This window comes from Vanacampus margaritifer, chromosome 14 (assembly GCF_051991255.1).
Source record: "Vanacampus margaritifer isolate UIUO_Vmar chromosome 14, RoL_Vmar_1.0, whole genome shotgun sequence".
Classification (NCBI taxonomy): domain Eukaryota; kingdom Metazoa; phylum Chordata; class Actinopteri; order Syngnathiformes; family Syngnathidae; genus Vanacampus; species Vanacampus margaritifer.
The window spans coordinates 12,905,869-13,025,182 of NC_135445.1; the positions used below are offsets into that span (position 1 = coordinate 12,905,869).

Here is a 119,314-nt window from a genome sequence, read left to right on the forward strand (position 1 = left end):
GTATATTTTCACATCTCCATGGCATTGTTACTGTACTTCACTTTTATTGTCTGTTTCCTGCATTTTCCCTGGGACACGCCTCACATGAGCTAAGAGTGCACCGGACTTTCCAATGAATAAAAAAGCATATGGAAAAGACAAGTAGAGTTTTAGGATTTACTGTTATCCACTCCACCTTTGTGATTACTTCATAGGATCGGTCCCGGGAGTATTTACAGCAACTATAGGTTGCAGTTCTCATCAACTTTTGGGAAAAATATGAAAATGTTATTGGTTTTAAATAATGTGCAATTTTCAAACATAACTATTGATTACATTTGTTTTTGGAGATATTTATTGATGAGCGTTTGGATTGTGGTGAGTCATTGGGAAATTGAATTGCATAGAACAAGAGTGGGCTAACGCCATGTGTTTTTAATTGTTCTTCCTGTGTTGAATACAGGAGATAGTTGAGGCGCACTTTGACTGCATCCCTTCATGAAACGTGGCATCTGTAAAGCTGAGGTTTGCAGTGGAGTTTAAAGGCAGAGTGTTAACATTTTCACACTGACCCCAAAAAACAAAGATTTTTTCCTGACAGCTTCGTGGAATCCAGACTAGTGGTCGTTATGTCACATCTTTTCTAAGTCGGAAATAACTGCTCCCATTTGGTACCCAAAGCTAATAAATGTAGTTTATTTTGTAATCCACCTCTTCATTATTTTGGCAACTGTCATATTAGCTTGTTGATCACCGCAACTTCAGATTCCTGACTTTTTCCAAGGCGTCACAAAGCAACAGAATTTTTTTTTTTTAACTGCTGCCCGACTTTTCAAAACAGATTCAAAACTTGGATTTCATATTCGTTTCGCCTTCATTTATATGAACCATGCACATAAACAGAAAAACAAAGTCATCCATCAACGTTTTGAGATAGATGGGAGCAAGCAGCTAGACAAACGACTATTTCTGAAGTCATCTATCACAACTTCCAGACACTGCACTGAACTGAACCTCACTGTGATTTTTCCAGACCGACAAACCGCAAAAATCTTGTGACGTCAAACTTACACCGTGCAAATTATTTCTTCCTTTTTTTATATTGCTAATGACAGCTTGGGAGATTTATGTCCCGCCTCTGGTTCATAAATGCTCCAATAATTATTAGTCATTTACACCTTTTATTTATTTTTTTGTAGTTTCCATAATAACCCCAAGGGGAAAAATATTGGCACATCAAATATTACAACTGTATTAGGGGATCCATTTGACATATTTACACCTGAGAGCTCCCCTAAACAAAAAGAAAAACAGGAGTATTAACTGATCATTATGTCACACATTTCTAAACATTCAAACTGGCATAAACAGAATGATTATTCCCTTTCATGAGACACTCTCATAGTAGCTGTGTCTTTATTATTTGAGTCACTTAGAATTAGAGTGGGCTAACTCCTTTGTTGTTTTTAAGTGCAGAAGGGAATCAAGAAAATGCCTATATTTCATTCTATTACTGTTCTCAATCCAGGTTTTCCATTTATTTTATTTATTTTTTTTACATTGGGTCGGTCCATTTTGGCCCGGTCGTTTTAAGCTCGTTTAAATTCCAAATCTTTGAAAATAAAAATATTTACTGTTGCTGAGCCGTTTAAAGATGAAATACCAGTGTTAACCACGGGGTGGCAGAATCGGTCACCAGCGCCGAGGCTCCAACCGCGTTACTGCGAGGCTGTCAAATTGTGAAGAAGAGCGTGTCATGGTCGCCATTAACTCGTTATCAAAAAGTACATAAATAGTGGGTTATTTTTCTCCTCGGCGTTAACAGTTCCTTTAAAGACCATGAGGAATTCTGAATTAGTAAATGTTTTCCTTCAAAAACATGTATTGAACGTGTATGATGGCTAAATGGACAAGTGGCTGTTGTACTGCACTGTTTACAGTTCACACAGGTGAGTAAGCCAGCATATTATTTTGATGATTGAATGACATGCAGGAAAACACATGAGTTCTTGCACTAGCCCACTTCTAGTTATCAGTAGCTTTGAAAACTGTTTTGAAACCCACAATTTTGTTGTTTTCAAAAAAATTCCAAATCAACCAGTATTGTGGAAAAAATTGTGTTGGCTCATTCTATTATACTTTTCACTAGACAGCAATGCTAAGCTAATGATGAAAGAAAAGGCTCTGAACAAGCATAAGCTAAAATAAGTACATTGCAATGTACCTGGTCTCATCTAATATCAATAAAAACAATTAATTGCACATCAGCCCCTGTAATATAAAAAAGTACAAATGTTTTCCCTGTTCAGACGATGGGGGAAGCGTGCTCGCGTTTCCATCAGTAGTCCTCGTGGCTGGGGCGTGGCGGTGGGCGGGATGGAGGCGGGGCTCTACTGGGCGGCGAACCCTGAGGCGGCGGCGGCGGCGGCGGCGGCAGGGAGGCGGTGGGCGAAGGTGGCGCGGAGACGGGGGGCAGAGTTCTGCAGGGAGGGGGCGTGTAGGAGGGCGGCGGAGGCGAGTGGGGCAGGGGGGGCAGCGTGGCGGTGGGCGAGGGGGGCAAGTCCAAGTCGTCGGCCGAGGGGCGGCGTTGTGGGCTGTAGGGCAGCGTGTAGATATGCGTGGACGGGTGCTTGTAGATGGGGTAGCGAGGCGCGGGGTAGGATTTGTTCCGTGTGAAGTTGATGCACTTGCCCTTGAATCATAATCATTAATGTGATTATTTTTTTTTCAAGGTCCATTTTACATATCTTTTTTTTAACAAACACAAGCAATAAATGTATCTGTAAAGTTTTAAGTATTTGGGCAGGGTGAAACTATAAATAAGTATGTTGTTTATGTGGTCTTGCTATATTGCCGACTTTCATCCATAGCGGGCGGGTCTGGAACGTATCCCCCGCGATAAACGGGGTGTTCACAGTATAAGAAGACAAGAAGCAGCTGCTGCTTGACTTGTTCCGAGCACGCCAGCGAAGCCACTGGCAGCTTGGAAAGTCACGTAAAATGCCTTCGTGAGTGAGTGAGTGTCACGGAAGAAGAGGACATTCCTGCCAGCTCCGCCAGGCTGACGCTGGGAGCTACTTGTTTAATGACTTCTGCAGACCAAAGTACTCCTGGGGAAAATCATTAAGCTATTGTTTTTTTTTTTTACCTTTGGCCTCGTTAAATAACATTCTCTGTATTAATTGGCTGTTAGCTGATTAATGGTAACATGCTGTCAGATGTCTTCCAAGAGTCACAGTCTGCTGATGGATTTGTTTGGACTTTAAAGCAAATTCCCCCATAGGGAAATGAAAAGAAATGTGTTTTAGGGTCAAGAAAACACTTATCAATACTTATTGCCGTACAAGTGTTTTAAAAAGTAATATTCTTAAATAACTAAAGCACTGTTTATTAACATGTGCAAAGAGTTTTTTTTAACTTATGGCAAAGGAGATCCAGCACACAATGCGCTTGTGTTTTGTTATGCAAATGTCGTATTACATTCACTTTTTTGGGGGGCGGGGGGGTTGTTGAATATCACAATATCAATATTATTGCGATATTTAACATGTACCTAAAGAAATAACATTTTTATTATCAAATGAAAGAATAACTTTTTTTTATGTGGCCAAATAAGCAAGTTCAATGTGTTCTTCGTTCATTAATTGTAATTACTCTAGATGATGTTCAACTATTGGATTGTGAGGCACATTTAAGTTTGTGCCTGACTGGCCAAATTCAGGTAAAAGCAAAAAGTTCCATATGGTAATTATTGCATGTCTTTGTGAAATGAATATTGCATGGGGCAATATCACGATATCGATATTTTTCCATATATGTTGCCCAGCCGTAGTTTGTTTTTTGTTTGTTTGTTGGTTTGTTAGTTTTTGTTGTTGTTGTTGGAAACTTAGAATATATTTTTTTCTGTTTTTGAATGTACCCCCCCCCTGTTTTTCCTGAATATTTAATTTCGGTGTATTTTTAATTTTTATTTTCTCTTTTTCAGATTTTTTTCTCCCTCATTTTCTGATTTTTTTGTCTCTTTATCCACACTAATTTGTTTCTGTTTTCTGCTATTTTCCCCCTGTTTTCCAGAATAGTTTTTCTGTTTTTTGGTATAGTGCCCCCCCGCCCCCTTTTCTGAAAATCTCCCCCCTTATTTTCTGAATATTTTCCCCTGTTTTTCAGAATAGTTTTCTTTTCTCTTTTTCTGATTTTTCCTCCTCGTTTTCTGATATTTTTCTCTTTATCCACAATAATTTATTTCAGTTTTTTAAATTATTTTTTTTCCTGTTTTCCAGAATAGTTTTTCCGTTCTTTTTTTTCTTCTGTTTTTCGGAGTCTTTTTGTCCTGTTTTTCTGATTTTTTTTCCCATGACGGAAAATAACAAAAAGAAGAAAAACAATAAAAAACAGGGGGAAAAAAATTCCCATAAAACAAAAAATTACTCAGAAAAACAGGATTTTTTTTTTCTTTTTTCAAGAGAATGTGATACGCTCCTGTAAAAATGTAACACAAAATTTAAAAGAACTCCCGACCTTAAACAGTGATGCCCTACATGTTGGCCCTGTATTCTGAGGCTGGATTGAAATTACATGTCCAAGTGCCCAATTCCACACTCTAAAAACAGTTGGGTCAAAAATGGGAAAGCAATATAAAAAGCAACCCAACTTTCTGGTTTCTGAGTTGTTTTATACAAAATGACGCAATTTTTTTGACCCAAGTAAAGGATCTGACCAATATTTATGAGTTGTTTTACACTAAAAGACCAATTTCTTGCCTCAAAGTTGGGTCAAATCGACCCAAGTAGAGGATCGGCCCATTTTAGACGTATAATTCGGTTACTTTTGACCCAACTGTTTTTAGAGAGCAATTTATTGCCAATGGAGTATTCCCCCAAAAGTGAGTAATTAACGTCCCCCATAATTGCCTCTGGAATCCAGAAATGCCAAAGCACTACATGAAGCTCCTCAATTCAATTCAGTTCAGACTGAATTTTAGTGCCACTTTGGAGATGCATTTTTCTTTAAAATTTTAGCTAAACTAACTGTGCAACTTAAGAGGAAATCAGCGATACTTTAGATGTTTGCCTCACCTTGTCTCCGGGATGAGGTCGCATGACAGACACTCGGTCATAACCTCTTCTTAGGAAAACCCACAAAGCATCCAGTTTGCCCTGTCCAAAGATGACACACATTGCAATAAAGTGACAGAGTGTCTTGAGGAGTGCATTCAAAACAAGCCTTTAAATCAAAATCACTCTGTTTGCTATTGTTATGACAAAACTTTGAGTCTGACTGCCCCCCCCACCCCCCTTTTCATTCCAGATGTCCCACATGACAAATTGTGACTGACACAAGAAATGCTATTTTTTGTTATGTATAATGACACCTGCTGAAAAAGATTCCATAACTCAGCAGTGAGCTCAGTTCACGTCTGCTTCTTATTACAGCTGACTGATAAGTTAAAAAGAACACTGTATTTCCTGGAAATTCTGAAACATTTGGCGTAGATTAGAAGGCATCCCAATTCTTTCGGTTACTAACAGAAAAAAAATAAAATAAATGATATTGTTTGTTTTTGTTATACAGAGCAGTTCTAGGCAGCTTTCTTGTGTGCTTTAGGGTGGGACACAGTAACGACTCCACCAGTGAAGAGGTTGGCAGCCTGAACATGAACATGCACTCTAGGGACAGTTTATTAGGTACATGTGCACAATGAGATCAGGCATGAAAAGTTCATCATACTAAGAGCTGGTTCTCATATTTTGGTTTGATTACGTTCATCTACTAGGCAAATTACATTGTGCTTATTTAGATTGTCTAGATGTTGTAGTAACTTGACATAGCAAGAGCACCTTGATGGGAGAATACCACTTGTGACGGTGGACGGCTCTTTTCATGTGGTAACGCGGCCGCGAAGGCGGTGGCTCGGGTTCCTCTTCTGGCATCACGACGCGAGCGTTCTTGGCTTTTTCCAGCTTTGCTCCCTCCTCGGTGGAGCCCTTATCGCCCCAGCGGACCTGAGAAGAAAGAAGAATGGGCTCTATGGAAGTTATTGTACAGTGGAACGTCATCCATTCACTGACGCCGGTGTAAGTTCACGATCAATTTTCCCTTAGCAAATAATGCAAAGTGAATCGGTTTGTTCTATGTTAAAACATCATAAAATCGTTATTTACTGTAAAGTGTACAGGCAAATGAATATCTTAAGAGTCCTAAACTGTCCTAGTCACTTTATATTTGTGACTAGAATTATTAAGTGTATTTACAATAACATATGCTTGCAAATTAATATGTGCGGGTAACTAGTATTTAATCAATTGTACTGCTAATGCTAATTCTACTAGTGCTGGGTATCACTTCTAATTTCCTCAATCGATTCGATTTCACAAGAGTTCAGTTCGATTCAATTTAGTTGTTTTTTTTTCTGATTCGATTCACTTCACTTCAATCCGATATTGATTAATTATGGAACATCAATACGTCTTAAATATTAAGGACATGATAAAAACTCCCCAAATTTAGTTAATTAATGAAAGTAACACGTGTTATAATTACACAAACATTGACATCAGAATTTCGTAATTCTAATTCAATAAGTATAGATATAAATTAAAAAGATTCTGAATTGTCTTAAAGTGCAATAAATCAGGTCTTTCATAAATGTAAGAAAATACTTTTAAATTGCCTGTGAACAGTAAAAAAAAAAAAAAAAAAAAAAGAGTAAAAAAAACAACAGTAAGATACTAAGACATTTTTGGCCTTTAAAATTCTATTTTCTTATGAATTTATGGGAAAAGGAGATATTGATTTATGGCTTTATGAATTAATAGGCTCAAAAAGGAAAATTGATTCACTATTGGATTTAAAAAATAATAATAATAATTAACATCTGTTTATACAGGATTCACTCATCTGTGGTAGCATCACAAAAAAGCTAAAGAAAAATCAAAACATTTGTGGCGTTAATACTTAAGTTGTTCATTGAACTTTGCAGCCACTAAAGTTTTAAGTGCACACATTTTTAGTCCACTTTGTAGGTTCAACAAGAGAATAAGAATTAAAGTTTGAATAAAAATGTAGCTTACTACTAGTGCTGAACAATTAATCAAATTCAAATTGACATTGCAATGTAATAGAATGCACTCTTCCAACTGCAAAGACTACAATTTGTAAGGAAGAAAAAACTGCTTTATTTCAGTTGGTCAGTTAATGTATATAGATTTTTTTAAACATATTACTGGCGTCGATCCAAAACTGCATTGGGTGGGAACCTCCTATGTCACAATTTGGGATATTTAATATTTTTTTCACAAATCTATGACCAATAGTATAGATTTGTGTTGGTGCACCGATAATGATTGAACAAACAGTAGTCTCCTGAAAAATGATTATTTTGGAGGTAGAATTTTTTTTCAAGTTGTCGTCGTAAACGCATAAAAGACTGCACATTTATGTATATGAATCAGATATTGTTGATTGTAATACCAATTAAGTTATTGCTTGCGTTTGTTTAAAACACATTGGAAAAGTGCCTTGAATTATTTTTATTTTTATTTTTTGCAATATTGAGGGGAAAAAATGCGCAAAATCATTCAGCCCATCCTCCAACTCCCATTTTAACAAAAAGATCCAGCAATTTAAAGGTGAAAGCGGACATGTCAAAGTGACCTTGACAGTCCATTACGCAAATGTAGTCTTGTACAGCTGCCACTGACAACTCGTGAAAGCTTCAAGCGAGCAGAGAAGCTTTCAAACAAAGACGTGCATAGTTTCCATGGCTCCGTTTGCGAGCTTCCAGGAGAGCAGACTCCCGAGACTTCGCCCCGCGGCGTGTTTTGCTGCTATCTCCTTGTCTTTCATCATGGACGACAGATGTGAAACGTGAACCCTCTTAACCTCTTGGCCACGTCCATTTGTGCGGTTCAAGCGCTCAGCAATTAAGTGAAAGCAATGCTGTCAGTTGTTATAAAGCGCAGTAACACATCGGGTTGGACTGCATCTCATCGGGTATGCGTTTCATCTCACTTTTAAATAGGAACGAGTAGGTAAATGCTGACAGATGCTTTGGCTCAGCAAAAATGCCAAGGACAGAAATTAATTTAAGAGTGATGCTTGTTCATAGCAATAAACCATTCATATCTCGTCAAATAAATCGGCCACCTAGTGGCTGTGAGCAGAATAGGGATGACATCAGAGCAATCTGATTGGATGTTTAGTCATGTTTTGGCAATGTTGTTGTGACATTCGTGCATCTCTGACAACATGCATGCCTTTCTGTGAAATCTTTTGGAACCAATGCACATTTGGATGAACTCACGAGTGAGGTTGATTGTGTGCTGTTGTGCTTAAAACAAATGACGAAAACGTTGGGATCTAACTAGAAAGCAATTTAACTAGACACTGCGTGTGAATGCTGAGGATCTGACACTGATCTGAAATGCTGGAGACTTAATTCAATGTTGGAATGTGAAGCTTGGAACATTTAAAAATGTGGAATTATAATACAGTGAGAACAGCAATAAAGTATTGAAGCGTATGGAAAGAGCAAATGTCATGAATGAGTTGAACAAATGTTTCCATTAATTTGAGGAATTATTCCAAGGAAAGTGTGGGGGAAAATAACTTGAGAAAAATATGTCCCAATATATTCTGAAGAAGTGGAACGTTTTTATGGAGCCACAACAATGACAATAAGATTTGGTTTTGGAAAAAAATTGTCATTGTGGAAAAAGCTGCATTGACATTGAAACAAGTATTGGCATTGTAGAAGTTTGTATTGAAAAAAAAAATTCAGACATTAAAAAACCCACAATTTTCTTTAAGCATATTTTTTTTGTATTATGTCTTTTTCAATGCCACTCTACAAATTTTGTTTACACTTTTTTTTCCCCGAGTGTCACAGGTTTGAAACTCTGGTTTTCAGTGTTTTAACGTGGGGGGCGGGGCTTTGAGCGCGAAAACACCTTCTTGTAAATCTGTGTTTTTTCTACATATAACCTTGTGGCGCAGTGTTAATGTTTCTGTAGTAAACCAGTTAGCACGTTAGCTAAATTAGCATGACATGATGCATAAAGTAATTTCAAACATGGTTGTTTTAACACCACAAGTAACATATATATAACCACGTATAACCTTGTGGCTTACAGGTGGTTTAGGGGTTCCTGGTGAACCATGATCCTGGTGATCCATGAGTATTGCCTTTAGCCAACAGAGGGCGCGCTCTCCTCTCTCCTCTCCTGAAAAGCTAGAAGGCGTTCGCGCGCTCAAAGCCCCGCCCCCCACGTTAAAACACTGCCAAAAAGTTGAAACTGAAAACCAGAGTTGAAACTCGGGGGGAAAAAAGTGTAAAAAAAAATAAAATAAAATCTGCAAATTGGCATTAAAAAAGACATCATCATACAAAAAAAATGCTTAAATAAAATAGTGGGGTTTTTTTATGTCTGAATTTTATTTTTCAATACAATCTTTTACAATGCCAATGCTTGTTTCAATGTCAATGCAGCTTTTTCCACCCTGCCAATTTTTTATTGTCAGTGTTTTGGCTCCATACATTTTGACATTGGAATGTTTTGTATCAGTCTGCATTATGTTTAGGAATTTTGTCAGAGAAAATGTGGAATTCTGTGAAATATAATTTCTAAGATGTCCTGAACATTTTCAAGTTGGAATGGTTTGAATGGACACGTTTACTGTAGCTCGTTCCTAAGTATTGACACAATGTGTGCTGAGTTTTACAATCCTTAACAATGCCTTATGTGGCCGTTTCATGTACCTCCATCCTTTTAATGCCTCCAACTCCTCTGCCTCCGTAGTATGAGGCATCCACAGTGGGCCATCTCTTCTTGTGAAAATCGTCCTCGTCATCCTAGACCACATGGAAACTTTCACATGAGCTCTATAGTTGTACAGTTGTAGCGTAGCAGCATAGCAAGTTAAAATGTAATCATTCCCATCAATACAGCCTCAAAATTAGAATATTTTTCTCATTTTCTACTTGTTAGCAGGTTAAGCTAAAATCATAAGTAGCGCATATTATGTTGTATTTTTATTTTTTCCCCGCCAATTTCTTATTGAATAATGTACAAATGTGATGGATTCAGTCTTAAGTAGGTGTGCAATTATACTCTAACAAGGTGTATTGTGTGAGTACAGGAGGAAACGATACATTTTATTTTTAAATCACTTACAGAGAAGTCTTCTTCTGTCGGTGGTGGAGGTGGCTCATGAATGACCTGGGTGTCAATCAGAAATGGGGGTTATGTAATAAAAAGACCCCCCCAACACAGTCCAATAAAGTAATGTTGTTGCATGCTATAAAATTATAGCGAGTCCTCAGTTAACAACAGTGTTGCATTCTCACGGCAGCAACACAACCCAATTTAATGCGCAAGTTGGACCATTTGTTTGATTTAAATCTTGAAATGTAAAATATGTGCCATGGCTCGATCAAGGTTGGCAAACGCTGCACCTGCTACAGTAGATTACGCAGGTGTATCTCATCATGTGGTCAGTGAATGTAAATACATCATCTTACCACAGTGCAGCAGAGAGGCCAGAACCACCACAGCAGAAGAATGATAAGCAGGAGCAGCAGGATGAGGAGAGCGATGGCCACAAAGGTGCCATCAGACTGTTCAGAAAAATACATTTGCATCATGAAATACATCAATATCATGTTTATGTCTACATTTACAAGCCTTCTAGTATTTACAGTCATTTTAGTGAGCTGTCTTGACAGTCAGATTCCTTCCCGTGATACCCAGCTGTAGTCATTAAAAGTAGTCTACTGCTTTTTCTCAGCAGTAAATTTAACATTAGATTCATAATGTTCAACGCTTCAAGTCAATAGTACGTTACTCTAAAATAAGCACATTTGAGTTTTTCCAAACAAGTAATCAGACTAAGCTAACTCTTCAAATCCTTTCATAGTTTGTAAAATGTGCTTCTATTTGCAAGAAAAAGAAGCATTCTAGATAGAGTGGCATTTTATAAGACTACAAGCAAGTGCAGTTTTCCGCCTGCGGGAGGCAGTAGTGAGCAAGAACTGACAAGATTTAAACAGTACCACTGATCTGAATATATAACTGGATAGCCAATAGGCCAAGACTTTTGAAATCGCGAGGCCGCCATATTGCTCCTCCCAAGAAACGTTTCTCGGCATACGACCCTATACGTTTACAGTAGCAGAATAATAACTGTAATTCAACAAAAGATGTCTCTGCCAAATCTAATATTGAGGTCTAGTAAGAAAAGGGGGTCTTCAAAGCAGCACATACCGTCTACTTGTTCATTATTATTTTTTTACTTGTTAAAAAAAATACCACCCCGCCCTCGGCCCAATATTAACTGCCTACAAATGTCTAATCTGTACGTATACCATATAGTTTATACAGTAGTCTGCCCGCGAGATGGGAGGAGAAAGATGGCCCCCCTGTCGCTTCATCGGCTTGCACGGGCGTGTATCCAGTCATATGTTCAGATCAGTGAACAATACTCACTTATCAGCAATGGTGCCTCTTCTACGCACGTATTTTATTAAAAACTAAGGATTAATGAATAATAAACTACAGGAGAATACCTGGTTCCTAACTACAGTCTCTATTTTGAGTTTATCAACTAAACAAAAAAAAATTCTATACGTAACTTCAATAATATAATTATAAAAACAGTTTGGTTGCCCAACTATGGGTAAAAAAAATTGACCGATCTTCTATTTGGGTCGATTTGACCAAACTTTGAATCAAGAAATGGGTCTGACAGCATAAAACAACTCATAAATATTGGTCAGATCCTTTACTTGAGTCAAAAAAATTGGTAATTTTGTATAAAACAACCCAGAAAGTTGGGTCAAATTGACCCTTTAAGTGTATCGGTCCATTTTTGATCCATAATTGGGTTACTTTCGACCCACCTGTTTTTAGAGTGTACCATGTCCAAAAACAAATATACAAAAAAAAAACTATTGCAGGGCATACCAGATTGTGCAACTGCAGGAGGTCCCCAAATTAAATCGCTATGTTTATAAACAGTGTATAGTACATTATAAATGTTTTAGTTTTCCCATGAAATTAATAATTATGTCAAGTAAATAAGACTGACTTTTTTTAGAAATAAAAATATATATTTATAAGTGAATTGAAACACTTTTAAAAATGTTTTAATTAAAAACAAGTAGTGAATTTAAGTGCAATCCTGAAAAGACTCTGTTTATTATTATTAAAATAATTATAAGTCAAAAAGGTTGCTGCCTTTATTTTATTTTTAAATGAAAACAAACTTTTTTTCAAAACCGGGTGTCATATTATGTTAAGTTAGCTAAATGTAACTATTAAAGTAACTTGTAATCTAACTTTGTTACTTTTTTAAACAAATAACCATTAAAGTAACTTACCGGTAGTTACTTTTTAAATGGAGTAATCAGTAAAGTAACTAAGTTACTTTTAAAAGCAATTAATCAGTAAAATAATTGTTACTTTTTAAAACAAATAATCAGTAACTAAATTACTTTTTCAAGGTAACTGTGGCAACAATGCTTTATGCCTTTATGTCCATGGAAGGTAGCTATCAAAGGGATATTCTGGACACAGACCAAACCCCCGGCAAAACTGGAGAATGCTGATGTTTTCAAAAAAGTCATGTGTGTAATTGATAGCAGAAATGGATACAAAGAATTAGACTTTGTGTCTGCAATTGATGATGGAAATATTTTTTCATTCAAATTGGCACACACGGTGACAGCTAAGATGAGCCAGAAAAATAACATATATTTTTTGTCATTGCAGGAGGTGCCAATTTAGTTAGTTAGTTAGTTAGTTAATTTTATTTTATGTTGGTGTCAATGCACAGTAGGGCATTTGCATCCTAAAACTTCACATCAGACTTCAGTTTCCTAACATACTCACACAAGTGACGGCAGTAATTGTGACGGAGCTGGATATGAAACTCAAACCGTTGTTCATGCTGACGTGGAGCGTGGCGGCCCTGTAGAGAAAAGCGAGCACGTCAATAAGATTCATGACATTTTACAACAGCTTTGATGGTATAACAAGCATTCCTGTAGCTTACTCGTGGTGCCTTTATCTTGGATTTAGTACATTTTACTTACATTCCTTCTTTTTCCAAAACAGGAGCTGGGCACAGCAGGTAGGTGTCCCTCACCACCAAAGGTCTTTTCACTGTGCAATGGTAAGTACAGTGTGTGTTAATACAGCATGCAGATCTTACTAGTTGTTAACACATCAAGAGGTTGCGGGTTTGATATTTAATTCAGACTCTACTGAGTGGAGTTTGCATGTTGTCCTTGTCCTTGTGCTGGCACAGATTCTCTCTGTGTACTCCAACTTAATGCATTAGGTTAATTGAAGAAATTGGCCAAATAGGCCAAGCAATGTCATGTGATCACCTGCAGCCAATGAGGTGCATGCTCACCCAGAACTCTAATAAGGACAAATGTATAGAAAATGGACTGATAAAGTAAAACATGTAGACATATATTTTTTCCATCTTAATTAACTTCCTTTTGCTATAAAGCAGAATTTTGCTTGAATTTGACCTCTCACCCCCAAATTGCAAAATCATCCCAACTTTACAAAAGTTTAAGTGACACTTCTAAAATCATGAAGCCATCGCAAGTTTCAAGTCTCAGCACTTTTTATTTGGAACTAAATTCCTGCACTTCCGCACTTGAAAGTGAGAAAAGAGGCCAATGAGCACGGCTGCGGTTTATTTACACTGGCCAAGAAGGCGAGTGTCAAATGTGTGCGCAAAGACGCCACATTCCCTCCTCGGACATCTGAGAAGGCTTGAGCGCTATACCAGCTGATCCTAAGCAGAGTGAGGAGGTGCTGATGTGGTCTTTTTTTGGGGGGAGGGACGGGGATTGGAATCATTGCGAGCCAAAGCATCAGAGTGGCTTCAATTTCTGGCTGCTGAATGGTATTTCAAAACTGATTTTATTGATTTAATTCTATTAATAGCTTGGGGATTTTTTTGCATCCCACTGTCAAGGACAGTCTTTGCTCGACTTATTTTGCTGTTGACACACTATTGTTTATCCATTACCCACACTTACTGTGTGTGTGTAATATGTACGTCACTGTTTGATCCTCCTTGTTCCCTTTGTTTACAACCACAACAGCAGCATGCAACACTCCCATAAAACAATGTTTTCAGTTATTTCATTTGCCCAATTAAGTTGATTCACACTCATGTCTGTATAAGAAAAGGGAGTGTGAAACTGGAAAGTGTCTCGCCAAACTCCTGGGAAATCTATCTGCTTTTTTTTTTTTTTTTTTTTTTTTAAACCAGCCACTTTACCCGACAACTATGCGGAGAACTTGGCTTGGTTTGGCTCGTCGTGACGGGGATTTATATAATAAAACCTGCTTAGAGACGTCTTAATTCACAAGTTGGTTTTTTTAAACGCTGGAAATTTTAGCTACTCCAAGCCAAACCATTTTGTGCTCTTATGTATAATCTGAACCCGCTGCACTGAGGCTCATTAAATGCTTCTGAAGCTAGAAGGTGATCCAAATATTAGACACACCTCAGATGCCATTAAGAGATTTTGGAGTGGATACTTACTAAAAGTCTCCGTCTCGTTGATGCGGAAGCTACAGAGGACTTTCTCAACATCGCGGGCATGAAAGAAGCCATTTCCTCTGATTACCACCTGGAAAGATTCTGAAGAAGTGTTGAAGTCATTTACTTGCTAGTGTACATACAAGTGTAGTCCCCCAGTCCAAAGGGGTTATGTTATTTGTTCATTCTCAACGTGCAACAGGCAGATTTTCAATGAAAATGACCTTTGTGGAATATCCAGACGACGGGAACAATATTATTAGTCAATCATGAAATCATAAAAATAACTGGAGTGTTACCTCCTGCACAGATGCTAGAAGGCTCGACGGCCAGAATCTCTATGCATGACCGCTTCAGGATCTACGGCAACGTAAACACAAATCAAGTAACACAGTAGGACCAAGAGTACCTCGTACGTCTGCCTGTATGAGAGAGTGTGGGATATGACTTTTACCGAGTCAATGACCACATGCAGCGTGTGAAAACCGTCGGTCACAGGGAAGACGTGGTCCTCACTGTCGGCAATGGTTGACAGCTGCGGGGGGGGTGTTATTATTATCTTCTTTGTGTGACACTTCTTTTTGACGCTTCATATGGTCTGACTCGCTCACCTGGGTTTCATTGAAGTCTTTCACTCCCACGCAGTAAACGGTGGCACCCAATTGGCGCGCTCTGCTAGCCTGAGTTTAAAGGCAATAAACAAGAAGAAAAGGGTGACCCTCAGAGGTCACATCAGTAATAGTGCAGCTGTAGTGTTTAGTGCAACAACACCACTTCAGTGATGGAACACACCTGTTGTGACATTGCTAAACAGAAGTGATCACAAGTCAGTAGCGGGGTACGCATACCGTTATACAAGGGAAATGCTCTCACACATTTGATTATACTGAAGTAAATTCTTAAAGTATACTGAAAAGGTGTTTTATACATTTTCAGTGGTGTCTGAGTTTCAACTGCGTGTGAGACCATTTCCGTAGGCAGCGAGTGAAAAACATTTCAGTAGTGTGTTTACACAGTATTTAAGCTATGTGTGAGAGGGTTTCAGTTGTGTGTGTAAGATGTATGTGATAGTGAGTGAAAGGACTTTCATTATTGTGTTAGAATTTCAATAGTGTTTGAGAGTGTTTCAGGAGTGTGAGTTAGAGTATCAATAGAATGTGTAAGAGATTTTCAGTTGTGTGTGAAAACATTTAAACATTTATGAGAACAAAAAAAATTCAGTAGTGTCGGAGTGTTTCAGCAGTGTGTAAGCGCATTTAAGTTTTGTGCATGAAAGTTTCAGTGGTGCGTGTAAGATCATTGAATTTGAGAGTATTTCATTAGTGTATGTGAGTGGGGGGGAAATCAGTAGTGAGTGAAAAAAAAGTGTTTTTGTTGTGTACTCTTTAAAAGCAAAAGTGATTTCAGTAGTGTGTGAGAGATTTAATTTATGTGTAAGACAGAATTGCAGGAGTGCTTGTGAGAGGAGTTGTGTGTGAGAGGTGATCTTGAATCCAAATGGCGCCTTATACACTTTAAGTACTGTAAGATGTTTCTCATGATTAATTCGCGACAATAAAATTATAAGGAGTCTGCAATCGCAATGTAGTTACCACTAACTGTTAGCTTAGCTTCTTCTAATACTTCTTCTTCTTTGTACTTCTGGAGTATGAATTCCATGTGGCACTATACTGCCTCTCACAGGCCAATCTTTGTACTATGGCCGGCTGGGAAGGCGACTCGGATGCGGTGTGCTTTGTTGGTCAATGTCAAGGTCAAGAGTCACTCACGTTTTAAAAATACTACGCTTTGCTAATCGCAGATGAAGCATTAACTAGTGATGTGTAACTGAGGTTTTAATAATGTAAGTCACATGCCTCTCTTTGAGCCAGGTCGAACTGATTTTCCCTCAATTCACCATCCGTCAAAGCAATTATGACGCTTGCTGTTCGGTAGCCTGAAGGCAGAAAGAAATTGGAAATTAGCACAACAAGCAATGCATACTGTACGTCATAAAAATCGAATGTGTTACGGTAAGTCATGCGGCTCAGTTGCTACCAGACCTATTATTTTTCTTTTGATAAATTTTTACTTAGGGTGATTTTCATACTAATATATTTTATTTAATGATAACTTTAATGCAGGGTTAGCACAGGTTTGTGAAACTACGATGTTATTTCTAAATAAATTTGAGATACGTTGCCGCTGTAGGAACGGAACGCCTTCATCAACCAAGGAGCCCCCATATATGCTATATACAGTAATTTATCTGCAAGACAAAAACAGGCAGTTGTGTTTTCAGCTTGTTTTGGCTCCAGCTGATAATTCTGCCATATGGATGAGGTGAACTAAATTGCAGTGGATGGACTCAAAAGACTCAACAGGAAAAGTGCATGATTAACTCATTCACTGCCATTGACAGCTATAGACGTCAAAAATTCATTTGAACTATTTTTATTAGTTTAACATTTTTTTCCATTTTTGTTAACAAGAGTATGAAAACCTAGATTTTTTTGTACATTTAGAACAGATATAAAATGTTTGATTAATCGTGACTTAACTAGTGAAGTCATGCGATTAATTACAAATTTGAATCACCTGATGCCCCTAATTTTTAATAACCTTGTCTTTAAAAAAAAAAAAAAACTTTAAAATTTTTAATGTTTTTTTAAAGAAAAAAATATTTAAAAATTCGGGGCGTCGGGCGATTACAATTTTTAAACGCATGACTTCACTAGTTAACTCGCGATTAATCACAAATTTCATATCTGTTCTAATACAAAAAAAATATTCTAGGTTTTTATACTTTTGTAGACAAAAGTGGGGAAAAATGTTAAACTAGAAATAGTTAAAACAAACTTTTTACTTCTATAGCCGTCAATGGCAGTGAATGAGTAAAGTGTGAAAACGCAAAACTCACCATCCCCTGTGCCGTAATAAATTTGCTCACTGGCCTGAAAGAAAAGTCAAAGGGAATGCATTTAAATGGATCTAAAATGTCAAGCCTTCAGGATTATTTTGCCTGTTGACAAAAACAGATGAGTCACCTTTGACAAACCAAGGTGCATGTAGGTGTCTCCACCCGGTTGGACCATGCTGAGCTTCTCTAACCCGGCTCGTATTTGTTCTCTGGATAGAAAACAAAAATATGGAAATTAGGAAATAAAACAACACAGAAGCCAAATGAAAATACACAATTAAGACAAGTAATGTGTCACCTGTCTTCTGTCAACGGCATGAGAATTTGGCCTTGCGTTGAAAAGACGATAAAGGACATCCGTAGCTGAGGACTGACAGTAAGAGAGATAGTTAACCACCTTTCGTTGACTCCTGCACTTTGTTGATCAGAACAAAGTGTGCAGCTTACCTGATAAACTTGTAAGCCAGGTTGTCCACAAAGTAGTAAATTTCATTCCAGTAATGTTGCACACTGCCAGATCTGAAAATAAACGGATAATCAAAACTCTTGAATGCGTCAGGTGAATGACGAGAGAACGGCGTGTGGGACTCTCCCGATCGCACGTTGTTTCTTTAGGAACGCTACGACGAGGCGTACCTTGCTTTCTTCATACGCGTTTTACATTGCTTGGCGAGAGCCAGCCGCCATTCTACGTCACTACGCACGGAATGCGTTGCGACGTAAATCACAATGGCGGCGTACGTCCAGATAAAGTTTCTACAAAATTTATTAAACTGGAAATGACTTTTGAAAATTTAATCTCATAGTTATGTTAGTAACAACCAAATAAATAATATAGAGCAAATTTGTCATTACAGTCAGGGTTCCTTTAAATGTTTTTCAAAATGTGGTCCATGGGCCACTGGGGGTCCCAAGAAAACCCCCAGTGGTCCACATTACAATTTTCTCCACTAAGGCTATGGGTGCCTGTTATATGTAGTGACAAAAACTCTATGACGTGATGTGTGGATTTCTTTAAATTAATAAACAGGGTTATTGCCTCCGTTAGGAATGAAAGAAATGGTGTGCGATAAATGAGTACATAAACAACATTTATTGTAAAGATGTTATTTGGCAACAACTGCTACTAGCTATTGTTCTTGATACTTTTAAGTGGACTTTAAATATTGTTTGTCAGCAAGCAAAAAGTACTGCAACACTGGACAGTTTAGAGGGATGCTTTAAAAAGTTTAGAAAAGGTCAAGCAAAAGTTCACCCATAAAGATTCTAGTGCATTTTAGCTTATGTACTTTTTAGAGTAAAACCTCTCTCTGTTTTTTTTAAATGAACATTTGGTCTTACTGGATTTGAAAGTTGGTCATGATGGTGTTACTTGTCAGCCAAGTATTTTCTTAGACCATACTTAATGTAAGAAGTTTGAGACCCGCTGCTCTAGATCCTAAATTTGCAGAAAGTAAAAACTCAAGAAGAAAATAAGTGAGTAAATCAAGTGAAGCCTCTGCGAGCGGCTTTCCGCTTCTGTTTTCATTTATCATCCTGTGATGTGAGTCCCGGCGCCAGCGCAGCCAAACGCTCTTTGGAACAGCTGGCTCTCATGGAGAAAGGGTTCGCTGGGACAAAGACGTGGTCCGCAGCTGCCATGAGTGACGCGTGGCTGCAGTTTGACAAATCCCTGCAGTCTGTTTTATGATTAAATGAGCATCTTTGATTCTCATTGGTCCATGCTTTCTAAGATTGCTACCGCTGGTATTGACTGATTAATTGTCCTTAAATAGCAACGATTATGTACTAAGTTGAGAACTGATTTGACATAAAGGCTTTTATTTAAGATGAGGCATTTATGTTTGACTAAAAGTATCATAAGATCTTAACCGTTTTTTGGGTGTTGACCTCTCACATAAGGATTTGCACTATTGAAGCTCAAATGTGGCCCGATTGTTGGTACACGTGTACTTTGCTTGAAGGTGGCGTTAGACATGTTGACGTCAGTTGACTGGTCAACAATTGTGGCCTAACTAAGTATATGTTAATCTGTATGAGGACTTCCAATGAGAGTCTCTCTTTCTCTGTCAACTGAAGATCCTGCGATGCTGTCATGAATTCATTAGGATCTGTTTAGCTTCATCGTGACTTGCTGATTGGTTAATGGTCAGTGAAACTGAATACCTGTCATCTCTGTCATCTACACATCAATCGGACGTCAGCCAAATGTGACCGACTGACCATCATAACATCAGGCCGGAAACGTGACGCCACAACAAACAGACAGACACTGATGCAGACTATTAAGTAACTTCTGCGCATGTGTGAAGTAATACCCCTCCATACCATCGGCGGCGCAACTCACTATTACCCATTGTTAGAATAAAGCAACCGGAAAGCTCTTTGCGGGGGCGGGATATTAAAAAGGCAAACAATTCTTACATCTTGTTCATTACTTAGCTTACATTTATTCGCATTAGTCACTTCCGGTTCTTGCCCTATGCGCTAATTCGCTAGCTATCAGCCAATCAGGGTGATAAAACGTCACGACGGTCCGACGCTGATTCAACTTGAATCCGCCGAAAACATTACGACGGTGATTTTATTCATTAATCAAGACAGCGCATACCGATGCTCGGACACTTCCCGACTTCCGACGTCGGATTGGCCTGTCGAGGCCTTTACACCGTAAACACTGTATTTCTCAAACAGATAATAACATGTTGCTTCAAAATAAGGATGCGTGAACTGCTAAAACCAGCGTCAGCCCACATTTTGTGGCCATTTTACAATCAGGAACTAGAAATTAGAAGAATAGAAAATTGCCCAAATTGTTCTGGCTTGCAATAAAACAAATTGTCATCAATGGAGTAGGATGTGGCACTTATAAATTAGTTGAACGTCAAAGCAGCAACACAAACTAAAAGCATACAAATATCCTATTTTCTCCTGCATTAGCAAAAGTAAAAACTGAAGCACTCACTTGTCCAAAACAAAGTACAAGTCGAATCCTCCGTAGCAGGACGAGCCGGCTTCTCTCCCGTCGTCGCTCTGCCCCGCAGTGCCGACCACCAGCGCCACCACAACAATACCCACTTCCACGCCAAGCAGGACCTGCCTGCACCAGCGCCGGGACATTCCTCGGAATTTAAAAGAAAGCCTCGTCCTATGTATGACTTTATGAGAATGTAAACATGAGTGCACTCCAGGTTTTGTTTTTTCAACGTCAATCAGCAGCGAACACGGACGCAACCCGTAATGCTGTGAAAGTAGGAACGCGTCTTGAGTCAGACTCCCATCTCCTCAGCAACAGATGTGGGAAGGAAGAAGGGGGAGTGAAAACTCGGCTGACCTTCCTCCCCTCCACACAAAATCTTGTCAGCTAACTAGTGCCGTAACCTCACGTCACGTTACATAATGCATAAAAGCAACACACATTTCATCATCTAGTAAGAAGAAAAACAAACCAGGCAGCGTTCAACTTTGAAAATATTTGAAAGGTTACGGACAGCGTGATTGAAAAATGTGTTGTCGGCATGAGAAGCCATGCTATTCAGTACTTGCGGCTTTTCATTTTGTTGTTTTGTATTTATGGCCCATTAATGCTTTTCAGACCAATATTTACTGTAATTGTGACATTTCGAGGTTATGACTGGCACACAACACACGAGTTTGCACAGAGGCTAAGAATACAGCACAAGAAGGTACGGTAAACTGTACTTGGAATAAGCCCACTGTTTTTCATTTGATTGTTTTATATTCATAGTCTAGATCACAGGTGTCAAATGCAAGGCCCGGAGGCCAGATTTGGCCCTCCGCATTACATTATGTGGTTCGTGAAGGCAAATCATATTTTGCATGTCTACTTTTAATAACAATATATTATAAGCTTTTTATTTTTATTTTTATCAATCTCTATTTAAAATAATAGTAATTGTTTACTCTTTTTTTACTGGCTTCTGATTTCATAACTTGCTATCCATCAATTTGTTGCGCATACAGTATGTAGTAATGTAAGACAATCATACATTTATATGGGTTCACGGTCATAACAGCCATCCGAGGAAAGATTTATTTATGATGTGTCCTACGGCAAAAATTAGTTTGACACCGCTGGCCTGGATATTATTTTCTTACACATATTTACAATATGACTTTACTTTTGCATTTGTGTAGCTAAGTGATAGACTGCGTTGCATTCTGACTTCTAAATTTGATGTCGCCGCCATCGTTAGGACCCAGTACAGTACAGTGATTTCTAACCTGTGTGATGCGCAAGATTATATGAGGTGCAGGAGGAAATTGTCCTATTTCACTGAATTTGTGTGAACTTTTTTTAGTTTTTACAAATATATCTTTTAGGGATGGACCGATTTTCGGTCGGGCAGATTATTGGCGTCAGTATTTGGCATTTTGACAAATATTTTTTTCTAAATTGTATTTTTTTTTTTTTACTTTGAACTTAAAGCAAAGTAAGCAAAACATTAGTATTTCAGTTACACTGACATTTTTGAAAACTCTATTTTCTGTAGAAAACGTTAAGGGAGCTTTTTTTTTTGTTTAAGGTTTATTTATTTCATTGAGCTTTCTGAGACTTCCTGAGACAGAGCTAATGTCTAAAATAAAAATAAAATAACATGTTGAAAATCTGAAAAGCTTTATAATAATCATGCTTAAAGGCACTTAAACGAAGTCAAGTGTTGGCATTTGTGTCATTCAAAATTTTGACGTAAATCCTTTTTTCTGCAAACAAATATCAGCTCCAAATATTTGTTATCTGTATTGTTAACTACTAACCAACAGTATCGATATTGGCCCTGAAAAAACACACACATTCGTCTGTCTCTAATATTTTGATTAATCGATCATGCCAGTGATATATAGACAGGCAGAACAAATAGATGCTCCGCCATTAGATGACAGAAGGTATAATAAACCTGTGTTTGTGTAACCTGTTGCCATTCATACAACAGAATAAGTCATGTCTTCCTGCGAGTATTATCCGTATATAGCTTTGTGCTCAGTTGAACGCCCAGACTTCAAACCTTTTCTAATGCAAAATTGGTGCATTAGCTCAATAAATGATGTACAATACTGCAGGATGTCTCAACTCATACTTAGCCATTAGTGCCACTTGGTGGTGAACACGTAAATTGCAATTCACAACCTTATTTGTTGGTTCTTTGTATCAAAAAACAATACGTCCGAGCGGTTAATGAATTAATAGAGATTGACAACTCTAAAGTTGTCTCTAAAAAATGTTAACTTAAAAGAGACAAAATATTTGGTTAAGAGGAGAAAAAGCTGTCTAAATCATGCACTATAATACTGTATTAATACATATTACTATTAGTTTATTTTTCTCAAGAGTCCTATTGTTCATTTTTCACGATATAAATCAAATTCATCCATTTTACACAAGGGGGTTAGTTGCTTCTGACACTGAGGATTAGCTCATGGCTAGCGTCCTAGCCAAATCGCTAATTAGCAGCCGGAAGTGGCAACCAGCTGGGCTAATCTTGTCCAAAGCAATTACTGATTTAAAACCACACCAAACGCATACAAAAGTTATTGAAACAGACATTCCGACACCCACTGAAGGTAATTTACCCACCAAATTGACCGTAGACGCGTTAAATAACTACCAGGCCAGCTCACTGATTATAAGCTAAGCGCAGTCTCGTAGTCTAGCACATCCACATTACCATATTTTATATTGAATCATGGGAGTTTCTGGTGGTTATTGATTTTGGGATCATCGCTACCACGCTTAATGATGAATAATTACTCATATGCATTTCATTTACTATCTTGTTTTATTGATGTTTTTACACACATGTGACTATTGTTCAATGTCTGAAATAGCCACAAGGTAAATAGAAGACTAAGCTAAAATATTTGTTTTTTTCTTAATACTTAGTCAGCACAGGGGGAAAAGTGCATACACAGCAAGTAGAATATAATGAAAAACCGATGCTGTTGTTGTGTATTGCACAGCTCAACATCTGTTTACATATTAGTTCTTGTTCCAGGAGTTGGGGAAAAACAGATGTTAATCATCATTTTGGATCTACACTGTATTTGCTTTTAAATAGTACTGTTTTGCTACACTAAGCTATCATTCTATAATATATCACAGTTGAAGATGTTAGTCCGCATTATGGTACGTGCAAGGATTGTCAGAAAAGTTCTTACACTGGTGACTTAAAAGATATATTTATTCAATCCCAAATGATAAGCTAAAAGTTTTCCCCCTCAATGTGTGCCACTGCCAGACCACCAAGCACGTCTACAAAGATTTCCTGATGTGTTTTCTTTGTTCAGTGCTCAAGAAGAGGCAATAGTTGAGGCAGGACAAGTTGTATCTGCTTCAACTTACCTGAGCATCTGACAGTTCCTGGCCGAGAAGAACATGCTGTGTTGGAGCAACCCCCCTACTCACCTGACTTGGCGCTGTGTGATTTTTTTTTTCTCAGTCCCAAGCTCAATGAGTTCATCACAATGACCCGATTTTAAGATGTGGGCAACATGACGACAAAACTACGGAGGATTCCAGAAGAATCTTTCCATCGAGTACATGAAGGCGGGGTAAAGAAGAAGAAGTCTGGTAAAGTGCGTTATAGTTAAGTTAGATTTGAAATACAGTACACTAACAGACTTAACATATGCATGTTTGATCTCATTATAGTTTGCAAGCGTACCAAATAATGAGACAAATGAGTATAGGCCTACGCGTGCGCATACCAAAGGGCTAAATTTGTTTGTTTGTGTCCTTTTTCTGGTCAAAGTCACTAAAGGCTGTCAAATATTATCCTGAATGACCTTACAGGAGAGTGTGCCACTGCAATGTATAAAAAATAACAGCCTTGCCACTTCTTTCTTCTTCTTGTGAATTCCGTCCGTCTGGATGCCCTGTATTACAATTCTGCCTCTTACAGGGCAGTTTTGGTACTACGCCAGACTGTTGGTGATCTGGAGTACAACATACACTTTAAGAGAAGTAAGCACACTTTTTTTCTCCTCATATGTGTGGGGTCTCTCAAATTTAAAAAAAATGGTTAAGATGTAATATATATATATATATATATATATATATATATATATATATATATATATATATATATATATATATATATATATATATATATATATATATATATATATATATATAAATGTCTATTGATAGACAATCTTTGCAGCCATGCGTTAATCAGCATCTAAAGACTGCCATCTCAGGGATATCCCATAGGCCAAACAATTACTTTGCCAATTATGGAGTCTCAAGCTGTTTTGGGGTTCCTTTCCGCTCGTGACTTCCTGTAAGTTCCAACACACAGCACCACTCTTCACCACAGTAGTTGCCTGGAGACTGGAGGTCACCGAGGCCAAGGCTGAAACAGTGGTGGGTGCCTGTAAAATGCCTCTGGCTTCAAAAGTGCACTGCTGAGTTGACACTCATTTACACTCACCATTTGCATGAGTGAATTCTCAGGGGAAGAAAAAAAAAAAGGCCCATTACAATTTTTTTTCCATTGTGAATTTCCACCGTCACGGCACACTGCAAATGAGATATTTAAAAGGAAAGAACAGTGAGCTTCTCTGCTTGAGTAAAGGGACATGATGTCTTTATTCGTGCAGGGTGTGCCATCGGAATACAATATAACCATAACCTACTATAACCATGTTGGCTAATTTAGCATACCCTACCACCGCAATTTAGAAGACACAAATGTTCAAAGAAAGACGGCCACCGGTAGACTTTCAATCATTTCTTTGAACAATCGCTAACAAGCTCATTGCCTCCCACATCACTCACAAGACAAAGCCACAACTTTTAAAGTCACACACATTTAACGTCACATACATTCTATTGTGAAACGTGGACAACGATAATGCCTGCACCTCACATGCTCATTTTGCTGTTAAGTAGTGCAAAAGCAGTTTTAATCCAATTATTCAATTAACTGATGAAATAATTGGTAGAATAATCAATTCTTAATCAATCAGAGTGCTGCAACTAGACTATAAAAATAGCACTAGGTGACAATACTGATATGCAAATTAAATATTTTTCCCTCTGCATTACATTTGTTAGGCGTCCTCAAAGGGTGAGTAGAATTTTACTTCATTTTAATTTAATTACACAGTAGTTCCCATCACAGTTATAATGTTACTTATAATGTTGCCTGGACAGTTTACATACAATATCTAACATTTTTTAATTCAGCAAAACAATTCATTATTTTCCAAATTGTCAAAATAATTCAATATTGTGCTACAGTCATGACTTAACCCCCCCCCCCCACACACACACACACACACGACTATATGCCTATGTGAATGTCAGCCTATGTTAGTCCATGAAAAGGCAAGTCAGTAATTTACTCGTTTTTTTTTTTATCTATTTGTATGTTTAATGTTCAGTGTTTTGAACCCCAAAAAACGTGTGTAAAATTAGACACAAAAATAAGAAATTTTAAGTATCAATCTTGTACAGTGGGAACAAGCTGATATTTTAAAAGGATCCAATAAAACAATTTATAAATAAGAACCACAGAAAACCATATAATGAAGACAAACCAAGGGTTCTTTTTAACCTGTATTTCATGTACAAAATGGTCCATTCAGATATTATAATTGCATTCAATTATGAAATCAAATACACTTATAAAAAACTGAAACAATATCAAATAACAATGAAGCAATGTGATCATCAAAAATACATTTATTAATGTGTGAACTTTGACATCCAACAAGATGCCAAACAGGCAAATAATTCCTGCATCAAATTAAGCCCAGAGTCTTGAGTGCTGTTTACTAACACTAAAATAACTACAGGTAATCAATTTTATCACAGGAAAAACAATGGGGGGGAAAAAGTCATCTTTTGGTAAAGTAAGGCATCAACATCGTTTTTTTAATACTTAGCTGTGAATTTCGTTGTTCGGTTTCCTTTTCTACTTATTGTGCACAGGTCAGTAACTGACATTTGCCTTATTGCCGCCAAGTGGCAGAAAACTCTATTATAACTGAGCAACTCATAGGTAATTATAACAGCTCCAATGCATTGAATTCATAACATATTATTTTGTGCAGCCCAAGGTCGGCATGCGAACGGTATGGCTGCATGGTTAAGAATTACTTATTTATTTACTTATTACTATATGAGTCATGGTTTCACCCTGGCCACCCCAATGAAAGATTTCTGGCTACGCCCCTGCCCAAGCAGTATGTCCTTTTTAAACTGCTGGTTAAATTGTGCTGACACCAAATTCAGTATTTTGTTCATATGATATTATTGTCATTAAAAACTTTGAATTGTTTGTTTTAAAATACTCATCTGACATCAGTCATCAGTAGGTGAGTGACATCAGATGTGTGTGTTTGCAGTGAAGGGTGGCGTGTGTATGTGTGCGCATGTGTGTGTGTATGTGTGCACTCAGTCCTGAATGTCCACTAATCTCTGCAGCAGAATGGAGACCTGAAAGAGAAAAAAAACCACAGCTCTTTTCAAAAAAAATCACACTGTCGAGGAATTTTTGACGTCAATTTTCCTCCCTCAGCAGTCTTCATTTCATTTGATATCAACTTGATTTTCCATTTTTAAATAATGTTCTTTGCTTCTGCATTGTTTTTGTTCAGTTTGCGGGTCTCTCATACGGCTGATTGGGAGTACGCAGAGGCAAAACTTCAACATGTGGATGATGAGATTGACTACAAGGATCCCTGCAAAGCTGGTAATAGCATTTGATCTGCTCTTTGAGTCTAATGTGTATTTTTTTGTCTTACATTTTGTCAGACATTGCATACTTTAAGACCCACTCACTGGCATTATAAACTAATAATAATGCACAATAATAATGAAATCTTTTCCCTCGTTGTGGAGACATTATGTACTTTACCTCCATGAGGTACACCTGCACAATCTAATTAGATCTTCTCTAAGAAATGTATCACACATTTTGCATTCATAAAGATGATAAGTTTTGATTGACCCTGTAAGTGTGCATGGGTATTCATTTGAACCCGTTTAAAATTGTGGTTGTATTTATATAGAGAAGCACTGCATAATACTGGTCGTTGTTTCTAATAGTTTGTAGATAACCAACATACTAAAATGTAATATATAATGTACTTTGTTGACGATAAGAAACATACTTATATTTATATTTTCTCTGAATGTAACACTAACATTAAGTCATACATCTGACATTTAATAATAGTGACATTATTCAATAAAAACGTAGTTACGATAGCCATGATTCTATTACTATCGATTAAACAAGTAAAAGTACAATAAATGATTTTAACCCTGGAGAACCCACAGGGTAAAATTTGGCCCCTATAAATTCTGCTACTCAAATAACAAAGACCTTCTCTTTTTTTCCAGCAGTGATTTTGTCCCTGTGTTCTTGTTTCCATTGGCCAAAGTGTGTTTGTTCATTCAAAATCCAGTTCTAAAATGCAACAAATAAAACTAAAATATTATATTGTTCAATGTAGCTGTGTGTGTGTGTGTGTGATTGATTATTTTCTTAAATTCTAAATAGTTTACTGACAGTTTTTGTTATTCTGATTTTTCGAAATGATACCCCTAAATCCCAAAAGGGTCAAATTTCGCCCTCATCCTAAATTAGGGAATAAAGGGTTAAAATTGAAAAAACATATATTTTGGTGTTCAGTGAACTTATAGCAGTCATTTAATGTATAATTCATAATTTTCCAAAGAAGAAAAGGGTTCTTGGGTTCTCCAGGGTTAAGATCTAATAGGCCACACAATTAATTAGTTAATTATTACGGAGTCTCAAGTTGTTTTGGGGTTCCTTTCCACTCGTGACTTCCTGTAAAATCCAAAACACACCAGCACTCTTCTCCCCAGTAGTTGCCAGGAGACTGGAGGTCACTGAGGCCAGGCAGGAGCAGCGGTGGGTGCCTGTAAAACTCCCTTCGGTTTCGAGGCATAGGGCGCGCACGGCAGGATTAAAAATAATAATTTACACTTTTTATTTGCATGAGTGAATTCACTTTTAAAAAATGGTCCATTCCATTTTTTTCATTGTGATTTTCCACCTTTCCTAAGGCTGTTAACGTGCGCTGCAAATGGACTATTGGTATTACTAAAGCAACATGACGTTTTTATTCTTTTAGGATGTGTATTCACATTAGTGGAAATAAATGTTAAGCACACAGAGTGCGCTTACACTCGCTGAACTTTGTGTTAGGGACAAGTGCATAATCTGATATCCGGTTTAAGAAATTCTGTCAAAAATCATAATGCTCAGTCTGATTTAACATTCAGAAAATAATTTTGATATATATTTTATTTTTTTTCAAGATAGAATAAATAGATATTTTAACAGGTCATTTCCAAAATCCACCCACATTCTAAAATCTCCACACAAAACAAATTACAGTTATCAAAAGTTTATACACAAGATGGATGGATGGATGGAAAAGTTTATACACACTTTGGTATAATTTGTAACATGTGTATCAATCTTTATTGAAAATAAGATTAGCAGGCCAAACCCATTTATATTTTTTGCATTAATGTACATTATTTTCTTAAGTGCTCAGCTTGCGCACGTCACACAGACAAACCCTGAAAACAGGTGAGCTGTAACGTTACCCTGAGCCCTTAAGCACTGTGATGTCATTTTCAGTCGACAGCAAGTGGCAAAATGGCCGCCCCTTTGAAATTGACAAATATGGGGCAATTTTTCTGCTTAATTCATATACCATAAGCACAATATTAATCAGAATGCCCAGTTTCAACTAGTGTGAACTATAATATTAAATATTATTGTAGTAAAAATATTTGACTTTAGTTCCCCTCTAAGAAAATACAACAGTTTGTGCTTGAAGTATAGTACATCGTCACACTGAACAGTGTTTTTAATATTTTGCTTCTAAGAGAAAAATGTGCCGAATGAACTGTCTGTTACTGTACAGTATATGGGTCTAATAAAAATTATTAATCTTGCCCTTATAGCTGCCTTTTTGGGAGACATTGCCTTGGATGAAGATGAACTCCTCATGTTTAAAGATGCCCTCAAAGCAGAAAATGCCCGACTAAATCAGACAGCATCAGGTATCGTAACATTTAGGGATACCACAATACTGTCAGTTGAATGTAAAAATGTCAATAAGTTGTGTTTTATATAAATATATATGAGTGAGCAAAAAAATAGGTTTTATTTTTATTTTTATTTTTATTTTTATTTTTATTTTTATTTTTATTTTTATTTTTATTTTCATTTTCATTTTCATTTTCATTTTCATTTTCATTTTCATTTTTATTTTTATTTTTATTTTTATTTTTATTTTTATTTTTATTTTTATTTTTATTTTTTTGGGGGGGGGGGTTTAAATAAAACATTTTCATCACAGACAGAAGTCATAATCAAGTATCAATACTTGGTGTTGCGAGTACTCAAATATTGCGACTACTCAAGTACTTGCACTTGGTCTAAGCATCCCTACTACTATTTAATGTTAGGCTGTGATTTTAGATCCGGTTGTGTAGAAATTCAGTTGCTGATCCCTTTCACATTCTCTGCAGTTAACATCACTTCCAATGAAATCAGGAGTAAGAGAGCAGCAGTTAGGCAGAGCGACCGTCAGCATAACAGCGGAAGGAGGAGGAGGAGGAGGGCAGCCACCTCCAGACCGGAGCGGATTTGGCCCGACGGCATCATACCCTATTTGATCAGCGGTAATTTCAGCGGTAGGTTCTGGCTGGAGATGCCTGCCACATCTTGAAGCAGTCAAATTCTGATTCAGAGTTTCTTTGCAGGTAGTCAGCGGGCCATTTTCCGTCAGGCCATGCGTCACTGGGAGAAGCACACTTGTGTAACATTCATGGAGAGGACGACTGAAGAGAGCTACATTGTTTTCACGTACAGATCTTGCGGGTGAACTGGATGACCTCTTGCTTATCTAAATGGAAAGCGGGGCAAGTTTTTGCCGTTTAAAGATGCAGTATAGAGACTGGGGCCCTGATCAGTGTCTCCGCCTGCAGGTGTTGTTCTTATGTGGGACGGAGGGGCGGTGGTCCTCAGGCCATTTCCATAGGGAAAAACTGTGACAAGTTTGGCATTGTGGTTCATGAGCTTGGTCATGTGATTGGTTTCTGGCATGAACATACGAGGCCAGACCGCGACGAGCATGTGAGCATCAACAGAGACAACATTCAGCAAGGTGCGTAATGAAGGTTTGAGTGCAATAAAATGGACCTTCCCGCTTTGTCAGCTGACTTTCTGCACATCAACAGGACAGGAGTACAACTTCCTGAAAATGGAACCGGACGAGGTGGACTCACTTGGTGAGGTGTACGACTTTGGCAGTGTCATGCATTACGCCAAGAACACGTTCTCCAGGTTTGTGCAAAATTCTGCTGAATATTACTTAAAAAATACTTTGCTCTTCATGTACCACCATCGTGGCCAACATTAAAGCTACTCAACGCAGAAAATTCAATTTCCAATTGCCACTGCCACCTGTTGATGAAAAATTAAACTGCACACACCCTTCTTCACATACACGTGTACTTGACGTCACAGCCGCAGACACAGGGCGGCAAATTTGAACCCGAACCCAGTCTGAAAATTATAGTATAGTACCCATTGTGAACAACTAACGTTAATCCACTAATTAGAAGATGCTTCAGTCGTAAATGGTCAAATCAAAAGTTTATTGCAAAAATATTTTTGCTATTATTTAGGGATAGGTGAGTCCCGATAGCAGGTATCGGTATCTGGCCGATGTCTGACCTTATTTCAAGGTATCAGTATACAAGGAGTGGCTGCCCTCTTGTGGCCGTTTTACAATCAGTAACTCGAAATTAGAAGAATATAATATTTACATTAATTGAATTTTAAAGAAAAATGCTTTATCGGGATATTTCTTTAAAATTATAATTAAGACTTGTGGCTGTTGGGATCGCATGTTGTGTGATTTCTTTATTATTGTAATCCCTTCCTAGTACTAATGTTGAGCAAAAAAGGAAAGTGATCGGAGAAATATGGGCAATATGATTTCATTCTATGTATAACAGAACGTATGGTGTTCCACAGGGTTCTATTCTGGGGCCTCTGCTGTTTTCATTCTATCTGCTGCCCCTGAGTACCATCTTTAAAATAAAATTTAAAAAAAAGAAAAAAAAAGAAAAAGAAATATATATATATATATATATATATATATATATATATATATATATATATATATATATATATATATATATATATATATATATATATATATATATATATATACTGTTTTGGTTGTTTTAAAGTGCTCTATAAAAATAGAGTTGAGTTGAGCGAAGGGAGTCAAGTCAGCATCCTAACCGCATGACTTACAATGTCAAGTTGAGCAATTCTAGTCCAGCACAGCTATTTAGCAACAGTAAAGGAACGCCTCCTTAAGTTGCATGGAGATGGGGAATCCAAGAACACAACCCTTTCTGAATTCAAGGTGAAGAGAGCCAGATTCGATGAAAAGGCTACTCTCCCTTTTCATTTTGTTCACGAGTACCTACAAACTATGTCTTGAATTTGGAAAAAAAAAAAATCACATTTGATTTCTCAATAAGGGAGGTTTGGGTGAATCCAAAAAGGAAAATGGTGGGGCTCTGTACCTCCAACAACTGATCTAATTTAATGTAATCTATGTACAGTATTTATCTTCAGAGGCAATTTTCACTCCTTTCATGTCTGTCTGGTACGAGTTTTTTCCCTTTTTGCTTTCCTGTCGTTTTTTTGTTGCGGGTCATGTAGGCAAAGCCAGGCTAAAGAAAAGCACTGCATTGCAGGCTTTGTTGAATAATTTGAGCTGGAGTGGCCGTTTTTACCTCTGGCATTCAGGGGCGCGCTCCACTAAACTGGCTGGCAAAGGCCAAAAGCCTCCATTCAGAACCCTGTGTGTGCACATGCCTGCCATTCATGGGCATATCGCCATGGAAACCACACGAGTGAGCCCTGAACCCACTGAGAGATTATCAAAAGATTATCAATAACTCAACAAGGGCTTATTGATCAGTATTTTGGTGTGATTGTTTTAATGACTCACTTTATTTTTTCTATATTTTTTTGACACAGAAGTGTGTTCTTGGACACAATCTTGCCCCGTTATGATGTGAATGGAGTCCAGCCCTCTATTGGACAGAGACTCGAGCTTAGCAAAGGGGACATTGCACAAGCACGAAAACTCTACAAATGCGCAAGTGAGATGCATTTGTTGTACTTTTTTGATATAATCAAATTCTTAACATTCATACAACTAAATTAATGTTTATGACAGGGTGCGGGGAGACTTTGCAAGACAGTACTGGAAACTTCTCTTCGCCTGATTTCCCCAATGGCTACTCTGCATATGTTCATTGTGTGTGGCGGATCTCTGTTACACCTGGAGAAAAGGTGATAACAACACTCTATACAGTATAATAACATTTAATTTGACAGATAATAATGATCATTAGTTCTCAATTTTTGGTGTCAAGAATGAAAGTGCAATTCTTTTTACTTCCATAAGAGGGAGACATCCACAGTCAAAAAAGTGCACAGTACAGAAAAGCATTAGCATATCCTCTTCTTCTCTTTTAGATTGTTCTGAATTTCACTTCCATGGATGTCTTCAAGGGCCACTTATGCTGGTATGACTACGTGGAGGTTCGAGATGGCTTCTGGAAAAAAGCTCCCCTGAAAGGTTTCTAACTGTGAAGAAGTAAAGTTGTGATTCCTGACTTACTTTTTCAGATGGTAATGTCATATGCTCTGTCAGGTCGTTTCTGTGGTGACGCAGTCCCAGATGCCATCATCTCAAGTGACAGTCGACTTTGGATTGAATTTAGGAGTAGCAGTAGCTGGGTGGGAAAAGGCTTCTCGGCCGTCTATGAAGGTAAAGCGCACATGATGCGGCCGCACTCGTTATCTTCTGTGAGGTTGAAATGTCACATGCCACTCTTGTGTGCAGCTGTCTGTGGCGGGGAGGTAAAGCATGATAGCGGCCAGATTCAGTCCCCCAATTATCCCGATGACTACCACTCCAACAAAATGTGTGTGTGGAAAGTCACAGTGGCAGAAGGTTATGAAGTGGGTCTCTCGTTCCAGTCGTTTGAGGTAAAATCCAAAGATACACTTTTTTTCCCCCAAAACTGAGACCACCATTTTATTTCTTCTTGCAGCAGATTAAAAGCCTTTAAGTTTGACATCTAAATATTAACTCATTCACTGCCATTGACGACTATAGACGTCAAAAATTCATGTGAACTATTTCTATTAGTTTAACCATTATTCATTTCATTTCATTTTTTATGAGAACCTATATTTTTTAATTGTGCATTAATAACAGATATAAAATTATCATTCAATTAATTATGATTAAACTCCTTTTTTTTTAATTAGGCCCGTCAATCAATTATTTTTTTAAAATTGTAATTAATCACATGGCTTCACTAGTTAACTAACGATTAATCACAAATTTTATATCTGCTCTAAATAAAAATAAAAATTAATTCTAGGTTTTCATACTCTTGTTAGCAAAAGTGGATTTTTTTTAAACTAATAGAAATAGTTAGAATAATTTTTTTACATCTATAGCCGTCAATGGCAGTGAAATAGTTAAAGTACAACCCATGCATTGTAGTGTACCTCATTGTTATCATGACTCCTTTTCAAATGTTGCTTTTGACTGCAGCTTGAGAGTCACGACAGCTGTGCCTACGACTATGTGGAAGTGAGAGACGGAGGCTCGGCCCACAGCCCACTGCTCGGCCGCTTCTGCGGCTACGACAAACCACGTGACATCAAAAGCAGCACGAACCAACTCTGGCTCAAGTTTGCATCTGACGTCTCGGTCAACAAGGCCGGGTTCTCTGCCACTTTCTTTAAAGGTTTTTGTCACACATGCCAATCATTGCTGCTACTTTTTTTTCTTGCAAAACAAACCACAATCTACTGTATTCCCTGCTGGTCACTTTTCAGAGATGGATGAGTGTTCCAAACCCGATAATGGTGGCTGTGAGCAGCACTGTCTGAACACTCTGGGCAGCTACAGATGTGCATGCGATCCTGGATATGAACTGGCCACAGACAGGTCAAGCTGCGAGAGTGAGCACTCGACTCCTAATCATTTCTGGATGACAACGAATGTGCAAATAACAATCAAAAGCTAGCATAAAAAGACCATACAAATGGCAATGAGTATTATGTTCCTGAAAAGAAATGAAGTATAGTATTTCTTAGGTCAATATATCTGACAAAATGGAAGAATATAAAGATAATAGGTACTTAAAACATGAGCGTGCACGCATTGCTTGTAGACCTATGCAGTCCTTTGCTTGGCGTGCAGATCTGGGGAGTACGGCCCTGGCTGCAGAGTGCAGGGGCTCAACATGTGGTGGACTGGACTTAAACGGTTGACTCCACATACAAGGATTCACAACATATTGACAATTCCGAGATGATGTCACAAGTCAAAATGGTCAATTTGATGAAATAAATCTCTCCTAAATGGTTAAAGAAAAAAAAAGAAAAGAAATATCTCCGCTCATTGAAAAGCATTGGACTTTGGATCATTGTAATTTGATTTCTGAGGATTATTTGGACTTTAAAATGTGATGAGATGTCGTTTGACTACTATAACAATCGGAGTCAAGGGGCAAAAGCAATGCAATCCGCCGTTAGTTTTCACCGTATGAAGCGTTGCGTTGCATTGGGGAAGTATCAGAAATGCCCGGATGTGTGGAATTGTCAATAAGCACCTTCCTCTCTTTCTATTCTGTGTTGAAATATTTCTACTATTATACTATTTTTATTTATTTTGGCGGCTTTAAAGAGACTTATTGTTTTTAACACTTTATATATTATTGAACATCGAAAATTACAAACTCATAAAAACTGCCAGAAACCTCGAAGGAGCGCGTCATCTGCTGGGGATGTGTGGTACTGCTCCCATCCTTTCGTAGAGGAATTTTTGCTTCCGCCTTCCGTGGCTCTACGATCCTCAATTCCCCACGAATGGACGTCAAAATGTCCTTTTTGACCACTTCCGTCAAAGTTTAGTTAGCTCCTTCGGTCCGCACCGACTGACAGTTTATTTTCGATGCTCCATAAAATAATAATAATACAAAAAAAAATGAATAAACGTCATAAGGTATCATTACATCCGCGATTTTTTTTTAAATATTCAAAAAATTTGTTTGATTTTTTAAAAAAAAAATGCTTAGAATCCAAGTAAGCGTAGACAAAAGTTTAGGTCCACGCCACGTTGAGCTTCGAATCAATCAAGCTAGAATCACGTAATATGCGCCGGTCATTAACGCAAGAGCAAACGCAGAAGTATGGCGCCTTCAAACTACGCGTTGAAATAAGAGGATAGAATATGAATCACAAAGACCTCGAAGAGAGGCAAGCGTTGGTGGTATAGTGGTGAGCATAGCTGCCTTCCAAGCAGTTGACCCGGGTTCGATTCCCGGCCAACGCAGCATGTTTTTAATTTTCTCAATTGGAGTTTGACATCCGTTTATTTTAAAACATAGCAAGTCATAAGCACAACAGTCAGCAGCACATGACTAGATTTAAGTTGAAATTCAGGAAGTCTGCTTTATTTCTGTGGCACAAAAGGGTTAAAAACTGCTATATTCACCACAAGAGGGAACTATTTCCTTATTAAATTTTAGCTTTGGTCTCTCAGCCTTTTTGTGTAATGATCATTTTTAATCTAGTTTGTTTAAACCTTATTTCTATCACTTACTGTGCAATCTTCTGTATCAGAGAAACTCAACAACCACAATATTAAGCGCTCTAATCTGTACTGCATCACAATGAGCATGAAAAGCATTCAAATGTTTATGTCAGGAGACATCAATCTAAAAGTACAATTTCCTTCCACCAGCAGCAGCCTGCGGTGGCTTTATCACTAAAACGAACGGCTCCCTCAGCACCCCCGGGTGGCCTAAGGAATACCCATCCAACAAAAACTGTGTGTGGCAGCTGGTGGCACCCATCCAGTACCGCATCACTCTCGTTTTTGACGTGTTTGAGACAGAAGGCAACGACGTAAGTATGAAATAGATTACTGGCTTGACAATGCATCGTACGTGTTGGAACTAATTTAAGTTTGCTGCCATCAGGTGTGTAAATATGATTACGTGGAGGTACGGAGTGGCGCCAGCGCAGACTCAAAGCTTCATGGGAAGTTCTGCGGAGCGGAGAAACCGGAGGCCATCACCTCGCTGCACAACAACATGAGGGTTGAATTCAAGTCTGACAACACTGTCTCCAAGAGAGGATTCAAGGCTCACTTTTTCTCTGGTAGATTGACAAGTTTGATAGATAAACTATCCTAAAATATGTACAGTACTATAGATTAATATTTTTTATTTTTATTTTTTTTTGATTACAGCACATATTTGACTATAAACTCCGTCCTCTTTTTATGTTAAGCAATCATACTGTATGTTTAAAATGTGTTTGCAGATATGGACGAGTGCTCTCAAGAAAATGGCGGTTGTCAGCATGAATGTGTGAACACCTTGGGAAGCTACAGGTGTCAGTGCCGCGGCGGCTACATGCTGCACGACAACAAGCATGACTGCAAGGAAGGTGCATGTGTGTGTCTCTGATATCCACTGGGGTTTTCTTTTAACCACCTCCAATTGCACACAAAAAAAAGTAGACTCAATTTTATATCCCGATAACGATACATTTCCTGATGTTTTTTTTTTTTTTTTTATATTCAATGTACATTAAATTAATGGAAATGTTCTATAATCTTTCCTCTATTACTGTAAAATCCCATGAATTACACTCTTAAAAAAAGGGGAGGTGAGTATTATATAGAAGGCATCATAAGAAATGGAATTTTTTCACATTGTTTAGATGTTTACCAGTACCTAGGCAGTACCTGAGGGTTGTGTAAAAATAAATAAATAGCTATACAGTACGTCATCACAAAATCACGACATTAGCCAATAGAGCTGTGCGGTATAGACACAATTTTATATCCCGATAATGATACATTTCCTAATGTTTTTTGTTGTTGTTTTTTTACATTAAATTAATGATAATTTTTTATCATCTTTCCTACCTTAACTGTTAAATCCCATGAATTACACTCTTTAACTCATTTACTGCCATTGACGGCTATTTACGTCAAAAATAAATTTTTACTATTTCTATTAGTTTAACATTTTTCCCACTTTTTTAACAAGAGTATGAAAACCTAGATTTTTATTTTGTATTAGAACAAATATAAAATTTGTGATTAATCGTGAGTTAACTAGTGAAGTCATGCAATTAATTACAATTAAAAATTGTAATCGCCTGACGCCCCAAATTTTTAATAATCTTTTCTTTATAAAAAAAAAAGATTATTGAAAAAAATAAAAATACAAATAAAGAAATATATATATATATTTGTTTTTGTTTTTTAAGAAAATATTATTAAAATTTAGGTGCATCAGGCGATTAAAATTTGTAATCGTTATTAATCGCATGACTTCACTAGTTAACTCACGATTAATCACAAATTTTATATCTGTTCTAAATGTAAAAAAAAAATCTAGGTTTTCATACTCTTGTTAACAAAAATGGAAAAGAAATGTTAAACTAATATAAAAAGTTAAAATGAATTTTTGAAGACTATAGCTGTCAATGGCAGTGAATGAGTTAAAAGTGGGCATAATAAGATTTTTTTTTTACATTGTTTAGCTGTTTAAATGTACCAATAGGCTTGCGTAAAAACAAACAAACACTGATTTCATACACAACATGCATTATGCAACATTTCATTTATTTCATTCATTTGTAAAAGAAAAAAAGACAATATAAAGCAATATTCAAATTCAAAGTAAAGGGGGCAGAAAGAAGTAAAACTTGTTTTGTCTGCCCCTGATCGACACAAAAAAACACACACACACAAAATGAATGACAGCGAGCAGTCAAGACGCTTTCAGTGTAACAATACTACAAAATAATTCAAAATAATTCAGAATAATGCGTGTCCTTGTGCTATATATATTTTTGCAGTAAATGTGCTTTTATACATCCGCAGACGAAATAATACGGCCGCCAAATGACAACGTTCACATTGTGTTGTTGTGAAATGTTGTCTGTCTTTTTCCAGCGGGCTGTGACCTGGTGGTGAACGGCGCAGCAGGCACAATCAGCAGCCCCAACTGGCCTGATAAGTACCCCAGCAAGAAGGCCTGCACCTGGACTCTGTCCACCACTCCTGGCCATCGAATCAACCTCGTAAGGAAAAAGTGCTCTACGATGTAATCAACTCATTCACTGCCATTGACGGCTATTGATGTCAAAAATTCATTTGAACTATTTCGATTAGTTGAAAATTTTTTCCACTTTTGTTAACAAGAGTATGAAAAATAATGTACATCTAGAACAGATATCAAATTTATGATTAATCGGGAGTTAACTATTAAAGTCATGCGATTATTTACAATTAAAAAATGTAATCGCCTGATGCCATTAAAAAAATAAAATAAAAGATTATTAAAAATTAGGAGCGTCAGGCGATTACATTTTTTTATTGTAATTAATTGCATGACTGCACGAGTTAACTCACGATTAATCACAAATTTTATATCTGTTCTAAAAGTACAATTAAAAAATTGTAGGTTTTTATATTCTTCTTAACAAAAGGGTAAAAAAAAAGTTAAACTAATAGAAATAGTTTAAATGAATATTTGACATCTATAACCGTCAATGGCAGTGAATGAGTTGATGTAGCGTGTCGTAAATTAACTCATTTACTGCCATTGACATGACATGCTGTCATCCATTAACTCATTCACTGCCATTGACGGCTATAGACGTCATAAATTCATTTAAACTATTTCTATTAGTTTAACATTTTTTCCACATTTGTTAACAAGAGTATGAAAAATATTGTACATCTAGAACAGATATCAAATTTATGATTAATCGGGAGTTAACTATTAAAGTCATGCGATTATTTACAATTAAAAAATGTAATCGCCTGATGCCATTAAAAAAATTAAATAAAAGATTATTAAAAATTAGGAGCGTCAGACGATTACGTTTTTTTATTGTAATTAATTGCATGACTGCACGAGTTAACTCACGATTAATCACAAATTTTATATCTGTACTAAAAGTACAATTAAAAAATTGTAGGTTTTTATATTCTTCTTAACAAAAGGGTAAAAAAAAAAAGTTAAACTATTAGAAATAGTTAAAATGAATATTTGACGTCTATAACCGTCAATGGCAGTGAATGAGTTGATGTAGCGTGTCGTAAATTAACTCATTTACTGCCATTGACATGACATGCTGTCATCCATTAACTCATTCACTGCCATTGACGGCTATAGACGTCATAAATTCATTTAAACTATTTCTATTAGTTTAACATTTTTTCCACATTTGTTAACAAGAGTTTGAAAACCTAGAATGTTTTTTTTTGTATTAGAACAGATATAAAATTTGTGATTAATCGTGAGTTAACTCGTGCAGTCATGCAATTAATTACAATAAAAAAATGCAATTGCCTGATGCTCCTAATTTTTAATAACTATTTTTGTTCTTTTTTTAAATCACGTAGGCGATTAAAATGTTTTAATTGTAATTAATCACATGACTTCAATAGTTAACTCACGATTAATCATACATTTCATATCTGTTTTAAATGTCAATAAAAAAATATTCTAGGTTTTTATACTCTTGTTAACAAACGTGGAAAAATGTTAAACTAATAGAAATAGTTCAAATGAATTTTTGACGTCAATAGCCGTCAATGGCAGTGAATGAGTTCATGGTATTTTCTCAGCACGCTGTGCTTTTTCACTATCCTCACAAAAACCTCAGGCCTTCAACGAGATCGACATGGAGGCCCATCTGGAGTGCGCTTACGACCATTTGGAAATCTTTGATGGGACCGATGTCCATGCCCCGAGACTGGCTCGCATCTGTGGTACAAAGAAACCTTCTCCTGTCATCTCCAGTGCCAACACAATGTTTTTACGTTTCTTCTCGGACAACTCAGTGCAGAAGAGAGGCTTTCAGGCTTCGTATACTGCAGGTGAAAAAATGCTGTCAAATGTTTTCTGTTTGCCTCTGAAAAGAAGCATTCATTCCTCTTTTTTTTTCAAGGCTCCTCTTTTTCACCCTCTAATTTTGTGGTCATTCCAGAATGCGGAGGAAGCCTTCGTGCTGAGGTCAAGACGAAAGATTTGTACTCTCATGCCCAGTTTGGGGACAACAACTATCCTGGAGGCTGCGACTGTTTGTGGGTCATCTCTGCTGAGAAGGGTTACGGAGTGGAGCTTCTCTTTCAAGTTTTTGAAATCGAGGAGGAGCCCGACTGCGGATACGATTATGTCGAGCTCTACGACGGAGCTGACATCAAGTCCCCGAGACTGGGGCGGTTCTGCGGATCGGGGGTAAACTAACGCTAAATATAGTATCTTTAATCTGGAAAAAAAGTTAGACAACCAACCACTGTATATCTTCCGTTCTAGATATACAGTATAGAGTAGACGCAATTACCGGCACAGCAAAATTGACAGAGATGCTATGGTTTACTTTTTAGTAGGGGTGGGAATCTTTGAATGTCTCACGATTCAATTCCGATTTTTGGGTCTGTGATTCGATTCAGAATCGTTTTTCGATTGAGAGCGATTTTTGATTCAAAATGATTTGATTGACAATGATTTTTGCTTCAATCTATAGATGTGCAAGGAATTGTAATGATCTACTCCAGTCCGACTCACTAATGCTAATTAGCGCGCTACTCGCGGCACTTTTATCACTCAAAAGAGTGGCTCCACGCTGAACAAAAACAACTTTGATTGTAATAACTTGATTGTGACTTCTTCCTTCTACTCGCTAATGTGGCTACAACTTAACAGTGTATTAGACCGAGTGGAACCACACTGCCCCTCAGTGGCCAAACCGGGTACAACATGAACAGCGCTCCAAATAAAGGCACACAGACAAAGGCAAGACAGTATAAAATAATTTACATAGAATCGATTTTGGGACATTTAAAATCGATCCTGAATAGTACTAAATGAGAATCGCAATTCTTATGAGAATCGATTTTTTGTCACGCCCTTACTTTTTAGCCACATGTTCATATGAAATTATAAATATCGTTGAGTAGTCGTCAGAACCCCACAAAATGCCCGACAGTCACATGACTAATCACGGCTCCTCTTGCGAACGTCACTTGACCAAACCCAGAAAACAGATGAATCGTAATCGGTCGTTACCTGAGCCATGATCAACTGTGATGTCATTTTCAGTTGACAAGTGCTAAAATGGCCGCCCCCTGAGTGGATTTTAATGCTTAATTTAGATTCCACCAACATAGTATTAACTGCAATCCCATGTTTAGACAAGTGGGGCAAATACAACATTTGTATTGTGAAGAACATTTTTTAGTTGAAAAAAAATTCTCATTTGTTCAATTTTGTCAAATTCTCATTCTGTGTGTTTTTCTTCCTCCTCAGGCTCCAGAGGAGATCTACTCGGCCGGAGATGCCCTGGTGTTGAAATTTCACTCGGATGACAGCATCGGGAAAAAAGGTTTTCACCTGCACTACACAAGCACAAAGTTCCAGGACACCCTACATGTGAGCAAGTGACTCTTAAAAAAAAACTCGAACCTACATCCAGACTTAAAGCCAAACATTTTGTCTGGCACACCCACATTCCAGCGAGGAGCAGACACTTGGAATTACACCACAAATGTACCACTCACATCTGTTAGATTGAAGTCAAGCAAACAAATGACATATTTACTCTTGAAGCTTTGGATGAACACTAAGAACTAGTTTTCAATAAGGACTTTGGGGGTTTGACTTACATTAGCCTGTAATGAACTTTTGTAGCCTGATGAGGATTTAAAATGCAGATGTAGTTGAAAAACATGAGGTCATTTTGCACAAACTAATGAGATCCAATGCAAGACCTGTATCATCCTGGTAACCAATAGGAGAAACAATTGTATGATGTGTGTCACTTTAAACTCTATTAAATAAATATTCCTGAGCTGTGATGAATTGCATTGGATATCATTGGGTTTAACAGAAGTGCTTAAGTTAGTGTCAGTACTTTTTCATCTTCGACTGTCACTTTTTGTCTGAGGTCACATGATCACTTGTGGTACAGTTGTATTGAGTGGGGCCAATGTTAATCCCACATTTGCTTTACTTTACTAAAATTCAGTTTTCTTTGCTGTACAAATAATATGCAAGCTCTTTACCTGTATAGAGATACCAATAAAAAATATTCAGGTGCATTTCAATAAATTGATAGGATTTTTTAATTCATGAAATATAAATGGACAATACTTCTGAGAAGACCAATTCATAACTATTTTCTTTATTAAAAATGTTTTTTTTTATGTAATATTCAAATTTCTTGAGATGGTGAATTTTGGGTTTCCTCAGTTGCAGTCAAATTGAAATCTAATAAAAAATGTAAATAATAATGATGATGATGATTAACTGGAATTGGACTACGGAAATAAATGAGGTTTTCCACCATATTCTAGTTTATTGAGTCGCACCTGGTTTAAAGACCATTGAGTAACAACTTCTTCATCACAGGTTGTGATTTTGTTATCGCAAACAATCAAAACTATGTGTGATGTAGCTACTAATGAGAAATGTGGAGGTTTATAATGTTAATATAATAATAAATCTGACATTTTCCAAAATGTCAAACAGTATATTTTTCCCCCTCTGAGTACCAAAACACACTACGCAAATACATTAACTCATTCACTGCCTTTGACGCCTAATTTTTAATAATCTGTTGTTTGTTTTTTAATCGTGAGTTAACGAGTGAAGTCACGCGATTAGTTACAATTAATTTTAATCACCTGACGCCCCTAATTTTTGATTTCTTCTTCTTCTTTTTTTTAAAGAAAATATATTTTTTTAAAGATTATTAAAAATTAGGGGCGTCAGGCGATTAGAATTTGTAATCGTAATTAATCGCATGATTTCACTAGTTAACTCTGTTAAATCTGTTCTAAATGTTAAAAAAAAAATCATTTGTTTGATTGTAGTGCCAGCCTGATTATGTAATGTAGGTATGCACTTTAACATACTACAGATTTTTCATTATTAACTCATTCACTGCCATTGACGGCTATAGACGTCAAAAATTCATTTGAACTATTTCAATTAGTTTCACATTTGTTCCACTTTTGTTAACAAGAGTATGAAAACCTAGGGGGAAAAATTACATTTAGAACAGATATGAAATTTGTGATTAATCGCGAGTTAACTAGTGAAGTCTTTTTTTTTCAGAAAAGGAGAGAAAAAGTCATGCGATTAATTATGAAAAAAATGAATCACCCGACGCCCCTAATTTTTAATAATCTTTTCTTTAAAAAAGAAAAGAAAAGTAATTTTATTTTTATTTTTAATAATCTTTTTTTTTTTTTTAAAGAAAATATTATTAAAATTAGGGGCATCAGGCGATTAAATTTGTTAATCATAATTAAATTAATCGCCTGACGCCCCTAATTTTGAATAATCTTTTCTTTAAAAAAGAAAAGAAAAGTAATTTTATTTTTATTTTTAATAATCATTTTTTTTGCTTCTTTTTTTTTTTTTAAGAAAATATTATTAAAATTAGGGGCATCAGGCGATTAAATTTGTTAATCATAATTAAATTAATTGCCTGACGCCCCTAATTTTTAATAATATTTTCTTTAAAAAAGAAAAGAAAAGTAATTTTATTTTTAATTTTAATAATCTTTTTTTTTGCTTTTTTTTTTTTAAAGAAAATATTATTAAAATTAGGGGCATCAGGCGATTAAATTGGTTAATCATAATTAAATTAATCGCCTGATGCGCCTAATTTTTAATAATCTTTTCTTTAAAAAAGAAAAGAAAAGTAATTTTATTTTTAATTTTAATAATCATTTTTTTTGCTTTTTTTTTTTTAAGAAAATATTATTAAAATTAGGGGCATCAGGCGATTAAATTTGTTAATCATAATTAAATTAATTGCCTGACGCCCCTAATTTTTAATAATCTTTTCTTTAAAAAAGAAAAGAAAAGTAATTTTATTTTTATTTTTAATAATCTTTTTTTTTCTTTTTCTTTTTAAAGAAAATATTATTAAAATTAGGGGCATCAGGCGATTAAATTTGTCAATCATAATTAAATTAATCGCCTGACGCCCCTAATTTTTAATAATCTTTTCTTTAAAAAAGAAAAGAAAAGTAATTTTATTTTTATTTTTAATAATCTTTTTTTTTGCTTTTTGCTTTTTTTTTTTAAAGAAAATATTATTAAAATTAGGGGCATCAGGCGATTAAATTTGTTAATCATAATTAGATTAATCGCCTGACGCCCCTAATTTTTAATAATCTTTTCTTTAAAAAAGAAAAGAAAAGTAATTTCATTTTTATTTTTAATATATTTTTTTTTTGCTTTTTTTTTAAAAGAAAATATTATTAAAATTAGGGGCATCAGGCGATTAAATTTGTCAATCATAATTAAATTAATCGCCTGACGCCCCTAATTTTTAATAATCTTTTCTTTAAAAAAGAAAATAAAATTAATTTTATTTTTATTTTTACTAATCTTTTTTTTTTGGCATTTTTTTTAAAGAAAATATTATTAAAATTAGGGGCATCAGGCGATTAAATTTGTTAATCATAATTAACCGCATGACTTCACTAGTTAACTCACAATTAATCACAAATTTTATATCTGTTCTAAATGTACAATACAAAAATTCTCGGTTTTCAACCTCTTGTTAACAAAAGTGGGAAAAAAAATTTAACTAATAGAAATAGTTCAAAATAATTTTTGACGTCTAGTCTAGTTCATGAAACAATAAACCCATAATCCAACAAAAACACTCACGTTTTGGAGATTAGATTATTTATTACTATTAGATGTATTACAAAATACTGTACATACGTGTCCATAGATCCAGTCTAAAGGCTGACAAAATCAGTCTAAAACTTGTGTCTCATTCTGTACAAGTTCCAAAAGAAACACAAAGACTTCACAGTAAGTTTAAATCTTTGGCAAGAAGACTTTAAGAGGCTCATTCTCGTGCACTTTGTCCAGAAAGCCCAAATTGAAGTACGGAAAAAGTGTCTCACTGAAGATCTCCCTGAAAGTGTAAAGATGTGTCATGGTTTCGGCATTGTAAAAGGACACCAGACCTCTCTTGTAGTCCAGGTACACCCCGATCCTGGCCAGCGGCTCCTCCAGGGACAAAACAGTGGGCGGGGACGTTCCCGCCATGTACTGTATGCCGTAAGAGAGCGAGAGGGTCCAAAAGCCATTAGCTGGAAGAGCTTTGATGACCCCTTTTCTGGGCACTGACTCCCGGGCCACGCCCACCGTCCACACAGTGCTGCTGTAGACTTCGATCTCCCAGTAGTGTCGCCCGTGGGTGAAACCCTGGCTCCCGAGCAGCGACAGGGCGGCGTTGAACCTGTGCGGGTTGTCCTCCACGGCGTGGTTAAAGGTCTGGTAGCGAACGCAGGTCAGTGACGAGGTGAGACTGAGCCACGGGTTGGCCGTGCTGGAGTTAAATGTGATGGCCGCGGGGACTACAAATAAATGATGTCACATGGTAAAGGGTTCAATGGTGCTAGTTGTAGTTTATGGATGGGCATAATAATATAGTCTAAAGAACAATTAGAAGTTTAGCTAGAATGGCACAACAGCATTCAGATTCATCCAAATAAAAATATTTAATCAGCTATTTTTTATTGCACTTGTCCTGGACCTGGAGCCAATCCCCGCTGACTTTGGCCAAGTCAATTGTCAACAGAGGTAGTTCATTCTTTCATAGCTCATTAAGCAAATATGATCAAATACCTTTCACTACGCCATAGCGGGAAAACTACAGTAATCTCATATGATTTCAACAATCTGTGTGTTCTGTTATTGCGGAACAAAAGCCAGGTATGATTCGTTATAAAACAACAGAAATAAAGTGTTGAGACAGATCGTTCAATGGGTTTGTAGCAGTACTTGAGATCTTAACGTGAGCCAAAATTGGTATTGCTTTGAAAATCTATTATATTATTTTTGTGTCTGATCTTTTGATTTATTGCGTAGGACGAAAAGTACTCAATTTGGTCAGTAGGTGGCGGTGTAAGACCAGGGAGACCCGACAGTGTAGCTTAGAGCGCATGCGCGCAACCATTTCCTCATAGCCGTTGACAACTGTCAAACGACGACAGTGTTGCAGCCTCCTAACCTATTATTCAGGTAACTAGAAACCAGGTAGATTTTTATAGTCAAATAAGATTTCATCACATTTTGACATACAAATAATTGTCACAAATCAAATTACAAGGATCTAAAGTCCAATGCTTTTCAATGAGCGGAGAGCTTCTTTTCTTTCTTTCTTTTTAAATATTCAGAGCTTCCTTTCACGTGTAAGACCACCATTTTGAGTGGTGTGGTAATTGTGACGTAAGGTCGGATTAGTTAATATAGTGCCACATTGACCACATTATTTTTAGTTTCAAAATGTAATCATTGCTCTGTATATGTACCAATAATGCTTACAGTACAGCCTGCCTCTATGTTAATGATTGACTGTCAACGGTCAGATGAGTTTGTCTCCAGTTCAGCCTAATGAGGACAAGCGCTGTAAAAAATGGATGTATGAAACAATGGCTGGCTAGATGGATGGTGAGTGCCCAGAATGCCGATTTCCCACCATAATACTTTTCAATGGCATTAAGTGCTTATTGAGGCTTGTAAAGAGTGTTAAGTGTAGTACCTGGATAAATACTGCCTTTCATGGATTTCCACACTCTATACTGCAGGGGCCCCGCAAATCGTCCTTCACACAGACTGGGAGGTGTAAAAGCTGGCTTCTCGAACTTCAGCGAGGGTCTGCCAACAAAAGCAAACAGACGCAGTGAAAACAAAGCCCCGACAGCACTAGCATGCGTTTTCTCACGCTCACCTCTGCAGCAGAATTTTGATGCTCTGAAAGGAGACACGAGGAGGAGAAAGAGCGGTGATTAGTTTTGTTGTATCTGACATGAGAGAAGGCTTTTTTCCACATTACATCAACGTCTGCTCTCACGCGCTTTATCCCACCCAGTGGGAGCTCCCCGCGGCCGGTGGGGAAGTCCCGCGGCCGTGGCCAGAGACAGGCCCAGTGGCTCAACTAAGCTCCTTATCCTCCTGATCAACGAATGACATCACTGGTCTACATCCTGTCCAGAAGAGACTCTTTTGTTATCGGGAGCGGGAACTACTTGACCCTTGAAATGTGCGCATGCCGGAGTGTTTGGCTTCCTTCAGATCGTGCGCACACTTGACAGGAAAGGCAAAACAGTCCCGCCCAACTCAGTTCAATTTCATGCTCTTATGTCTACTCTGCTTCAAAATGAAAAGCTCAGCATTTTCCATCCATAACAACCTCCAGAGCTGACTCAATACAAACTACCCGACAGGGGAATTCCGTTTGACTTTACCCGCAGTAGAATGAAGGGGTCCTGCTCCCTCAGCTTGTCCTCTATCTCTTGGAGTGCTCTCTGCAGACGGGAGATCTCCACGCACAGGAGGGCTTTGTGCTCGTCCAGGCGGATCAGCTCGCGGCGCTCCTCCGTCTTCAGCTTCACCTGCAACATTTTCTCCTCCTGGTAGAGGAACTGGTGCAGGTCGCTGAACTGGGCTTCGATGCGCTGCTTCAGGTCAGCCGTGTGCTCCTGGGGAGGTGGCAAGTCACAATCCATGTCACTGAATAATGTAACTAGCATATTTGCATGTAAATAGTTCCAGGGCTGATGTCAGAAAATAATGTTATCAAACCCAACACACACAAAAAAAAATCAACCAGAATGTTAAGAAATCGGGCGACATTTACCATTCATTCCCTGAGCATCTGACAGTTCCTGCCAAAAAATAACATCAACATTTTGAAGCATTGGAGCAAACTTCCTATGTACTTGACCCGTCTCCATGATATTTTTCAAAGACAGTCCTGTAGAACATCCCCAAAAAAGTAATAGTGTGGATTTGAAATAAAAAAAAATTGTGACACCATTCCTAGAACTTTTCTGACACATCTTTTATATTTACAGGAATGTCACAAAAACATGCCTCAAGAGTGTTTGTTGCCTTCTCACCTTGAGATTTTTGACTTCGTCCTCAGCTTCCCTGTCGCACTGCATGGCCGTGTTGAGCTCGGCTTTGAGGGAATCCATGGAGCTGTTCAGAGATGCCTAATTGAATGAGGAAGAAGAACCTTTTACTATCTTCTCACTGGGACAAAAGGGAGCAAAAATATGGCAATTTTCTTCTGCTGAGGTGAGCTGCTGAGAATTTGTGATATCTCCACTGAATGTGCAGTGCAGGGGTCAGCAACCTTTATTATCAAAAGAGACATTTTAGGCCAAATAAATAACCCAATAATCTGTCTGGAGCTGTAAAAAAAATGAACATGAAGGAAGGAAACGGTGTGTAAGTGTTAGTCTAGTATACTGAGGGCCCAAGAGCTAATTATATTTTTTTTTCTACCTTTTGGATTTTGTGGTAGTTTTTCATACTTGGTTTCTCATACCTTTTTAGACTTTTCTGACTTTCTGTCAAAGTTCTGACATTTTTGGCAATTTTGGGAACTATGGTAATTTTCGGCCTCTCTTCTTACTTTTTGGATATTTTATGGCTCCCCCCTGTCTGTTTTGATAGAAGACTAAATATGACACCATAGGTATAGCTAGAATTTCAATAAGCACGTTTGGTATAAACAAAAAAATAATAATAAAAAAATAGTAAAGCTTTTTCACTCTGAAATTCTAAGTACATTTTACAATGAGAGTTTTGAGTACATTTTACTAGTTTATGTATAAAATGAAACAAACTCAGGAACAAACTCATGACCTTCAGCTTGGGTGACAGCCACTCTACCACCTAAGCCATGCCACTCCTTCTGTATGTTATTGGTGGTGTCAGGTGGAATGCTCGTACCTCCAAGACCGGTTTTGGTCTCATTTTGGACATACCAGCAATGCAGTATAGCGGTAAACAGAATGAGTGGCATGGCTCAGGTGGTAGCATGTCTGTCTCCAAAGCTGAAGGTCATGAGTTCATTCCTCAACGCTTACATAGCTTGTAACTTAACTCGTAAAATGGACTCAAAACTCTTCTTGTAAAATTCACTTTGAATTTCTGAGTGAAAAAACTTTACTAGGTTTTTTGAAGTAAATATTAAACCCCATTTTTTACAGTGTACGTTCTTGTCAGCTCACCCTGTACTTGAGCTCTGCCTCTTGCACACACATCATGGTGTGGTTCCTGTGCTCCTGGGAGATTCCGCACACCAGACACACCAGCTCCTGATCCTCCTCGCAGTAAAGCTTCAGCTCCTCCCGATGTCGGCTGCAGCGCGGAGCAGGCGGCGGCGCCTTCTCCGCCGCGTCGCCCAGCCTGGTTCCGCCGCCGCTCTCCTCCAGCCCATGACAGTAACTCTCCACAATGTTGGCCACGATGCGGTTGGGCCTGTAGCTCTGCCCGGGGTACACCTTCCTGCACTGGGGACAGGAGCCCGATACCCCTTGACTGTGGCCCCTTGGCCCGGTCCAGTAGCCCTCAATACAGCTGTGGCAGAAGGTGTGATCGCAGGGCAGAGACACAGGCTGCTTGAAGAGATCCAAGCAGATGGAGCAAGTCAGGTCTCTGCTGATTCTGTGTGCGGAGCTTTTGGTTACGGGAGTGATGGCAGGAGGTTGGCGCTTCTCCATGGCCGTCTGCACGGCAAAGTCTCCTTCCTTGGCCTTCCAGCTTTTCCTCTCTTGCTTGACCCCTTGGTTGAGCTTCTCCACATTCTGCAGATACGCAGACTGGATTTTCTTGACGTCTTTCTGGTTCTTGCTCATGTCCGCCTGCTGTTTGTGAGCACACAATCTGTCGGACCTCTTCCCTCTGTGGCCTCCTTCCTGTTGACTGTGGAGAAGTGTGTGTGCGGGTGAGGGGGGGGAACAGCCTCTCACATCCGTTGATAGTGAGGAATCTCCTCCCTGCTAACCGACTCCTCTCTCCAGACAGTCACAACACATCTAAGCCAGGAAACAGAGGCGGGATACAGTACTTGAGCCGCGTGTTTGTTTTGACCGCGTCTGGGCAGCCGCTGCGCCAAAGCTCCAAGCCACAACCCTCTTAATCGGCGGCAAAAAAATGTAAATCCACTTTATGTGTCTCTGAGGGCATTTCAAGATGAATAGAGTGGAAGCACTGAACAATCGTGTGAGATTGTCATCAGTTTCTGCATCAAAGAACAAGCACCAACAGGTTCTCACTTGAACTATACAGCAGCATGGACATTCCCTAACCCTCTTTGTCCACTTTTATAGCACGTATTTACATTCTTTAGGAGCTTATAACAGTGGTCAGCAACCTGCGGCTCTGGAGCCACATGTGGCTCTTAAGTCTCTTGTGGCTCCCTGTTGAGCTCTAAACATTTTTGTAAAAAGTAATAATTTTTACATATTTATTTTCAGGTAATATATTCTTTAAATTAATTAAGGGTTTGGATAAAAAAAAAAAAAATTAAATATTCAATAAATCTCATCCAATTTTTTTAAGTTGTCAAAAAAAGAGAGACGAAAGGTACATTTTATATAAATATTTAAATCACTTAAAAATGTCCGAAGAGGGAAAAGTAGAAAATTGCCATAAAATGTCCATGAAGTTGCCAAAAATGTCAGATAAATAAAAAAAAATTAAAAAGTAGGAAAGAAAATGTTCAAAAGGTAACCGTAAAATGTCCCAAAACAAAAGAAGAAATCCCGAAAATTACCATAAAATATTCACAACATTGCCAGAAATGTCAGAAAAAACGGCAGAAAAAATGGCCAAAGAATAGCCATAAAATGTCCAAATAAGGAAAAGTAAAAAAGTGCCATCAAATGTCCATGAAGTTGCCAAAAATGTCAGAGAAATACATTTTGAAAAAGGCAGAAAAAAAAAAGTTCAATAAGTAACCATAAAATTTCCAAAAAAAAGAAGAAATCACGAAAATTACCATAAAATTTCCAAAAATGTCAGAAATTTGACAAAAGTCTAAAAATGCATGATAAACGAAGTCTGGAAAATTTCACCTCCCCCCAAAAAATCCAAAAAGGGAAGAGGAAAGGTAGAAGAAAATGAATGTGTACATATTGGATGCTGCTGTCATAATTTTGTGCAACTCTAATTAGAGCTCTTGGGCCCGAAGTACATTAGGCTAACACTAACACACTGGTTCCTTCTTCAAATGTGTTGCAGGTCCAGGCAGATTTCTTTGTGATTTATTTGGCCTAAAATGTCTCTCTTGACAGTAAAGGTTGCTTAGAACATCTGTGCAGCAAACTTTCTGCACTGTTATTACTCACTGACACATAATGACAGGCCAGCGGAGGAAAACTGGCAGTCAGCATGTGTGTGTGAGAAGTAGCTCAGTTCCCATCCTGTCCTCGTGCGTGGGAGTATTGAAGGGCGGGAGCAATATTGTTTACTGGGAGCCAACTGGTCATTAAATGTGTCACGAAAAAACATATTATTTATTTACAGTATTTGACCGCTACAAGTCATTTGAGACAAATGAGGACAGGCTTCCTGGCAAAGGCCACAGCGTGTTTGTCCCATCAAACATGCTTCCTCCTGTCATCATCACTCACTGTAATAAAACATAAAATTATGTCGCATTAGTTGTCACACGCATAGCTTTCGCAAGCTTCCATTTTATTGTATTCTCACAACGACACATCGAGTTACAAGGAAAAGGTTGTGAACCTTTGGGAACTACCTGGATTTTTGTATAAACTGGTCATAAAATGTCTTCTTAAACTAGTACTACATAAGCAATTAAATTTTTTATTGAACACAACATGGAAACATTTGCAGCAGGGTTTCTGCGAGTCATTAATCTTTTTTATAAGTCAGTAAATTCGTTTGGATAAAGTTTTATATATATATATATATATATACACACACACATACATATATATATATATATATATATATATATGTATATATATATATATATATATATATATATATATATATATATATATATATATATATATATATATATATATATACACACTCATGATGGTGGCTGATACCAGTATTGGCTGCCCTCTACTGGCCATTTTACAATCAGGAACAAGAATTTAGAAATTAGAAGAATAGAAAATTGCCGTTAATATGCAGTTTTAAGGGAAAATACTACATTGGGATTTCTTTAAATGTATCTGTCGTTTTGTGTACTATGGTATCGGTATTGGTGACTACTCAAGAGTTGAGTATCGGTCTGAAAAAAAGTGGTATCGAACATCCCTAATTTATTTGATTTGTTGATATACAAACTTTGACTTTCCCTGTCAAGTCCCATACAATGTGATATGGGCTTTGCATTATGACACAGTAGAGCAATTGAATGATTAAAATAAAACTTATCTGCTGTATAGTGAAGTGCTGCACACAATTAATTATCCCATAACCTTCTGAGGTGCCTGATAAAAGTGGTGGGGGGATTGACAACTTCAGAGCCGTTCATGTTAATTAAGTCAGTGGACAGATTAAAGCTTTGGAGTTAATTAAAGATTTTGCATTAATATTCCTGTGCTGTTACTTTACATACTGTATTTAATTCTAGCATCTTTATTTTTAACTAAATTGTGAGCATATGTTCAAGGAATTCTTGGCAACAAGCATTTTTTTTCCCTATTCTGGACACAGTACATTGACACTGGCAATGCAGAGATCTGAAGTAAACATTAATGTCTGGGCGCCTGAAAAGAAAGAATATTGCCCCCAATGTTCAGAACAATGAAAACGACTCAGTGTCACTTTTTAATAAAATTCCAGATTCCCATGATCTCATAAATGAAGGGTATTACTTCTTAATCCCAAGGCGGAGCTGTCTTTATTTTTTTTCTTCAATAGACGTTAGTTATGGCTAAGGGTGATTTTTTTGTTGCTATTCCGCTAGGATCCTCCCCTATTCTGCATACAGCATGTGTTTTGGTTTTAAACGCCATTTGTTCATGGTTATATGAAAAAAAAATGACATGGCATATTTGTGGCACGGCCCCTGAGAGCTCACAGCGCAAATGTGTTTGCAAGCTGTGTGTGTTTGAGTACATTCTGAGGGGAATGCAACATTCATGCAGGGAAGGAGGAAGTAAAAGCAACGCTGTCACACGCACGTCTGCGCACATGCACATCCACCATTAAACTCTGAAATTGGAGGCACTCTGGAACGTGTGAGGCTAAAAATATCTCTGGCGTTTGCATCAGGGAGGCAGACCGTATTACAGATCTGCCAAGTGCTAGTCGAATCTTAAAAGGATAAACAATATATGATCATGTGAGATTCAACCTTGCTTTATATATTAAGAGGTGGAAAAACATGTTATTTTGTCATTGCATCATCATATGATAATATGTTAACAGCATATTTGCAAATCTGGAAAGCCGTCATATGGGCCTTTAATATGACATATCAGTCGATGTGGTTTGTTGCAAATTTATTTTTAATGTTATTACTAGTGGACCCTAGTTTGGATAAGTGGTTCGAACAATTAATGAATAAACTTTGACTTAACATGCTCTCCCTGATTATAATATCAAACACTGCCAGAGAACTAAAATGTTGAATGACTTCAATCAACTTTTTTTTTGTGTGCTATTTTGGACACAATCGGACGAAAATGGCGGGGAAATTTGTATTTCTTGGTTTTTGACCTAATAAGAGCTGGAGATTTTGTAATGTGCGGTGAGATTCTCGAGTGGTGAAACAAGTAGTCCTCCAGAGTCGAATACAAAAATATTCGCCAAAAATCTAAAATTTGCCTACATTCCAATTTTGACCTCCACTAAGGTTAAAAAATAATTTATTGAGTATGCTTCAATCAATTATACCCTGTTCATCAAAATAATAGCAAAGTAATATTTATAATAAGGCCAAGTTAATTGGTTTTGGGTTGTAGTTGTTGTTTTTATTTATTTATTTTTTATCCGCCCTTCATACGTACTATTTGAACAGGAAATACGGACATATAACTATTTTAATGATGAAGTGATTTCTAATTATTCAATTAAAAAAGACTCTACATGTAAAGGCCGGAACATCAAAATAAAATGGAACATAATTTAAAGTAATCATAAGTAATTTATTTATTTTTATTCTTCACCGCGCTTCACTGATTTCATCATCCTTGGTTCTCAATACGACAACGCATCGACAAAGTGTTTGCATATCTGGAAAGTGGTCATCTTGGCATTTAATATAACATGATTGAATTCATTTTTGACTGCGTTATCGTTGAACTTTGACTTTTAAGCGCACTGCTTGTCCATCAGGGTCAGTCACCACAAGCAAGAAAACGTGAGTATTTTTTTTTGCACGCATACCTGCACACAAAGCACACAGTGCTTGCAGATACAGTATATTAAAAGTCAATTCTTTTTTTTTTTTTTATTTCCTTTGAGGGGCAGAAGTGAGCTCGGACCAAATCTAATCGTATTTCATAACATACTGTATGCTACCACGTAAACATCCCACCACGCCCCTTCCTCCTCCTCTGAATCCTCCTGCACATCTTCCATCCATTTTTTATCCTATGCGAAGTCAGGTGAGTGAGCAGATGTACTCCTCCTCCTCCTCCTCCTCCTCCTCCTCCTCATACTACTAACTCCTCGCCCCTCTCGCTCTCTTTCTTTGTTTTTGCATGCAGCTGTGGCTCACCGAGGAGAATCTGGAGAGGATCAAAACAGCTGAGAAGGAAGCAGGCATCATGCAGGTACAGTAAGTGTTCTTTGACATTGAAGGTTTGGGTTTATCCAGATGTTGCATACTGTATGTGATTTTCAAAATAATAGTCTGCACATGAGACGGCTTTTTCTTTACTAATTTAAAATTGCATCACATATTTTATGAGTATTTTCAAACACAGAAGAGAAAAGCTGCAGGCAGGCAGGCTGGGAATATTTTATATTTTATTTGAACATTTTTTTGTTTAAAAAAAAAAGTCCTCTGTAAATTCATCTTTTATTTGCTGTATCATGCAACACATAATATTTGCATTGCGGGTGAATGTTGGGTTTTCACAGTTTTTTTATGCTTTTTTTTTTTTTGTCCTTCCAATAGCTTCTATAAATGGTCTGATCTTTTATTGATACAATTTTAAGGAGTGTGAATAATTGAGCGATGCCACACATGCGTGCTCCGCCACACTCTTTTCTTATTCAAAAAGAAGGGACAACCAAGCGCCACACACAGTACAGTATTTTTAATTTATGTGTTTTGAGAAATACTTAGGTTGCATTCGCAAGCATATGTTTCTAAAAAAAAAAGAAGGCAAGCTTAGTAAACCATATCAATTCAGTCACATTTGTAGCCTTTATCTCCAAAATAGAAAACCTAACACAAAAAAAAGGTCAGCTGTCTTAAAATTCAGACACAATGTCCGCAGTGGCTCTGTTATCACTAAAATATTCATCTGACTGCAGAGACCCCTGAATGTGCGCCAGTGTCAGGTGACATGATGAAAATAACAAGAAAAAGGGATTATTTTTAGAAGCGCCCTGAACACAGAAATTTTAGATATCTGCTTATGTTTTCTCTGTTAATGTGCATTTTATAGAGATGTCTCAACCTGCCTTACACAATGCTGGATTGAAAAAGTGACGATATATTAGACACCTATTGGACGGCAAACTACAACAACAATAAAATGTTGTATTTTTGTAATTGTTGCAGAGCAGCGACAGCTAGCTTGGCAACTCTATAACAGTACTATAGTATATTACAAAATACCTTTTTTTTTTAAAACTGCACTTGTGTGGTTGAATCAGTTGATTAGTCAAGGCAATGATTTGTCACAATAATGCCCAAAAAAACGTAATAAATTAGGAAACAGATGAATGTGACTATGCAACACTTTAGTTCCGTTTACTACAGTAAATCGGCAAGTGTTTACCTCCTCTACAACCTTCCCTAGGAAATCACAAACTCCCAACAGTGGTGAACTATTTTTATAACAGGCACCATGTTAGTGACCCCGGGCCTAAATCAATTAGCAAATTCACCAAACAAAGTAAAGGAAGAGACAGAGAATATGAAAATGAGCAGTTACTGTTGCACATAAAAAAACAAAAAAAAACATCCATTGAGTATTTTCTGGCAAGCCTTCGTCATCCCAAAGACAGTAAGCTCTTTTTCCAGTTTCCCCACCCCCGATTGACTCACCCAATTATAAATCACAGACACTTTCACAACCTTACAATCACAGACAGTCCAAACTTGTAAAATTCTAACAAGAATCCATGAAACATGGTCAGTAGCAAGCATTACTGCCTCCTGTGATTTTTTTTGTTTTTATGTTGTGTTATGTAAACTAGTGTTAGCGTTATATAAGTTCCAACTGTCTGTGAGGCTGTGAAGGTGTCTGATTGTGATTGGATGAACGAGTGAGTAGGGTCGGGCGACTGCACTCATGGACGGCGGGGAGCACATCTATGTCGGGAAAAGTCAGTTTGTATTATGTATGTATGTAATTAATGTACATTATGTATTGGGTGGCAGTTCATGTGAATTTGATTAGGTATAAAAAGTACAAACTCAGTCACTTATTTACGATGGCGTGTTAGGGCCACTTTTTTTTTTTAAGAGGGGATGTAAGATTCCAAACAAAAAAAAACTCACAAATTTCCGAAAAATAAACTCGTAGATTTGTGATATTATAAAGTGGCAAATTTGCGAGAAAAAAACCTTATAAATTTACGAGAAATAATCTTGCAGATTTGCGAGAAAAAAACTCAGAAAATTGCGACACGTAGCGTAACTATAGTCTGGACGAGGTGTTGGTTTTTGTACACCAGGAGCTGTATAACCTGAAGATTTGTTGGTGGTTAATGGAACTATTTTTATTTAAAAAAAAATGAAAAGGCAGGATGGAGACGGATTTCTAAACATTACTCGTTACACACGGCTAGCTACAGTGAAAACACTTCAAATCAGCTGACTGACACTAACCAATCAGAAGCTAGCATACTTTAGGTAAATACAAGTGAATGCCTGAGAACAGCAGATTCAACACATCAATTTAGCGACTTGTACCCAACGCTTCAAAGTGTGAATGCTCAATATGATATGCTTAATCTCGGCAGCATTTACATAATCTCCTTATTTTAAAACCTGACCAAAAAAAAAAAAGTAGTACGCTACGTGTATTTCTCGCGTTTCAGATTTTTTATATCTCGCCAAACTGCGAGTTTATTTCTCGTAAATTAGTGAGGGTTTTTTTCTTGCAAATTTGCCACTTTGTAATGTCGCAAATATACGAGTGTTTTCTGGTAAATTTGTGAGGGTTTTTTTCTCGCAAATTTGCAACTTAGTAATGTCGCAAAAATTTACGAGTTTTTTTTCATAAAGTTGTGAGTTTTTTCTTGCGCGAATTTGCCACTTTGTAATGTCGCAAATATATGAGTTTGTTTCACGTAAATTAGTGAGAGTTTTTTTATTCTTGCAAATTTGCCACATTGTTATGTCGCAAATATATGATTTTTTTCTTGTAAATTTGTGAGGTTTTTTTCTCGCACAAATTTGCAACTTAGTAATGTCGCAAAAATATACACGTTTTTTTTCTCATTTAGTTGTGAGTTTTTTCTCTCGCAAATTTGCCACTTTGTAATGTTGCAAATATATGAGTTTTTTCTTGTAAATTTGTGAGTTTTTTTTCTCGCACAAATTTGCAACTTAGAAATGTCACAAAAATATACAAGTTTTTTTTCTCATTTAGTTGTGAGTTTTTTCTCTCGCAAATTTGCCACTTTGTAATGTCGCAAATATACGAGTTTTTGGTCGTAAATTTGTGAGGTTTTTTTTCATGAATTTGCCACTTTGTAATGTCCCAAATATGCGAGTTTGTTTCACGTGAATTAGTGAGGGTTTTTTTTCTTGCAAACTTGCCACTTTATGTTGCAAAAAATACGAGTTTTTTTCTCGTAAAGTTGTGAGTTTTTTCTTGTAAATTTGTGAAGTTTTTTTCTCTCGCAAATTTGCAACTTAGTAATGTCGCAAAAAATACGAGTTTCTTTCTCGTAAAGTTGTGAGTTTTTTTCTCGTAAATTTGCCACTTTGTAATGTCGCAAATATGCGAGTTTGTTTCACATAAAGTAAAGAGTTTTTCTCTCGTAAATTTGCCACTTTGTAATGTCACAAATATACGAGTTTTCTCTCGTGAATTTGTGAGTATTTTCTCAGAATATTCCCCTCCTCCTATATTTATATGTGGCCCTAATTGAGTTTGTCTTATTCACTCACTCTTAGTTTACAGTGCTAAAATATTCTGCTTCACTCAATAGAAGCTGGGTTTGTCTGGTTCTCACATTCTTCGATGGGTTTCTGGTTATTCCTGAGTCTGATATACTGCTCTTAAATGTCACTTGAATTTCCAGACGTGACTCAATAACACATCCACATCTAGAGGTGGGGGTTTGGGTTGGACCAAAATAATAATAATAATCAAACGCTAATAGGGAACACCACATTTAAACATGCAAAACAAACAGTCGTGCAATGATGGAGAATCACGCATTAAAAATGGAAAGTCCATCAACCAGCAAATCAAAGGGAAAATATGACAAAGTGGGAGATTGGTGTGGAACAGACATGTCTGAAGTGAAACCATAATTAAAAGAAGTCTCACTGAGTCTTCACTGGATCTATTTGTGTCTCCTTAAGGCACAAGACAAGGAGGTGGACGGCGGTCTTCTGCCTGACGGGAAAGAGGCGAGTCCAACCGGACAGGCCGAAGGCTCCAAGTGGCAGAGACCAAAGTTTTCACGAAAATCTCTCATGAGCTGCTGTCTGGTCAAGTGGATCATCGCGAGCACCACTCAACAGGGGCCAGGTAGAACTATTGTCAATAAATAAGACAATACTGTATTGTTCTTTTTTCCTCACAATTCAAATAAATCATCTTTCTAGATTCAAATGAATACAAAGTGCAAATAATCGAATACAGCGTCAACATTTTTTGCAACAGCTTTTTAATAAGAAAAATACAGCATTGATTCTCAATTCCACATTTTTTGTTGTATTTATGTCATGAACCAATTTAATAGACATTAAGAACAATAAAACACTTATTAAAAAAAACATACAGTAATACTTAAATATGCATAGAATATAAAAAAAAACAGTTTGTGCATCATGACAATTAAATGGGCATTATGATGTTTATTCAAGTTTGCATGCTGTGGCTGAGAGAGGTTTAGAATGACTGCATCATTGATGCTAGTTTGTTAGCTCATCTATTAAAATTTTCATGATGTGGTAGCATTGAGCTAGCAGACCTGTCTCATTCATGTTAGTTGCATTTGGTGTAATGCATGAATGCTGCCTGCGAGTTAAAAATTTGTAGTTGTCTTTAGGAGTGCTTGCTTTTTTTTAACACTTTGGGCTCTGCTTCTTTTAAGTAAAAGAGGTAGAAAAAATGACCGACTTAAGCAAAACAAGAATTGGGGCTGTGTAAAGTCTGTATCTTAATTTTGATGGTATTGTAACAAAAGCACAATTATTAATATTAAGCCACCTGGAAATCCCTTTAATTTGTGGCCAAAGAAAATCATAATATTTGTCCTCTAAATAATTTTTTTAAACTAACAAGAGGCTGTTTTTATGTGGCTAAATATCACATTCAGAACACTTGTATTCCTAGCATATTAACTCAATGGTATATTGGTCTTGTTCGTTGTGTCGAGTAGTTGCCAAATATTCCAGTTTTTAACTATAACTTGATATAATTTCTTGCTCAGGAGATTATCTTTTGTCCGTTGACAGATTCTTCTCCTGTTTAGTATACACAATGTGACAAGTGAGCATGTTGTCTGTTCTTAGTGTTTCACTGGCATGCAGATATTTTTCTTAATTATTGACAATGACCTTCTGTGCAGTACGACAGTTTGCTGTGTGCCTTTGTCAACAGAACGCATCGTATATTGAATCATTACTGCCATCTGCTGGTCAGCAAAAGTCATTACTGCCATCTCCTGGTCAGCAAAAGTCATTACTACCATCTGCTGGTCAGCAAAAGTAGAAGTTTAGCATTAGTATACAGTAATGACAGATTTGAGAATATTCCACTAGACACTTTATTGATAATGAATGGAAGGTAATTGGGGACTTTTTATTTTTTTTTATAAGCTGTGCCTTTAAAAAAAATTGTCATAAGGTGATAGACAGATGACAGACAACCAAACGTCACAATCTCACCGTTGATTTATTTGTTGCCATATAGACAAATAGTCAATTATTGTCTACTACAGGTGGCCCCAAGCCTGGATCCAAAAAAATATATGAACTTTTTTTTTTAATGGGCGGGTGTGTCGGGAAGGTGATCCACTGTTCAGTGCCAAACAAATCATCCAATTGTTTCGCTGTGGCGACCCCTGTTGGCGAAAACCGACAATTGTAACAAAATCCACATGTAGGTAGAATGATTGATTGATCACAGACTGATGTCAACTTCTATGTAGTTGTGAGGTTGTTTTTCACACATGCAACTCATGCAGTAGAATAGAAGAGCAGGAGGACTAAGATGCATCCAACACTATGATGTTTCTTTGTATTTTATGGAATGAGCTCATGCAACTTGGTTGTTATTGTTGTGACAGAATATGTTTTTGTTTTACTCAATTTGGGGTAATGATTATGCTGAAAGTGCAACTCTTGTTTTGGATTTTGTGCCTAATTTTAAAAATACTAAAGGCTGGGGACTGATCCTTGTGGCACTTTACATTCCAGAAAAAAATATGTTTTGGCCTGCCAATAAATTGCCAATTTTTTTATGTAATCCTACTGAAAGGATAGTTGAATAAGGACCCTAAACATTATGTGAAAGTAACTTGAAATTTAATATTATTAAATCAAATATTAACATCGGCAATGGATAGCGCAGCGGGTCAGCAAAAAAACGGGAGAGCAACAAAAAGATTGGCAGTCCACAGAGTCACTTTATTAAGCCGAAAGCAATGGGCTCTGCGCCACCACGCGTTACAATGACCGTAGCTTTCACGGCATCAAAAGAAAACATTCACCACCAAAAAAAAAAAGAAGTGCTACACATGCACACAAAAAACAAAGAAGCGCCACCCTGTGGAGCGGTGCCACACTGCCGATTGTTACAAGTGCCTTCCTCTCAAAAATCGAACAAACATCTGGACATGTTTTAGGACATGAAGCATATGTCATCAATAATAGTAATGAACATTTCATTGTTTGACTCTTGCCAAATGTATATTTTGCATTTTTTTTTTATTAGACAAAGCTATGCCCTCCTGACAAAATGAAGTTTCTCCCCTCACCAACATTGCTCCTTGGCTTCAAAATGCCACAAGATGGCACCAAAGGAATATTTTTATATTAGACATTGCTGATGCCTGAGCACAAAAGTTTTTCAGACAAAGAGAGGATTAGGTTCCCCCCTTCCCTCATTGTCCAAATACTTGTGAGCAGCACAATGGCTGATGGCAGGGAATCCTCCAAGCCACAGGAAAGTTTCCATAGCCAACCAAATGGGCTGTCCCACTTTCTCCCCCCCATCAAAGACCAATATGTTACCTCTTAACAATTGATTTGCCCTCTGCTACTTAAACTGAGTCCATTATGTTATGCCGAGTCATCAGATGTGTACCACACTTACCTTTGTTGGTCCTTAAACATGCTGACAAACACATGAAAACAATGTTATGCACATGGATGTAAGGCTCAGTGTGGCGACAGTCCCGACATGCCTACTTGTGCGTATGTGCAGTACTTTAATTTTAACAAGGCGCCGTTTAGCAGCCCTGTTAAATGTGTTTTAAGATCAGCGGTATTGACAGGCGGGCTCCTTCACTCTTAAGTGCTGTTCATATATCCCCAGCATCAGCGGATATGGATCATCGCTTGTTTTTTTGTTTTTTTACAGCTTTGCATCCTTGAAATGACTGAGCAAATAAAGACGGACAAGCGGAGACTATCAAACCTCCCAAACGCACACACATAGGTGAGAGGAGATGGTGGTGGGTTGCCACCCTAGCAATGGAGGCTAGTTGTGGCTCACGCGAGGGGATCAATGCTTATCATCCGGCAGCATGTGTTGGAATTCTTACTTCAACTTTGCGACTCTTACCTCGGATCGTCTCTAATGAGTCCGACTTGTAACTGCTGATGTCTACACTCCAAGCTGCATTGTCACTTTACATGAAGTCTATTTTTTGTTTGCACAAGATCCAGTGACATGCCATGATGGGATTGGATGGCATGGAAATTATTGCGATTGTAGTTGTTGCGGGGATGTTTTATTTCGTGCTTAAACAGTTTGGGATGTGTGACCCTTTGCAGGAAGGTAAGATGCGCATGCTGCGGCTCAACTGGGAGTTTTATGATGTCATCTACCGAGAACTGTATTTTTTAAAAAAAATCCTGCTTTTACAATGCTCGAAATGTATTACATTTATTATTGTGGTTGTGATTTGCTGTAGCAAAACTGCATTGCATCATACTAAGAACTGTTTGCATACAATACGTTAAGTAAGTTGTTAGAAACGGCTCTCGTTATTATGTAGTGCAGTGTTACACCATTGCAAACTACTTCCACAATAATAATAAACATTGTTAAATGGGGTCAGTGTATTTAAATGTGTTACTTTATTTTCATCATCTCAATCTCTCCCCCGGTCTTGTCTTTTTCCACTTTCCATTTGTGTTGCGCTCTTTGTAAAGATGGTGAGTATATTGAGTTGATATTTTAGCACTTTTGACACCACCCTCCCGTCTCATTGTGGACATTTTGAATTCTAAAAAACTTATAGTGGAAAAATAAAAAAAGAAAGTGTGGAAAATGCTATTGCAAAGAAAACATGGTCTGGAATTAGTCCTTTTTGGGGGGTTTTGCCACTTCAAATGCCCGTTCTGGGTTTCCGAAATGAGAATAATCCACACTACTCGCAAGGAAATTGCATCCAAAGTGTCCAAAATGAAAGTCTATTAAAAACTGTTCTGAATAGTTGCTTATTTCCTTTGACATCAGATGTTATGAGTTATATATAGCATTTATTTGTACTTATTATTATTATTTTGAATTGTATGTTCCACACACATACTGCACATCGCCTTCCCTAACTTTTGTTTTGCATCATGGAAAGCATTACCTTCTTTTGCCTTTCATTTCTCTCCGGTAGACTCTTTTGCCCCCCCACACCCCACCCCTGTTTTTCCTGTTCTTATTTCCGTGTCTTCACGTCCCTCCTTTGGCTTGACCCCCCCCCCCCCCCCCCATTTCCCCTCCCTCTGGCAGACAGCAGCGACGGTGACCTCGAGCTCTCCATGGTACGTCATCAACCCGAGGGTCTTGAGCAGCTTCAGGCGCAGACCCAGTTCACCAGGAAGGAGCTTCAGTCCCTTTACAGAGGCTTCAAAAATGTAAGAAAACGACCGTAGTGTGCACACAACAGTCAGGGGCGGACTTAATTTTAGGCAAACACAAACTAATTGCTTGGGGCACAAAAACAACTCATCAAAAACGATTGAAGAGGAAGTCAACACAAACTTTTTCTTTCCACTAGTCTAGTCTAAACATGGTATTTTGATTAATATTGCGTTTGTGGAATATGAATAAAGCAGCAAAACCCACCCGTTTTATTCATCTCAGGGGCGGCCATTTTGCCACTTGACTGAAAATGGCATCACAGTTTGCTCAGGGCTCAGGTAACGACCAATCCCGCTTCACCTGTTATCTGAGTTTGGACATGTGACGTTTGCAAGCTGAGCCGCTAATAGCTGTTACCAGAGTAACTGTGATGTCATTTTCAGTCATTAGCAAGTGGCAAAATGGCCGCCCCCTGCGAGGAATAATAACAGGTGGATTTTGCTGTGCTGTATATGCATTTTTTTTTTTGTTGCAAATATTCATAAAACTTATTTTCCACTACAGTATTCACAAAAACATTTATTTGATTGATTAATTAATTAATGCAGTGGTTCAAAATGACCTTTGGATGTTCGTTTTGTCCTAAAGATACAAACATAACAGGAAAAAATTACGTTTTAAAATCAAAATGTTCTTTGCTTCATTTTCAAATGTCCCAGAAATGTATTCTGTTTTCTGCACTACAATGCTGAGTTTGAGCTATCACGTGATTTATACGGTCCACACTGTGTGTGCTAATGCATAATGGGGAGTTGCAGGTTTTAGTGCACTTTAAAAGAGGTCATCTGTAATTAAAGTGGAGACAAAGACTACAAGTCAGCTTTGCCGAAATACATTAAGGAAGCTTGTCACGAGTTGTGGTCAGGAACCGCCACTGTAAGCAAAACCACGTTGCTTCTACAGTGGGAGCATCTAATACCCAACGCAATCTGTACCGAGACACCTGTGTTTTTGGTTGACATCATACACAAATCCAACACATTAAATGAAAATTGTATTCGCTTTTTTTAGACTCAAAAATTACCACTCTCTAGCCTCTTGTCGTCAAGGTAACAAAAACATTCTTGAGTAGGCTCGTTGAGTGGTTGCAAAGCTCATTTCAGCGAAGGTCTAAATAGTGTGCGCTTTCTTTAACACTCTATGCTGCCATAAGATGGCGCTAAAGACCTGGTTAGACCTAGTGTGACGAAAAGTTATGTTGGAAGGAAGTGATAGCTCTCAACTGAGTTGAGATCAACATCTTTGTTTGTCAGGTAGGACTAGGAGCTAAGTTTAGCCCAAGTTGCTAACTAATGTTACGGATAAGTTTCTTTTTAAAATCAAATCATCCGGAAACCATTTAAGAGTAATGTGTTAAGATGAGTTTGAAATGATGAAATCATAGCTTGAGGTACAATTATTAATTAAATTACTGCATTACTCTGGCCTTATCTTTTGCGGGCTTTACTGTATTACCATGCAGACAGGACAGATGTGCCTCACTATCCTTTCGTCACAAAACTTCAGTCTACGATTCTTTAGGGCAGGGGTGGCCAAGTTCGGTCCTCGAGAGCCACTATCCAGCCTGTTTTCCATGTCTTCCTCCTTCAGCACAGCTGATTCTAATGACCAGCTCATCAGCAAGCTTTGCAGAAGCCTGACAACGATCCTGATCATGAATCAGGTGTGTTAGTGGAGAGAAACATGGAAAACAGGCTGGATAGTGGCTCTCGAGGACCGAACTTGGCCACCCCTGCTTTAAGGCAACACGGTGTACAAATATAAATGAACTCTCAGTCTCAGTGCCTTAACAGAAACCAAGCAAACATCTGTCTGGACATGACATGCATTAGTCCAAGAAGCACACATGTAATCAATAATAGAACAATTATTGTTATACCCTTCCCTCTTGTGTATTTCACTTATTGTTATTCATTCCTATTTCCATAAAAGGAATGTCCCAGTGGGCTTGTGGATGAAGAAACGTTCAAGATCATTTACTCACAGTTCTTTCCTCAAGGAGGTAAATGTGATGATAAATGTCAAATTGACATTGGCAGAGATGGTTTATTTATTTCTTTACATCATACTGAGAGCTGTATGTATTTTTTTTGTGTTTACACATTAAGCTTTGTCGTCTTTTGCGCTTTTCTCCTCAGATGCCACCATGTACGCACATTTCTTGTTCAACGCCTTTGACTCGGACAGAAGCGGTGCTATCCGATTCGAGGCACGTTTGCCGTTGCTATCAAATCAACTTTTATTTACAATTTTGAGGACATTTATCAGCTAACAAAATGACCTTCACAGGACTTTGTGCTGGGCTTGTCTGTGCTGCTTCGAGGTTCGGTGCCGGAGAAGCTGCGCTGGGCCTTTAATCTCTATGATATCAACAAGGACGGCTACATTACTAAGGAGGTTGACGCAACTTCTATCGTGTGTGAGAAAAAGAGTATGGAGCCAATGCACTGTCACTAAATTTTGCCTTGTAAATCTTAGGAAATTCAGTACATTGGATTAAAAAAAAAAGTCTACACACCCCTGTTCCAATGCCAATTTTTTAATGATCAAAAAACATTTTCCCACCATTAATGTGACCTTTAACCTATACAATTCAATTGAAAACTAAATTGTGTTAATAAAAACCTGATATGTGGTTGCATAAGTGTACACACCCCCAAGAAACATTCAGGCTTCTGCTAGAAAGAAAAAAAATGTCAGGAAAAGCTGGTTTCACTTAATTTGGGGTTAATAAGAGGCCCGCTAAATGGTGACCGGAGTGTGCCGTTCACCATTTAACATGATTTTGAATGGGATTGATTCGTTCTGAATGCAATCACATACCAGTTATAGGAGTGTGTACACTCAACAACTCACACAACTGGGGGGGGGGGGGGCATCGGTTGGGGCGGCCGCGGCATGAAGCAGTGCTGCGGTCGCCTGTCCGTGTGCACCCCCCCCCCCCATTAATTTATTTTAATGCACCACATACGCTCATTGACATGCCTGGGGGGCGGATGGATCGGAGCAGGGGGGGATATCATTTCCCTCTGCTCCGGTTCACCTGCCCCCAATTTTAATGCACCACACACACACACTTATGTATATACACTGGGTGGGGTCACACACACGGTTTAGGGGTAGAGTTCGCCAGTCGGCGAGCTGGCGAACTTAGTAACAGGGTTAGTTTTTCACTTTGATCGTTGGGGTGACGACCGGGGCCTCTCCCCGCTGGGCCTGGGGTTCGGGGATGCCGCCCGTCCTCCGGTGCCCCCATCTCCCCTTCTGCCCCTGGTGTTCCGTCCCTCCGCGTGGTGGGGTGGGCGCGGGTGCCCTCTCCGCTCCGCTGCCCGGCCCCCTCTTCGGCGCGGATGCCTGGGTGCGGTGTGTCCCCGGGGTCTGGGGTCGGGGGCTGGGGGGCTGTCGGTTGGTGGGGGTGGGGGCGGGGGGCGGGGGCGGCTTGGTTGGTGGGGTGGTGGTGGTGGGGGTGCCGGGGTGGGGGGTGCTGGGGTGGGGAGGGTGTCTGGGGATTTGGGGACCTGGGGGCGGTTGGGGCTGGGTTGGGGTGGGTGGCGGGGGTGGGGGGCGGGGGGGGTCGCGGGGGGAGCGGGGGTTGTGGGCCGGTGGGGTGCCTGGTGGGCCTGCAGTGCCCCGTCCTGCTGCGTTGGGTTGGGGGCGCGGGCCGCGTTGGGGTGGGGGGCGCTCCTGCTCCGGGGTTTGCTCTCCGGCCGGTGGCCCCTGCGGGGCCCGGGGGTCGTCCTTTGGCGCGGCCGCGGCCTGGGGGGCCCTGAGGTGTTGCGCTTGCTCTGTCCTGGCGGAGGTCGACGGCTCCCCTCTTTGGTGGAGATTTTCATGCATGCTAGATCCACCACACCAGCATCTATCGAGACTCAGACACAATTTGTTTCTCCCTCAGGTCATTGATTCGGTGGAGGCTGGTGTCTGTGGATCTCACTCTGCTTCGTCTGTCCTTTCTACCTTTCCTCAGTTTCTCCTTTGGGCCCTTGATGTTTCCCTGATTTGTTGGAGTTGGGATGTCTTTGGGGTTGGTGAAGGTTAGTGGCCCGGTGGGTGGTGTCTGGTCGGTGCTGGGCTTCGCTTTTCTTTCTTTTCTTTGGTCCCCCTTTGGGTCTCCTGGCGGCCCCACGACTCTGGCTGGATTTTGAAGTGTTCGGTTTAGGTGAACGGTATGGGAATTCTTATTTATTTTTATTTTTTTTCGCACGCACGCACGCACGCACACACACACGCACACACACACGCACGCACACACGCACAAACACACATACAAAAAAAAAAAAAAAAAAAAGGGAGAACAATGATGATGACATTTCAAATGATCAATACTGAGATCTCCCAAAAAAAAAAAAAAAAAAAAAAAAAAAAAAAAAAAAAAAAAAAAGGAGTGTGTACACTTGTGTATTCACAGTGTCTCAGTTTGGTTTTATTTTCTCTCCAAAATATTTTTTTTTAAATCAACTGAGTTGTACAGATTACAGGTTGGTGGAGTTTTATATGATTTAATTTGCTCTCCTTTATTTTGTATCACAAAAACCTAACGTGAACAGGGGTGTGTAGACTTTTATAGCCACCAAAACAAGCACTGAAAAATAACATACATTAAAAAATAAAATTTGGGGCATTCTGTTTTGCTTTTTTGTTGTTTTTTTTCAAGACATAGCACCCCCTTTTTTTTTGCTAAATTTTTCAGTTTCAACTTTTAAATGCCGACACTTATTTTATTTAATGCCAAAATGTAAAGGCAGTATGTTGTCGCTCCATGAAGAAGCACCTACGGTACTAACTAGACTGTTGTAATAGCTTGAGCCGTGTTTTCTTGCAGGACATGTTGGCAATAATGACTTCCATTTATGACATGATGGGCAGGTACACCTTACCGAGTGTACGAGAAGATTCCCCATATGAACATGTGGAGAAATTCTTCCAGGTACCCTGACTGTTTGGTCCAACCCTTGTTCTGTATAATTACATGAAAACATAAATTTTCCAGAAAATGGATCGGAACCGAGATGGAATGGTGACCATGGATGAATTCATAGAAACCTGCCAAAAGGTAAACCCACAATAACAGTCTCCGTTTGGAGCAGTGCGCTTTTAGACTTACTTGGTCTTCTGTCTTTGGAACAGGATGAGAGCATTATGTCTTCCATGCAACTCTTTGAGAACGTCATCTAACTTCAAGAGGAAGACGTCTCAGCTTAACGTAAACCTTAGAAATCACCGTAGGTTATTTTTTTTTCTCCCTCATGTAGTGGCCGTACTCAACTGCAGAGAATACCAGGTGCCAATTAGAAGTCAAACGTATTAGGGCTTTACTTTTATTTTTCTAAATTATTTTAAATTTGTATATTTAAAAAAAATAATAATTCATTACATTCCGTTTGTCTGTTCCCTATCATTGACTGCCATCCAGCCCAAGGTGTTTAGCTGGGCTTTAGCTGGGCTAAGCTACAGTTACCCAGATGGTCGGACATTACGATGAGGATGTATTTTTGCAGCACTAGTGGTTAGTTAGCATGTCTGCTTGACAATTCCACAAAGATTCACTTTGGGGTCATTGAAGGCTCAAAATTGTCAAAGGTGTGAACACCTACATTGTAGGAACAGAACCCCGTTGGAAACCCATAGGACAACCTGATTCATTTCAAAGTGGAATTTTTGACCCAGTAGGAAAACAAGTAGTGCCATCTAGTGCCATCCACCTCCTGCATCTAATACGGGTTTTTGCATATATTTGTTATGTTGCGTGTCAAGCTGTAAAAATTCACAAATTTTTCATTTTTACAATAATATCAAAATTATTGAAATGCTATTTTGTTTGTTTGTTCCGCCACTAGTTGTCAATAAAATGAAGAAAAAAGGGATTTTATGAGGTGTGATGAAGGCTGGCTCACTTGCATGAAGCAACTTAGGCCTCCCTCTCAAACGGCCTGATTTCAGCAAAACAAAAAGGATGTGTTCACTGTCCTATAATAATTGCTCCTTGAGGTATTTTTGGTGAAAGCTTGTCACAGACACTTGGGAACTTTCGCAAACTGAAAATATTCCATCGTAATTGGTAAAAAGCCATCAAGTAAAAAAAAAAAAGTGCAATAAAACAGATCTTTCTGCAGTCTATGTTGTGACAAAGGAGCTTCACATGGTTAAATAATGTGAACAAGTGTGTGTCTGTTGCCAGTTTCGCCTCAGAGGCAACGTGATATGAAGCAACGCTGCCAGCTGTAAAATGAAATGAAAAGAAATGAAAAGAAAAGCCATCTTTTTTAGTGATTTCATTGGACAGAAATGCCTGTTAACAATCATCTCTGTTGTTTTACATCCTGTGGACGCTTTGACTTGTGCAAAACATGCCGTGCAAACACAGCTCTGGTTCTTAAAGTCTTTGCTGTCTGTCTGCTGTGTTCTGTGGGATGAATCACAGACCCTGGAGCAATTCAAGCCTTTCATGTGATTATGGAGAGACAGCAAATGTCCGACGAGCAGCTAGTCGATATGGAGTGAACACAGCTCTGTAAAAAATGACTGCAACACTTTTTTTGTGATTTCAAAAAAGTTGACAACATTAATCATTTTTAATCAACAAAACAATGACATCACCGGGAAAGCCAGAGCCTAGACCTAAAACCAACTGAAAATGTGTGAAATCCGACACTGTGAAGAAGTTGCAAAGTCAATGGTGTGTTTGTTTATTTTCTATATCCACTATGTATGGTTAATGAGGTCATTAACAGTGAACTAAAGCACTTTAAAAAATTAAAGAAAATTAAAAAAAAAAAAAAATGGAAGCAACTGTAGCGAAGCACTGTACATAATAATTGAACATAAACTACAGTAATAATAATAAACAATAGATATGTTGAATGTAAGCAAACAACTGCAATTTTCTATTAGCCCTTAATTTGTTCGTTAGCTAACCTCACATTCCCCATTCTGATCAATGGAATGAGTGGTTCAAATAATCCCATTTTTAAAATCAATATGAATTAAATTTAAACTAATATCGTGTAGAGATTAGCACGTTCTTATGGTTAGCTCGACCGACTCACATCTCTGAGGTTGACATGCAAGTTAGGCTAACTCATAAATTGTCTATGTTGGCATGAATGTGATTGTAAATTGTCGTTTGTCAATGTGCCCTGCGATAGACCGGCGACCAGTCTAGGGTGTGCACTGCATCTCGCCCAAAGTCAGCTAGGTAAGCGCCAGCTCACTCGGCTGTCACCCTGGTGAAAACAAGAGACATAGAAAATGGATTTTATATATGATACAGACTTTATTAGAGTCCCATCAATGAGTCTGTTCAACTGTGACAGAATTTTGCACTTATCCACAGTAATTAGTTGCACATGTTTTTAAGCTTACTTGGAAAAGTTTTTTTTTTTTTATGAGTACATACTTGAACGCAGACCACATTTTACATTCTGCTCTTTGGAAATGAGTAGAAAATGGTGTAGTGTTTCAGGATGTTTATTGTACGAATAACATTAAAGTTTTGGAAAGCGACAATAAATATTTTCTAAGTTTGAGACACCACAGAGAGAGAGCCGTTTCTCTTAAGATCACTTTACAGGGTCTTTAATCAAAATTGTTACAGTATGTCATAACTAGCTAACCTTACTGCAAAATACGTGTCAGTAGAGTTGCATGTTGTGGATCACAAACAAACACTCGTGGTGTTGCACCGTCCTCTGGCTGCATATGCGCTGAATAATGACACATGACCGTGGACGGTCAGCAAAAATCATTCAACCTGTACTGTATTATTCATCTTGGGCCAATAGGGACACGTGGGGGGAGGGGCTTAACTCACGTTGGTATAGAATTATGAAAAGCAACCTTCTGGAGCAAATGGATTGCCCCATCAGCATCACATCCTCAGCGTAGGATCCCACGGAAAGGTAAACACACTATTGTTCTCTTACCTTTTTCTTTTAGGGGAAAAACTTTGTTCATGTTATTGACACATTAAATATACTATATTTGTGTTTAATATTTGGTTAATTTTCATCTTTTTATTTCATTTTATATCACTACTCAATACTTGCTACATAAATGTAAAGAGGCCATTATATTTATTTTAATTGATCTTTTAGTCAGACTACAACAAGGAAATTCTTGCAATAAAGCCATTTTCCACTTCTTTTTATTATAAATTTTTGTATGTGTATTTTTATTTTTTTTTCTACTTTTTTATTTATTTTGATATTTTACCAAACTACTATTACTCAATTTTTGCCACATCAGTTTAAATAAGTTAATATGTCAGGTTTATTATTATTGCATATTTACTTTTATTTTTTTCTTCTAATATAAATGCTTGCCACATCCATTTAAATAAGTATTTTTTTAATCAAACAACTTGCCATGTCAGGATAATGAAGCTTTTTTTAGTTTGTGTTTTTTTTTTTTTTACTCAATTGTTATTCCATTGTGCTTTTACTTTTTTTTTTTTTAAGGCTACTTTATTTATTATTTTACTACTACATACTACAAGAACCTAAAGGGCTATTTTCTGTTTGTCTTTTGTTTTTATTTAATTCAGATTTTTTTTTTAATGAGTCAAAAATAATACCAAATACCTACTTGCCACAAGCATTATTAAAACTACAAAGTGTATTGCATCCATTTGGGGGAGGGGGAAATGTTTTTCTTACCATTTTTTTTTTTTGCGCTTTGTTTTTTGGAGTAATTTTTAAAATGTTCTGTTTTATTGAAATACTTTGCCTGTTTTGGGGGAATACATTTTTTAAAAAAAAAATTTGTCATTAAAAATATTCAAAAAAAACTTTTTTTTTCAGAAAAACAGAAAAAATATTCAGAAAATCAGGAATAAACTATTCAGAATAACAGAAAAAAATATTAAATAAAACAAACATTTAAAAATTACTGTTTTCCCGCTATGTAAATGCAATACGCTTCCATATTATACAGTAACATTCGATCATGTATTCTTTACTAGTGACTTGATGCTGTTTGCTTTTAAGGTGTCATGGACACAATGTTGTAAATCATCATTCAGCAATAACAAAGGCAGTGTTTGATGATGTCAGTTTTGTTATACACTATATGGAAATTGAACATGTCTCGATCCGTGTGTGCTTGCAGGACCTCTAGACTGTGATGACAGGCCAGCAGAAGCTTGTGTCGCTGTGGCTCCTGTTGCTGCTCATAGTTGCGCTGTGTCCAGGTGCGCAGTACACATACAGTAAACGTAGTGGTAATGCACAAAAAAGTGGAAAAAGCAATAAGGCACCCGACTCTAAGGGTCACGGCCTTCCCAAGCATGGCCTCAAGTGGGCTGGGGCTGCAGCGGCCGGCATGCTGGGGGGCACGGGCACAGGGCTGGGCTTCCTTGGAAAGCCCAAGCACGGTTCCAGGGGGCACGCCGGCCAAAAGGGGGAATCCGCCAAGCGCTACTACGACCAAGGCCAAACGTTTCGTAATCAGTCGAGACGGAGGGCTTTTCTGAAGGCAGCTGCGCCGGCGCACGTGGGCAACCTCTGCCTTATGCTGGGACACACACTCACCTTCCTCACTGGGGTCTGCATAGGCGCACTTTGACCTGCATCTCGATTGGAAGTGCAAATAGAATAAATGTTTGCAAATGATATTCCCTTTTGTTTCATGTTGTATTCTTAATTATTTTATGCTAATTTACGGGACAAGGCTCAGAAATGCGATAATATAATAGCTAAATTTGAGAACAGACTATAAGAGGCAGAGAATGGGATTTTTAACAGAATTTATTTGATCACATACACATTCACGGCAAATTATAGTACATCAAAGTGGTAGTATCACACACAAAATAAGAGATTGATGCAATTGAATTCACTGACGTAGAAGTGCACTTGTTTCAATTTGTGAAACAAACATGGGGAAAATATCAAACCATTTAAATTTGATTTTAAATTGAATAATTTGTGAATGGATATAAGTTCAAAATACATAATGAAAAACAAAACAAAAAGGAAATGATTCACTTTTAAGGTTCACTTCACAATAAATCATTAGTGTGACCTGACAAACCATTCAAATAATAAAAGTCCAGAACTCAGATGGAAAAATGTCTTTAAAATTGTACAACAATGCCAGCCTATATTAATGTATGCATTCGTCAAAACACATTTCAAAAGTACTTTTAGAGTGAGTGAAACTGAATAAAAGCAGTTACTGTATTGCAACGGAACAGTACCAAAGCAAGTCATGTGGTGGGTGCAGGCTAAAAAGAAGCATTACGTCAGTTTTCCATTGACTTCAGCTATGAAGCCGTACAAACACAGATGCACGTCAAAATGACAATTTGCTGCTGTGGTGAGTAAAATCTTCTGAAAAGGTAACAGAATTGAGATGTTTGCAAGTCGGAAATAAACATGTACATTAAAAATTACAATAAAACAACACATTTTTCCTCTGGAAATTTTGTCCAATCAAATTTCAGCCTCTATGTGTTGCCATCTCAGGATCCTCAGAATTGTTCATTTAACTTAAACAGTAGCACGAGATTCCTACTTTTTATGTTACAACTTTCACAACATGACTTTTCTCATAATATGGCGCTTGTCTCATGACAATCATTTTTCACGTAACATTTAAACTTTTTTCCCGCCCCTAATAATATTACAAGTTATTACAAATGTTGCAACTTGTTGTCCTTGTAATTTCAGTGGTGGGTTTTCGACTGAGTAACACCAGGGAAAACATTTGCATCAAAATAGCTGGATAGCAAGCGCTATATTTACACATCATCATGCAAAACCTGTTTACTCTCGTTAGATGAAGTCTGATTGCTATAGTTATATATATATATTGTTATAGAAGCTATACTGTCACAATGAGCTTCCACATAAGTGCAAAACAAACAAACAAACAAAATATGTATTCAGTGCTCAACAACGTGGAGTGCAAATCAAACATGACTTCACGTTAGACTAACATTACTTCTAGAGGTTTAATCCTTTTTCTTGAAAATGCACAGGACTCCATCATCCTTGTGTTAGTTTTGTGTGGCTATATACTATATATATAGTTTTATATACATATATACTGCTCAAAGACAGTTAGGCATGTTGGGCTTTTGGGTGAAATTTCAACCTCTAAACTTTTGGATGCAAATGCTCAGAAGTTAAGCGTCTCAGTACTTTTCGAATTTTCTGTTCTCCAACAAGAAATTGAACGGCAAAACGTGTATTTCTTCCCGTTGCCCGGCTTGGTTTCAAAAGGCCAAACTGTGAACAACTGAAGACGACTGTTAAATTGTGATTGAACAAAGAAATACAGCATTTTGTCCATTCAAGGATCAAAACACTGGTTGCCAATATTGTCATTCAGCTCCTTGTTAGAGAGCAGCAAGCCACGCAAAAAGTACTGAAACGGACAAAAGTTTAGAGAAGGCCAAATTAAGTTCACCTGTAAAAAGGTGAAAGTGCATTTGCGATACATTCATTTTACAGAAAGCTCAATATTCCCAACTTTGAATGAGTAGTGTATGTAATCATTGATTAAATATGAGCCAGAAGGAGCAAATTTCAAGATTATTAAGGATATAGAATACACTAGAACAGCATTACTGTATGATCACGTGCAGCTATGAAGGAGGGTCTAATTGTTCTTACTGAAGCAGGAGAACGCTGAACAACAACATGAAGAGCGACGGGAAAAACTGCGCCACCCCGTAGCTGGGCGGGCCACTGCGGCCTGTCTGCACCTGATAGTCGGGCTTGCGTTCCTGCAGGAAGCGCTCGGAGTAAACCATGTAATTCTCCACGCAGCGCCGCGCCTTCATCTGTTCCACCAGGGACGGGTAGCCGATCTCCTCGATGCTCACCGTGTCGTCGTCTTCCTCTTGGACGCCCCCAGAGGAGTTGGTCTTCGGCTCCTTGAGAAGATCCGTTCTGTTCATGCATTTGGCCATGAATGCGTCGTAGGTCTCGGCTCTCGGTGGCGGCTTGTAGACGTAGTCGCGGCCGAAGTCCTTCTCGTCGGTGGAGCGCGAGCCGTAGCGGCGGTACATGTAGTTGTTGTAGTAGTACTCTTCTTCTGGGTTACGGAACGAAAAGTGCGGTCGGGGGAAGCGCCCCAAACCGTAGCCCACCGCCATCCCGGCCACGGCGCCCACGCCCGCCGCCATGATGGCCTTCTTGGCGAACCCCGTAGATTTGGGTTTGTAACCCATTCCCTGCACGGAACGGGAGAAGGGGGACCCTCCCATTCCGTGACCGCCGTATCCGTAAGCGCCCCCGCCAATGTGGGGACTCATGATCCTATTGTTTGGGTTTCCTTGGGGGTAGCCAAATGATCCGCCACGCCCTGGGTATCCACCTGCAGCTGGATACCCCCCTGCAGCTGGGTAGCCTCCCGCAACTGGGTACCCACCCCTGTTAGGATAGCCCCCTGCAGCTGGGTAGCCTCCCGCAACTGGGTACCCACCCCTGTTAGGATAGCCCCCTCCGGCCGGGTAGCTTCCCCCAGCCGGATAGCCCCCGCCGGCCGGGTAGCCACCCCTGTTCGGGTAGCCCCCTCCAGCAGCTGGGTTCTGATTTGGATAATTCCTTCCAGGATTCTGGTTAGGATAACCTCCGGCAGCAGGGTTCTGATTTGGATAATTCCTTCCAGGATTCTGGTTAGGATAACCTCCGGCAGCAGGGTTCTGATTTGGATAATTCCTTCCAGGATTCTGGTTAGGATAACCTCCGGCAGCAGGGTTCTGATTTGGATAATTCCTTCCGGGATTCTGGTTTGGATAACCGCCTCCTGCTGGGTAGCCTCCAGCTGGGTTTTGGTTGGGGTATCCACCTGCTGCGGGGTTTTGGTTGGGGTATCCACCAGCAGCTGGATTACGGCCTGCAGGGTTCTGGTTTGGAGAACCACCGCCGGCTGGATTACGGCCTGCAGGGTTCTGGTTTGGATAACCACCGCCGGCTGGATTACGGCCTGCAGGGTTCTGTTTGGGATAACTTCCACCTCCTGGATAGCTCGACGGGTTTCTATTTCCCGTTCCTGGGTAATTTCCACCAGAGGGGTATGGATTGGTGTTCCGGTTGGAACTGCTTCCCGGATTCGAGCTGGACGGTTTAGATTGCGATCCCCGGTTGCTCCAAGAGGTGGAAGATCTCCGGCCGCTGCTGCTGCTGCTGCTGCTGCTGCCGCCGCCTCCTCTTCTGGCCCATGTGGGGTCAGTGTTTAGCAAACATATTATGAGGAAAGACAGCAAAGCTGCCTCCCGCCATCTCTTCATCATGGTCCTAAGAATGAAAGAAATCGTTGATTTCAAATGAAATAAATTCAAATAGCAAAAAGAACGACAGACAGCAACTGACGAATGACATCATATTCTTGTTCTTTAATTGGTCATCCGGCAGAGAGCTACTTTTATATTTTAGCAATCGGCATCTATTGTCCTCTGATCATGTGCGTCACAAAAAAAAAACACGAATTAACCCACTTCAACATTTACAAGAGTGGACAAAATGATCTGTTTTTCTTGAAAATAAATTGGCAACAGGCAACTTGGCCGATAGCAATTTACCACTAGAATGAAGCAAATGTGAATAACGGAATCGACTTTTCCTTCATGGAACTAAATAACATTAATATTGAGTACTACCTGAATAATGTCCCACCGATGAATAACGGCTAAATTCGGTTATTCGTCGTTAAATTTGGAGATTACACGGTGTTGTTGTCCGTGTGTTCTCCTTTTCTCCGTTATGCGTTCTGACTGTGAGGGTTGGGTCTTGGGCTGTGGTGCACTCGTTTTTGCACACACACTAGACCGGAAGACCGGAAACGGAAATTGAGGCTGGATACAACCAGTTAATTACAATGAACACAACTTTGCCTGGTTGTATGTTTTGTGTTAAATTCCTCTAATGTAATTCTGTGAATAACACAACTCTAAAAATGTTGAAGGTCATTTTGTTTAAATGTTATTAATATTTCGCTGTGTGACGCCCAGTAAACAAAACAAGCGCTACTGTTACGCATGCGCAGCTTCACGACCCAAAGCTGGGCAGAACGGCTACCGCCTTTCTCATTGGCTGATGTCACCGCGGCTGTGGCGTCACGACTGTAAACTCCCAGATACCCGTATGTACTCGCGGTACACAGTGGAAAGATGTCGGTAAGGAGAGTTAACAGTGGAGGAACCGCGGACACGAAACCAGCAATAAAGTACCAACGTCGCTGTGTTTATTGCTAGTTTTGCGCAAACCTAGGGGGTTAGGTAAGTAATTCCTAGAAGCGGAGCTGTCTGGCGTGCATGGGTGGCTAAAAACGCCCTAATCCGAAGAAGAGACCGAGCGGGACGAGTCGAGAAAGAGGACCGCGTGAGAGGACTTGCAACCGGGGCAGGGGAGCTGCTTCGGCTTTTCGGTGGGGTGGGGATGTTATCCGTACTGTCTTATGGCAGACTGGTAGCCAGAGCTGTCCTCGGTGGACTCTCGCAGACGGACGGGCGCGACTACAGCCTCGTTACCGCCAGCTGTGGCTTCGGCAAGGACTTTCGGAAGGGGATTCTTAAGAAAGGCATGTGCTACGGCGACGACGCCTGCTTCATCGCAAGGAACAAGAGCGCAGACGTTTTGGGTAAGATCATTCACAGTTGGTGGATACGCTCAACCGTCCTGCAGGCTGCGGTTGTACCGGCTTGACCTTCAGTGTTCCGTCCACCCCTACACGTGGACTGACCTCACGATGAAAACACAACAGCCCCCACCCACTCCGGTCACACGGTGGAACGTTTACCCCCTAGCTTTCATTTAACATGTGTTTCATTGGCATACATTCACTTTGTGAAATTGACTTACAACTGCGTAATTTCATTGTTAGACATGTTCTCGAGGTGCAGTTTTGTACGACGCAAACCAAACGACCTTTCACCTAGATACGTTCCGACGCAAAACCGGTGCAAGATAATTAGCCAAATCGACTCGGGGGTGTTTAAAAACTCATTAAAAGACCCCCTGTGTTGAAATAAAGACAAACTCAAAGCCCTCTAATATAAAACAACAAGGTCAGAATGGTCGAGCATGGAGGCGGCCATTTTGCTAGCATCGACGTTAGCGCCGCTTAGCTTGGCTTGAATTGGCTTTTGTCCACAGATGTGTTTAATGAGCAAAACTGTTCTTTTAAAAAGGCATTTCTTCTAAATCATCGAGGAGGTTGTTGTCATTCAAGAGACGCAAAAAACACGCTAGGGCTCTTTGCAAACTTCCCTTTAAACATAACACATTTGCTCATTGAAAATTGCCGTAATTTGGGTGCAATATAACACTTTTCTGGACATGAAAGGGAGATCAAACATTAAAGACAGTGATGTCACTACAATTAAAGAGCGCTTATATATAAACATGTTACACAAAATGTGAATGTTTGTATCAGTCAATCTCCGGGGCATACCTTAATGGTTGCATATTTGCCTTTGTTATGTGGAGCTCAGCTTTAGTTTTTCAGATGTGACTTGATTACGTGTTTTGGATGACAAGATTATTTACTGTGTGTGCATATACTGTGCCACACAACTCATTCAAAAAAAAAATTTCTGGACTTTTTTTTACATGCAGCTTTGTGTTCTGTGTTGTTCCCTTTGTTCTTAAATCATCATTATACTGAAATGCCATTGGTTAGCGTAGTGGTAGTGCTGATCCTTTTTTGTGTTTCTTAATAAAATCGCCTGGCTTTGTCTCCATGTTGCGTCCTTATCTCTAGTTCACTAGATCTCTAGTTCACTCCATTTCATGAGGTGCACTTTTTACCTGACAAAGACCGCACCTCGTCAGTACCATCATTTTTAACTTTTTGACTGCCTGTATTTCTGTTATTTCACCCCCACTCATTGCCACCCCAGTTTGAAAAATTCATGTTTATTTTACAGTATGTATCTAAAAGCCCAATATATAAAGATTTAACGCTCAGTTGAAATGCATTTTTTTGTGTGGAAAATTAGCAATATTTAACGGTTAGAAAATCCCGAGTTGTCCGACACATTTTCAGTAGGAAAGAATGCAGTCCTCTTTAACAATTTTAAGAATGACTGATGTATAACCTCCCAATGGCCAATCATAATAATAACAGCTAGTGCAATGCTGGTGAAATAGTAACCATTTTCGTGATGTTAGAGCATTGGGGCAACTGTTACAAACCTTGATTCCTACAGTGTTTCCCACAGTGGGGTTGGTTCTCAGCCGTGTTATTTGCGTCGCCTCGAGCCTCAAGATCCACAAGTGGGTGACGGCGAACTAACATTACATGCGGCATATCTGGTCGTGGCACGTTTTTTTCTTTGGGTGGCCCACCCAAGTATTAACACGGTGTGGGAAACACTGGTCAATTATTCAAGTAATATTTTCTGTGCCATTATACTCTGTATCACGTTCCTCTCTTTGATGGAGCATACCCAACTTCCTGTTTGTCTTAACAGGCGTAGCAGATGGCGTGGGGGGCTGGCGGGACTACGGCGTTGACCCGTCTCAGTTCTCCGCCACGTTGATGAGAACGTGCGAGCGGCTGGTGAAGGAAGGCCGCTTCACTCCGAGCAATCCAGTGGGCATCCTGACGTCTGGCTACTTTGAGCTCCTGCAGAACAAAGTTCCCCTTTTAGGTGAGCCTCCACAAAGTCACGATCCGCCTCAACACAAGTACATCAATCTTACAAAACCAACCATAGAAATGTGAAATCTTGAGGAAGGTGAGTAAGATGAGACGATCTCGGCCTCAGAGCTCCAGAAGAATGTAAATGAGGCCAACACGACACCCAGGTCACGTCTTTAGAGACGTGTTGTCCATTTGCCGCGGCCACGCTCACACTTGTCACCGCGTTTTTCAAATAAGCCGCTTTGTTTTTGTATTCATGGCAAGGATGACGTGTATTTGAGCTCTGCAGCTGAAGGTTTTCCTCCCAAGGCTGCAGTTGCCCAGCAACGTAAATAATAACTAAGCATCCCAAGGTCCTAGTAAAGAGTATGCCCTAATGCCACATTACTGTTTTTTATAGGGAGCAGCACCGCCTGCATCGTGGTGTTGGACCGACGGAGTCACCAGCTCCACACGTGTAACCTCGGCGACTCGGGCTTCCTGGTGGTGCGCGGAGGCGAGGTGGTGCACCGTTCGGACGAGCAGCAGCACTACTTCAACACGCCCTTCCAGCTGTCCATTGCTCCACCGGGAGCCGAAGGGGTGGTGCTCAGTGACAGGTGGGTGGCGATGACCCGCGACACACTGCAAAGAAGAAGTGCGTCTTAACTTTTGTTGTGCTGAACATCTGCTGTCTGGCTTTTTACTGAATATGTGCAAATGACACACGGGTGAATTTGGAAGTTGTCAGGTGCTTGCTTTACGATGGAGTTTTGTTCCTAGGGCAGTAATAGTTTTTTTTTTTTTTTAGAACACGCCTTGGTCTATCACTAACCTGCATCAAGACAGTAGTAGAGTCATAATTAAATATTTATATGAAAAATGCTTCTAGGCCATAAATATAAAACAATCAAATGAAAATCCATAAGGATGACGGTCAATGTGTCTTGTAGTGCCACGTGACCACAAATTCTTATTTGTCGCTGTGCAAACTAATTTATTGTGCACTAACCTCAAAGTACATTAGTTATTACCTATTACACGGTGCTCTTACAAATTGGATGTAGCCAGATTTCCATGCTACCATTTTGTAAATTGTTTTATATTAGGTGCACAGCCTTTCGGGCACTGACAAACACCCATTTATGGATTCCCATTAACATTAATCGAATAGAATTGTTCAGCTCAAAAGCAGAATCAGGTTTCCTTTCCACAGATGCTTGGCGCCACCGGAACCACAACACTCACTTTCCACTTCCTGATAGCACAATCACTTGCACTTATCACTATCCTTGGGAGCCACGCCCGGGTTAATTTAGAGCAAAAAAAAAAAAAACCTGGATAATATGATATTAATCTGCATGCGTATTATGCCACTCACTAATGATTCTGCTGAAGCAGAGTTCATGAAATAAAACACTATATGCCCCAAAATTCGGTACCAATTTGTTCAGGAACACATACTTTTTTCCCTTTTTTTTTTTTACACAAGCTCACACAGCTGCAGTGTGATTTATAGAATTCAGTGAGTTATTTTAACTATAGTTACGTGGGTTGTCTGTGATCACTTAATTTGTTTCAAAGCAGTGTAGCTTGAGTGACCATCTAAAAAAATAATTACATGTATACAAGCATTTTATTTTCAAATACATTACAAATTATTATTTTGAGTTTTTGGCATTTAAAACATGTCGATCTACTAAAGCGTAACTAACTCATACCAAATTCCCAATTTGTCGCAGGTTCCTGACCGTTCATTTAAAAAAAAAACGGCAGCGAGATTCTCTGATGAAGCCGATGCTACCATGTCAACAGTTGCAGTTAACAAACACCGTGTCCAAGCGAAATCCCGCTTAGTGATCAAGGGGAGGAGCTCCAGTTTCGCGTGTCTCTGAACTCTTTGTCCTCTTTTCCCACTTTCAGTCCAGAAGCTGCCGACAGCTCCTCCTTTGACGTGCAGCTCGGTGACATCATCCTCACCGCCACAGACGGCCTCTTTGACAACATGCCCGACTACATGATTCTCCAGGAGCTCAAAAAACTCAAGGTGTGACTTCTTTTTACATCAGCATGTACATGCTGTGCAGATAAGACCCCCCCCCCCCATTTAATATTTTGTCCTCCTATTCAGGCCACAAACTATGACAGCGTCCTGCAGACCGCACAGAGTATAGCAAAACAAGCTCACAACCTCGCCTATGATCCCAACTACATGTCCCCGTTTGCACAGTTTGCATGTGACAATGGCCTGAATGTAAGAGGTAAGTAAGTGTGTCCCTCAGATGCAAGGAACACTAATTGTTTACAGATGTAGCTTTTGCAACAGAAATTATATTGACTAGTGAAAGACCGATACGTTTTTTTCCAAGGCCGATACCGATTATTAGTAGCCAGGGAGACTGGTAACTGATATTTCAAGCTGATATTCATTTACAGTAAAAGAGAAAATATTAGCGTAAAAATTTTTGGGGGGAACTTTAAGCATATGAAGAACTGACAGCTTTATTTCTAACAGAAATTGCAAGGAGCTTCCTGGTTCATCAACATATGTTAAGCTAAATTAAAAACTACGCAAGTAATAGTTCCCTAAAGTTTTCTACTGCAAATTAGGTTTTCTTAAATTCTAACATAATTTCTTGCTTTTATTATTATTATTTATTTTTAAATAAAAAGTGTTGGGTGTTCCCAGTGTCAGCGTTTTTTTTTTTAATATATACTGTATGTATATAGTAGAAATTTAAATAAATCCATAAATGAAAAATTCCCTGTATCTGACTGAGCGACAAATTCATGCGAATGTAGGTTTCAAAAGATCGTTGCAGACAGTAAAAATTGTCTGAATATGTTCAAAATGTCTTTGCGACAAGTAGAAACTGTCTGTGAACATCCTACAAATCCTGATGAAAACCCTAAATTTCCCTACGTTAGTAAGCATTCACCACTGGGTAAGATACCAGCTTTATCGGCCTTCAGATTTATAAAAGGCCGATGTCGATATTTGACAAAAGTGCCAAATATCGGCCGATAATCGGCCCGTCTGAAAATCGGTCTAGCCCTAATATTGAGTTGATTAAATGTCACAGGTACATCTTGATTAATGTATTGTGGAAAACATAATTCATTATTATCTATTACAACTCGCGTAATGAAATATTGCTGAATTTCTTGTTGTAATTTTGATAACAAAAAAATACAATTATTTTCAATATAGAAATTAGTGTGTTTTCCTGTTTGAATTGAACTACTGAAATTAACTTTTCTATTGAGCTACAGTACAGGCCAAAAGTTTGGACAATTTATTCAATGCATTTGCTGTAGTCTCATGACTGGTTACTTTGTAGATTATCACTGAAAGGCATCAAAACTATGTATGAACTGATGTCGAGTTATGTACTTCACAAAAAAGGTGAAATAACTGAAACATGTTTTATATTATAGATTCTTCAAAATAGCCATCCTTTGGTTACTTTTTTTTTGCATATTCTTGGCATTCTTACTTCTAGGAACTCCTTAAAGACTGTTGGAAAACCCTTTCGGGTGACCAAAGCATGCCAAGAATGTGCAAAAAAGTAATTAGTGAAAATGGTGCCTTTTTATTTATGGATTTATTTTCTTATTTTCACCTTTTTTTTGTTAAGTACACAACTCCACATACGTTTGTTATAGTTGTCGTCATAGTTTTGATGCCTTCAGTGAGAATCTACAAAATCCTGAAACTAAAGCAATGTACTGAATAAGAAGGCGTGTCCAAATTTTTGGCCTGTACTGTACGTCTGTCTAAAATGTATATCTAATACTGTATTTATACTGTAAACACACACAGTAAATCATCCAAAATCTGGCATAGCAATTAGACGATCACTCAGTCCAACACGGTTTAGCTTGTTTTGGGAAGGAGTCTGTATTCGTTACTGTATCATTCCCATAAGTAATGACATTATTTTATTAGTACAGTCTTAAATGCGCTTAACAAAAAAATGTGTCCTCTGCACCCCCACTCGTCTAAACACGACATTCTGATTACAATTGTGTTTGTGGAAACTGTGAATTACACAGCAAGATCCGCCCGTTTTTATCCATCTCAGGGGGGGGGCAGCCATTTTGTCGCTTGAAAATGGCATCACAGTTGCTCAGGGCGAAGGTAACGTAAAATCCTTGCGTTTGGTCATTCCCTGAGTTTTGAGCAACTTGCGATGTCATTTGTAAAGACAAATGAAGCATTGCTGGCCTCCGGTTGGCCACTGTTGCTGTCACATGACCCGCACTTGAAATGTAACTTGGCTCCTTGCTCTATCTGCCTGCAGGAGGAAAGCCAGACGACATCACGGTGCTGCTGTCCATCGTGGCTGAATATACAGACTAGGAAGTGCGTGTGCGCGATTGTGTTTGTGTGGCGGCGTGCGTGCGTTGGCGCTCCTTTGCAGGGCTCACTCACTCACCCCCTCCCGTCCGCCCGACTCTTCCTCCGGCTCACCGGCGCGCCGCCCACTCATTCACCTGTGTCCATTTTGTGTGTGTTTCTTCCTCTGTTGTGTCGAGCATCAAAGGGGAAGTGGGGCAGCTAGGATAGATCCACGTTGAGCTTTGACGCGGGAGAAACCCAACGCGGCACATACGGTGTCCATATTGCACGTCATCGAAGTAAGAAGTGACATAGTAAGAGGAGTAAGCCGGGTTTTGCGGGTTCTTTGATGCAAGAATTAACAATTGAGCTTGAATGTGTTCCGATAGCTCGATTTGAGGCCGATGCAGAGGAAGTTGGCTTTGGGAATGTGAAGGATGAGCTAGCTAAGTCGTTCACTAGCTCAGCCCTCAGAGGGAACTAAATAAATCAAGCCTGTAAGACTCAGCGGAGCCAACATACAAAGGTTATCTAGATTTGGGATGTGCCTGTTAGCAGTTGTAAATAGTTTTGTTTTTGGACCGTCGTCTTTATTTTTGTCGGATTTACTGTCGTGAGTGATGCGTTCAAAGAAATTTGATTAATCCTCACACTTCCACTTGCTGAGACGAACATTTGCTGAGGCGGTGTGGTAAGAAAAGGGAGTAAGTGCGTGCGTTTGAGTTAGAATGTGTGTCACGTCTGATGTTACGAGAAACGTTATAGCATCTGGCGATGCTCACAGTTGCAGCCATAGGTCAAGTGTGAAAATAGAGAGTTGTGTTTTTTTTTAAAGGATGATGTTTGAAAGTGTCTGCCCAGATGAAATGCTGTATTTCCTCCTGTTGTAGAGGTTTACTTAATGAACTGCCAAGATTAGCAGTTATTTATTGGGGGGGGGGGGGGTCTTCTTTGCTTCACATGCATTTTGAAAATATTAAAATCATTCTAAGGATTTTATCCATCAAATTTTCTATTGCAGTGTGTGGCACATACTTAGCATTAGAAAAATCTCACTGCACACCACCAAACAAAAATGATCTATACTGAAATAATGATCTCCGTTTGCGTCAAAAGCTTAGCACCACGTTGTGTGTCAGCTTGTCGGTTCCATTGTGATCTGTTTGGACCGCCAGGCCTGTTTCGTAGAACATAAAGCCAATGTTCTCGCAACAGGTGAATAACCCGTTAATGTACCTTTTTTGCCATCTAGTGAAAGAACATCTAATTGTTATAAAGCCATTTAGAAAAACCTCGCAAATATACTTTATACGTAGCTCTCCGTCCATTTCTGTACCGCTTATACTCACTAGGATCAATAAATAATTTCTGATGGCTTGTCTTTGTTCAGGTTATTGGTGAGCTGGCTTTGAGCAAGAGGCTAGCTAGGCCCATTCTGCATTCTACACCGGTCGCTAGCTAATCGCAGTGTACTTAATATGTGTTACGTGGTTAGCACTGTCTGGAGAAACCCTGCACTAGTATGGGAGAGCAAGCAAACAAACAAACATACAGGAAGGCCCAGGCTGATATTCGAACCCAGAACCCCAGATCCGTGAGGCTGACGAACAAACTATTAGGTCCACTTTGCAGCCATAGAAAATGTAAACATAGTTACAATATTTGCAGTTTTATTAAGCATTAAAAAAAAATCAAAAGTTCAAAATTTTGCGCTTCATGCTTCCTGTTGGACAGTGACAATTATTATTACACTGCCACCTAGTGGGACTATCCTAGATTTGTTTTACTAATGTTATTGAAGGTGTTTATATTTTCAAGTGTATGGCGAGGGTACTATTTGAGGAAATACGGTATGTGTGACTGATGACAAAGGTGGTGTAACTTACCTTTTTTTTTCTCTTTTCTTTTTTAACTTCCTGTTATGTCCTGTTTGCATTTCTTGGCACATTTTGCTGCTGCTTTTGTGTAATGTGAGTATATGAGATGAATTACATGAACACGTTACCCGTGATTGTAAAAGAGTGCACGTGGTTGCGTGCAGAGTTTAAGCCCCTTACTGAAATGAATCCCAAGACTCGTGTCCTACTGTTGCGCTAATGGCAAGATGCCCTTCAGCTAACAATACTCGGGGCAAACGTCTTGACAAGTTTCAAAGTGGGCGCACCAAAGACAATTTTCTTCGTGTATTCATCAGTACGCCTTGTGGTTGTAAACATTATGCAGCAATACTGTACACAATTTGTGCTCGGAATATCGTGTGATGGCCGGATGCGTCTCTGAAGAAGGTTGTCTTTTTTTCTTTTTTCTTTTTGTTCTTGATGAATTTGTCTTTCTTACATGGGATAGGTTGTAACGCGTGTACACGACAGGTTTCTGAAGCCAAAGAAGGAAAGCCATATAGAATGCATATTAGGGACCCTGTAGTCCCTGCTGTAAGCAATGTGTTGGTGGAGACCAATAATGTAACTTTTATGTATGTTTCATAATTATAGTTAGATCGGTATTACTATTGGGCGGTGGGGGGACATGGAAAGGCTTCAAAATATAATTATTTGTCTGTGTTCTCATTGCATGGTTTCAGTCAATCTGTTCTAGTTTGTTCTACGTCTTTAGAATGCACATGTTCTGGAAATATTTAATGTATATGCAGACAAAGGCAGAGATGCTGTGAAATTTAGCGCGTAACGTGACTGAAAAGGGGAGCACAGTTTCAGCCTTAACACGTCGATAGACCTGACATCAAGAGGCCTTCCCTGTCTTTGCAAGCTTGTCTCGTCCATGTTGTCCAGTGTTTGTTGTTCAATGCAGTCTGCAAACCCCCAATGGGGAGAAACCCATCTTCCCATGTGTTATCCCCATCAAAGCAAAGGTGCTTCTGCCATCTATACGAATGGTATTGTCCTTTTTCCAACAAGCGATATTTGTATGGGTGAATGAATGGTACAACTGTCAAGAGTAACAATGCAAGTCTAATTGATGTAAATGTTTTCAAAAAATGTACAATATTTAAATAAAATATATAGTATTTATATTTAAAAAATGTTTTTGACTTGATTCATTATAGCTCCCTTTGATCAGTTTTCATTTAAATCTGCAAAATTCGATGGGCTTAAAATTCTAACATCAGTATATTACATCCATCTGATTTTTAATGTTAAATAAATATCCCAAGAAATTAATAGTCGCACAATTCAAAGTTTAAATTCAAATTCAGTTCGCACAAAAATACCAGAGGTTAACGGCTATCTCATGTCCAGCCAATCACGTTAGGCTTCATTAGTCGTCTTGACACTGGCATTGTTAGTTTTTAATAGCAAATTTACACGGGATTTATTTATTTTTGGTGTTACATTGTTTTGTAGGTGTTTTTTCCTCGATATTTTTTTTTGCTTTTATTAAAAGTACCTTTCGGTGCTAAGAAATAATCTATAGCAAGTATTCAGAAATTGAAATACAAACTCGGATGGTATGGAGTACCAAAACTGCCAAAATAAATGTACAAAAGTTAAAATGTTTTTTTTCTTCAAAAATTAAATACAAAAATGTTCATTAAAAAAAAAAAAATAAGAACACTCAATATAACTTAATTATGACTAATGAAAAAAATAGTGCTAGTAATTTTATTATTAAACAAAATTATTTCCCATACACATTTGAACATTTATTTTTTAATCTCATATCCTCAATACAAATGACCTGGCCAAGCTGTATCTCTCAAAACGTGGGATGGCCGCGTGACTAGTTATTGTAATACACCTACCCAACCACAGGGGGAAGTCGTGCTTGCCCTAGCAAAAGAGGCCTTCGTAGAAGACACCTGGGAACCGTTTTAGTATTCGAGTTTGTCAGTCTTCTTGGGTTGCCTTTTGTAAAAATACAAGTCTCCTCTCCGTTTATCGTTTTCGAACGTTTACAGGCTACTTTTAGTTTGTAACGCGTCTACTCTGGTTTGAGCGTCCTTGTAAAGCTGCAGTGCGTTGTTGAGTCCATAGAGGGCGGTAGAGAGTTGTTTTGTTTATGTACTAACGTGCTAGTCTGCATTCCTGCTGACAGTAGCAGAGATTTAGCGACAACACCATTCAGCTGACAGGTGTGTGTGATGCTAGCACGTTAGCTCCGAGTCCGCACACGCCTCATGACTTTAGCGAGCGCTATTAAATATGAATATTTTCGTAGAACAATAATACCGGTAAGTCCAAAATGCAACTTTTAAGTATGGGGGCTTATTAACAGCAACAAGATAAGAAGCATTCCCCTCTTAGCCACCGTAGTTAGCATAGCCCGTGACAGTAGTTGAGCTATTATGGAGGTTTAAGCGAGTAAAAAATAACCCGAGGCCAGTGTGGTTTACGTTTTTACCGAGGCGGTTTTTCCGTGAAGATAAATGTTGGCTAAATGGCAAAAACCGACGATGGAGAGCTTGACTTTGAGGGTAGCGCGGAGCAGCTGACAAGCAACGGGAGCACTCGGTCGTTTGGCTCCGATGCAGTCACACTAGACTCGGATGGCACTGACACGTCTGGGGAGAAAGAGGTGGACAAGTACGGCTTCACAGGTGGAGCCCAGCAGTATCCGGGACTCAAGTAAGTATTCTTATTTAGTTAAAACATATATACATATGTATGAAATGAATGATAATTCATTTAAATCATTTTGAGGTCTGTAAAAGAGACAGTATGTTGGACTAGCGCTGTATTTTACAAGCTTTTTTAAGCCAAACTACTCACAAAAAGTGGCTTAATCGTGTTTCGGGTCAAATTTCAATATGAACCTAAAATGTACTTTACATTTTTGCAGGTAAACTTTATTTGACCTTCTTGTAAATGTCCAACTGTCCAATGTCTTTGGAAACACACACACACACATTTTGGAGAAGGTCAACTAGAGTTCAAGTTAAATTAAAGACATCCTGAAATTCATGCCAAATTAAACTTTTTGTAAGTAGTACACTAGAAAATTCTATGTACTTACTGTGAAATCTGCGCCTGTTTAATTGAACACAAATCCATTACAGTATTCTGTTGTATGAATGGTAATAGGTTAATAAGTCGCAGATAAATTGTACCTTCTATCATAAAGAGTTGTATGTAATTGTTCTGCCAGTTACTTTTATATTGCAGCCACATTACATACACCAGCTGTATTAAAATCTGCCATCACAGAGATTATAGTGTAATTTAAAATCACTGGATGTGGATGTCATTCATTGTAATATAGCAAAGTGAGATCTTGTAGCGGTACTATAGTTAAGTCAAATAGTGTTAGTGAAAGGGAACTAGGACAAAGTTCTCCCGCAGCTTCCTGTTTTCAGGAAACTTGGTTGCTGATGATGGCTATTGCGCTGCTAGATCCGTTTCCTGTCTGAATGAATAAGGAAAAGATCAGAAATTTCTAGTGTCACAGCCTTCCCTATTTATGACAGAACACAGTTACAACTGAGAAGAAAGTATTTTATAGTTTGATTTTGTATCCGCAGTGCAGAAGAAATCCCCGCAGAGGTGCTGAGGCAACGAGAGGCCAAATGGCTGGAGATGCTCAACAGTTGGGATAAATGGATGGCTAAAAAACACAAAAAGGTATTTGCTTGCCTGCCCCAAAAACATTTTTATTTTTTTTAAACAGACACTCCTTTATGAATATATGCAGAGCTGGGTGGGTGCCATGACCAGGAGTCAAGTTACTCTTGAAATTTGTGGAATATATGGCTGAATAAAAACTGCAACTCTGGTCAACCTAAAAAAAAATACTCTGACATGATTAATTCATGGATTTTTACTATATTGCTTCATGCCAATAATACATTTACTGATAGTCTCATCACATCTGACCAGTGCAAATACCAAACAGGTCACAGTGGACCAATGAGACTGTCTGCAGTCATCAGAACAGCCGTTTTTCAGCCGTGCGACACACGGGAGATCGATGTAAACGTCACATGACGTATTAAAATTAAGTTCAGTCGTCTATTTATCACAGTAGTTGTGATTGTTTTAAAACTTTACCAGATTGTTAAAGGTAGTTTAAAACAAGCTCTCCCATTGCAGACGAGCTCTGATAGGATGCTGCCCTTTTCAAGTGCGTAAATGACAAGACAGAGCACGCACAGCGATCAATTACTTTTCTGAGAGGCTGCTATGTCACTACCCGCGTTCAGCATTGTTTGGAGAAAAGAAAAATGTTTACCAGTATCTAAAGGTCTGAAATAATTTCTTCACTTTACAGGCAATATTTTAAGTAACATTCTAAACTGCCGCACGAAAAAAGATAAATGACATGTACACTGTTGATATCTGGCCTGGGCAGTGTAGCCTTGAAATAAAATAGCCACATTTTCCTACAAAAATCCACTTTCCACTTCCCTCTTCGCTTCGAATTACAGAATGAAATGAAAATACCCAAACCAATTTTTGATTTTTATCATTCCCCTATGAAATCAACTTCTTTAAAAATAATAGAACTATAAGAATACTGTACTGTAAATCAAAATGTCTTAACCAATAATGTGAATATAAGTACTTGGAAAATGCCTCTTTTGTTAAACACGTACAAAAACACAATTCTTAATAAATAAAAATGTTTTGAGTCCAACTGCATTCCGCTTACTTCATGTAACATTCTGTTCTTCTCACGTTCTTCCATGTTGAGGTTGCAAACAGAAATAGAAATAAAAACACACACGTTTAATCTTTGACACCCACTGATGGTAATTCAAACCCAGACTTTATTTGTGTATTTTTTTCCTGAAAACTCTCTATGTCGGAACCAGGTGAAAGAACGCTGTCAGAAGGGGATCCCGCCATCATTGCGTGGTCGCGCTTGGCTCTACCTCACGGGAGGCAAAGTGAAGGAGGAGCAAAACCGGGGCAAGTTCCAGGTCAGCTTAACATTTCTTGTTTTGTGCAACTGGAATTTAAAGTGCCTCCAGTACTCATTCCACTGCTCCAACAATGGACTTCACTGATACCACTTTTTTTCCCGACCATGTGCTTATTGCATTTACCAATACCGTGAACCGATACTTGCATTTAAAAGCGTGATGAAAATGTGTTTTATTTGAACTGATATTGTTTGACACAGTATTAATCTAAATATTAAGTTAACACAAATACTTCTTGGCATACGTTTCCCCTCAAATACAGTATAACACTTTTTAGAGTAACAACTTTTGGCTAACTTAAAACATGACAACTTTGCTACTAGTGTAAACAGGAATGGTGAATGCAATGAACACCAAGACAGAATTACTTACATGACAAATGGTTGAAAAATAATGTAGAAACAAATACAATAGTACAGTGAAACTGGCACAGACACATTGGAGTTGCTGATGCATTTTAAGGAGGCAGATTCCAAAAACTAGGCTAATTGTTTCATTTCACACATGAGAAGAAGAAGAAGAAGAACATGGGTAAGGAGGCACGCCACAGACCCAGCAATTTGTATTTTTAAGTTTAGTCCATTTAAAAAGTCTATTGTCCCCTTTAGTGTGGAACACACAGCGACGCATTTTTAATCATCTTACCAAATTGTGCGTTTAGGAGTTGGACAGCCAACCCGGAGATCCCAAATGGGTGGATGTCATCGAGAGAGACCTCCACCGGCAGTTTCCCTTCCATCAAATGTTTTCAGCCAGAGGGGGACACGGGTAAGCACCAGTCAGTCGGCTGCCTGTTTCACTATAGTTTGTGTGTACGGAAATCTGCGTATAATGGACTGCCATTGGTTAAAAAATAAATAAACAAATCGTCGTCGTCGTCGTCTTCTTCCGCTTATCCGGGGTCGGGTCGCGGGGGCAGCAGCTTTAGCAGGGAAGCCCAGACTTCCCTCTCCCCAGCCACTTCAGCCAGCTCATCCGACGGGACCCCAAGGCGTTCCCAGGACAGCCGAGAGACATAGTCTCTCCAGCGTGTCCTGGGTCGTCCCCGGGGCCTCCTGCCGGTAGGACATGCCCGGAACACCTCCCCAGGGAGGCGTCCAGGAGGCATCCGAACCAGATGCCCGAGCCACCTCAACTGGTTCCTCTCAACGTGGAGGAGCAGCGACTCGACGCTGAGTCCCTCTCGGATGACCGAGCTTCTCACCCTATCTCTAAGGGAGAGCCCGGCTACCCTGCGGAGGAAACTCATTTCGGCCGCTTGTATCCGGGATCTTGTTCTTTCGGTCACGACCCACAGCTCGTGACCATAGGTGAGGGTAGGAACGTAGATCGACCGGTAAATCGAGAGCTTCGCCTTTCGGCTCAGCTCCTTCTTCACCACAACGGACCGATACAGCGTCCGCATCACTGCAGACGCTGCACCGATCCGCCTGTCGATCTCCCGCTCTAACCTACCCTCACTCGTGAACAAGACCCCAAGATACTTGAACTCCTCCACTTGGGGCAGGACCTCCTCCCCGACCCGGAGAGGACACTCCACCCTTTTCCGACTGAGGACCATGGTCTCGGATTTGGAGGTGCTGATCCTCATCCCAACCGCTTCACACTCGGCTGCGAACCGCTCCAGTGAGAGCTGGAGGTCACGGCTTGAAGAAGCCAACAGCACCACATCATCTGCAAAAAGCAGAGATGCAATGCTGAGGCCACCAAACCGGACCCCCTCAACGCCTCGGCTACGCCTAGAAATTCTGTCCATAAAAGTTATGAACAGAATCGGTGACAAAGGGCAACCTTGGCGGAGTCCAACCCTCACCGGAAACAAATTCGACTTACTGCCGGCAATGCGGACCAGACTCTGACATCGGTCGTACAGGGACCGAATGGCCCGTATCAGGGGGCTCGGTAACCCATACTCCCGAAGCACCCCCCACAGAACTCCCCGAGGTACACGGTCAAACGCCTTCTCCAAGTCCACAAAGCACATGTGGACTGGTTGGGCGAATTCCCACGCACCCTCGAGGATCCTGCTGAGGGTGTAGAGCTGGTCCACTGTTCCACGGCCGGGACGAAAACCACACTGCTCCTCCTGGATCCGAGATTCGACCTCCCGACGGACCCTCCTCTCCAGCACCCCTGAATAGACCTTACCTGGGAGGCTGAGGAGTGTGATCCCTCTAAAGTTGGAACACACCCTCCGGTCCCCCTTCTTAAAAAGGGGAACCACCACCCCGGTCTGCCAATCCAGAGGCACCGTCCCCGATGTCCACGCGATGCTGCAGAGACGTGTCAACCACGACAGCCCCACAACATCCAGAGCCTTCAGGAACTCCGGGCGGATCTCATCCACCCCCGAGGCCCTGCCACCGAGAAGCTTTCCAACCACCTCGGCGACTTCGACCCCAGAGATAGGGGAGCCCACTTCAGAGTCCCCAGACCCTGCTTCCTCAAAGGAAGGCGTGTTGGTGGAATTGAGGAGGTCTTCGAAGTACTCTCCCCACCGGTTCACGACGTCCCGAGTCGAGGTCAACAGCACTCCGTCTCCACTATACACAGTGTTAACGGTGCACTGCTTTCCTCTCCTGAGACGCCGGATGGTGGACCAGAATTTCCTCGAAGCCGTCCGGAAGTCGTTTTCCATGGCCCCACCGAACTCCTCCCATGCCCGAGTTTTTGCCTCAGCGACCGCCAAAGCCGCATTCCGCTTGGCCAGCCGGTACCCGTCAGCAGCCTCCGGAGTCCCACAGGCCAAAAAGGCCCGATAGGACTCCTTCTTCAGCTTGACGGCATCCCTTACCGCTGGTGTCCACCAGCGGGTTCGAGGATTGCCGCCACGACAGGCACCAACCACCTTACGGCCACAGCTCCGATCGGCCGCCTCAACAATTGAAGCGCGGAACATGGTCCACTCGGACTCAATGTCCCCCGCCTCCCCCGGGACAATGGAGAAGCTCTGCCGGAGATGGGCGTTGAAACTCTTTCTGACAGGGGATTCTGCCAGACGTTCCCAGCAGACCCTCACAGTACGTTTGGGCCTGCCTGGTCGGACCGGCATCTTACCCCGCCATCGGAGCCAACACACCACCAGGTGGTGATCAGTTGACAGCTCCGCCCCTCTCTTAACCCGAGTGTCCAACACATACGGCCGCAAGTCCGATGACACGACTACAAAGTCGATCATCGAACTACGGCCTAGGGTGTCCTGGTGCCAGGTGCACATATGGACACTCTTGTGCTTGAACATGGTGTTCGTTATGGACAGTCCGTGGCGAGCACAGAAGTCCAGTAACAAAACACCACTCGGGTTTCGATCGGGGGGGCCATTCCTCCCAATCACGCCCCTCCAGGTCTCACTGTCATTACCCACGTGAGCGTTGAAGTCCCCCAGTAGAACGAGGGAGTCTCCAGGGGGTGCGCTCTCCAGCACACCCTCCAAGGACTCCAGAAAGGGTGGGTACTCTGAGCTGCTGTTCGGTGCATAAGCACAAACAACAGTCATGACCCGTCCCCCCACCCGAAGGCGGAGGGAGGCTACCCTCTCATTCACCGGGGTAAACCCCAACGTACAGGCGGCTAGCTGGGGGGCAATGAGTATGCCCACACCTGCTCTGCGCCTCTCACCGTGGGCAACTCCAGAGTGGAAGAGGGTCCAGCCCCTCTCGAGAGGATTGGTACCAGAACCCAAGCCGTGTGTGGAGGTGAGTCCGACTATATCTAGTCGGAACTTCTCAGCCTCGCACACCAGTTCGAGCTCCTTCCCTGTCAGAGAGGTGACATTCCATGTCCCCAGAGCTAGCTTCAGTAGCCGGGGGTCAGACCGCCAAGGCCCCCGCCTTTGGCTGCCACCCAACTCACTGCGCACCCGACCCCTTTGGCCCCTTCCACCGGTGGTGAGCCCATGGGAAGGGGGACCCACGTTGCCTTTTCGGGCTGTGCCCGGCCGGTCCCCATGGGTATAGGCCCGGCCACCAGACGCTCGCCTTCGAACAAATAAAAATGAAATGAAATGAAAAATGAAATAAACAAATCCTTTAAATATAATGCATTTAAATATTCTTAAAAATGGACTGCCATTGAAAATCATTGAGGGGATACAAAAAAAAAACAGGATTAATAAATGATCTATTTATCCATCTATTCCACACATGCAGGCAGCAAGACTTATTCCGAGTGCTGAAGGCGTACACCCTGCACCGTCCCGAGGAGGGCTACTGTCAGGCTCAGGCTCCAGTCGCCGCTGTGCTCCTCATGCACATGCCTGCTGAGGTATAAATTAACACGAACGCACATACAGTATATGACAAGGATTGGCACCCTTGTCACTTCATGAATTAAATGCATTCGCAATGCATTCTGGGAACTGAGTGGCATATAGGTAGTCATGATACACTCTACCTATGGCGATGTTAAAGCTCATACGGGCAAAGTGTTGCCACGTTCTATGTTTGTTGATGTCAGAAAAACCTAATTATCAAGGATGCATGTTCTGTATTTGGTAGCACAGATTTTGGCGTTGACGAAAAAAAGTCAGCTTCATGAAAATCGGTTGAGAAATGACCAAGTTATGATTTATTTTCAATCCAAATGCATTGTCTTTGATGCAAACGTTGCCGCCACCAAAGGCACTGAGCCGGGGAATGACGATTAATTGGGAATATTTTTTATCCTGCCAAATATCAGCGTCAGGCTAAAAAAAAAAAATCCACATGCCGGGCCCCAGTAAAATCAAACTACAGACATCTAATGATACAGTACACAATGAAAGCAGTTTCAAACAAATATACTCCTTCCAATAGGTCCTTCGCTAACATGAAAGAGTTGTGTTGTGTCCTAGGATGCGTTCTGGGTCCTGGTCCAGATTTGTGAGAAGTACCTTCCTGGATACTACAGTACAGGGCTGGTAAGATGCACACTCAGTTTTTTTTTTTTAACAACGGTCAATTACACAACTGTCATATTATTCATAGTGTTCACCATGTCATTTATTATCCACTTTAACCCTGTATGTCGTACACTGTGACTTTACACATTACAATGTGCACAATCTCATTATATTCAATCTTTGGTTTCTTACTGTGTGAGGTTAAAGTACTAATTTAACAATATGTTGGTTTCAAACTCTACTACCTTTTTCGTTTGACATAACTCTACTGATATTACATTCTTACTATCTTTCATACAATGTCAAAAAAATAATAATTCTTTGTAAAGGTTCACATTTTGTGTTCAACCTCATTAGTCTGTGAAAGTCAGCCTAATGTGTGCATCTTGAACAATTCCGAGGCTGCTTTGCCATAAAATAGTAACTTGACTCCTCGCTGAATCATGTTTCAAAATAGAAACAGAATAGAATAGAAAAGCCTTTATTGTTATTGACACATTGCCATACTCCAGAGTAGGGGTCTATAAATTTTAGTTTCACCTATAGAGTGGGTGTGTTTGGGGTTCACTGTATTGTGAGACTCACTGTCGGGTTTGACATGCAAACTAGCTAGTAATGAACTAAATCTGTAATACATTAACTATTAAAAAAACAACAACACTTGTTTTCATTTGTGCAGTAAAAATCATAGTTCGTAAAAAAGACAGTATAATATGTTGCCTTTTTTTAATGTTTAAAGTCTTTATCTGATCCACAGTGCCATTCCCAGCATTTCCCACCCTCTACTGTGAACATTGTGTCTTTAGATCTGTCCCTTGACTGATACCGATACACCAACTAACTAATAGCATAATGAGATGAGATAAAACGATTAAGCGAGCCAAGGAAGAAAAGGACTCGGTCCTGTCTGTGCATCCGTCCGCTTAATGTGTCCACGTTGTCCCCCGCAGGAGGCCATCCAGCTGGACGGAGAGATCCTGCACGCTCTGCTGCGTCGAGTGTCTCCCACGGCACACCGTCACCTCAAGCAACACAAGCTGGAGCCCATCTTGTACATGACAGAGTGGTTCATGTGCGCCTTCTCCCGCACGCTGCCCTGGGCGTCCGTGCTCCGCGTGTGGGACATGTTCCTCTGTGAGGGTGAGATTTGTCACTCACATTCTGTCCAGTGTGTCCCAACTCTTATTGAACGGAGGTCCATATTTTACATTGTTAAAAAAAAAAAACACAAGCACAAAGGTATTCTGTTGTCAAAGTTCAAAGGTTAGTTGCAGCTTTAGCCAAATGGTGAAAGAGCATTTACATGTAAATATCTCATTTTAAAGTAAGCTTTTTATCCATCTATGTTCTATACCAGGGGTGGTCACACTCGGTCCTCGGTGGCCGCAGTCCTGCAGGTTTTGGAGGTTTCTCTTCTCCAACACCAAGCTCTGCATAAGCCTGATAACGATCCCGTTGATTGGAATCAGCTTGTATTGAAAGAGGGTACCCTCCAAAACCTGCAGGACTCGGGCCCTCGAGGACTGAGTTTGCCCACCCCTCTTCTATACACTCAAATTCTTCAAGATCCTGCGATTACACTTCCATAAAGTACAAAAAACTTTGTCTTTAAAATTTTTTTTTTTAATGTTTTTTATGCGGTTTCCCCAGCTGTATCTGCTCTCAAAGTAAGTCGTTTCTCTTGCTCTTAGGAGTGAAGATACTGTTTCGCGTGGGCCTGGTCCTCCTCAAATGCATGCTTGGAACTCATGAGAAGGTGAAGACATGCCCGGGTCTCTACGAAACTATGGAGTGTCTCCGGGCCATACCTCCACAATACATGCAGGAGAGTTACCTGATACAAGAGGTGAGTTTATACTCACTCTATGAATGTAAATTGGTGCTACTAACCACAAGCTCCAAAATACAATATTTTTTACAGATTTTTCAGTAGTAAAAACATGATGGCATTTTTTTTTTTTTTAACACTGTTGACTCCATATGGCCCACTTTTGGTGGTGATCAAATTTGGTGAGTTCTAAAATATGAACAAAGCGGCCTTTAAAAGCCATGGGCAGTATTTTATTTTGAAATGGCTTGGTCAGAACCAACAAAAAGCCAAAAAATAACACAATAACGCCTAGGGGTTAAAGTTGCTTTAAGGAGTTTGAAACTTTTTTTACACTCGACTGCCACCTCTGGGCTAAAGTGTAAATGCAACCTCCACGATGCTCGTGCATGAGCCGCGCATGCCTGTACAAGAACGAGCGAACAGAAACTCCTCTGGCAAGAGGCCACTATTTACAGACTAGCAAAGATGATTTCAACTGATAGAATGATAGAGCAATTCTGAATAAATTGCTTGCACAGATAATCAAATTTTTTAAATTACCGTGATATAGTGCAGTTTCTTGCAAATAATTTATTATTATTATCTAGTAATATTTTAGGCCATGATACTGTAGTTCAAATACACAATAAAGCTCAAATTCATTTGTTCCTCTTTATGTTTTTTATGTTATGCTTCATTTCAAACTTATTCTTGAACGCATTGAAAACGTGTGTCTGTTCTGTTTATATAAACTTTTTATTGGAAAGACGCTGAAGTTGCCGTGCCGGAGTTCCAGCTGTGCTCGAACGCGTCCTTTTCTTTCTCCCGGCAGATTCCATATTTATCAATGTAAAAGCTTGCACTTGCAGTCGTGTTGTTTATCCCAAGTGTCTCAAGGTGAGCACTTCTTCTTCTGCGCGTTATGGCGCAGAAGTGGAAACTTTTATTTTTATTGTATTGTATTTTATTTTTTGAGCATTCCAGCAACACATTCAAATCACGCAAAAAAGAAATTAAAACAACAGTGCGGAAGTGAGAAAAAAAGAATTGTAAACTCTGCCTGGCGACGCGAGCGCGCATGACGTCACATTCTTAGCGTTTTTGCCCTGATTGCTTCTATTTAGAAGAGCTTTTTATAGGCTTATCGATGCAGTTTTTGTAAACATGTTAGGACTTGTTCTACACATCAGGGCATTGTTTCTGCATATAAATGTGTACAAATCTGTAATTTTAACAGCTTTAACAAAAAACACCGATCTGAAACAGTCTTAACTTTTGACATTCTTATAGCCACAAACTCAATAATAAGGATGGAACTTTTTGTGACCTTAAAATTTCAGTTAAATAAGCCAATCCAACACGCACACACAATTTAAAACAGTTTCCCGGTGTCTTCATAAATTGTTTGAATTACATAAACTTCACTCACATACACTATTTTCTTCTTGCTGAAATCTGCACACACAAAAGAAAGAAAGAAAATTGCAATGGCATGCAAAACACTATTTTTATTTTGGGCAACACTATGGCCTTAACTAAATGAAGCTTTTCCTCTGACTTCAACATAGTTTCTTGGCACATTTTTAGCTAATAATGGACTAATGGAGTATAGGTTCCAAAACAAATCATCGAATCACAATCGCTGTTGCCCGAAGTTAGCTGGCATAGGCTCCAGCACTCCTGCGATCCTGCTGCTTCTTTCTCGTCATGATGTCCTGTGGTCCGCTATTATGGTTATTTTATCATTTTGTGAATAAAATGTGCCAATGTCATCCACTGTAATTCAGACCATCGAGCTGTCCATATCGACGAAAGACATCGAGAAAGAGCACTTGGCACAGCTGCGGCGCTGGAAAGAAACCCACGGCGACCTCCACTACAGATCCCCTCCCAGGATGCACGGCGCCAAGGCAGTCATGGCCGCCGAGCCGCCGGCCCGGCAGGATTTGAGGCAGCGGCCCACCATCATTGTGGAATCTCCCTCAGAAGTAGATGACGCCAAGGACACTCGCAAGGCCAAAAGGGAGAGGCGTAAGAAGAGCGTTCTACCGCCGCCGCAGGAGATGGATAAAACACCGCCGCTGCTTCTCGGTGTTCCGTCGCCACTCCTGAAACCAATGAGCATGCACGCGTCCAAAGAGAGTGTAAGCAGCGCCGAGCATGACACGTTTCTGTAGCACAGTGAGCACGCCAGTCATTCCGCAACGGAGATGTTGAAATTTCACTGAAATGGACTTTCTTAAACACTCATGATTCCTAAAATGTGTAGAATTTCATAACACTATCATATTTGTAAATTACATTAGTCAGTTTGGAATGTTACTGAAGTCAAAAGTGTGAAACGTATATTGCAAGTTTATTCAATATCTTTGATATCCAGCTTATGGTTCAGGTACTAGTACACAGTTTGTACTCACTAGTAAGCGAGTGTAGAGTACTAGTGGAATGACGTCCTTAGTAGTAACGTTTTTCCACTACTGCCTTCCACGTCTGTGTGACATTAATGAAGTGAAGCGCTAGATGACTAGTATAATTTTATAATGTCATTAATAGTACTAGTAGAACACAGTTGTCAACGTGTGCACAGTTTTGCCTCACTAGTAACATGCAGTTTTTCTTCTAGTATGCTATAAAATTTACCTACTAGTGAGGACAAAATATGAAAAGGATGTTAAATGAATTTTCAAAGAATGTCAGCAATGAGACATTCATTCTACTAGTGTGCTGAATTGTTTTACTAGTGATGACAAACAGCTTTCTGTACTAGTGCATAGTAGCTGGATATAAAGGATATAGACTATAAATATTAAAACAGCTTTCTGCACACCTCTTATAAATGTGTAATCCCCCTAATGAACTGCAGGTGGCGATGATGACTAGTTTGCACTTTCCCCCCCTAAGGTTTGATCAGACTGAGAGGATGAAGCAGCTCTATGGTGTGCATGACTTAACATGCTAACTGACTTTAACAGCTACTGCAAAGAAGCATTCTGATTATGTCAGAACAGAAAATGGTAAACCTACTCACCGGCCACAATATTAGGTTCAACTATTAAGATCCACCACGTGAGCTTTATGAAAAGTTCTCATGTTGGATATCACGAAGTTGCGCATATGTACTTAATGTTGTGTCTGGTGGTTTCCCATGCTACACATGTTGCCAGCAAACTTTATTTTTGCTACTTTGCTAGCCTCTGTGTCAGTCTGAACAACTGTGGTTATACGTTTCTGAATGCATAACACCTTCACATTACTTTGACAACTCCACCTCTTTTTTTTAAATGAAGGAAACTTTGTTCAGGGACATTGCTGTGCCACCAAGCCAAAGATTTTTTTGTTGGGTGTGTTGTACAGTATCTGTCAGACCGGGAGTGTTTAATCATGTTGGGAATGAAATGAGCGACCGTGAATGCAAAATCAGGGATGCTGGGCATAAAGACTTTCAAGGACTATTAATGGGAAAAAAAATAACACTCCAACATTGGGAGGTGGTTGTTGTCGGTGTCATGCAACCAGTTTACAGCCAGCCCACTTTTCTGAGCTAGCTATATAAAATGATGTGTATTTTTATACAATCCTAACACAAATGCAGCCCAATGAATGTACAACAATTTTTTTTTTTTTTTACAATGACATGTAAGCTCGAAATGTTTCTTTTGCACTTTTAGGGGCGTGGAGCAGTAATTAAAATCAGAGGTAAAGCATTAACCTACGGATATGATGATTGCTATGATATGGGATAAACTTGTTTAAAAAGTGTCATGCATTTTTGTCTGCAATCAACTTTATAAAGGGACCGTGGTGGGTATTGAAACATTTCCAATGTGTCTTTTAGTGTTCACAGCAAGCTTATAGACTAGAATATTTTAGAATGTAACCACCTGTTAGTCAAGTTTGGATAAAAGGAGGGGTGCACCCACGACTGGTCGCCAACCAATCACAGGGCACCTAGACAAACTAATGTTCACCAGCATTTATGCCTATGGAGAATTCAGAGACTTTAATTAACCCTGCATCTATGTTTTTAGAGTGTGATAGGAAGCTGCAAACTGCACACAGTAAAGGCCAGAGCTGAGATTCCAAATCTGAATCTCAACTGCAAGGTAGTCGTCTGTGCCAACCACTAGGTTTGGCATACTCCCCTATTTTTCTATTCAGATGAAAAGCATTCCATTGTCTATAGATGGCGCTACTTAGCTGCTACTTAAACATTTGGGAGATTACAAGACAACACACTAATGAATGATTAAGACGTACAAACTTGTGTAATCCAATAATAGACCACTTGGATCAAGCTGTGGTGTGTAAATAGTGTAAAAAAAACTGTGTCAAATCCATACATGCAAGGTTTGATTGTAAAGACTGGCCACCATCCCGAAAACAATGATGGCATTATTTAATCCTAAACAAAGACAATGAGACAAGAGAGCAAAATGCCACTCACGCACAGAGCCGAGGCATCGTTGAGTAATACAGTACAGCCTGTGTTCGTTAACATTCACACGCTGCCTACCCGCACACTTCCTCGGACACCTGTTTCTCCGGCTCTTTCAGCTCGGCCGGGAATTAGCATCTCAAATGGGGGAGAAGTCCCACAGCGGCGGTTATTGCGCCTCACTTTGCGCTGCTTAGCTTCACTTTTACGTGTCTGAATGATGAAGGTCAGCTGCAGCCTGCCTCAAGGCCCATGTCTTCAAATCAAACACTGATAACTTTATACACAGTATATTATGTGGTACTTTGAGTGGAATGCACTGACACATCCCACAATGAATACTAATGATATAAAGTGAATACAAATGTTTAAACATGTACAGATTAAACAATTAACATTTGCTGTTTGTAAATAGCAAACAGGTTTTAAAATTTACGATTGTCCACATCCGTCAGCGAATGAATGGTGAGTGCACAATTCATTGTTTGAATATTTTACCGTCACTAATCCTAACGCTAGACTTCTTTTTATACTTATGACAGCTTCTGGTGTGTAACAGCTCAATGCGTGAGCGAGTTGACTCAACTTCATCAACCCTTCACTTTCAGTGTGCTGCTACACCTCATCAAAGTGTGAGTAGTACACCAAATGGGAACCATGCACATTGGTTGATTTGCATGATATTGTTACTTAATGTTAAAATGTTGCCCGAAATATTAGCTTTTTTAGGTTTTATAATGGTGACAGTTTGACTCAGGCAGACATTTGTGGTCCAGTAACCACTTTATTTATTTATTTTCTTCTGAGAGCTCAGTATTGTTCATTTGGTAATTTTACCGATTCGACATGTCACCATCATTGCTCTCTTTTTTATTTATTTTTTTATTTTGTATGTGCGTGTGTGAGTGTGTACTCATTAATTCACCTAAAACCTATAAAAAAAAAATCCCATACCGTTCACCTAAACCGAATACTTCAGAATCCAGCAAGAGTCGTGAGATTGTCAGGAGACCCGAGGAAGGATCAAAGAAAGGAAAGTGAAATCCAGCACCGACCACCGGTAACCACTTTTAAGGAAACGCTGTGTGAAGTTTTACAAATCCAATTCCCAAAAAGTTGCAATTATATGGAAGTGCCAAATTTTAATATTTTATTCAAAATAGAACAAAGAGAACAGGTCAAAAGTTTAAACTGAGATAATGTATCATTTTAAGGGAAATCTAGGTTGATTTTAAATTCCATGGTGTCAACAAATCGAAAAAAAAAAAAATTGGGACAAGGTCATTTTCACCACTGTGAGGCACCCCCCCTCTTCTTCTTACAACAGTCTGCAAACGTCTGGGGATCGAGGAGACACGTTTCTCAAGTTTAGAAATAGGAACGCTGTCCCATTCTTGTCTAACACGCGTCTCTCTAACTGTTCAACTGTCTTGGGCTTTCTTTGTTGCACCTTCCCCTTCATGATACGCCAAATGCGCTCTAGAAGTGAAAGAAGTGGACCGCAGGCTGCCCATTTCAATACCCGGATCTTTTTCCTATGCAGCCATGATGTTGTAATTGGTGCTGCATGTAGTCTGGCATTATCGTGCTGAGAAATGCAAGATCTTCTGGCTGGATGGGAAGCATATGTTGTTCTCCAATCTGAATATACCTTTCTGCATTGACGATGCCTTTCCAGATGTGGAAGCTGCCCATGCCACACGCACTCATGCAACCCTATACCATCACAGATGCAAGCTTATAAACGGAGTGCTGATAACAACTTGGGTTGTTCTTGTCCATTGGAGGAATTGGTGATTCTCTACCCACCTTCGCTTCTGATAGACACTGCCACTCCGAGAAGCTCTTTTTATACTCCAATCAAGTTGCCAATGGACCTCATTAGTGGTGACTGGTCTTCCAGCTGTTTGTTGTAAGTGCAATTGCCTTTTCCAGCCTCTTATTGCTACCTGTCCCAACTTTTTTTTAGATTTGTTGGCACCATGAAATTTACAATCAACATATTTTCCCCTTAAAATGATACATTTCCTCAGTTTAAACTTTTGGCCTGTCATCTGTTCTATTCTGAACAAAATATTGAAATTTGGCACTTCCACATAATTGCATTCAGTTTTTATTCACAATTTGTATAGTGTCCCAACTTTTGGAGAATTTCGGTTTGTAATGTTTCAATTGCAGTAATAGCTTAAATAGCCGAAGCAAAGCTGCTTATGAACATCATGGAACCAACTCTGTTAATCAACATGGCTACATAATGAAAATATAATAATGACGATATTAAAAATGATAATAATGAACATGATCTTAACTGAATTCCTGTCTGTGCGTGTCAATCCAACTGAGTTTGTGATGTGTATTGTTTTGACTGGCGGTGGACGGGCAATATCGTAGAGAAGGGGGCCATATGTGCGAAGCGTCTGGGAGATTAAAGTCTGGGCTTGGTGAGCTGTAAAGCTCGTCTCAAGCTTTTTGGTAACAAAGTTGCACCTTTTATCCCCTCTGTGCCCTTTCTGTGACCTCTACCCAAAAGGGGATTAGAGTCATGGAGGTTAGGGCCAAAAGACAAAAAAAACAGTAGGCGGCTGGTTAAATATCATCTTTCGATTTCTTCTTGTACTCAACTGTATGAATAATAACAAAAGAGGAGGTCAAACCGTCATGATGTGACATCATCAAATGTTGTTGGACTTCAGCTCAGTGAGCATCTAAAGCAAGGGTGGGCGTCAAACTTTTGTGCTCAACAGCCACATATTAGGCTTGTAACCAATTTTTTTAAATGAAATAAAACATGTTAAATGTATTGAACAATGTATTTTATTTACAAACAATCAATTATTTAAAGGGAAAGTCAACCTCCCCCCAAAAATTCTAGACAATATTATGTTCTATGCAGCCCCACTAGTCTAAATACGGTATTTTGGTTAATATTGCATTAGTGGAATATGAGTTAAGTAGCAAAATACAGCAGTTTTTATCTATTTTGCCACTTGCTATGAAGGGAAAATGACATCACAGTTCCTTTGGTCTCAGATAACAACCAATCACAGCTCAGCTTAAGAAAACGGGTGTGCTGTGATTGGCCGTTGCCTGAGCATGTGTGATGTCATCTTCAGACAGCAAGTGGCAAGATGGCCGCCCCAACGAGATGGCTAAAAAGCGTCTGGATTTTGCTGCATAACTCCTATTACAGATTTGTAATATTAATCAGAATGTCATGTTTAGACCGGTGAGGTCACATATAACATATTAATGTCAATAAATGTTTACGGTTGACTTCCCCTTTAATGAGACGAATGACTACATTAATACATTTTATTTACCCAATTTGAGGGGGAAACAAATGAATGCAACATATATTGCAGGTTTACCATAGTTTAGTCATGCCGCAACAAACAAGGACCACTTATGGCAAAGAGTGATGTGATTATGAAACTGTCAGGAAAAGCCTACTAGAACATTTGAACTTTATTTGGTGTTAATCAGACGCACTTTACATAATGGCAGGTGTGTGATGATTCGTATTTAACATGATTTTGAATATGATTGGTTAATTCTGAGCACAGCCACGGCTCCAGTTATAAGAAGCTGTGCATACTCAGTATATTTTTACAACTCCTTTTGAAAATATGTTGGGGGGGGTTTACTCGGGTCAGAGGCTGAATCAAAGCTTTCAGTATGCTCTAGCATAACAAAGAAAAACGTCTAAATATGTTTCTTTTTATACATTTTTGGGAACAAATGAGTTAATAAAGGTTTTATGATGGCTATGGTTTGAGCTTGCAATGGATAATCATGTCGTTCCTATCAATGTTATGCATGCGTGACTTCGGACCTTGCGCTGCGTTTCCTTGTAATCCTTTTTCCATGTTTGGTCAGAAAACACAGATTGAAGGGAGAGTTGCACGTGTGAGACAGGAAGTAGCGTGGCAACGCAGGTCAGCAGCGCCACAGATGCTCTTTCAATGCATGACAACCAGGAAGTGTGTGTGTCCTTTAATGGTTTTCCTCAGGATAACAGTAGCCGGCCATGCGTATGGTGAATGTCGGCTTTTTGTCTTTTATTAAGATTTGTGGTCGGATATGAGACATCATTGTCAGGATCTCCCTCCTTTTATATATATATACATGATATCTTTTTTTCTGCTTGGCTCACTCTCCAAAGTTATTGTTCTTCTTTGAGGCTCCTTGAAGTGGTCATCAACATTAGGAAAGCATGTGTGCAACGTTCATGGCCTGCATTAAAAGTTGGAAAAGTGTGATTAGACCCTCTATGTTGGTCATTTGAGTCCACCTCACTTTTTTCTTTTTTTTTTACCATTTTAGCTTTTAATGTGGGGATCTTTTTCTGATTTTATGTCCACCGCTCTGACAGGCACACTTTCCAATGTTCTTATTCTTGCTGAAGGCCCTTGAAGTGATCATCTGCATTAGAAAAGCACGTGTGTGCGACATTCAATGCCCTCATTAAACATCCGAACATTAAGATGATACGTTTTAAAAAGACACTTGCATTATAATTCCAATTGGCTTTTTGGGTTCAGCATGGTAGAGTAGTGGTTATCTCATCTGCATCACAGTTAAGAGGTTGTGGGTTCCAATCGCGTGTGGGTTTTCTCTAAGTTACTCTGGCCCACATCGCAAAAACATGCATGAAAAATGAAGACTGCACCTAAATTGTTTGAAATCAAATCCTTATCCACTGGAATGCAATATGTGATGAGTCCACCTTTTAGTTACGAGTTATCCACTTTTCAGTGCCCCCAATTCATCCCACAATGCATCTTGAAACGTAGTGAAGAACAATGGTCATTAGAATATCAAATTTATCCCATGATGCATTGCGTTAAAAGAGAAAACCTCTATTATCCTCTTATGGTAAGGTTGACTTCACAATATGAAACATTCGACCTGGGGATATATTTATAGTTTTTATCCGTTAGAGAGAAAAAAATCTGATGATTTGCCAGAAAAACTTATTTATTTATTTGTTAAAGAACACTTTTAATAGATAACAATTGTGTTGGACAAAATTGATAAGGCTCCTGTTAACACATCCTCAAATATCAAGTTTTCTCTTTTCGAGGGACCTTTGCATGACCCCAAAAGGTGCTGTTTATACACCACCCCTTTTCCATCACCCACCTCTTCATCTTGCATTTTTTAACTTTCAGCATCACAATTCACTTTATTGCTTCTTTTTCAAAATTGTGTGTCTAGTAATCCATATTCCATATTGAAGTCCTGTTTTGGATTTAGTGTATACAGCCATCGATTCTCTTCACTACTTGATGCACTTTGGAAATACAGTTGGAATTCTTGTCTGCGTGAAACACCTTTTTTCTCATTGGTAGGGAAAAAAACGGAAGTAGACTTTTATTTACTATCCAGGAAATAATGGAAACTCTTACAGTTACAGGGGCAAACTGTCCCTGTATTTTGGTGCAACATTTCAACAACTATATAAAAAATAACCACTGTCATCAATATGTAAAAACACTCGTTTGATTACAAAGTAGTCGTTTCTTAACTGTTTCTAAGTGTAAAACAAACAAAGCTCTGTGTTTATAAGTAACAATGAGTGTGGTCACATGTTTGACGTAAATATTGAGACAATGTCTGTCTGCTTTTTGGAATACTTAGGGGGAAAAAAGCAAAAACATGCTCTCTGAGCTGAGGTCTTGTAAGGTATGTGGACGATTCACATCTCTCTCTGTCCTGTGCGTCAATGTGTTTATTATTCATTCATGGACTAACTCCAAGTATGAATGCACACTGGGAAGCTACAAGCTATTAAGTTGTCTGAATCTGAACACACTCTAAAGTTCTGTGTGACTTTGGAGGCAAAAATTGTACCAGATTTCATTTCACTTTAATTTGTATCTGTAGGGAACCTTAGTTTTATACTTGTATGTTGTATGACAGATGAGAATGTTGCTTATAAATATACAGATTGGCCTGGATTACGTTTCCATTCATTCTTATGGGAAAGAAAAAGATTATCCAGTCTAAAGGTCGTTCTTTTCTCTCGCTTGATGAGTGAAGATGTTTTGAGCACTGGTCTTAATATATGACATTTTGTGAGTTTGTGTTTATGTTTATCTCTTCACCGGTGATGTTTATGAGTTTGCAAGTTATTGCACTTAATCTCACGCTGATCTGAAGCTACTTCCTGCAATTGTTGGCTCACATCCCCACACTGTCTCCCCTCTTCCCGTCCATCCAATCCCCTTTCATTACTGATAAGGAAATGGGGAGGTTGAAGAGGATACACACAGAGTCCTGTGGGGGTCGGGGGGTGGGTTTTGGGGGTACTACTGAGAAGAAGAAGAAAAAAAAAAAGCGAGAGTCCTGCTCTGGCCCTGACAAACACTGATTGCCCTGAAGTGGGTCAGACAACCTGCCTTGAGGCCTGATAACAATAACGGCAACATAAGATTAGGCAACAAAAAGTAAGATGTTTTGTTTTTATGCAGTTACCTTTAACCAGGGAATCCAATATAGAAATCAACAGTTATATTTAAACTATTTACTAGTACATATTGAAAATGGTATGACAATGGTTTAAACCAGTGGTCCACTATCACCCGGGGAATATTCGTCAGCACCTGCCATGTCTAGGTTTGAAAGACTTCCCAATATTTCAACAAGTGCCCAACATAAAAATCAAAGTCATATGAATCAGGTTTTGTTTAAAAAAATATATAAATAAAAAAATCTGTACAAATAATTAAAGTTAAAGCGTGTTTAAAAGCAAAAGATTTTTGTGTGTGTCCAAGCAAGGGATGTACGTGTCATCACAGGCTGACTTCATGGCCTTATAATTGAAACTAATGACAAAAGCACATGGGAGTCAAGACCTCTGGGTTTGAGGTTACAATAGCTTATTGTGTTTCAGTCAGTGTTACACACTCTCTGTGTAAGCATGTGTGTTTGTGTTGGATGCACGTGTGTTCTCATGAGTGAGCCTTGAAACCAAACTCAGCTCAAGTTTTAACATTTCTGAAGGTTAGACGTCCGCAAAGGTCCATAAAACGGTTCATGTTACGCATGGAGTCGCACACGCGAAACCTGCTAAATCCTGGAGAACATTTTAAAATAATTCACACACTGTTGTTGGACTTCTTCTTCGTCACACTTTCCCACGGGAATAATGTCATGGCACAATTTTTTTTTTGATTGCGCAAATGAAGACGTATGTTGATGGCACATGTGTATCAAACCAAACTGCATTAACTTTCATTTAAGATAACACGCAAAGCATCGTAGACCAAACCTTTCATTTACCATTCATTGTGCAGCTGTCAAATTAATCTCAGGCAATTATGCACTTTTTTTATGTAGGTGAAATTTCTTCGACTAAAATTGCTCTTTATTTTCACAGACTAAAATTTGATTAAAACTAAAATACAACCAGATGACTAAATTATAAATAAAACTTTAATTAATTTTAGTCAAAAAACTACAAGTAAAACTAAATTTAAATTTATTGTCAAAATTAACACTGGTCCTCACTGGTCAGATTAGATGGGCCAGTTCTTGCCCACGGGCCATATGTTTGATACCCCTGGTCTAGCGCATGTTAGTGAGTTTCGTCACAGGAGGGGAAATCAGTGGTGATATGTATTTTCTATTTAATACTTTGTGTTTTAATTGTAAATTTAAATGATGCACTTGTCCATCTGTGTTTGTGGCAACTGTCCCTGTTGTTTCTCTGTTACATTTTTGCAGTGGGGCCTTTTGCCCTAAGTTGTCATGGAAACAGCACAGTGATCTTTGTTGTTGATTTTTTTTTTATGTGCTCTGGCCAGTAACATATCTCTTTTCTGCAAGTTGTACATGATTCTCCTTCACCCCAGCCTCTTCCTTTTTTTTTTCAGGACAGGAAGTGACCGCCAACTGCACACGGCGACCCTACACGTCACCTGTGTAAACAAGCTCAATTGATATGAGTTGCTTCTGATTCCAACTTTTGTCATGTAAGTTCACATCTGACCTATTTATAATTTTTGCATGAACACTACTGGGGATTTCCATCTCCGTATATTTATATCATATAAACATTTCATCTGGGCTACTTCTGGTTTAGGAGACAACAAGTGGAAAGCAGGAAGGTTGCTATCAACACAGTCTCCCGGCCGACCTCTAAACAGAAGCTGGATCTCCATGTGTTCCCCCCCCCAGAAAGGTGAGCAGCTCATTAGGAAAAGCTGCCATGGCTCAGCTCTGGATGTCTACTCAGGGTTATGTGGTTCATAAGGTCAGACAAACACCTCATGCACATGTGCTTGACGACCTCAAGGAAGTCCACAGTGATGACATTGTTCCATTGTAGACAATAGTAGGTGAATCGGAGTTCGTCTTGAGTAATCAAAATTAAATATTTGCTGTGCTAATTTAAAAACAATTGATTTGGATTCATGAATGTATTTATTTCTATGTTGCATACAATTTGCATGCATTAAGTTGTTTTTGTCATTGGTAATATTTGACCTAATTGCATTTATTTTGTGTTTAGCATTTTAACTATTTTTTTTATTTTTATTATTATTGTTGTTGTTGTTATTTATATATAGTTTGTTGTTAATGTCCATCCATCCATTTGCTGAACCGCTTATTCCTCTTGTTCTATTCATATTTCTAAATTTACAGTATTTTTATTTTTATGGCCACCAGGGTTCTACTTCTAATTGTTTGTTTGTTTGTTTTTTCCTTTTTGTTTACTATAGCCTTCCTGGTCACCTCACCGCTACCCAAAATAAATGTAAAAAACAAAACATTAAATAAGAAAATGAATACATTTTAATGTTTTAAACAATAATCATATTTATTAGACATGCACGATAACTATCGGGCTGATAACTGTCGGACTGTTATTGGGGGGAAATGACATTTATCAATCTGTTATCATCAAAATTGGAGACTCCTCAAATGCACCAATATTGAATAATCTATTTACGATAACATACTCTATGTAGCTTCACTAGTCTAAACACAGTATACTGATTAATATTGTGTTTGTGGAATATGAGCTAAACAGCAAATTCCGCCCGTCTTGGGGCGGCCATTTTGCTGTCGACTGAAAAGGTCATCATAAGGGCTCAGGTAACAACCAATCACAGCTCACCTGTTTTCTGAACCTGAGCCGTGATGGATGTGTAATGTTGTTGTTATTTTTGAATTGACATTTTTGGGGCGAGACTTTATAACATGTCCACTTTTCATAATTCGGTATATGGTTTGTGTGTACAGAATTCCGCAAGGCTGTATATGACTTCTGCCCACATTTCCTGCACAGTCTGACTGTAGCGTCATTGGCTAGCTTTTTACAGTTTCTACATGTTAGTCGTTTTACCAAAATTGATCATGATGTCACTCAGTGTGTCACGTAATAAAAAGTTGCAACCACATCCGCAGCGCTCGTTGTATGGCTGCACCATTTGGACAATGCCGTTTAGTCTTACCAAAAAGGGTCTTTTCCAATACTCTTCACAGGCATTTATGCAACTGATTGTGCTCACACTTTAGTTAGACACATGTATTTGTCTTTGAAACTGAGGCCACATTTATTGTACCTAACAAAAGGTGCTAAAATCTCCTACCCGTGAGGCCTTTGTGTCTAACAAGCTAGTGTCAACTGCATTAATTTGTTTTTGACAATTAGAGCAAATGAAGGGGGAGAGCAACCAAAATGTCTGGCAGTACTAAATTACTAGTGCCTCAAGTGTCAGTTTTGGCAGCATTAATGTAGTTAGGTGCCAGATGAAAGCAAGCATTTATAACTACACACTCTAAGGTGAACATTTAGCAGGGTCTGATTTTCATTTATAACCTGGAGAATTAATGTTCTGAAGAAACACTAAACTTAAATCCTGTAGAATTTATTGTAATGTAGGAAAGTGTAGACAGCAAGACTTGAACAAGTGAGAAAAGTTGAATATAAACATAATGAAAATAGTTTCATTGCTAGCATTCTAACAATTGGTCAGAATGGAGAATTGATCAAATGCTAACATGCTACTATTAGTATGCGGAACTGTAGCAAGATGGCAACCTAATCTACAAATAAACGTGAAGGCAAATGGATGAGTTACATCTTCATCTTGACATGTACTGTAGTTAAGTAGGCTACAATTTCTAATGATAAAATGCTAGCATAGTTATCCAAGTAAGCACAAACAATTAGAGTTTTATTCTAATGAGAATTGACCACATACGAGCACACTAACCGTTAAATATAGCAACTAGTGACCTGAGTAGAGACAGTGTTAAGGTTGAACGATTAAGTTTGACATTTTACCCTGGATTCAGGTACTCTTCCTAAATGAGACTTTGGTACGAATGCTAGCATGCTAACAGTTGGTGTGCTGTCTTATAGCAAGATAGCAACCTGAGTGATGAATGTGCTAAAGCCAAACCACAAGCATCCAGTATTCAGGTAGCATTTCTAAAAATAATTGATACTATGTTAATAGTTGTATTCTAACATTGTAAGTTAACATTAACTTATATTCAACATGCTAACAATAAACACATAACAAAATGGTAGCGACCAGATTAGAGAAGGTGTTTAAATGTAATTGATATGATTTTTACAATCTTACTTTATGTTCACGTTTATTTCTAATCTATATAATGAATATGATGCTAACATATAGCCAGACAGCAATCTGAGTAGAAAAAGCGCTAAAACCAATTTATAAGGTTAATTAACCCATGAAACTGACCCTACATTTTAAAGCGGCATGGAATCATCTGGTGAACAGGTTGACACTACTTATGCTAAAGGATTATCAACAGGTACATTCGGCTGGTGATCTCACGAGTGACTCATACCCTGTCACAAAAAAAGCCTTGAGGAACCAGCTGTCTCTGCACAACCCCCCAAACCATTTAGCCCCCTCCTACCCCATGTGTGCATGCTGTCTGTGACAGCTTAACACACACATCAAACAACTGCTACACCACCAACCAGCCTCCCTCCTCACTGTTAGGCGTCACAAGTATCACCAAAAAGCGGGCCTCACACATACAAGGTCTGAATAAAAGATCAAAAGTATTCGCTTGGCGGGTAGACAGACTCACACTCTGGTGTGTGTGGTTGTTGTTTTTTTGTATCTCATCTTTTTCTGCTGTTAGTTGCCCATACAGTAGATGATGGACACGGCTAAAAGATGGTTTAATTGTCAACACGGTGTGTGGTTTCCAGCGCAAGGCCACACAGGAGAGGATAGCAGCAAAAACAAAGAAAATAGTGGGCACAGGTGGATCATGGGTAGGTCAAAAATAACATCAAGCGGGGGCAATTAGGGCCGTACTTTTATTTACTCCATTTTTTTGTTTGTTTGTCAGCAAGCTAATTTCTGGTTCACGAAAGATGAGGCAAGACAACTGGGCCATACCATTATTTTTATTACGGAAAGGGGGGGGGGGGGGGTATTTTTATAGCAACTCAGATGCTAAGAACAATTTTCTTTAAAAAATCGAACGTATCCCAAAGCTCTGTATGTTATTTTTTGAGGTGGGGGTGATTTTGTTAGCTTGTAAGCTATTTCTCACTAAATTGAGTTTGTCATAAGATGGACTGTGGATGTTTGTTTTTTTCCCCCTGCCGTTCACTTCTGACTCAAAACAACAAAGTCTCTAAAAAAAATTAGAAAGGCTTGCGTCATACTTTTTCCATTTTATCAGCAACCAGGCTGATTCCTCGTGTGCTCCTTTTTTTTTCTTTTTTTTGGGGGGCACTGGGAGCAGTTCTCTGACTCTAACCAAACAAAAACAAAATACTGTATCTCTAGCGAGTGGGGAAAATTCTCGTGCCATATTTGACATATTTTAGTTTGTTAGTTAATTTTATTGCTAAAGTAGTTGGCAGGCTGCTTACTGTTTCATGACGTCGGCAACTGGACAGCACCATTCTTTATTCTGGAGCGTGTGAAGAACTTACTGTATCCATTGTGACACCAGTGACAAAACAAGCACATCAATTCCTCTATTGAAAGTTTCTTTAAAAAAAAATTAAAGAAGAAGAAGAAAGTAGCATCATATACAGTATGTTTTAACTTGTTCATCTGTTAGTTAGCAGGCTACTTCATGTTCATGGAGATAGCGAAATGTATCGTACAATTTTTCATTCTGGAATAGATAGGACCTTTTCCATCGTTATTCAAGTGGCGAAACAAAATATCAGTTAATCTATAAAGAATTTATTTTAAAAAAGAAGGAAAGAAAGTAGTGGCATTTTTGTGTTTTTGTTCTTTCGTTAGTTAGCAGCCATTTATTGTAGAGTGGAGCCAGATACAGAAGTACAGCTGGAATTAATTAATGGTATTTCAATCCATTTCAAGGGGAGAAATTGGATTTGGTATTGTAATTTAGTTACCAGCTAGATCACAGAATTATTAATCTCGTCTGGAATTTTGTATAATCCTGCTAACAAACAACAAAACAATGTGTACCTACTTAAATAATGTTCTACTTTTCCTCCTGTTGACATCCCTGCCAGCACTTGGCTAAAAACAGCATGCGGTGCCACCAAAGGATTGATAGGAAGTTCACTTTGATTTATTTGCAGGTTTTTCCTGCGTTGGCCAAGATGGACAAAAATGCAGGATACGACACACGTTAGGTGGAGTTTTATATACACAATTAAATGTTTATAATTAGTGCCTCACGTGTGCGTCACAATAAAAAAAGAAAAAAATGAATAAAGTTCTGAGCAGAGCAAAAGGAGGTAAAAGCAAAGGCCTCATATAGTAATGAGAGGAAGGTGAGTGCAATAGGGAAGGACGAGTGACCATGTGGAGGAGGTGAGGGATCAGTGCCTCGGGTAGGACATTGTTGAGTGATACAGTAGTTGTGTCTAAAAGTCACCGGGTTGGCGCCACTGCTGCCCACCCCCTGTGCTCAGTTGTGGACTGAAAGGGTCCATCTGGGACAACTAGCTTTAACTCTTCAGCCCTACCAAATCTAATGTTCAACCCAATCTGCTGGGTCAGAATAACTAACCCAACCTTGGGTAAAAGTAACCCAATCTCCTCAAAATCCACAGCTACCCTGTGAGTGGATTAGGAAAACAACCCAGAATTATTATTTTTTTTTTTTTTTTACTGTTTACTCACTGTGAAATCTTCCTGATGTATGAATGGCAACGAGTGGATAGACAGTTTAATTGTACCTCCTGCCACCTAGAGGAACTTGAAATAAATAATTGATTTGTGTATAAGATTTTGTCCATTTAGTTGCAGATGTGACACGCCTTGTAACTGTTTTTAGAGTGTAATCCTTGAGGCTGCTATCAGTTTACATAATGAGCATTAACGTGTATTTTATTGTTTTTGTAATTAATTCAAGGTCTGATGACAATCCACCATGTTGGTTTGCGGTGGTGCATGTTGGCGCATGTCCGCCGGCAGTCGTAAGATGGAAGACGAAGAAGCTGCAGTATTTGGCCTTGAGCTTCACAGTGCTCAGGTACCGTAACGACTTTTCGATTGATATTGAAATGAATGGCGGATGGAACTTGGCATGCCCGGGCTTGACTTGTGGCTGACTGTCTAAACATGTCTACATGTCTACTTTTGCAGCCTCAGGCAGAAAAACACAAAAGCTTTTCAACACGAGCTTTCGCTATATAAATCCTTCGTTATTCTGCCTCATTTGTGCAAGACAAGATGAAGGATGATTCTTTTTTTGTGCTGATACAATCCTAATAATCCTGTACTCAAGCATATGTTATTACTATAATTACTCATATTCTTCCATTTAAATATACTGATTGCATGTTCATCCTCTGTCATAGTTATTTTTTAATCCCTAAAAAAATATCATAAAACAAACTTGAAATTTGACATGCATTAAATTCAATCCTTTTGTGATACTAATGGCATTTTTTTCCTTCAGATTTACTGATGCTGATATGGTTTTTCGAGGCTTTACAAAGTGGTACCAGTTTTCATATTCTCCAAAAATAAAAACACATCAGCATCAGTAAATCTGGGAAAAAAAAGAAAAGCTGTTTATGTGTTCATCAGTGTGGCATAAGTCCTTCACACAAATATCTACAGGTCGGTATACATATACAAAAATATATTCATTACAGTGCATTCATATATACAAATTTTTAGTGATAAATGCAATCAACAAAGCTTAAACTGTATATAAATAAATAATCTGAATAAAATTATATAATTTTTTTAAGTCCTGGGTAGTGTAATTTATAACAAAATGTATTTTTATTTTATTTCTCTTGGCCAGGTCACCCTTTTAAAAGAGATCTTGATCTTAATGGGTTTTTATCTAGTTAAATAAAGTCTGAATCAATAAATTTAAAAAAAAATTGATCTAGCTGTGTCTATCTATTTATCTATACTTTCTACTTTACTGGTAAATGCAATGACATAATTTGCCATGTTTCAGTGAGCTACAAATGAGTGGGCGTGTTTCCACTGAGAGTGGGAGGTTGTGTTATGCCGGAGGGGGGTCGCATCCTGGGAGGGTTCACGGCTCCGAGGGGGGCGGGTGGGCGGTTGCCTCGTATATAAGAGCGGGCAGATCACACAGGCGGCAAGTCACTCCAGCGGCAAAAACCATGGAGCCCACAGAGAATCCGTACGACTACTACGAGGACTACGAGGAGCTGGAGAACTCCACCATGTGCGACTACTCCGAGTGGACGCCGTCCTACTCGGTCATCCCGGTGCTCTACATGCTCATCTTCATCCTGGGCCTGTCGGGCAACGGCGTGGTCATCTTCACCGTGTGGCGGGCGCAGGGGAAGCGGCGCGCGGCCGACGTCTACATCGGCAACCTGGCCCTGGCCGACCTGACCTTCGTGGTGACGCTGCCCCTGTGGGCGGTCTACACGGCCATGGGCTACCACTGGCCTTTCGGGGTGGCCCTGTGCAAGATCAGCAGCTACGTGGTGCTCCTCAACATGTACGCCAGCGTCTTCCTCCTCACCTGCATGAGCTTTGACCGCTACCTGGCCATCGTGCACTCGCTGTCCAGCGCTCAGCTGCGCACCCGCGGCCACATGCGCGCCTCCCTCGCCGCCATCTGGACGCTGTCAGGCCTCCTGGCCGCGCCGACCTTGGTCTTCCGCACCACCCGGCACGACCTGGGCAGCAACCGCACGTCCTGCGCCATGGATTTCGGTCTGGTGGTGAGCAACAAGCATCAGGAGAACCTGTGGATCGCCGGGTTGAGCATTTCCTCGTCCGCCCTGGGGTTCCTGCTGCCCTTCCTGGCCATGATGGTGTGCTACGGGTTCATCGGCTGCACCGTCACACGCCACTTCAACACCCTGCGCAAGGAGGACCAACGCAAGCGGCGGCTCCTGAAGATCATCACCACGCTGGTGGTGGTCTTTGCCGCCTGCTGGATCCCCTTCCACGTGGTGAAAAGCGCCGACGCCCTCTCCTACCTGGATCTGTTCCCGGCCACCTGCGCTTTCTTGCGCTTCCTGCTGCTGGCCCACCCGTACGCCACCTGCCTGGCGTACGTCAACAGCTGCCTCAACCCTTTCCTCTACGCCTTCTTCGACCTGCGTTTCAGGTCGCAGTGCCTGTGCTTGCTCCACCTCAAGAAGTCGTTGCACGCCAGCCCCGCCGGCTCCTTGTCATCCCAGAAGACGGAGGCCCAGTCGCTGGCCACCAAGGTCTAGCGCGCCTGAAGGACGCCATCATTACTCGGTGCTTACTTATGGATTGTCGACTCTGTGGACTACTGACTTTTGAAGAACTTTTAAGGGACCAAACGTGAAGTAGACCTTGTGGAATGTATCTCCAAAAAGGCTCGGGTTCTCTCTCTCTCTCTCTCTATCTCTCTTTTTTTTTAAACCGAAGAATGAAGTCATACTCGCACAGATACTTGTGTAAAAAAAGAAAAGACTTTGGTAAAAGTAGAAGTATGATTCAGACTCTGAAATGTACAAAAATGAATTTTGTCATTTTTAACTATCATTTGGATAACTTCAGTGAGAAAAAAAAAGCTTTTTTCATTCAATCTAGTTTCCCTCTTTCATTATCACGTCACATGTTTTGTTTTGTTTTTCTCCAACCAAGAGCTAGCTAGCGTTTTATGCTATCAAAACAGTGTTCCTATTGCCGTGTTGTGACCGGATTAACAAAAAATTAGCTAATGTAACAACGGGAAAAAATACATCTGATTCATGTTTTTCAGATTTGACACATCACAGTCGCTCCTAAACAATTTGTTACAAGCCATTAATGCTCCAGAGTTCCTCCATGTTGCTGCTGTCCATGCTTTTTCTGTCCACAAGATCTCAACTGCAGTTGACTTAGCCTCTTTATATCTTTTTATTTTTATTTTTTTTATTTTACATAATGCCGTCACCTCTGGCTGTTGGGGGGGGGGGGGGGGCTATGTTGACAAAGTAAGGAGTAGAAAATACAGATAACTCTTCAAATGTAATGTAACACAATACTCAAGTACAAATACCTTTAGTATGGTAACCTAGTATTTGTACTTGATTTCTTTCCACCACTGTATTTTTTATTGG

General features: G+C 39.4%; 8 protein-coding genes, 1 long non-coding RNA gene and 1 other non-coding gene across 19 annotated transcripts; 7 read left to right on the forward strand and 3 right to left on the reverse strand.

Annotated features, from left to right (window-relative positions):
- Nucleotides 1-1,140: 1,140 nt before the first annotated feature.
- Nucleotides 1,141-20,772, reverse strand: antxr1b (ANTXR cell adhesion molecule 1b). Its single transcript, XM_077586352.1, has 18 exons — nucleotides 20,409-20,772; nucleotides 17,891-17,962; nucleotides 17,742-17,813; nucleotides 17,571-17,652; nucleotides 17,444-17,477; nucleotides 16,401-16,480; nucleotides 15,156-15,224; nucleotides 14,999-15,079; nucleotides 14,844-14,904; nucleotides 14,548-14,646; nucleotides 13,070-13,139; nucleotides 12,867-12,945; nucleotides 10,499-10,594; nucleotides 10,152-10,196; nucleotides 9,737-9,829; nucleotides 5,817-5,981; nucleotides 5,055-5,135; nucleotides 1,141-2,671 (listed from the first exon to the last, which is right to left on the reverse strand). The coding sequence occupies exons 1-18, from the start codon at nucleotides 20,561-20,563 to the stop codon at nucleotides 2,318-2,320; spliced, it is 1,788 nt and encodes a 595-aa protein (XP_077442478.1). The 5' UTR covers nucleotides 20,564-20,772; the 3' UTR covers nucleotides 1,141-2,317.
- A 3,192-nt stretch (nucleotides 20,773-23,964) lies between these two features.
- LOC144064076 (bone morphogenetic protein 1-like) lies at nucleotides 23,965-42,328 on the forward strand. Of its 7 annotated transcripts, none has more exons than XM_077586296.1 (22): nucleotides 23,965-24,032; nucleotides 24,364-24,425; nucleotides 27,068-27,162; nucleotides 29,418-29,516; nucleotides 29,988-30,152; nucleotides 30,222-30,339; nucleotides 30,447-30,625; nucleotides 30,699-30,804; nucleotides 32,524-32,648; nucleotides 32,726-32,841; nucleotides 33,028-33,130; nucleotides 33,206-33,322; nucleotides 33,398-33,543; nucleotides 34,121-34,316; nucleotides 34,408-34,533; nucleotides 36,320-36,483; nucleotides 36,558-36,738; nucleotides 36,904-37,035; nucleotides 38,552-38,679; nucleotides 40,273-40,486; nucleotides 40,597-40,847; nucleotides 41,919-42,328. In XM_077586296.1, exons 4-22 carry the CDS (start codon nucleotides 29,462-29,464, stop codon nucleotides 42,051-42,053), a joined length of 2,757 nt encoding a protein of 918 aa, XP_077442422.1. In that variant the 5' UTR covers nucleotides 23,965-24,032; nucleotides 24,364-24,425; nucleotides 27,068-27,162; nucleotides 29,418-29,461; the 3' UTR covers nucleotides 42,054-42,328. The 7 variants fall into 7 exon arrangements, with proteins under 7 accessions (XP_077442422.1, XP_077442421.1, XP_077442423.1 ...); XM_077586295.1 differs by having other exon boundaries at nucleotides 23,979-24,037; XM_077586297.1 differs by lacking the exon at nucleotides 23,965-24,032 and having other exon boundaries at nucleotides 24,353-24,425.
- Nucleotides 35,837-35,908, forward strand: trnag-ucc (transfer RNA glycine (anticodon UCC)). The gene has a single exon. It is a non-coding gene; the product is annotated as a tRNA-Gly (tRNA).
- A 2,967-nt stretch (nucleotides 42,329-45,295) lies between the features above and the next one.
- On the reverse strand, nucleotides 45,296-50,762 carry trim69 (tripartite motif containing 69). Its single transcript, XM_077586359.1, has 6 exons — nucleotides 49,670-50,762; nucleotides 48,548-48,643; nucleotides 47,894-48,127; nucleotides 47,377-47,399; nucleotides 47,188-47,303; nucleotides 45,296-46,000 (listed from the first exon to the last, which is right to left on the reverse strand). Exons 1-6 carry the CDS (start codon nucleotides 50,294-50,296, stop codon nucleotides 45,456-45,458), a joined length of 1,641 nt encoding a protein of 546 aa, XP_077442485.1. The 5' UTR covers nucleotides 50,297-50,762; the 3' UTR covers nucleotides 45,296-45,455.
- A 1,794-nt stretch (nucleotides 50,763-52,556) lies between these two features.
- Nucleotides 52,557-69,744, forward strand: LOC144064104 (calsenilin-like). Of its 3 annotated transcripts, none has more exons than XR_013296704.1 (10): nucleotides 52,557-55,036; nucleotides 55,139-55,204; nucleotides 59,149-59,317; nucleotides 63,749-63,873; nucleotides 65,813-65,882; nucleotides 66,019-66,089; nucleotides 66,170-66,311; nucleotides 68,703-68,807; nucleotides 68,871-68,933; nucleotides 69,008-69,744. XR_013296704.1 is itself a non-coding variant. In XM_077586360.1 (10 exons), the coding sequence occupies exons 1-10, from the start codon at nucleotides 54,944-54,946 to the stop codon at nucleotides 69,053-69,055; spliced, it is 918 nt and encodes a 305-aa protein (XP_077442486.1). In that variant the 5' UTR covers nucleotides 52,562-54,943; the 3' UTR covers nucleotides 69,056-69,744. The 3 variants fall into 3 exon arrangements, 2 of the variants coding, with proteins under 2 accessions (XP_077442486.1, XP_077442487.1); XM_077586360.1 differs by having other exon boundaries at nucleotides 52,562-55,036; nucleotides 66,170-66,277; XM_077586361.1 differs by lacking the exons at nucleotides 52,557-55,036; nucleotides 55,139-55,204; nucleotides 59,149-59,317 and adding an exon at nucleotides 62,406-62,797 and having other exon boundaries at nucleotides 66,170-66,277.
- A 3,861-nt stretch (nucleotides 69,745-73,605) lies between these two features.
- On the reverse strand, nucleotides 73,606-77,654 carry LOC144033900 (uncharacterized). Its single transcript, XM_077542299.1, has 2 exons — nucleotides 77,487-77,654; nucleotides 73,606-77,124 (listed from the first exon to the last, which is right to left on the reverse strand). Exon 2 carries the CDS (start codon nucleotides 77,118-77,120, stop codon nucleotides 75,492-75,494), a length of 1,629 nt encoding a protein of 542 aa, XP_077398425.1. The 5' UTR covers nucleotides 77,121-77,124; nucleotides 77,487-77,654; the 3' UTR covers nucleotides 73,606-75,491.
- Nucleotides 77,655-77,935: 281 nt separating this feature from the next.
- On the forward strand, nucleotides 77,936-87,359 carry LOC144033910 (protein phosphatase PTC7 homolog). The gene is made up of 6 exons (XM_077542320.1): nucleotides 77,936-78,466; nucleotides 80,301-80,480; nucleotides 80,874-81,072; nucleotides 82,376-82,499; nucleotides 82,584-82,713; nucleotides 84,757-87,359. Exons 1-6 carry the CDS (start codon nucleotides 78,265-78,267, stop codon nucleotides 84,813-84,815), a joined length of 894 nt encoding a protein of 297 aa, XP_077398446.1. The 5' UTR covers nucleotides 77,936-78,264; the 3' UTR covers nucleotides 84,816-87,359.
- Nucleotides 87,360-88,652: 1,293 nt separating this feature from the next.
- On the forward strand, nucleotides 88,653-102,119 carry LOC144034292 (TBC1 domain family member 10A-like). 2 transcript variants are annotated; one of them, XM_077543011.1, is made up of 10 exons: nucleotides 88,653-89,377; nucleotides 90,271-90,370; nucleotides 91,561-91,668; nucleotides 92,333-92,439; nucleotides 95,820-95,934; nucleotides 96,503-96,568; nucleotides 97,501-97,690; nucleotides 98,242-98,396; nucleotides 100,148-100,504; nucleotides 101,262-102,119. In XM_077543011.1, the coding sequence occupies exons 1-10, from the start codon at nucleotides 89,190-89,192 to the stop codon at nucleotides 101,265-101,267; spliced, it is 1,392 nt and encodes a 463-aa protein (XP_077399137.1). In that variant the 5' UTR covers nucleotides 88,653-89,189; the 3' UTR covers nucleotides 101,268-102,119. The 2 variants fall into 2 exon arrangements, with proteins under 2 accessions (XP_077399137.1, XP_077399135.1); XM_077543009.1 differs by having other exon boundaries at nucleotides 88,655-89,377; nucleotides 100,148-102,119.
- An 855-nt stretch (nucleotides 102,120-102,974) lies between these two features.
- LOC144034136 (uncharacterized) lies at nucleotides 102,975-110,982 on the forward strand. Its single transcript, XR_013288163.1, has 3 exons — nucleotides 102,975-103,427; nucleotides 110,673-110,771; nucleotides 110,882-110,982. It is a non-coding gene; the product is annotated as an uncharacterized LOC144034136 (long non-coding RNA).
- A 6,397-nt stretch (nucleotides 110,983-117,379) lies between these two features.
- On the forward strand, nucleotides 117,380-118,575 carry LOC144033924 (apelin receptor B-like). Its single transcript, XM_077542344.1, has one exon. It carries the CDS (start codon nucleotides 117,383-117,385, stop codon nucleotides 118,454-118,456), a length of 1,074 nt encoding a protein of 357 aa, XP_077398470.1. The 5' UTR covers nucleotides 117,380-117,382; the 3' UTR covers nucleotides 118,457-118,575.
- The last annotated feature ends 739 nt before the right edge of the window (nucleotides 118,576-119,314 follow it).

Coding starts and splice junctions, on each gene's coding strand:
- LOC144064104 (XM_077586360.1), top strand. CDS start 54,944: ATGCTACCACGTAAACATCCCACCACGCCCCTTCCTCCTCCTCTGAAT. Junction 59,318..63,748: donor CACCACTCAACAGGGGCCAG/GTAGAACTATTG, acceptor TCCCTCTGGCAG/ACAGCAGCGACGGTGACCTC. Junction 66,278..68,702: donor ACGGCTACATTACTAAGGAG/GTTGACGCAACT, acceptor GTTTTCTTGCAG/GACATGTTGGCAATAATGAC.
- LOC144033900 (XM_077542299.1), bottom strand. CDS start 77,120: ATGATGAAGAGATGGCGGGAGGCAGCTTTGCTGTCTTTCCTCATAATA.
- LOC144033910 (XM_077542320.1), top strand. CDS start 78,265: ATGTTATCCGTACTGTCTTATGGCAGACTGGTAGCCAGAGCTGTCCTC. Junction 80,481..80,873: donor GAACAAAGTTCCCCTTTTAG/GTGAGCCTCCAC, acceptor TGTTTTTTATAG/GGAGCAGCACCGCCTGCATC. Junction 81,073..82,375: donor GGGGTGGTGCTCAGTGACAG/GTGGGTGGCGAT, acceptor TCCCACTTTCAG/TCCAGAAGCTGCCGACAGCT.
- trim69 (XM_077586359.1), bottom strand. CDS start 50,296: ATGAGCAAGAACCAGAAAGACGTCAAGAAAATCCAGTCTGCGTATCTG. Junction 48,644..49,669: donor AGGCAGAGCTCAAGTACAGG/GTGAGCTGACAA, acceptor TCATTCAATTAG/GCATCTCTGAACAGCTCCAT. Junction 47,400..47,893: donor ACCCCTTCATTCTACTGCGG/GTAAAGTCAAAC, acceptor GTCTCCTTTCAG/AGCATCAAAATTCTGCTGCA.
- LOC144034292 (XM_077543009.1), top strand. CDS start 89,190: ATGGCAAAAACCGACGATGGAGAGCTTGACTTTGAGGGTAGCGCGGAG. Junction 91,669..92,332: donor AAAACCGGGGCAAGTTCCAG/GTCAGCTTAACA, acceptor TTGTGCGTTTAG/GAGTTGGACAGCCAACCCGG. Junction 97,691..98,241: donor GGACATGTTCCTCTGTGAGG/GTGAGATTTGTC, acceptor TCTTGCTCTTAG/GAGTGAAGATACTGTTTCGC.
- antxr1b (XM_077586352.1), bottom strand. CDS start 20,563: ATGTCCCGGCGCTGGTGCAGGCAGGTCCTGCTTGGCGTGGAAGTGGGT. Junction 14,647..14,843: donor TTCTAGCATCTGTGCAGGAG/GTAACACTCCAG, acceptor ACACTTCTTCAG/AATCTTTCCAGGTGGTAATC. Junction 2,672..5,054: donor GACCTCATCCCGGAGACAAG/GTGAGGCAAACA, acceptor TTATGATTCAAG/GGCAAGTGCATCAACTTCAC.
- LOC144033924 (XM_077542344.1), top strand. CDS start 117,383: ATGGAGCCCACAGAGAATCCGTACGACTACTACGAGGACTACGAGGAG.
- LOC144064076 (XM_077586290.1), top strand. CDS start 27,036: ATGTTCTTTGCTTCTGCATTGTTTTTGTTCAGTTTGCGGGTCTCTCAT. Junction 33,544..34,120: donor TCTCGTTCCAGTCGTTTGAG/GTAAAATCCAAA, acceptor TTTTGACTGCAG/CTTGAGAGTCACGACAGCTG. Junction 37,036..38,551: donor TGACTGCAAGGAAGGTGCAT/GTGTGTGTCTCT, acceptor GTCTTTTTCCAG/CGGGCTGTGACCTGGTGGTG.